This window comes from Lampetra fluviatilis, chromosome 21 (genome assembly GCF_964198595.1).
Source record: "Lampetra fluviatilis chromosome 21, kcLamFluv1.1, whole genome shotgun sequence".
Lineage (NCBI taxonomy): Eukaryota > Metazoa > Chordata > Hyperoartia > Petromyzontiformes > Petromyzontidae > Lampetra > Lampetra fluviatilis.
In genome coordinates this window covers 11,006,948-11,149,179 of record NC_136295.1, presented here as the reverse complement: position 1 = coordinate 11,149,179, position 142,232 = coordinate 11,006,948, and the positions used below count along the sequence as shown (strand labels likewise).

The 142,232-nt window shown below is 52.5% G+C and overlaps 4 protein-coding genes across 11 annotated transcripts in view; 3 read left to right on the top strand and 1 right to left on the bottom strand.

The window, feature by feature from the left end:
- LOC144938229 (contactin-associated protein-like 2) overlaps positions 1 to 16,767 on the top strand; it is a 137,787-nt gene extending 121,020 nt beyond the window's left edge. The window contains exons 21-24 of the mRNA XM_078866054.1: positions 1 to 50; positions 5,097 to 5,324; positions 7,306 to 7,377; positions 14,382 to 16,767. The exon at positions 1 to 50 is cut by the window's left edge and continues 44 nt beyond it. Coding sequence (XP_078722180.1) covers positions 1 to 50; positions 5,097 to 5,324; positions 7,306 to 7,377; positions 14,382 to 14,581 — 550 coding nt within the window. The 3' untranslated portion in view covers positions 14,582 to 16,767. The remainder of the gene's footprint in view (positions 51 to 5,096; positions 5,325 to 7,305; positions 7,378 to 14,381) is intronic.
- A 7,340-nt stretch (positions 16,768 to 24,107) lies between these two features.
- LOC144938227 (ras-related protein M-Ras) lies at positions 24,108 to 39,569 on the top strand. 3 transcript variants are annotated; one of them, XM_078866049.1, is made up of 6 exons: positions 24,109 to 24,323; positions 27,600 to 27,824; positions 34,655 to 34,808; positions 35,371 to 35,470; positions 36,109 to 36,188; positions 37,190 to 39,569. In XM_078866049.1, the coding sequence occupies exons 2-6, from the start codon at positions 27,629 to 27,631 to the stop codon at positions 37,278 to 37,280; spliced, it is 621 nt and encodes a 206-aa protein (XP_078722175.1). In that variant the 5' UTR covers positions 24,109 to 24,323; positions 27,600 to 27,628; the 3' UTR covers positions 37,281 to 39,569. The 3 variants fall into 3 exon arrangements, with proteins under 3 accessions (XP_078722177.1, XP_078722175.1, XP_078722176.1); XM_078866050.1 differs by having other exon boundaries at positions 24,309 to 24,396; XM_078866051.1 differs by lacking the exon at positions 37,190 to 39,569 and having other exon boundaries at positions 24,108 to 24,323; positions 36,109 to 36,192.
- Positions 39,570 to 43,360: 3,791 nt separating this feature from the next.
- LOC144938225 (tyrosine-protein phosphatase non-receptor type 4-like) lies at positions 43,361 to 114,267 on the top strand. Of its 6 annotated transcripts, none has more exons than XM_078866045.1 (28): positions 43,361 to 44,332; positions 64,970 to 65,124; positions 76,967 to 77,074; positions 79,188 to 79,230; positions 81,261 to 81,339; positions 84,252 to 84,296; positions 84,972 to 85,024; positions 86,951 to 87,071; positions 89,877 to 89,964; positions 90,597 to 90,682; positions 95,456 to 95,519; positions 96,390 to 96,559; positions 96,853 to 96,918; positions 97,121 to 97,183; positions 99,582 to 99,680; positions 100,445 to 100,582; positions 101,734 to 101,905; positions 102,364 to 102,447; positions 103,479 to 103,535; positions 103,933 to 104,092; positions 104,715 to 104,905; positions 106,137 to 106,227; positions 106,907 to 106,968; positions 109,814 to 109,954; positions 110,483 to 110,608; positions 111,341 to 111,783; positions 112,378 to 112,513; positions 113,034 to 114,267. In XM_078866045.1, exons 2-28 carry the CDS (start codon positions 64,987 to 64,989, stop codon positions 113,124 to 113,126), a joined length of 3,117 nt encoding a protein of 1,038 aa, XP_078722171.1. In that variant the 5' UTR covers positions 43,361 to 44,332; positions 64,970 to 64,986; the 3' UTR covers positions 113,127 to 114,267. The 6 variants fall into 6 exon arrangements, with proteins under 6 accessions (XP_078722171.1, XP_078722167.1, XP_078722169.1 ...); XM_078866041.1 differs by having other exon boundaries at positions 90,594 to 90,682; XM_078866043.1 differs by lacking the exon at positions 43,361 to 44,332 and adding an exon at positions 55,759 to 55,872 and having other exon boundaries at positions 90,594 to 90,682.
- An 8,180-nt stretch (positions 114,268 to 122,447) lies between these two features.
- Positions 122,448 to 135,313, bottom strand: LOC144938224 (solute carrier family 49 member 4 homolog). Its single transcript, XM_078866040.1, has 9 exons — positions 133,981 to 135,313; positions 133,156 to 133,249; positions 130,833 to 131,086; positions 130,148 to 130,277; positions 129,373 to 129,481; positions 127,435 to 127,502; positions 126,605 to 126,732; positions 125,556 to 125,738; positions 122,448 to 124,205 (listed from the first exon to the last, which is right to left on the bottom strand). Exons 1-9 carry the CDS (start codon positions 134,510 to 134,512, stop codon positions 124,090 to 124,092), a joined length of 1,614 nt encoding a protein of 537 aa, XP_078722166.1. The 5' UTR covers positions 134,513 to 135,313; the 3' UTR covers positions 122,448 to 124,089.
- Between the last annotated feature and the right edge of the window lie 6,919 nt (positions 135,314 to 142,232).

Below are 142,232 nucleotides of genomic sequence, written 5' to 3'. Positions count from 1 at the left end.
GCCGATCCAGATGACCTCTCCCCGCGAGCTCTACCTCGGGCGCGTCCCAGGTGAGTCGGCAGGTCGTGGCCCGGGTCAGCACCGACATGGGGGGCGGATGGGGGTGTGGGGTTGGGGGGGTGCGGGTGGGGTGGATGGGGGGGTGGGGGGGTGTGGGGTTGGTGGGTGGGGTTGGGTGGAAGGGTTGGTGGGCGGTGTTGGGTGGGGTTGGGTGGGGGGTAGGATGGTGGGGGGGGGGGTAAGGGGTGGATGGGGGGGTTGGTGGGCGGGGTGGGGGGGAATTGAAGAATCCAGCACCGTTGGGTTGCCTGCCGCGCCGGGAGATTGAATCGACCACGTGGGATCGCGGGTTGCGGAGTGCACCCGTCCATGGCAGCTCTGGGTGAAGTAACGACACAACAACAACAACAACCAAAACAACAACAACAACACCCCGGCAAGTTATTCAGCGGGCAGGGCGGTGCGGGCACGGTGGTTGACACTCGCTGACCCCCCCACCCATCCACCCATCCCGGACACGTGTGAAGAAAGAGCTTCATAGCTCATCGGATTCCTCCTCCGGTCTCAATAAAGATTCTGATTCTGTGGTGGCACTCGCACCGCACAGCGAGAAGGGTCCTCGTGTTCGACTCGTGACACGGTGCCTCTCTGTGTGTGTGTAGTTTGTGTGTTCTCTCTCTCTCTCTGTGTGGAGTTTGTGTGTTCTCTCTCTCTCTGTGTGTGTGTGTAGTTTGTGTGTTCTCTCTCTGTGTGTGTGTGTAGTGTGTGTGTTCTCTCTCTCTCTGTCTCCACCTCCTGCTCAGCGTGGGCTTCCTCCGGGCTCTCCGATCACCTCCCCAGAGCTCAACAAAAACACACCCCACACACATCCACAGTGCTATATATTAAATAAAGAAAGTGCCTGCAAATCACTCGATTGGGATCACGCAGCAGCAGCAGCAGCAGCTGCATCATCATCGACCCCCTTTCTGCGAAAAAAAACTTGGCAGGACTCTCCTGGCAAAGAGACCTGAGACTCCGGGGAGGGCTAAAACAGCACGCGCGCGGCATCGCACCTGCGGATCTTGTCACGAATGTTTCGGTGTCTCCAGTTTAACAAGTAGCAGTATAGCAGCAGTCGGCTTTCGCGGCCAATGTTAAATTATAAATGTTGTGCCATTGAACCCGCCACCACCCGGCACAGCCAACTAGTAAGGGGTTCAATCTTGATTTGAAGTTTTCGTGACTGCAGGAATCCATACTGTTTGGATCTTTCGGTAAAGTCACGTGGGTAGAAATAAAATTAAACAAATCACGACGTTTCGATCGCCTGATGACGACCGCTTGTGTTGCGATCGGAACGTCGTGATTTGTTTTATTTTATTTCTACCCACGTGACTTTACCGAAAGAACCAAAGAGTCTAGTGAGGTGTTTTGCCACGTAAACAAAACGTGGCCCATTTTGCTCCTGGTACAGCGCTCAACCGGTTGTGTGTTGGGAGAGTAAACCCACTGCAACGTTTACAGGTCGAGCACCGTGACGTTACGCCGGTACTCACAACAAGGCGGCATCGCCAGGCTGGCATCCACGGACTCGAATGAAGAGGGATGCAAAAAAATATAAAAAAAATCTCTGCGCGATCCGACGCGACAAAGAGAGAGCCTCTCGCGCGGTGTCTCCCGATCAGCGACAAAACACGCGGCAGGAAATTCTCCGCGGCGATCCCGCCTGCCATGTTCGCCCGCACGCCTCCTCGGCGCCGCATTTCGGGGTATGCCCGACGTTTCGCCACAGGAGCCTTCTTCAGACGCGTCGATAAGAGCGCCGCAACTTAAACCACCCGAAGCCCGAAAGTAAAAAATCGGAGAACTAATCAGAAGCAGTGGGTAAGAAGTGCTCAGTATCGCTACCGTCTCCTCCCCTCCCCTCCTCCCCTCCACTCCTCCTCCCCCCCCTCCTCCATCTGGCCATGCCACAACCGAGATGTCTCCCTGAGCTCCCTCTCACACCAACAAGATCACAAATTGGTCTCGCAGGGGCTGTTAGGTACGGGGCTCTTAACGCCCCCATTTAGAGTTGAACATGGCTCGATGTGGGATGGTAGAGTGTGGGGGGGGGAGTAGAGGGAGAGAGAGAGGAGGGAGTTAGGGAGGAGAGCGAGCAAGGGGAAGTGTGTGAGTGGCATGCGTTGCTGAGAGAGCAGTGCGGAGAAGTGCGGAGCGCGTAAATTGATGTGTGATATCTCCCCCTCCTCCCACCCCCCTCTCTCTTTCGCACTCTCTCCTCTCTCTCTCAAACATTATCTCTCCCGTCTCGATCGCACTTCTCTCTCTCTCTCTCTCCATCACCCGGGCGTGGAAGCGTTCTGTTAATTAACGACGGCCAATTAAACGGCTGTTGAAATCAATGTTTTTTTTGTGTGTTCTGGGGGAAATGAAAATTGTTGCCTGGATCCCGCGATTGGATGAGAGATTGGCAGTTCTTTAATGACTGCATCTATAACTCTGAACCGGGTGCAAACGACGGTGATGGAGGGAAAACTCAAAGGTGGTAGCGGCAATATTCACTTTCAGAAGGGCAGCTACAAGCCGCTCTCTTGTTCACTGTTGAATCGGTTAAAACTGGTAACCGAATTTGGGCTTTTCTTTTTTTCCAGAGCAACACATTCTAGTTATGTTTATTTTTTAAACTATAATTCATGAAAACAAGCAGTTAACTCCAATTTCTGGTTGTTGTTTTTGATGTAAATAATGTTTTATTATATATATGCAAATTTTGGCTATAGATTGTATTCATTTGTGAACCAACAAATAAAATATTCAATCAATTAAAAAAAGAGAGAGATGTGGGCATCGGCCCAAGCACTCGGCAGGAGAACGAGAGAGTTGAGGAGAGGAACGAGAGAGTTGAGGAGAGAGACGAGAGCGCCGCGATTGTCTTACACACGCGGGCTGTACGATTATCCTACGATGCCAGGGGTTCTTTCTTTTCGCGCTAATCGTTTTTTGGAGTTGTTGTTTTTGTACACCGGAATACTCATCAGCATCCTTGGCCACTCGCGCGAATCTCTTGCCCATTAGAGACATGCACAGTATTTTATACACACACACGCCTCCTCCCCCCTACCACCCCCCGTGTAAGCCTTTAGCAGTTCTGTTTGAGGGCAATTTCCAACAGCGAGTAGCCACCTATGAAGGTCGCCATGGCACACGATGGCTGGGTGGGTGCCGATGTGTGCGCACAGTGTACAGGGTACCCATTTCAGGCCGAGTCGACCTAGGGGAAGACCCGCGACCGATTCGGATAATCGCCGCTCATGATAGGCGTGGGTGGGAATCGAAATCTGATGGCCGGATGAGTAGCGGAGTGCGCTAACCGCTGTGCCACCGCTCCCCCGGTCACTTACACGCGCGTAGGCACACGCGCACTCATCCAAACCATTTATAATTTTTTTACTAAAACAGCACATTTCATTGCCTTAGCTTCACTTGTAGGACAGCATCATTATCCCTAAATACACTGTCATCGGTGGCAATGAGTGTCTCAAGTGGAACCTGGCCTGGCCTGCCTGTAGGTCTACTCAGCCTACAATTCCGAGGGCCCTGCTACGGTGTGACAAGCACCAGTGGGTGGCCAGGACATGATCAAGCCGCTGGCTTCGCCACCACCGCCCCCCCCCGTGTGCCGTGCCGGCCTTAATAGGCGCTCGCTAACAGCCCTTGCCCCAACAGTCCGTGTTAAAAAAAGGCTACACGGGGGGGGGGGGGATCTTTGTTTATTTTTGTGTTTGTCCGCACGCAATTCAAGTGGAGACACAGAGGCTGAGCGTCGTGCTGGACACGTCGCCCTTTCTCGGTGTGCGCCGTGCGGTGCCTTGAATGGGTTCTCGCTGACACCGCTTAGTCTCCCCCCAGCGGGTCCGCACGGCCTGAAGGCCACACCACATCGCACCACATCGCACCACATCGCGCCGCGCAGTCGGCGATGGGAGACGTCGGCGCACGGCTGAGCAAATTGAACTCACGCGCGCGCGCGCGCGAGGCTTAATTGAGCTCTGCGAACAACATTAGCCTGGCCGCTGGCAGAGCAGAGTCGGTGGCACGTGGCTAGTCGTAGACACTGCTCGTTGGGTGTGCAGGGTGCCAACCAGGGCAGCCCCTGCTGGAGCGAAGGCCCCAGCGAGTCGCTCTTTGACCCTCACGGCGGACAGCTCCTTGCTCTAGCGCGGTGTCCTTCTCAGCCTGTCGTGGAATTCGCGCGCCGAGATTTTTTTTTCTATCCGAGCGCGCCCTGTCGGTGTTTTCTTTGTGTGTGTGGAAGTTGTCGATGATCCACCTCGTGGGTGTTTCCGTGTCCTCTCCCACACGTTCACCAACGCCGCGGTCGCTGTGGTGGTGGTCGTCTGATCGCTTAGATGACGAGAGCTTTGGTGAGCCTGGAGTCATGCGAGCCGGATCGTCGCGGTGGTTGTGGTGGTGGTGGTGGCGGTGGTGGTGGCGGTGCTACCACCGAGTCGTTTTGTTCACGGCTAGGTTTCAGATGGAGGCCACCAGCCCCCAAATGAAAGTTGTTGTCTCCATGCTCAAGTGAGCCTTGGGCGATTGTCGTCTTTCAATTTGTCTGCCCGTCCGTTCATCCGTCTGTTCGTCTACGCATCTGTTGATTTGACGATCCGTCCATCGTACTGGACATCGGTGAAAAATAACTTTATAGCTCATAGGATTCCTCCAGTATAAATACAGATTCTGATTCGTATGTCTATTTGTCCGTCTGCCCATCCGTTTGTTCATCTGTCCATCTATTCGTCCATCCGTCCGTCCGTTCATCTGTCCATCTAACCTTCCATCCATCCATCCATCCGTCCGTTCATCTGTCCATCTAACCTTCCATCCATCCGTCCGTCCGTTCATCTGTCCATCTAACCTTCCATCCATCCGTCCGTCCGTTCATCTGTCCATCTAACCTTCCATCCATCCATCCGTCCGTTCATCTGTCCATCTAACCTTCCATCCATCCATCCGTCCGTTCGTTCATCTGTCCATCTAACCTTCCATCCATCCGTTCATCTGTCCATCTAACCTTCCATCCATCCATCCGTCCGCCTGCGTGCCGCCAGACTCGGGCGGCGTGGACGCGGAGGTGCTGCGCGCGAACTCGCCGGGGTTCAGCGGGTGCCTGTCGCGCGTCGAGTTCAACGGCGCGGCGCCGCTCAAGGCGGCCCTGCGCGCCACCCCGCCGCCCTGGGTCACCGTGCGGGGGCGCCTCCTGCAGTCGGGCTGCGGCGCCGTGCCCCTCACCGTGCCCCCAGCCTCCAGCAGCACCCAGCCGTGGGCGCACGGCCTCGGTGAGTCGGCGGGGGGAGGCTCGCGGCCTCGGTGAGTCGCCGGCGGCGGGAGACTCGCGGCGTCGAGCTTGCCGGTGAACGAAGCGCGCGGGGGATTCCATTGGGAGGCAGGAAAGGGGAACGCGTGGCTCGGAGGAGAGGATATCAAAGCGACCACTTAACTATTTTTAAAAAAATTATATTTCTATTTAAAGCTTCTTTCGTGACTGCAGGGATTCATCTTCTTGGTTCTTTCGGTGAAGTCACGTAGAAGGGAAATAATAAAATAATAAAAATTAAACATAAAATTCTCACGACGTTTCGGCCACAACACAAGCAGCCGTCCTCAGGTGAAGAAACAGAGCCGTCGGAAAGACCTCCCACCCAGCTTCAATACGCTGCCAAGCTGAGCAGTGTTCATTGGAGCGCTGTCTTTCCGACAGCTCTGTTTCTTCACCTGAGGACGGCTGCTTGTGTTGTGGCCGAAACGTCGTGAGAATTTTATTTTATTATGTTTTTATTCTGTATTTGACCAGGTAAGGAAAGCCCCGCGGAGCTGTGTGGAGCTCTGTTTCAGAAGCGACTTGTACATCACAAACGAGAGCTCTCCACGACGTGCGGCTTATCATCACCGCGTGGAAATCTCGAGCGGCCGAATACTCGGAACGCGTGAAGTCGATTCTGAATGTGGAGGGGGGGGGGGGGGAACCGGAGGACCCGGAGAAAAATCCACGCGACCACGGGGGAGAGAGAGAGAGAGCTAGACGCAAACTCCTAAATATATACGGCAGCAGGCATCACGGTCGGAGGATTGCGTAATGTGAATTCAGTTTCACGCAAGACACACGGATTTGTAAAAAAGAAAAAACAGCTGTAATGTTAAGAAACCATCCAGCACTTCCTGAAGAAGTAGTCCCCTCCTTTACGCATTTGTCATTATTATAATTACAGGATTATTTTTGGTTCAACACGTAGGCTTTCGCGACCAATATCAGCCATAAATATTTACACGATGTAACCCCCCCAAAAAACCTCCCATGGACTATTATTGTTACGAGTTAAGTTTTTACAGTGTGCAGCAGACCCAACGGAGGGCTTCAGAGCGCCGTACAGAAAAACAAAAGAGAAACAGAACGTCTCGAGTTTATGGAACATATCCGAGGCAGTAAGAATGTTTCGATTTAAAGCTTTCGTGACTGCAGGGATTCATCTTCTTGGATCTTTCGGTAAAGTCACGTAGAAGGGAAGTAATAAAATAATAAAGAATGTTTTTAGTTTCTTTCGAAATGGGAGAATCTCAGCGGTCAGTCGCCAGGTTCTTCCGGCAGAGAGAGAGAGATAGGGAGCCCCAAGTCTGAGGCCCCCAAAAATCCCGAGCCCCGAAATTACACTTCGGCATTATTGGGTCAAAGCGCTGTGATTCCAGCTTGTAATTCGATTCGGAAATCGCCTACGGTATGTTGTGTTTGGTTGTTTTTGTTGTTGCTGGTTGCCTTGTTCGCACCGAGCCGCCTTGCTAAATCTCGTGTGTGTCCGAGTGTGTGTCTTAGTGTGTGTCTGAGTATGTGTCTGAGTATGTGTCTGAGTGTGTGTCTGAGTGTGTGTCTGAGTGTGTTGGGCACCCACCCCCTCGTGTGCCGTACCGGCCTTCATCGGTGCTCGCTCACAGCACTTGACCCAACAGTCTGTTAAGGCTATACGGGGGATCTTTATCTTTGTACTTTGATTGAGTGTGTGTTTGAGTGTGTGTGTGCGCAACAGGGGGTGGGGGCGGTCGTAAAAAGTACTTGACGAAGCCAGCCACCTCAGTTCGATTCCAAGTCACGACTAACATCGGTGACATACGATATATGAAACTTGTCCAGGACCTCCCGTAGGTCGACTCGGCCTTAAATAAGTACCTGGCGTGATGCGATCGCGAAGGTCGGTGCCGAGAAGACGGCCTTAATAGGTGCTCGCTAACAGCGCTTGTGCATCCTTCCGTCTGCTGTTGCTGTTGCAGATGGAATCAACGGAGCGGGCGATGGGGAGCGCGTGTCGAAGGGAAACAACACGAGATCGGCTATTATCGGGGGTGAGTCACTCACTGCACCACACACACTCACTGCACCACACACACTCACTCACACTCATACACTCTCACATTCACTCTCACACTCATACACTCACATTCACTCTCACACCCATACACTCTCACATTCACTCTCACACTCACTCACTCTCACACTCATACACTCTCACATTCACTCTCACACCCATACACTCTCACATTCACTCTCACACTCACTCACACTCATACACTCTCACATTCACTCTCACACTCACTCACTCTCACACTCATACACTCTCACATTCACTCTCACATTCACTCACTCACCCTCTCACACTCACAGACTCACACTCACTCACTCTCACACACACTCACTTACACATACACTCACTCTCACACACTCACTCACACTCACTCTCACACACACTCACTTACACATACACTCACTCTCACACACTCTCTCACACTCACTCACACTCACTCACACACACTCACTCACACTCACAGACTCACACTCACTCACTCACTCTCTCACACTCACAGACTCACACTCACTCACTCTCACATTCATACACTCACACTCACTCACACTCACAGACTCACACTCACACTCACTCTCACATTCATACACTCACACACACTCTCACTCACTCACCCTCTCACACTCACACATTCATACACTCACACACACTCACACTCACTCACTCTCACACACACTCACTTACACATATACTCACTCTCACACACTCTCTCACACTCACTCACTCACACTCACTCACACTCTTACACTCACTCACTCTCACACTTGCAGTCAGTGATCACGGCGATGAGTGTGATGAGGCTGACGACGATATTGTTGGCGATTGCACAGCGACGATGATTTGGGGCTCCATCGCGATGTCGGTGACGAATGCGGAGCGATGATGAAAAACACGTCGTTGTACTGTACTTCTATGCACCTGCGAGTGCGCTCCCCATCTGCGCCAACTCCCGCACGGACCTGGAGTAAGACAAAGCAACGCTCGTGAACGAGACGAGGGTTGTTTAGTAGACTCCTGTTCACAAGAGGGTGGCTGCTGCTGCTTCTGCTGCTGCTGCTTCTGCTGCTGCTGCTTCTGCTGCTGCTGCTGCTTCTGCTGCTGCTGCTGCTTCTGCTGCTGCTGCTGCTTCTGCTGCTGCTGCTGCTTCTGCTGCTGCTGCTGCTTCTGCTGCTGCTGCTGCTTCTGCTGCTGCTGCTGCTTCTGCTGCTGCTGCTGCTTCTGCTTCTGCTGCTGCTTCTGCTGCTGCTGCTGCTTCTGCTGCTGCTGCTGCTTCTGCTGCTGCTGCTGCTTCTGCTTCTGCTGCTGCTGCTGCTTCTGCTGCTGCTGCTGCTGCTTCTGCTGCTGCTGCTGCTGCTTCTGCTGCTGCTGCTGCTTCTGCTGCTGCTGCTGCTGCTTCTGCTGCTGCTGCTGCTGCTTCTGCTGCTGCTGCTGCTGCTTCTGCTGCTGCTGCTGCTGCTGCTGCTTCTGCTGCTGCTGCTTCTGCTGCTGCTGCTGCTTCTGCTGCTGCTGCTGCTGCTTCTGCTGCTGCTGCTGCTGCTTCTGCTGCTGCTGCTGCTGCTTCTGCTGCTGCTGCTGCTTCTGCTGCTGCTGCTTCTGCTGCTGCTGCTGCTTCTGCTGCTGCTGCTGCTTCTGCTGCTGCTGCTGCTGCTTCTGCTGCTGCTGCTGCTGCTGCTTCTGCTGCTGCTGCTGCTTCTGCTTCTGCTGCTGCTGCTGCTTCTGCTGCTGCTGCTGCTGCTTCTGCTGCTGCTGCTGCTTCTGCTGCTGCTGCTGCTGCTTCTGCTGCTGCTGCTGCTTCTGCTGCTGCTGCTGCTGCTTCTGCTGCTGCTGCTGCTGCTTCTGCTGCTGCTGCTGCTGCTTCTGCTGCTGCTGCTGCTGCTTCTGCTGCTGCTGCTGCTTCTGCTGCTGCTGCTGCTGCTGCTTCTGCTGCTGCTGCTGCTTCTGCTGCTGCTGCTGCTGCTGCTGCTTCTGCTGCTGCTGCTGCTGCTGCTGCTTCTGCTGCTGCTGCTGCTGCTGCTGCTGCTTCTGCTGCTGCTGCTGCTGCTGCTTCTGCTGCTGCTGCTGCTGCTGCTTCTGCTGCTGCTGCTGCTGCTGCTTCTGCTGCTGCTGCTGCTTCTGCTGCTGCTGCTGCTGCTTCTGCTGCTGCTGCTGCTGCTTCTGCTGCTGCTGCTGCTTCTGCTGCTGCTGCTGCTTCTGCTGCTGCTGCTGCTTCTGCTGCTGCTGCTTCTGCTGCTGCTGCTGCTTCTGCTGCTGCTGCTGCTTCTGCTGCTGCTGCTTCTGCTGCTGCTTCTGCTGCTGCTGCTGCTTCTGCTGCTGCTGCTGCTTCTGCTGCTGCTGCTGCTTCTGCTGCTGCTGCTGCTGCTGCTTCTGCTGCTGCTGCTGCTTCTGCTGCTGCTGCTGCTTCTGCTGCTGCTGCTGCTTCTGCTGCTGCTGCTGCTTCTGCTGCTGCTGCTGCTTCTGCTGCTGCTGCTGCTGCTTCTGCTGCTGCTGCTGCTGCTGCTTCTGCTGCTGCTGCTGCTGCTTCTGCTGCTGCTGCTGCTTCTGCTGCTGCTGCTGCTTCTGCTGCTGCTGCTGCTTCTGCTGCTGCTGCTTCTGCTGCTGCTGCTGCTTCTGCTGCTGCTGCTGCTTCTGCTGCTGCTGCTGCTTCTGCTGCTGCTGCTGCTTCTGCTGCTGCTGCTGCTTCTGCTGCTGCTGCTGCTTCTGCTGCTGCTGCTGCTTCTGCTGCTGCTGCTGCTGCTGCTGCTGCTTCTGCTGCTGCTGCTTCTGCTGCTGCTGCTGCTTCTGCTGCTGCTGCTTCTGCTGCTGCTGCTGCTTCTGCTGCTGCTGCTGCTTCTGCTGCTTCTGCTGCTGCTGCTTCTGCTGCTGCTTCTGCTGCTTCTGCTGCTGCTGCTTCTGCTGCTGCTGCTGCTTCTGCTGCTGCTGCTGCTGCTGCTTCTGCTGCTGCTGCTTCTGCTGCTGCTGCTGCTTCTGCTGCTGCTTCTGCTGCTGCTGCTGCTGCACGCTGCTACCTGCAACCAAACGCTGTGGAGGCAGCAGTGAGGGTTGTTGGATCACGGGCACAGATGGTGAGGCTGTGAAACTCCCTTCCCCGTGGGCGTCGAGGAGGAGCTCATATCCGAGCTGGCTAGGAGAAGGCGGTACAGCAAACAATACTCTTAGGTTTTTTTCCGGTAAAGTCACGTAGGTAAAAAATTAAAATTAATCAATTATTTTATTTTATTTCTACTATTACTTTTATTAATTTTAATTTTATTTTTTTTACCTACGTGACTTTACCGAAAAAAAACATAAGAGTATGAATCCTTGCAGTCACGAAAGCTTTAAATCTACAGCAAACAATGTTGACTCCACCTGTGGTGCCGTGTGCGTGTGATAGAGTGTTTCCCCCTCGCATGCGTGGGTTCTTCTTCCGGGTGCTCCGGTTTCCTCCCATATGTGCCACCGTGGCGAGATGTTAACTACCTCGCCTGGTATACAGGAGGCCGTGGGTTCGATCCCGACCCTGAAGCCTGCTGTATATTTGTAGTTTGCGTGTCTCTCTCTCATCATCACCACGGTGGCTAGGAGATGTTAACTACCCCGCCTGGTATACAGGAGGTCGTGGGTTCGATCCCGACCCTGAAGCCTGCTGTATATTTGGAGTTTGCGTGTCTCTCTATCATCATCATCACGGTGGCTAGGAGATGTTAACTACCTCGCCTGGTATACAAGAGGTCGTGGGTTTGATCCCGACCCTGACGCTTGCTGTATATTTGGAGTTTGCGTGTCTCTCTCTCAACATCATCACGGTGGCTAGGAGATGTTAGCTGCCTCGCCTGGTGTACAGGAGGTCGTGGGTTCGATCCCGACCCTGTATATTTGGAGTTTGCATGTCTCTCTCTCCATGGTCGCATGGATTTTTCACCAGGTCGTCCGGGTTTCCCCTCCACGTTTAGAAACACGCGTTTAGAGTATTTTGCGACTGCTATAAAAATGTCCACGTGATAAGCAACTTCGTTGAGGTATCATTTGTAGCCAGATCAATTCTGATTTTAAAAAAAGATGTAGAGTTCAGTGGGCCTTACCTGGTAAAAATAAAAAAAAAGTTAGTTCGTGAGTTAGAGTTAGTTAATAAGCCCTCGTTAATTGGCCGATGAAATTTTCCCGCTTGTCTGTGACTCTCAGTCGTTCGCTGTCAGCGAAAATTAGTGAATGCCTTTGGGTGTCACGTTACAAGTTGACGATATTTTTAGATTGTTTTTATTACTTTGCATTAATTACGCAGATTTACGTGATGATGATGATGATGGGGATTTGTATTAGAGTTGCGGATGCATTGAAAATTGACGACGATGATGTTTGATGATGACGCGGGGAATTATTTTTGGACTCAACTTTTATAATGTGGGAATCAACGATGCTGAGTGGGAATTGAACGCATGCGATGATGATGATGACGACAGTGTTTCACAAATCGATGAACCGTGACGATTCTTCTTCTACGACGACGATAACGAATGCAACAGACTACAATTATTTAAAGGAAAACCAATGCCCATAGACTTAGATGGGGTCATGCAAAGTTTGCCTACGGGCATTCCGTCTTCCCAATGTCGTATGCATGTTGAACTTTTTTTGCACCGTACGTAGAACCAACCGTGCTAATCGGAGGTGCGGGGAAGGTCAAAAAACCATGGACATTCCGTTGTCCCCGTGTTAGCCTCTGGGCATTCCGTTTTCCCGATGTCACGTTACGGGCATTCCGTTTACCCCACGTACAAACCTCTGGGCATGTAGGCTTTAGTCTGACTCCGCTTTCACACTGAACCCTCGGCAACCTCCCCCCCCCACCCCTGGCACCTCTCGCAGCAGCAGCTCTCCTCTCCCCGCCTCGTCGATTTCGATTCTCTTCGTTACCTCTCGGCCGCTTCCTCCGCCCCCCGTCCGGTCTCATTAGAGGGCCCCGGGCTTGATCCCCACACCGCCCGCCCCCCCCGGGGGAATTAGCGCAGTAGACGCCACGTGGCCCCGGTGATTCGAGAGGGGGTGGGGCTGGTGTGGGGGGGGTGGTGGGGGGGCTGGTGGGGGGTGGAGTTTGGCGGTGGTGTGCGCTCTGCTCTCCGTAGCGCGCGCGGTAATTCGCGAATGATTCACTCTCAGCTGCGCCTCCACGGGAATGATCCACGCGTTTGATTGCGTTGGCCCCCGGGATGGGAGAGTGTGAAACGAGGGGAGAGACGAGGAGCGGGAGGAGAAGGAGGAGAGTGGGGAGCTTGCAGGGAGAAGGCGAGTGGGGAGCAGAGTGGGGGGAGGGTGGGAGGAGTCGCTCTTGAAAGAGTGGGTGTGTGTGCGCGTTTGATAAGTATCCCTGCTTGGTTTGGGTAAAGTGGGTGTGTGTCTCAGTGTGTGTGTCTCTGGGGAGCGGTAGTGTAGCGGTTAGCGCTACGCTGAACTATGAACCCGGCGATCCGGGTTCGATTCCCGCTCACGGCCAACACCAGTCACGATAATCTGAACCGGTCCTGGACCTCCACCAGGTCGACTCAGCCTCAAATGAGTACCTGGTGAGGTGTGTAAGCATTGCCACTAGGGAGACAAAGGCGGCTGGGGGCGTGGTGTTGGCCACCCACCCCCTCGTGTGCTGTTCCGGCCTTCATAGGTACTCGCTAACAGAACTTGCCCCAAAAGTATGTTAAGGCTATACGGGTGACCTTTGTCTCTGGGCAGCGGTAGTTTATCGATTAGCGCCAAGCTGCGCTACGAACCCGGCAGAGACCCGAGTTCGATTCCCGCTCACGGCCACCACCAGTGACGATTATCTGAACCGGTCCCGGGTCTCCCGTAAGGTCGACTCAGCCTCAAATAAGTAACCCAGAGCAGTGTGGCTCTGGGTTACTCTGGGTTACCCTGGGTTATTCTGGGTTACCCTGGGTTACTCTGGGTTACCCTGGGTTACACCGGGGAGGCAAAGTTGGTCTGAACGTGGTGTCTGCCACCCAACCGCTCGTGCGCCGTGCCGACCGCAATGAATCGGTGCTCTGCAAAAAAGCACTTGCCCCACCAGTCTGTTAAAGGGGTGGGGGTCTTTATCTTTGTACCAAACTTGGCACTGCTCTAAGTCAGTCGTGTTAAGGGTGGTGTGGGTTGGATCAGTTCATTTCACCTGGAGCCAGGAGTTGTTTTTCCGATGCAAAACCAGGAGCCAGGAATTGTTTTCCGACGCAAAACTAGGAGCCAGGAGTTATTTTCCGACGCAAAACAAGGAGTCAGAAGTTATTTTCCGACGCAAAACCAGGAGCCAGGAGTTGTTTTCCGACGCAAAACAAGGAGCCAGGAGTTATTTTCCGACGCAAAACCAGGAGCCAGGAGTTGTTTTTCCGACGCAAAACCAGGAGCCAGGAATTGTTTTCCCGACGCAAAACTAGGAGCCAGGAGTTGTTTTCCGACGCAAAACCAGGAGCCAGGAATTGTTTTCCCGACGCAAAACTAGGAGCCAGGAGTTGTTTTCCGACGCAAAACAAGGAGCCAGAAGTTATTTTCCGATGCAAAACTAGGAGCCTGGAGTTGTTTTTCCGATGCAAAACCAGGAGCCAGGAGTTGTTTTCTGGCGCAAAACCAGGAGCCAGGAGTTTGTTTTCCGACGAAAAACTAGGAGCCAGGAGTTGTTTTTCCGATGCAAAACCAGGAGCCAGGAGTTATTTTCCGACGCAAACCCTGGAGCCTGGAGTTGTTTTCCGATGCAGCAGTAGCAGCATCGGCACGGTTCCGTTGTATCCAGGGGGTTCCAAACGTGCGACTTTTCGACAATTTACACGTCGTACAATTCCACGGGTACCTGAACGAAGTGCCCGCAGTTTCGACATGGAACATCGCGAATAAATAAATAAATAATATCTTACACGCACACTTTGTCATTAACGCCGCCTTGCAACAGGAACATCTCTGCGGTGTGCTTCGCGCTGCTGGTGCTGCTGCTGGTGCTGACGATCCTTCTGCTTGCGCCGCGTGCAGGGGTCATCGCTGCGGTGTGCTTTGCGCTGCTGGCGCTGCTGGCGCTGCTGGCGCGGTGCCTGCTGCGGCACAAGGGCACGTACCACACGCACGAGGTGAAGGGCTCCGACACGGCCGACCACGGCGACTCGGCCATCATGGACCACGACCCGGCCTTCTCGGAGCCCATCGAGGAGAGCAAGAAAGAGTGGTTCATATGAAGGCGCCATCTCTCTCCCGTCCCCACTCCCTTTCCTCCGCCCCCTCCCCACATATCCAGGGGGGGGTGGGGGTGTTGGAGGGAGGGGGTTGTTGGTTCGCGATCTTTTTTTTTTTAGACATTTGGGAGAAGTCGGGGAAGGGTGGGGAAACGGATCAGCAGCGTGTCATGTTTTACGACAATGTACGATAAAACAAAATTAAGTATATATAAAATTGTTCTGATTTGGCACGATACCGACAAGGAGCTAACCTAAACAATTACGAATCACAGTGTACTCCCGAGAGAGGGTTTCATATGCCGATCTCGGAACAACCAAAACAAAAAACAAGGAACGTCAAAGGCTGGTGTTGAGTGGCGTCACGGTGGCGGTGGTCATGCTGACGGCTCGCAACAAACAAGCGCCTGGGTTCGATTCCCCGACCTCGCGTGGTTTTCCATGCGTGGGTTTGTGGCTTCTGCGCCTGTTCCCCACGGGTCCCCTCCGGGTTCTCCGGTTCTCTCCCGTGGCTAAAGAAAAGAAGGGGAGAAAAAAAAACATCGCAATCTTAACCGGGCGTTGGCCAAAATCATCCCGATGCTGAAAAATCGCCCGCGAAACAATGTTTCCGGTCGTCAATTCGGATTACAGCGGTGGCATCGCTACACCCCAAACCCGCCGACTGTGAAAAGTCTGTGGCAGGACCCTCCCGCTAAATTAAAGTCTCGAGACTCGCCGAGCCTTTACGCGGGCAACACAAGCGTCGTAAACGATAATAATAATAAAATAATGTTAAAACGACGCATCGGCGAGGGTTTTCCTTTCGTACAAAGTATACGTTTCGTACGCAATTACAAGTGGCCAAGAGATGTTTGGTGGTGCGCGTAGCGGCTGGGTGGGGACGGCGGGGGGTTACCGCCTTTCCGTGCGGCTGTTTGAGTCGTTACCATCGCGTACACGCGCGGGTTTTCTCCGGGTCCTCCGGCTTTCGCTCCCACGTGGTGAAGAAGATAAAAAACGAAAAAAAACTAATTTAAATAGAATTGGTCAAACATCCCAACCTCGGCAGGACCCCTCGCGATAATTGAGTCTTGAGGCACGGCGAGGTTCCCACCTTGAACGTGCGATGCGCGCCTGACACCAATCGTTGGCGAGCGTTGTCGCGTTCGGGAACATTTGGAGCCCCCACTACAACGATGTTTTGTATAATTGTAACGAATGTTTTTTTTCTTCTATTTTCTAGTTCGGATTGATCCGCCAAAAAAACAATGTTGCGTCGCCGGAAACGATGTAAAACACGAAGTGAGGTTTTTGCTGTTGTTGTTGTTGTTGACTGTGCACCGTGCACCGATCCCAACTGGGACGCACCGATGCAGTCTATCGACTTTGATGCACCAATATAAATCTATCAATTTCGACTCACCAATGTAATATTTCGACTTGGATGCACCAATGTAGTCCATCAACTAAGACCCATCAAAGTAATCGATCAACTTGGATGCACAAATGTAGTCAATCCACTGAGACTCACCAATGCAATCTATCAACTAGGCCTCATCAATGCAATCCATCAACTTAGACTCACCAATGAAATCAATCAACTGAGACCCATCAAAGTAATCGATCAACTTGGATGCACAAATGTAGTCAATCAACTAAGACTCACCAATGCAATCAATTAACTTGGATGCACCGATGCAATCGATCAACATGGACTCGCCAATGTAATCAATTAACTTGGATGCACCAATGTAAATCTATCGCATCACAATGTCACTTCCATGCCCCCCCCCTCCCCCCGCAAAAGAGGACACGTGGTGTCACGCAGCATTGGGAGATGCCACTTTTGTACGCAATGAGGGGGCAATACGTTATTACACGTTTGCGTTACTTTATTACGCAATGTTTACGTTATTACACGTGTACGCTACGTTATTACATGTTTACGTTACGTTATTACATGTTTATGTTACGTTACTCCATGTTTACGTTACGTTGTTACACGTTTACGTTACGTTATTACACAATGGTTACGCTATTACACGTTTCTGTTACACTATTACGCAATGTTTACGTTACGTTATTATACAACGGTTACGTTATTACACAACGTTTACATTACGTTATTACACGTTTACGTTACGTTATTACGCAAGGTTTACGTTATTGCACAACGTTTACTTTACGTTATTGCACATTTACTTTACCACAACGGATACGTGTGGATGGTGGAACACGTTGGGTTCCTTTGTCATCGTCAACATTGGGAAAAGAATTGCAACCCGGGGCCTGCTCCAGGAATCTCGGTGGTAACCCCAGGAATCTCGGTGGTAACCCCAGAAATCTCGGTGGTAACCCCAGAAATCTCGGTGGTAACCCCAGGAATCTCGGTGGTAACCACAGGAATCTCGGGGTAACCCCAGAAATCTCGGTGATCACCCCAGGAATCGAGGAGTAGCTCTAGGAATTTCTGGGCGGCCTCCAGGTGGCGGGCAGCACAGGGCCGTTTGACTCTCCGCGACTTTGCTGAAATAGGACGAGATTTGCTTTTTTTTATTTTTTCACGCGATGTATTTAGTTACCTATTTATCTACTTCTCGATGTATTTACTTATTTTTATACCTGAATCCCGGAGAGGGAAGTCGGGGGAGAGTTGCGAGCTGAGACGGTTTTTTGGCACAGCCATTGAAGCCCATTCTGTTGCTGTGTTCATAGCGATTCATTCTCGCTTGGGGCATTACCGTTTACCGGGCTGTAGTCGGTTCATCGTCATTTTCCGCTTCAGCGGCGCGCGCGTGCGTGTGTGCGCGCGCGCGTGGCACAAACCGAACCGCACGGCTTGCAATTACAGATGAAGGACGAAGGGTCTTAAGTTCTCTCCGACGCGCGTTCGGGTCGGCACGACGGCCGACGTTTCGCTCCAGGAACTACCTAATCCAGATCGGGAGCCGATGCGGTTGTTAATTTTTTTTTCCACTCCCGGAAGCGCGCGGAGCGAAACGTCGGACGTCGCTTCGCAGGGAGCGCTCGGCACGACCCCGGGGCAACACGCACCGGATCGATGCACGGCACGAACCGCGCTGCCCCGTCGGCCAGAGGCGATGACGCAGTTGCGCCCGCGGTAGGCAGTACAGCAAGTAGGTTTACTCGGTGTCGATCTGTGCTGCAGTAGCTGTTGGACGGTTCCGTTCTCGTCCGTGTGAGCGGTCTGTCGAACCGCTCCGGTTTCCTCCCACTCGCAAAAGTTGGCGACAAGACGCGAGGGAGGGATTTCTTCTCAGTTGCCCTCGTTGGGGAAAGGACAAAAAAAAACCGAGGAGTCTTGAGGCTCAGGGAGGCCTTCCTGGGTGAGTAAAGCGTGGCTCGTGTTCTAGACCCGACCTGAGAATGAGGTAGCTAGACCACAACCGTGTCGCCGGTATGACAAAAAGAGGCGATTTAAAAGAAAACGTTGAAAAAGAATTACAATTTCCGAGTGCCAAATATAGGGGTTTAAACTCACCGACGTACGCACGTGCGTTTTTGTTTGTGTTACCTTGTTAGCGACAGTTTACAGAACGGTAAAACAAGTCCAATCATCGTCCTCGTCATCAATGCTTTAATGTGGCATTGATGTGGCTTTTGTATGTGTGGGGAGGAGTGGGGAGGAGGAGGGGGGGTTAGGGTGAAATGGTTATGATCAAAGTCTGAACCGTGCGGTCAGAATTTGAGAATCCTGCGACAGTCGGGGATGACACTTTGAGTAGGGATCGTATGGAGCAAGGTTGGGGGGGGGGCATCGTTTTGACAACAGTGGCCGCAGCAACTTTCGCCGGTTCTCAGCGTTTGCCAACGATGGGTTTTGGTTGGCTTTTTGGCCAAAAAAATACAGGTCCTTCCAGGCAATATCTTGCACAGAGAGAGAGAGCGAGCGAGATACAGAGACACCACACACACCTACACAGGTGCCTCCTTACAAACAGTTAACAGCTATATTCCAAGAATGGTTAAATGTGTGTGTGTACGTTGAACTTCTTTTGCACCGTACGTAGCCAACCGCGCTAATCGGAGGTGCGGGGGAAGGACAGCAAACTGAACGCAAAAAGCAGTTCTCTAAAGACATCGAACGGTGTCTTCTTTTAAGCTGGGGTAGTGGTCGTTAAGGAATGTTTCAAACATTTAATTGTCAGCGAAGTAAGTCGTAGGCCTGGGCAGGCATGTTCAAATCTGAGAAGGATGATGGCCGATGGTCGAGACTGATGATGGATTGGCAGCCAAAGGGAGAGAACCCCCATCGGGAATGGGACATCCATCCCTCGAGAGGGAGATGGAGCGTCGGAATCGGCACGTGTGCAGGCGGTCGATGGAATTTTGCATCGCGGGACCACGAGGGATGGAGAGACGCCTTGACGAGTAGGCCTTCATCCAGCAGTGGAGAGATATTGCAGGCTGATTGTGAGGTCAGGAGATCGGTAGCCGATTGGCCAAATGGCAGGTGGCGATGCGCGTGGGTTCGTGGATCGAACGGAGATCACCCCCGGAGGTGGCCATGAGGTGGCCGTATAACAGCAAACGAGTTCACGAACTCATCTATGCGGACTCTTCGGTGTTTTTCCGTCGTAGGTGTGGTGGGTTTTCTCTGGGTACTCAAGTATCCTCACACATATGAAGCAAAGCCCTTCTTCGTCGAAACAATGATTTTGCCAAACATTCCAGTGTATCGGGACCTTCCAGGAAAACTTGCTTTTTTAGGTCTTGAGACTCGCGTGTGGCTTTCACGACTTTCATAATGGGCGCCGCGGTGGCTAGGAGATGTTAACTCCCTCGCCTGGTATGCAGGAGGTCGTGGGTTAGATTCCGACCCTGACGCCTGCTGCTGTATATTTGGAGTTTGAATGTTCACCCCGTGATCACGTGGATTTTTCTCCAACTTTAAAAACATGCATAGAGAGTATTTATCTGCTTTGAATTTCCACGTGATTTAGACACTTTGTTGAGCTATCATTTGCGATGACCAGGTTTCTTCTGAATAAGAAACCTGGTAAAACCTGGTAAAATAAAGAGTTTAGTTTTTCAAGCATATTTATTTATTTTCATTAAAGTTTCCTCTAGCCCAAGATTCTACGATACAAACAACATGTTCCGTTACAAATGTTTCCCAAAAGTTAATCGCAACCAGAGCTTAATTTGACAAGGTATATTTTTCAAAAATCTCCACCCCCCCCCCACTCCCCCACACTCATTTGACAGTGGGGAGGGAACGCGGGGGAATTGTTTTCCGGAGCTAAGGCCCCCGACAGCTCCCGACTGAAATGCAGCCATCGGTGTCGAACCTTCTTTGTCCTAGCGCCGACAGGTGTAGTTTACAGTTGCCCATAACCCGGGCAGTGTGTTGTGTGCTGTAACCCGCTGTACATAATTAAACAAAAAAAAGTGTTTAATAATATTGTAATATTATTACTGTAATTGGTAACGGTGGTGGTGACAACATTAACAATAACGGTGCAGTGTGTGGCGTTTGTCGCTGTCCGTGTGTTTAATCGACGTAATTTGGGGGGGTGGTGGTGGTGGAGGGGGGTGAGGTGGAATTGCGTGATTAAAAGTTGTGCCGCGGGGCGCTTTGGCTGCCCAGTCGTACGCCGCCGACCTCCGTCTGAGTCCATGTCCTTGCTGTGTGTCCCTCGTTATCCACACACACACGCCACAGATAGAGCGCAGCGTCGCATGTACGAAACCTCACGGCCTCATCCAGGCCACCATCTCAACAAAACTGAACGTTTTGGACACTTTTTTTCAATATGAAAATAAATAAACTGCTGACTTAAAATGTGGCCACCCCAACACGGCGCGGCAACAGTGAAGCAACGACGCAAACTTGTAGACAAGTTTCCGTTCTTGTTAGGATTCACCAGTACAGTCATCGATGTTTGCTGCTGCTGCTGCCATATGTTAAACCCTGTGTCGCCTGCACGATGCCGAGTAGCTATCGAGTGTACGGACAGGGACCGCATGGGCTGGAGGGATTCATGCGCTGGGCTATGGAGAGGGCGGATTAGAATTAAGTAGGGGAACCTATTCATTCCCTGCACCACGGCCCATTGTGCCATCCACGCATCGCCACTTCCCTCGGGTTTCATGGTCGCAGGCTGCGGCGTGAATACCGTGCAGGAGAAGTTACTTAATAATAATGACTACAATCTTGATTTGAAGCTTTCCTGACTGCAGGTAAAGTCACGTAGGTGACTTTATCGAAAGAACCAAAGATTGCCACATTTATAAATCGATTTTCATCAAGGATTACAAAGCGCTGTACAGGACACAGCAGCAGCAGACACTCAGCATGAAAATAATATAAATACATTTTCAAAATAATTTCACTAAATGAACTAAAAGTTTAATAAGCGGTAGCCTCCAGTAGGCTAATGGCGTGTCACCGCCCTAACATCCTCGACTCGATCAAGATTGAGCCACATGTGGAATTTATCAAAGGGACATCGCAACACGTGAAGTTATATTCAAACCAGTGATGCGACTCTGTGTGTGTGTGATATCACTTCTAGACTTCCCAATGACGCCTGCAAGCAGCTGCTGCCGCTGGGTTAACTGCTAATCTCCAGGGCAATAATTGTCATACAGAGAGAGATAAAGAGAGGTGCCTTCTTCCAAAAGTGTACCAGCTACTTTCCAAGAACGGTTAGATGTTATTTTTAATTAATCTGCAAGAGTGGCCATTAAAGGGTTCTTTATAGGAGGCGGCTTTCTTTTTGGTTTTGTCTGTTGAGCTTCAAACCAGCAGCAGCAAGAGCCTCCGGAGGAGAGGTACGATCTGCACCCCAACCTGACCGTGGCTGGTTCGCTAGGTACGGGGCGAAAGAAGTTCAACATGCAGCCATCCCTTGCCAATCACGGTGTGTGTGTGTGTAGGGGGGCGGGGGGGGGGTCAGGAACCTAACCCCCGCGGTTGGCGAGGGATTTCTGTACATCATGACTGTCGGCGCCAGGACAAACAAAAAGGGGCCTTTTATCCCACGTAGCGCCTCCAGCCCCCCTAACCCTATCCGAATATTGAACGATGATAAAAGTGGGCTTGGCGAAACCATACGTCATGGCTCGAGGACATTACGGCATCGGCGGAGTTTGACTTCTGTACATGGTGCTTAAAAACAATGTTAACACTTAGATGGGACTATCGTTTTTAATGGGAAAAGAACGGAAAATATAGACACCGTAACGTGATATCAAATGTAAGTTAATAGCTTCAAAGAGTCTCCCACTTGTTCACCATCGTTGTCAACACGTTGCCTGGAATCTTCTCCAGGTGGTCTCCAGAACCCAGAGGCACATGTCGTGTGGCATTGTTTCAAAATTCTCAAAAGTGTTAACATTTTTTTTGAAGCACCCTGTATTTGCGGGGGTGGGTGGGTGGGGGTTCGTCTTGTCCCACACATTACGAATCTCGAGAGTATGTAACTAATTTATTTTAAATCTTAATTGTAAACTAATTGAAATCAATTTATGAAGGTGGGGTGTTATCCATGCGGCGGGAGCCAAAGGCAGCCCGCAAGGCTCGGGATAATTTTCACCACGACCGTGAGTCACGATGCTTGTGGTGCACCTCAATTGAGATGTGTAAGTGTACCTTCGGAGGGGGGGGGGAATGCATCGATCTATCGCTATTATTTTACCGGGTAATGCGCGCCCACTGAACCACAGAGCTCTTTTTCAGAAGCCACCCCTGGCCATCACAAATAATAACTCTCAAGGGAAGTGGCTTATCACGCGTTGCGGAAATGTGGAGATAAAAAACCGGAGGACCCCGAGAAAAGTCCACGCGGCCACGGAAAGAAAGTTCACACTCAACCTCTAAATATAAAACGGGCATCGTCAATGTCGGGATAGAATCCAACGACCTCCTGCATACCAGGTTAACATCTCCTCGCCACCGTGGCACCCCGGGTGGTGGTCGGGGGCAGGGCCGGTAGCCGTGATTGGAGATCCACCAAAAAACAAAACGGTTGAGGACCAAAGGGAAGAGGGAGCCTTTGAGAATTCACTCACCGCTCGTGTCACGAGCCCCTTTCGTGAGCAGCTGTTGATTATTTGTAAGCTTAGTGCGCCCTCTGGCGTACACGCCACGAACCGCGTGGTAAGAATTCAGAATAACTGCACATTTCCAATGCTCTACGTATGCCCCTCCGCGTGACATGTTTTTTTACGCAACTCATCAGAGACACAGCCTTGCGGGAGCTCGTAATTTCGTCAGCATTGTTGGTTCAACAACGACAAAACCGTCCCGAATCCGCACGGTGTTCTGGAAAACACGGAACGCTGGGCCACGATTGGCCCACAGCGTTGTTGGCCCAACGTCGAATGTTTACCGGAGTGGTGAGGCCCTCATCCAGCAGTGGATGGACACAAGGGCTGTGCACATTAATCACTGGACGGTCGCTTTGGGTGTCACCCCCGTCGTCTGCGTGGTGATGGCTTTCCTTCGGCGATCTGGGATGAGCGATCACGGTGGCTAGGAGATGTTAACTACCTCGCCTAGTATACAGGAGGTCCGTGGGTTCGATCCCGACGCCTGCTTAATATATTTCAAGTTTGCGTGTCTCTCTCTCTCCCCGTGGTCGCGTGGATTTTTCTCCGGGTCCTCCGTTTTTTTCCTCCACATGAATAATCAACATCACGCGTTTAGAGCAATTGGCTGCCGTTAGAAATTTACACATAATCCACTTCATTCTTCATTGAGATATAATTTGTGATAGCCTGGTCGCTTCTGAAAAATCGTTAAATAGCCCAGTGGGTCTGACCTGGAAAAATACATTTGTTTTCAATCGTCTAGTTTAGATCTCCGCTTGAATCCCACACGAAGCCGAACTCTCGTTGATAATGGAATCCATGGCCAAACATGTCAATTCGGCAGGACCCTCCCGGAAACAAGGGTCTTGAGACTCGATGGAGGTGTTCCTGACGAATGTATGGTGCATTGATGAAGTTTATAAAATAACACGGATGGCTAAAAAACAGAGACACATGGCGAAGCCGGTAGCACGAACAATTAACGGATAGATGAACACATTGATCATACATCAAACAAGTAATAAAACCTTCGAAGTTATTCATTCGTTGTTTTATATCAACATTCATTCGTCATTCCCCAATTCGTTCCTCGCCCCATGAGCTCCACGCGATTTGGTGACATTTAAACAACGACGCAATGACGTCGACGGTAAGGTAGGAATACCGGTGACGTCACAGCAGCGATCCTCCAATCAGAGTGCGGCATTTAGTAATTCCCTCGGTCCATTTAATGTGGCGCTTACCTTTGGAGCAAACCATTTATGGCACACGCGCAAGGGAGGGGGGGAACAATCAGGCAAAGCAAATTTCACAAGCTAAAACCATGGAGACGTCCAATATTTACGTAATTTTGCGTGCGGTAATACTGTTTACAGATATAAATTAATAATAGTTATTGACCCGAAGCAATATTTTGATGACATAAGGTATTATTGAGCAACGCCTCCCCCCCTAAGGTTAAGGCTATTTTTAGCTGCGCCGGCTCGCCTTTATAAAGGGTGGTGAGTGGACCGCGCTCTATTCGCTACTGAACTCATTTGCTGGAATAAAGATAGTCTACGTATTTGGAGAGGAGACTTATCAAGCGCTACGGTGGAGTGAAGCAGAACCTCGGAGCCAGCCTCCGTTATAGATTTCTTCCAACCGAGATTTTTCATACCTCGGCGTATTTACCGGCCTCGCCTAGAAGCCACTACCGGGAGAGGTGAGGGATACACGGCGAGGATTGATAGGCCGCGGCGGGTGGCGGTCCGCGGTCGCGCCCGAGTGCGGTCAAGGTTTGTTTGTTGACGATGGCGGCTGTGATTAATTACTATTTATTATTATTGTTATGGTTACTGGTGACGGCGTTGTTGTTAGTGTGGTGTATTTGTTAATTCAACTGCCTAGCCGATACATTGTTTACACGATAAACCTATAGATAAACCTATAGAGGATTCGTCTAGATTTAGGCACCCACCCACCCACCCACTTGTTGGTGAACATGAATAATGTAGTGAGCGGGGCTTATCTGTGACCGCGTTTAACAAAAGCCTCTTTTTTTCAACCTATAATAAGTCGTGTTTATTTAAGTGTTAATCGTGTGGACGGACAAATGTACACCGCCTATAAACAGCAGCGCCACTGAGGGCCGTGATTTTCTCTTTCGTGTACAGTACGTGCACGTACAGTGTGGCTTTGTCGGATCACTGCTTGATGAGGGCCACCCCATCCCGTACGGGTCGTAGGGTGGTTTGACCATACTTCACCACGCTGGTCCGTGCTGGTTGGATCAATTGGGGAGAGCATAGCTATACAAAGACGTGGTTTTGAATGCAACTACCCTCGTAGCATTGTGCGTAGTACAACGCACAGCGAGGTGGGACAGGCAAACAGTGTGTGTGTGTGTGTTACGTGTGTGTGTGTCAAGTGGAGTAAGATAAAATAATGTCCATGTGCACGTTGATACTCCCAATCGGCATAATCTCTCTGAGCCATTGTGTTCGAAGACGACGCTCTTTTTGGGAGGCGGGGGTGAACGCGCGGTGGTAAGACACAAAAGTGAATGTCGTCATCGTTTACGAGGTGTGTTCATCACCTTTCTCACAAGCGGCATCATCGTCGTCAAGTCCACTCTAGAGGTGTTTTGGGTTAGATAGCGTAACTATCAAAAATGTGTCGTTAAACCCGCCACCACCCGACACAGCCGATTACCAGTCAGGGTTTGTGGCGTAAACAAAAGGTGCCAATTCGTCACTGGTACAGCAACACCAGTGTGTCGGAGAGTACACACCCCCACTACAAACATTTACAATTCGACTACAGTGACGTTTCGCCTGTAATTACAACCAACATCATCAGGCGGGACAACCGGGGTTGTGGCGGGTTTAACGACGCATTTATATTGACGCGATCTTAACCCAAAAAACCTCTACTACGGATATCATATTTGTCGCGAAATTCTACTACGTGTTAAACTCACAGTGACAGTATGAATAGTATTAATACATCTTTAAAGGTTGCAATACTCATAATTAAGTTACCGTGCGACGTTTTCTCCTCTATCGATCCGATAGCCAGTTGCTTTAACGGGGATTGGTCCATGGGAGACCTGCAGGTAGTTTTTAAAAAGTTTTTTTTTCAAGTTCTTTCCCAAACGGGTTAACTTCATCTCCATCATCAATATAAATATACAATGCTTAACTGTTACAGTATTTGCATATTGAGGTCGTGCGTCTAATGGCCCAAAGGGGCAGTTTGCATAAAACATCTGAAATGAAAAATGTACAGTACGGTATTTTACATCGATTTATATTGGATATAGATGTGTAAATTTGCGTTGTTTTAGGCACTGATACCAAGTTATTATTGATTTATTTATAAAGGGGACCTGTTCTGTAAGGTAAAACGCGCATGATGAAATGCGTTAGAAGCTATACTATTAAAATAGGTGACCTACATATTGCACTGATTGTATACACACGTGGTATCTATTTAACTGTATAATATTCTGGAAATACAATGTGTCGAATTAGGATGCGTTTGGAATATGATCACGTTTAATTTTAAAACATTTAAAGTAATTTGCTGTCTACAAGACCATCTTCTTGTCTGACGTTTTTCTCCAAGCGCTGTAGCAAGGATCCGAAGAAGCTCCCAACACTTGGAGCGACATCAACCGACATCTCCTTACACCGATGATTCATTATTTACATCTTGTGTTGTGTCCATCATTCTTAAAATCCCTCTCGTCTCCTGCTCATATTTGTCGCTTTATCTCTCTCTCTCTCACGACCTGTTTCCCACCACTTACGATGTTACATTTCGAAGCTCTATATTATAACCTTGCATTGCTGTAATGAGCCTCTGATAACATCACCTGCAATGAGCCCAAAACTCATCACCTATCAACACTAAACGGTGTTGGATGTGGATAGTTGCTTGGATGGGTGACTACCGTGCACAACAGGTTTTATGTATCTTGAACTTCTTTTGCGCCGTACGTAGCCAACCGTGATAATTGGAGGTGGGGGGGGGGGGGACTACAAATTAAACACAAAAGTGGTTCTAAACAAATGAGTTAATTTAGAAAATCTTAAAGGTTGCTGCTATAGGCTGCGGGAGCTATGTGGTGGGCAACAAAGGACATTGGAGCAAAATGCATTGCTCTCCCACCCACGCACCCCGCTATCACTAACCCGCACAGACCAGCACGGTGAAGTAAGGTCAAAATAATCCCCATGACCCGCACAGTGTTGGGAGGCCCTCATCCGGCAGTGGATTGAAAAAGGGCTGCACAAGATCGAAGGATAGGGTCAACAACTTGGAAGTTAATAAAATAAAAAAGCGAGAAAGTGCATCGGACCTAATTAATAAAAGAGGTTGTAATGTGGTGGGCACATGTTTTGCATGGAGGTAAGGTGGTTACCAAGGCAATTGGCATGGCACCCAGAGGTTGGAGAACATATGAAATGTTACAAAGGCAAACCTTAAGGGGGTCTCGGTGTGTCGACTTTGTGACAATTCTAGGATCTAGCAGATGTCGTCTTTATCCTGATCTATCGGTGTCGTGTTATGAGATGAAGTAGCCATTCTTATCTCTCACTCAGCAAGTGCGATCCTTTGTGTTTGGGAGCGATCTATGGAAGAGAATACCTTAGACCTACCTTCAAAGTGACCGTTTGTCCAAACTACTTTCCCATTCACCCTACTCGAGAGAGTAATGTTTGTCAACCCGATATTTTGAATTCTCAGAGCTGTAATTTAGGCAGCTGAAGTGCAGGTACAAATATAAATGTTTGATGTGGATTTTTGTGCAATCACTGGTGATCTCGGGCTGAGACCAACTCGCTCCACTTGAGAATACGCTTTTAATCTCAGGTGGCAGAAACGGGAATTGGAACCCAAAATCTCAATGCCGCCAGTTCACCGCCCTGACCTCTGAGCCACCCCACCGAACTTAACGTTTCTTAACCGTCTTCTCCCCTGCGCTTCACCGCAGGATAGCGCACAGCGGCGCCGCTCCCAGCAATGATGGCGGCGGGTTCGGTGCCCAACGAGAACCTCCCCACGTACAAGCTGGTGGTGGTGGGCGACGGCGGCGTGGGCAAGAGCGCCCTCACCATCCAGTTCTTTCAGAAGATCTTCGTGGCCGACTACGACCCGACCATCGAGGACTCGTACCTCAAGCACACGGAGATCGACGGCCAGTGGGCCATCCTTGATGGTATGACCGACCGCTCGCTCGCTCCTCCTGCCGGGTGACGTCATTTGAACCCCTCCCCGGCGTTTGGGTGAATTTACAGAATCCGTGGATTGTGGTTCGATTTGTAAATGTACTCACATTGAGGCCACTAGTGTCTGCAGGTGTCGCGTAAATATATATCGACCCAGTATATAATGGACAAAAAATATCCGGGCAGTTGCCGGCAACACGACTACTATTTATCTTTCTAAGGCAGCATTAGTTGATGGTAGAGTATGCTTTATTACTTTAAATATGCAGCTGGTGAGCTTCCCCAACAGTTGAGCTTACAGGAGGGAGGTGTAAAGATTCGTCACCTCCCGGCAATTCGGTGAATCGTCGCGATTTGGTGTTGCGGGTTGATTCAGGAGTACATTAAAAAAAAGGGTTTAGGTTCATGGGAAAGTCTGCAGTAGCAGAAGGCGTTGCGTGAACCCATTGCATACGACGTGAGTGATTCGAAAAATTGTTAGTTTTTAATGCCCTGGATTCAATGTATGCTTTGCGATATTAATTGATTCACTTATCAAGCAAGGCGCTGTTGCACCCCAGTCGTTGTCGCTACGATTTAACAGAGTACGACCAATTTACGATGCAGATTTAACGATGGGGGAAAAAAACGCTTCGGAGCTTGGGATATTTCGGTTCTTGGCCCTCAGTTTTATAACGCTCTGTGTGAAGAACCTGCACCTGAGACTCTCTCCCAATTAAGAAGAAACTAAAACATTCTCATTTCCTGTAATATGTTGGATTAAATTAAATAGTTTTTTTCTGTACTGCTCTCTGAAGCTCTCCGTTTGGTCTGCTGCGCCTTGTAAAAATGTAAATGAATAAATCAATTGATCTGTTTAACATAATTTTTTATAGCTCCCGATACATGTATATAATCACACCCAGACAGATTAGATCATTATATTATTATTATTTTTTAATTCGTACACCTGTTTTATATATATATAAAACAGGTTCACGTGATCCAAAGGCACAAATGTCCACCACAGTTGAAGACAATGGATCGATCCTCGAATTGAATCATGACCCCCGAAACGTCACAATCACATCAGCAGGGGCTCCAGTCCATCCATTATAGTGGCACTCGTGAAAAAAAAAAAACCCCAACTCGTTCAAAATTGGCCAAACATCCCAGTGCATGACCGTCCGGAAAGAGTCTTGGTGAGGCTTGCCTGGCTAAAAGAACTCGATGAGGCTTGCTTGGCTAAGAGAACTCTGTGAGGCTTGCCTGGCTAAAAGAACTCGATGAGGCTTGCTTGGCTAAGAGAACTCGGTGAGGCTTGCCTGGCTAAAAGAACTCTGTGAGGCTTGCTTGGCTAAGAGAACTCCGTGAGGCTTGCCTGGCTAAGAGAACTCGGTGAGGCTTGCCTGGCTAAAATAACTCGATGAGGCTTGCCTGGCTAAAAGAACTCGATGAGGCTTGCCTGGCTAAAAGAACTCGATGAGGCTTGCTTGGCTGAGAGAACTCCGTGAGGCTTGCTTGGCTAAAAGAACTCGGTGAGGCTTGCCTGGCTAAAATAACTCGATGAGGCTTGCTTGGCTAAGAGAACTCCGTGAGGCTTGCCTGGCTAAAAGAACTCGGTGAGGCTTGCCTGGCTAACTCGATGAGGCTTGCTTGGCTAAGCAGGGGGGGGGGGGGGCGTTCCTCGCTGTGGTGCTGTTGCTGCTCTACTCTCTCCTCGTGGAGTGCAGCGTGGGCGAGATGGGCCGTGGGTCACTCGGGGAGTTAAAAGCTGAGCCTGTGCCAATGGCGACCGTCCAGCACTTGCAGAGGTTTTTGGTTTTTGAATGCTGGGCACTGGTCCAGGATCACATTATGTTGTCAAGCGCGGTTAGTTTATTGCCTCGGTGTGGTCGGCAAATGACTGCGCAAACAAAAGCTCATGGCACGTGTTCAGGTTTGAATAATATTACAGCTAGCCCCAGCTCTTGATCATACATTTTTTTGTGCGTGCGCGTTGAGTAAATACGTAAACATTGATTGATTGCAAATCAATTGCGCTGCCCGTGATGCACGCATTGCAATGACCTCTTGGTAGGCGCTCCGCCTCAACGGCGCGGCCTCGGCTTCTATCATCTCCCATCCTCCTCTGTTCTCTCCCCCGCTCTTCATTTCCGTTGCAACTTGGGATTGTTATTAATTGCGTTCCCTGGAACCGCTTGAAACAAACTGGCGACCGGTTTTCCCGCACGTATAGCAACGCCCGGCGCAATAAAAGCAAAGCGTTGACCTCTTTTTCTTTTTGTTTTCCACTGAAAGATGGAAGGCAGCTGCCACTTTTGGTGTGTAATGTGGTTGGCCACCGCACTAGACTCGCAATAGACTCGCAATCCATGGTCACCGGTTCGATTCCATCTCGCGGCACAGCCGTTGAAACGGTGGCGCACGTTAGGTCGCGTAAATATAAAAATGTGTCGTTAACCCACCACCACCCGACACAGCCAATCAGTCAGGTGTGTTGGAGAGCAACTAATTGACTGTGTCCATTGGCGGTGGGTTTTTCCGCCATCTTAACCCCCCCAAAAAAAACACCTTGATCATGGACGATATTGGTGGAGAAAGCCTCCTACGTGTTAAAGTGGCGCAAGTATCTTCTCTGCTCTCCGCCGCTGGTCACCCAGCGGTGTAGATGGGTGCAACACAGTTGGTCGATCGGCGGGTCGTGTGCGGTGGTGGTGTTGACGGTGGCTGCTCTCACCACTTCCAAGGCGTGTGGCTGGTGTGGAACGAGGCCCTTCCGCCTGCGGTGGCTTGAGGAAAGCAATTGCAGGGGCTGCACCTGTACCTTTAATCGGCAATCGATTTCAGGACCGGGAAATACACCTGACAGCGGCATCGACGTTTAACAACATAATTGAAGCGAGTATGCGACTGCCTCGCTGTCTAAAAAATGTATTTAAAAAAATACGCCCACTTTGTGGACAACGTGCTGAGGTGGCGTTATACTTGTGCGCTATGCAAGTCCGTATTGTATTGGCTCACAGACGCCCAGAGACCAGCAGAGACTAATCGACGCTCACGTCGGGATCCATATGCTCCTTCAGAGAGCCATATACTCCCTGAAAGACCCATATCACATAGACCCATATATTCACAAAAAAAACCTGTGTAGACTTGCGTAGATGCTTATATACCCACAGAGACCCATAAGATTTTCGTTGAGATGTATGACCGTCTAAGAAAATTACTACGCCCACCGTTTCCGTGCAGCAGGTTTTGAGACGCTGTCGCACTCAGAGATTGCGTAAATCCACGACATGGCGTATTCGAGTGCTTCGTAGCGTATTCAGTGTTCGCACTGTAAGAGTTGTTTTGGTGGCCTCGGGCTCCACTGCCCACGGAAAACTTTTTCCGCTGCTCTCACCCGACCGCCCGCCCGCCGTCGGCGCGCGCGCACAACCTCCGCGTTTGGTCGGCTAGCCTTCAACACTTCACGTGGCCTCAAAATGCGTCCGGCACAGGCACCGTGGTGACGTCACCGTCACTTGGTGACACATGGTGGGTATTGGTATTGGCCGTCGTCCTGGGGGTCGCCTTTTTTTTACGAGAAACTACGGCTTGGTAAATGGTAGATAAATAAAATACTCAAAGCCGCCAAGGTCGCGATGAAACGATACCGGATTCAGCTCTCATTATCATGCTTTCACAAATAGCCGTCGGATGTGTTTTAGTTTTGGCCTGTGTTCCGCATTGGTGTCCGACGTTTTGCCCCAAGCGCCGTAAGATTTTTCAGGTGCGCACTGCAACACGAAAGCACATCAACGGTGAGATTTACAGAGCAACTGCGAAAATCTCTGCAGGGCTTTTATTTTTTACTTACGAACGTCGATTCTAAGCAAAGTGCACTCTTAATATTTATCGGCTGCAAGCAATTTGACCGATGTTTTTGGAGGTGGCTGGGTAGCTGCGAGCTCGCTGCTTCAGTCCTGGGCTGGAATCCGGGCTTTAATTCTCCCGTCCAGTCACAAGCCACCAATAATTTTTCCACTTTTGCTCGTGCGACGCAAAAGCGCTCACTTTACCGTTACCGTTTAATCACTCGTGTATTGACAAAGGTGCAGTTTGCGTAAACACGGGCCACAACCCTTCATCAATCAACTGCTGGACGACGGCCTCTCTGCGCAGGTGTTTGTCGCGGGAGTTGTTTTGGCCACACTTCGCCACGTTGATTTGGTACCGGTTGGTTAAAGGGTGTACCCCCAGGGACCTGTTTAGATGGCGCGGCGAAGGCCAGGTCGGCGGGTCCATAGTGCGGCGCGTTGAAACTCTGCGCCACCACCGTAACACCCACGGTGACCGACGATCTTCCAGAGGGGTGTAGTGCGTGCGTGCGTTTCGACGTTAACGTGTCTCCGTGGAGAATGGTGCCAACTTTGTGGCGTCTTAAATCGGCACGCACTTCTGTTGCATGTCGAGCCGTCTTGGCGTGGTCGGGGTAGCCCCATTAAAATATAATTAACGCCTTGTTCGGCGCAGCCGTTATTACGAATTATTCAGGCGCCTTCATTTCACGGCAGGTCCATTTTTTTTTCTTGAAGCGGCGTCGATCTTGTGGGGATGGCACTCCATTTCTCGGAGGCACAATTTTTAACCGGTCTCTACGTATGCTGTGAAACAACAATAGGCTGCGCTTTCCGAGTGTGTGCTGTACCACCTTTGTATATTGTCCTCAAGTGCACGCAGACCAAATATTTACAACTGCCACCGCCGCTACCCCCCACCACTCTTATCGCCGGCGACCTCCCACCCGCGATAAAATGCGCCGTGCTGCGAGCGACGCGGCGTTTACATCGACGGACGTTGACCCCCCCTCCCCTGGGCCAGAGACCACGGTTCTCGGGAACCCGTGGGGGGGAGGGGCGGAATTTGAGCCGGCGTTTCGTCATTGGTGAACTTGAAGGCACTTTAATCGCAGGTCGACGTGTGGCTGGATTCGAACCGAGGATCTCGGTGGTGTCGGCTCGGCAACTCTGACCTCGGAGCCACGTGCTCGTCACACGCACGCAGCTGTAATTTGTATAAGTCCGTTTACGTCTCATTATGAAAGCCATATGCTTGTATCGGACAGATCGGGGACTTGCAGAGAACGCACGACCTAGATACGCATCTGCACGATAAGATCTCTTTTGTGTTTTTTTTAGTCGCACCATTCTCAACGACAACGAAATTGACGGCGCCATTAGCCCTGTTGCTTGATGTGTGCCAAGGGAATATAAATAATAAAACGTGGAACAAAAGCCCTAATGGAATAGCCGCGCGGGGTCAGACGCCCGCTTTATTAAGCGGGCGTTCTCGCCCTGCGGATGTCGGATCCGCTGGGTGTGGTCGCCCCTTAATGGCTTCTCCAGGGTTGCGAGGTCGTTTCTATTAGTCCTGATTTGGCAAATCATTGCCGTCTTGGGCAAGGCGCTATGCGAAGGCTGTGTCGACACCGCGTCATTGGCCTTCATCCTCGGCCTTCATCCTCGGCCTTCATACTCGGCCTTCATCGTCAGCCGTTCTTTAGGCATGCGCTGGCCGATTCACATTTGTGTTGGTACACCGGGTATCCCTTTGCTGTTGCGTCAAAGATGGTCACCGCATCGGGCGCTTTCAGATGCGATTCTTCGGCCGTTTGGAACGCTCTTTTCTTCATCTATTAGGAAGCCACTGGAGCTGTGCACTTTTAAATCCTCGAGATTGAAAACTCATTTCTTTAGAACTTTCCCGCACCTGCAGTTAGCGCGGTTGGGGGTACGTACGGTGCGAAAAAAAGTTCAACAAACATACATGTCAATGGGCTTTCGTGTCCATGTGTTATAGCACTCTTGTCGTTGAACTGCTGAATGAGTGACGTCCAATGCCATGTGGGGTCGTAGGGGTTATTTCACCATACGTTACCACACTGGCCGTTAATAGTTTCTCGCTAACAGCACTTGTCTCCCAATAGCAGAGGTCGCAAACGGGTTTTGATTCCTTACCCGTACCCGTACCCGGCCGCACCAGGGTCGCAATCGGGTACCCGTAACCTACCCGATACCCGGCTACCCGTACCCGGCCGGGTAAAGGGTAGGGTACGGGTAGCCGATTGCGACCTCTGGGATGAAGCCATGTTGCAGGCGCGGGTGGGTTGATTCTAGGAACTTGAATTGTGAGAAGAGACAAGACGTTGGGAAATGAGTGACAAACGGTGACTCACCAGTGACTCAAGGCCTACACGTACCCGGCCGCACCAGGGTCGCAAACGGGTACCCGGCCGGGCACGGGTAGCCGGGTATCGGGTAGGGTACAGGTATCGGGTAGGGTACGGGTATCGGGTACCCGGTTGCGACCTCTGCCCAATAGTCTGGTAAAGGCTGCACACGGGGAACTCGCGTCTCTTTTTAGGCTTTCTAACTCTGATTGAAAGAGTTAACGCATTAGCTTTGTGTAATGCGGGGTTATGATAACGCTCGTTAAAAATCATCAAATGCGAACAAAACATTTGTGTAAAAGGTGTGTTGCTATTTGGGAATTGCCCTATGGACAACTTTCCCACTTGCTTACTTGGAGACCAATAAAAAAAATAACTTGGAAACCAATAATGGTGGCGAATTATTTTAGCCGGTTCTGGGCCTTCCCTAGGTCGACTCGGCCTTAAATGCATACCCTGTACAGCGTATGAACATTGGACGAAGGCGGCCGGGCATGGTATTAACCACCCACCCCCTTCGTGTACCTTGCCGGCCTTCGTAGGTGCTACTCCGCTAACGGCGCTTGCCCCAACAGTCTGTTACAGCCTATATACGTGGGGGGATCTTTGTCTTTGTGCCCACTGCAGTGCTGGACACAGCCGGACAGGAGGAGTTCAGCGCCATGCGCGAGCAGTACATGCGCACGGGCGACGGCTTCCTCATCGTCTACTCGGTCACTGACCGCACCAGCTTCGAGCACATCGACAAGTTCCACCAGCTCATCCTGCGCGTCAAGGACAAGTGAGTGTGTCGGCGTGGGGGCAGCCCCCGTCGCTGTTATCGATAGATCTTCGGGATCCGTCGATAACAGCGATGGTTTAGTACTACGTGTAGGTATCCCCGAGTATTCTTACAGTGTGAGGTTATCGCAGAGAAAGGTGCGTTTTTTTGCTTTTCTTCACAGAAGTAGTCGGTAGTTTTACAGCAGGGGTGGTGGGCGTCGACGTTGCCGTGTGTGTGATCCCGATTGAGTCCTGCGTGATTCGAACCTCCGCAACAAGCGTAGGGGGCTGCTTGCACGCTTGGAATTACATAGAGAGACGGAAAGAGGATCGTGTGAATCGGAGGGCATTTACACGTCGCAGACATCAAGCCTACCATACATAATAACGTTTTTTTGGGTTTAGATCGCGTTATTTATAAATGTGTCGCAACCCTCCACCACCCGACACGGCCAATCAGTAAAAAAAATGTGTCACGTGGACAAAAGACAAATACTCTTTGATTCTTTCGGTAAAGTCACGTAGGTGAGAAAAAAATGAAAATAACCCTGTCCTCTTCCCCACCCCACCGCCCCCCGCAGGGACTCGTTCCCCATGGTGCTGGTGGCTAACAAGGTGGACCTGCTGCACCTTCGCAAGATCTCCTCCGAGCAGGGTCGCGACATGGCGGCCAAGTACAACGTGAGGACAGCGGTCGTAGCGCCCCGGCACAAGATAATACGTTATTTTGTTCATTGGATATGCAGTAATACCCCGGTTTCCGTCAGGGATGCGTTTCCTGAAAGTACGTGACGACGTCAATCGAAGCGATGTTCACAGGGGTAGGCAGGTGGAGGCGAAGGCCGAGAGGTGACGGAAAACAAGGAGGGAGGGACGATGATGACGCTGGCAGCGACGTAGGTGTGGGTTGAGGCAACGCAAATCGGGTAGCGGTGTTAATTAAGTGACGACGTATTTGCGAAATTACGTAAAAGAGGGAAGACGTAAATTCGGGGTATTCCTGAATTCCAGGGTCGGAATATATTATTTGACCTCCCGACCCCACCACCTCTTGTGTTTGCTTAACCCTGCATCCATTTTGGGTCCTTATTTTCTCGCAGCTGTAAGCATGTTGGGAGTCGGCCAATTACTCATGTACCTTACAGACAAAAGCCAATTTGAACGATGCAGTTAAAAAATCTTTGGCAGATGCCCTAACCCTGCATAGCATCATGGCACTGCTTGGGGTAGTGGCAGGCGAGTCCTATTTATTGCCTTCAGTAGAAACGCGTAAACCCTCGGGGGTTTCCAAAATGACGCTTAAGAATTCTGTCGTGCAGATTCCGTACATTGAGACGAGCGCCAAGGACCCGCCGCTGAACGTCGACCAGGCCTTCCACGAGCTCGTGCGAGTCATCCGGTAAGCGACGGCGCGGTTATCGTGTGTGTAAAAAATTAACCCGTAAAAACAAAGTTTTTCACTATAAATCCTTTATATGTAAGATCACCTCTTGACATGCCCCGTATATTCCCGAGGGCACTAGCGTTGACCCGCTTTACCACTTTCAAGAACTTGGCGGCTTCAATTTAACTGCTCTATAAATAGTCTCCATTGTACAGCGTGGGGGCAGGGATTTCATGCCATGTGGTTAGTCAACATTTGCGTCATCATGAAACGGGTGGCTAGAGTCCTCTCGTCCTCTGGCTTGAGATGGCTGCCACCTATGGGTCAGATGATTGTCTGCCACCATTAAGCAATTGGTGCAAAAAATGTCAGCTCGATTGGATCACGGGAAGTGGGTTAAAAAACGACCGAAAGATTTGCACGGTCGTAAGCAAGCAAGCACACAAGCACGCAAACAAGCAAGCAAGTGAACTTAATATAAAGGATTAAAAAAATATATAATTACAAAAATGATCTCGTTGTGAAAATCTTTCTTTGTGTGCATTGCCGATAACTGAATGGGAGGGCGGGAAGGTTGGCTGATTTCCGTGAAGTATTGGTGGGGTAAAGTATTTTCTCCGAGATGTCTGGTCGGCAATGGAAAGGGGTATGCTAAATTAACCTCTTGGAGCGTCAATCTCTCGCAGTCGGTGCCGTGAGCAAGCAGTTGCAGGGTTGCACCTTTACCTTGCCACTTAGAAACGAGGCGTGAATGCCCCACACGGGGACTTGGACCGCCGTGCGGTTTGCAGGTTCGCGTGTGCCAATCGGTGCATTCGCTCGACCGAAAACGGCTCCCGGTTTACCGGTTGACGTTCCGCTACCAAAATTTTATATATTTTTTCCCCCCAAGTCGCATTACCGGTCGTGAGGTCGGCGTAGCCCCATGAGATCAAGCGCACCGTGTCGGCCTCAGTCGGTCCTCTCGGCTCTTGGCACTCGCTCGAGGGAATCATCGCTTTGTTTGTCTTCTGCAGGGAGCAGGTTCCAGAGAAGAAGAACAAGAAGAGGGAGAAGTGGCGGAGAGAGAGAACTCCCAGCGTGCAGTGCCATTGCATGCTCATGTGACGCCCTCATTCCTCCGTGCACCCGTACACATCTGGCACACGCACGCACAGACGCGTGTGCAATCGCATTGTTGTGGTCAGCCTTGTCAGGACTCATTTCCCATCTGCCCCGTTCCCCACTGAGGCCAATATCGCCCATGATACCAAACCCCGTCCCCTCCCATTACAGTACGCCACGTCTTCGCGATGAGGCTGCGAAGCAGCGCGGATTTGTTTCAGCGGGGTTTGTGAAATGTAAAGAGGGCGGGCGGGCTGGCTGGCGGGCTGGCGGGTGGGCTGGCGGGCGCTCACAATTGCGGCGATCGTGGTGGGTGTACACGAAAGTGGTGGGCGTAATCGACGGGCGGACGAACCTGTGGACGGTGCGAGCGTCGGCGGTTGAGTCTGGTTCTGGGGGTGGGGGGGGCGGGGCGTGGCGCAGGGTTTGCGAGACTGTGGCGTGGGCTATCCAGTGTGTGCAGCCCCATGGGTCGACGGGTCGGACGCCTAGGCGCCGGGCTTTGTAGAAGAGACATTTAATTTCGTTGCAGCGGGGGGGGGGGGGGCCCGTGCCCGTGCCCGTGCTAATCATGGTTGGCGACTAGCGAAAGATCGCGATGGCTTGCGGGGTGCGCACCTCCTTCTCAAGCGCCTTTCTACGCTACTCAGCGACGTGCATTTGCCCACCCCCGTTAACTTATCGTTTTGAAACGTGGCAAGTAATTGTACTTTTACCATTGCAATGATTTTTCTGCGAGCCATTGCAAGGATTTTTTTGCGAGCAGCGCACTTTCGTGTTGTTATTCGATGCCGTGTTGGAGGGCATGGAGAGAAAGCCTCAGTGGCGAGGAACGGTTTGTTTTGAGAATCGTGTGTAGAATGTGATTGTGTCGTAATTTGTTTTGTAGTTGAATTGTCCTTTTTACATGAACAACACTAAACAGTGCCTCCCGAAAAGAGCTGCTTCACCAACGTCGCACGGATGACCGGTGATGTTCAGACTGAAGGTATTGAGTTTGTGTTTAGAAAACCACAACTCCCTTTGCGACTCAATATTAGCCAAGACATTGGAAAACCTTTTTTTTTGCCAAAACCAGGTGGGGCAGAGCAAATGTTAAATATGTGATGCCTTTTTTGTAAGTCCAGTATATACCGTTGTGTTTCAATATTGTGGCACCAATCCCGTCATTTGGGCAGTGTTTGGCGCAGTGGTTAATTGCATATTGCTATAAGCCTGGCAAGCAGAGTTCGTTTCCTGGCAATTCGATGGTGAATGCTATCTGACCCCAGTCTACACTCACCAGTATTATGAAGTAGAGGTCGTTCAAGCAATGACCAACAACACGGCGTGGGGGGAGGCCTCATCCAGTAGTGGGTTGACAACGGTCTCTAAAAATACATATAAAAATGTAAAAAATGCCCCAAGTTTTATTCCTGGCCACAACCAATTAGCCAGGCGTTAGTGGCCTTTTAATCTTGACGTGAGGGTTGGTGGCGGTCGCACGAACTCCGGAGGTGGGGGGGGGGGGCAGACGTCGAGGTGCTGCTATACCTTGGCGTGTCCAGGAGAATGCGGTACAGCAAAAATGTGGACTCCACAGGTTTAAGTCCGTGTGGTATAGAGCGTTTCCCCCTCGCGTGCTTGGGTTTTCTCCAAGCGCTCTGGTTTCTTCCCACATGTAAACCACTCATTAATTGGCCAATAACACCTTGATATAGAGGACCGCAGAGCTTGGGCAATCGTTGGAGCCTGCTCTCCACGTGGTCGCCTTGCCGCTACTGCGGCTGCGCGCGTTACAAATTTAGATGGAAAAATGTTTTTGCAACTTATTCGAATGTCCGTGGCCAGCGATATCTGAACCGGTTCTGGGCCCCTCCTTCACCCCGCACTGACCTGCGCGGTGAAGTATGGTCGAACAAATTCCCACGGCCGACACGGCGGTGGGGAAAGGGGGGGGGGGCCCTTCGCACAGTGGGATTGGCAAAAGGCTGTGAGATGAATACGAAATAGGAAGCTATTTGAAAGTTTGGTTATTCGCCACCCTTTGTGAAAGAGGTTAGCTGTGCCTCGCAAAGTTCTCCGTTTGCTAAGTGAAGGACTTTTAAAATTGAATGTAAACGTTTAGGAGGGCGACTGCTGTGTGTAGGGTCGGCGTGGCCCAATCAGCTTCTTCACTCTCCGATCTTGTAAACCACTGCAGCCTGTTCACCGTTGAACACAAGTCGGTCGGTTGTGGCAGTAATCACTACATGCAGGGCAAAATGCATTTGCTGTCTAAGGAGTTTTAACAATAAACGAAAGGTGAATTTGTCTTCTCGTGTTGTGGTTGGGTCCGGGTTGCAGGCTAAATCTTGCGTGACTTTTAGGATGAGTTCCCAGTGTTGGGGCCAGCCCCCGGTCACTTTATGCGTGTTACGTCTGGTGGAGTTCTGCGGGCGTGAGACAATTTCAGCAGCGACCACACTGGGTTCGCGGTGACTTTGTCTTTATTTTGAGGATGGAACACCAAGAGGGCTTTCGCCGAGTCGTGCATGGTTGGCTACGTACGGTGCGAAAGAAGTTCAACATACAGTGACTAAAGTGTAATTTACGCAAATCCAGTGCACACTCACACCTACTACACCCGAGCACGTTCCCGAACTCGTACTTTTGAAGAAACGTTGCCTCAACCACCAACAGGCACCAGGGCTGGTTTGGAAAGCCATCCGGATGTCCGCCAAATTAATTAGAATTTCACTGGTGGGGTCTCGCATCTCACACACACGCACGTGATTTTACGCCATCCTTTGTTACATTATAAGAATAGGTTTTACCCTTTCTGGCAATAAAACAGATGTGTTAAGATGTTAAAACACCAAACTGAAACCTTTTGCAAGGAATCATGTCTGCATTAACCACAATACTGCATGCTCTGATAGTATATGCATTGTCTTTGAAACTGATTGGTCCACACCAGAGACCGCTTTCTTTTATTGCCAGAAAGGCTAACACCATTTTTATATATACCTTGCTACTGGCAAGGGAGGCCCCATGATGTATTTGTCACATTGTTGGGTTCTAGAGATCGGTGTGGATCCCGAGGGACCCACGACTGTTATCCGACCAGAACCCCTCTTCACCAGAGACTCTTCGTGGCCTCCAACACCACAACAATCCACCAGATGGCAGCAACTCCTATCAATTCAGCACGATATGCCAGACACCAACGGCGACTTGACACCATCCAGCAAGCACAATATTTCACCACATCCAGCGCAGTGTTCGTCACTAATTTTCAGAGTTGGGGGAGGGGGCACCACTTTCGCCGGGACGACATCATCAGCGTGAGAGAGCCCCCCACACATTTGAAACCGTTGGGGGTTTGGCAGCAGCACGATGATGATGATGATGGGGGCGAGTTCACGTGTTGTGTGTTGTCGGTGGGCCCTCACTAATTGGCCACAAGGGGCCGCCAATATGCCAGTGGGCCTTGCAATGAAGAACACTCACTGATACAGCAGTCGTAACACCAATGTTCACACTAGGCCTCGGCAAGGTAAGGTAAATGACCCTTTTTACTGGGTAAAAGGGTAGAGGTAAAGGTGTCGACATGCCAAGGGGTAAGGTAAAAGGTAGGGTAAAGGTAGCGCGAAGTATTACCCGATAAATACGGTGCCTTGTTTACCGCTAGAAGCTCCGTGGCGCAGTCCGTGGCCTCCATTTAATAAGTAATATTTAAAACAAACGTTATTAAAAACACGCTTTTATTAAATGTACTAGTAATGGCAGAATTCCACGACTCCAGGAAGTGGCACCGAAGCTTGCCATCACGTAAGGGGCCCGTGGTGATTCACAGCAAAACGTGAGTTGAGCGTGGACAAAGATCGTTTAAAAATATGTATTTTTGTTAGTGATATAACATAGTATTGTCACCATTATGACATACATATACCAAGTTTGCAGTCGATACCACATCAGGAAGTGGGTTAAAATTGAGTTGCAAGATTTGAGGATACAACGACAACAATGACAATAACGACAACAACAGACAGAGTGAGTTCAAAGAAAGCGTGTAAAATTGGAATAATCGAGAGTATTCTATATGATTAAAGCGCTCTACCTAGCATTTACCGTTATAACCCTTTTTCATGTCGTAGTACCCCAGTAATTACCCTGCAATTTGTATGGGGTAAGGGTAAAAGGTAGGCTCGTTGCTTTTCACCTTTTACCTTACCAGCTAAAGGGTAAAAGGTAAGGGTAGAGTGATTGTATTGTGGTAAGGTAAAAGGTAGGGTAAAGGTAGGCTCGTTGTTTTTACCTTTTAACTTTCACCTTACCGAGGCCTGGTTCACAGCACAGTCCACAGCAAGTTCGGTAGCATCGCTATCTCCCTTGCCACAAGGGGGCGGTAGAGAGGTCAGTCTTCTTGTGATCCTTCGGCTTGCCTCTCACCCTGCCGCGTGATGTATGCCGGTCCCTGGTGACTCTGTATAGCCCTTGCAATGCACACGGGGAGTCCCCCTATCACTTTTCGAGATTAAAAACGAATTTCTTCTTCAAAAAATGCTTTCGTTTGCTGCCCTTCGCCCGGTACCTCCGATTTTGCTGATCGGTTGGCTACGTACGGTGCGAAAGAAGTTTAACATACACGTACATACACGCATACTCCAAGGACTCGTGTACAGCAAGTATGTTGAGCTGCTACACACTAATAACACTACTGATGGTATTGTAACTAATTATAAAAGGCTCTTATTATTTTGGTTTCCGACCCCTTGTGATTTAATGTGACACGGTGGCTGGGATGTCAACTCCCTCGCCTGGTATACAGGAGGTCGTGGGTTCTATCCCGACCCTGACGCCTGTTGTATATTTGGAGTTTGCGTGTCTCTCTCTCCATAATCATCATCACGGTGGCTAGGAGATGTGAACTCCCTCGCCTGGTATGCAGGAGGTCGTGGGTTCTACCCCGACCTTAGATTAGTTTGCGGCTGTGAATGTCCAAATGATGGACCACTTCGTTGAGCTATCATTTGTGGTAGTCAAATTGCTTCTTAAAAATAAGTCAAAACCTCAGTGGGCTTTGCCTGGTAGGATGGGGATGGTTTAACACATTCCTGCGGAGGGAGCTGGTAGGAACGTTGGGTTGCTCGGTCAATGGCCAGGGTCAACGGCGGCGTGGTGTATTCCGCAAATATGCCCGACTGTGATGGCGGGCACAAGCCGGCGTGAGTAGGTTAAACGTTGAGTTTTATAAGGGCACCACGGGGTGACCAGCCCCTCCCCACCCAGCCCTACCCCTCACCCAGCCCCACCCTCCCCGCGCAGCCCATCTCCACCCTCCCCACCCAGCCGTTCCCTCCCCACCCAGCCCCTCCCTGCACGACGGACGGACGGACACAATAATCCCCTGTGGGTTGGTGTAACCAGGAGGTTCCTACCAGTACTATTTGTACGTGTTTAAGTGATTTGTTTACCTTTCTTGTACTTTGCACGACTATCGAGTTTATTTATTTATTTTTGTTGTTGTAAAGTTCTTACCCCGTGCTCCTACTGGACATCTGTGAAAAAGAGCTTTATAGCTCATCGGATTCGTCCAGTATAAATACACATTCTGATTATATAGTTAACCCCCTATGAGTGAACAGTCTTGTACTCCATCCACTCTCCCCGTGTAAGGGAAGAGTTTCATCCTCCAAGCCACTCTGTGTAAGTGACCGGTCTTGTCCTCCATCCACGCTCCCAGTGTAAGTTAATAGTCTCATTCATCCACTCTCTCCGTGTAAGTGAAGAGTCTTCGCCTCTATCCACTCCGTGTAAGTGCACAGTATTATCCCCCATTCACTCTGTGTAAGTGAACAGTCTTCATCTCCATCCACTCTGTAAGTGAACAGTCTTCGTCTCCATCTACTCTCTCCGTGTAAGTGGCCAGTCTTGTCGTCCATCCACTCTGTAAGTGAACAGTATTGTCCCCCATCCACTCTGTAAGTGAACAGTCATCTCCATCCACTCTGTGTAAGTGAGCAATATTGTCCCCCATCCACCCTCTGTCTCTCTCTTTCTGCTCTACGCGTGAACAGTTTTGTTCGCCATCGCGTCGTTCTCCCCAGCCCCCACGTGACCTGCCCCTCGCCATATTCGCCTGTGGGGCGAGGGGACTCAGCCACTCGGCCCAGCGAGACTCAGTCACTTAGCCCGGGGTGACTAACCACTCAACCTGGGTACTCAGTCACTCAGCCACTTAGACACTCAGCCCAGGGCCACTCAGTCACTCAGCCCAGGGCCACTCAGCCTGAGTACTCAGTCACTCAGCCCAGAGTCACTCAGCCACTCAGTCACTCAGCCACTCAGTCACTCAGCCACTCAGCCCAGGATCACTCAGCCACTCAGTCACTCAGCCCAGGGCCACTCAGTCACTCAGCCACTCAGCCACTCAGCCCAGGGTCACACAGCCACTCAGTCACTCAGTCACTCAGCCACTCAGCCCAGGGCCACTCAGTCACTCAACCCAGGGTGACTCAGCCACTCAGTCACTCAGCCCAGGGTCACTCAGTCACTCAGCCACTCAGCCCAGGGTGACTCAGCCACTCAGCCCAGGGTCACTCAGTCACTCAGACACTCAGCCCAGGGCCACTCAGTCACTCAGCCACTCAACCCAGGGTGACTCAACCACTCAGCCACTCAGCCCAGGGTCACACAGCCACTCAGTCACTCAGCCACTCAGTCACTCAGCTCAGGGTGACTCAGCCACTCAACCCAGGTGCTCGGTCACTTAGCAAGGAACTCAGCACTCAGTCGGGGTAATCAGTCACTTGAGCCGATCAGTCAGTCACTTGGTGAATCAGTCACTCGGTGAGTCAGTCACTCAGCGATTGAGACACGCACACAAGCAGTCGGTACAGCGCGTCAGCCATCTAGGCACCAAGTCCGTGCTCAAGTCAAGCCGCACGTGGTCACTAGGGCATTAGCTCAGTCGCACACCCGCCCCGGTACTCAACCAGGGAGTCGGTGACGGAGTTTGCGGGGCCGACACACGGAGGACGAAGCCCCGGAGAAGATTCGCCCAATACATCGGCTCAGCCCAGCCCGGCGAGGTGAGTAGTTGACTGCCTTGCCCCGTGCCTTGCATGTGTCAGTCACTCCGTGTGTGTGTGTGTCTCTGACTGGCTTATCTGTCTCCCGGTGTCCGTCTTTTTGTTCGTCTGTCTACTTGTGGCTACGTGCAGTAGCTGTGTGTGCCTGTTTAACTGTACCCGTGCCTGCCCGTGTCTCTCTGTGTCAGTCACTCTGTCGACCGACTTGTGCCTGCTACGGTGATGTCTGTGTCAGTCAGCCTCGTTGTTCAGTCTGCCTACCTACCAGCGACTATCAGTCTACCTGTGTCTGTGTAAGCCTGCTGGTCTACCTGTCTTCCAACCTGTCTGCCTGCCTGCCTGTGTCTGTGTAAGCCTGCCGGTCTACCTGTCTTCCTACCTGTCTGCCTGCCTGTGTCTGTGTAAGCCTGCTGGTCTACCTGTACCTGCCTACCTGTGCTGGTCTACCTGTACCTGCCTATTCGTGTCCACGTCCGTCCGTCTCCCTGTGTTGTTGTTGTCAGTCTGCACGCACACACCTGTTGTCACGCACACACCTGTTGTAATGATGCACACTTGTTGCCATGCACACCTGTTGCCACGCACACACCTGTTGTCATGCACACCTGTTGCCACCCACACACCTTTTGCCACGCACACACCTGTTGTCATGCACACCTGTTGCCACGCACACACCTGTTGTCATGCACACCTGTTGTCATGCACACCTGTTGCCACCCACACACTTGTTGTCATGCACACCTGTTGCCACCCACACACCTTTTGCCACGCACACACCTGTTGTCATGCACACCTGTTGCCACCCCACACACCTGTTGCCATGCACACCTGTTGCCATGCACAAACCTGTTGCCATGCACACCTATCAGTATGTGAACCAAGTTGTCTACCTTACCCGTGCCTGTGTCGGTCCACCTGTCCGCCTCCGAGTGTCTGTGCGAGTCAGCCTGTCTGTCCGCCGGTGTGTGTGTGCTCACCTTACCCTTGTAGTTAGTTGGCATCTACCCAACTCGTCGTGAGTTCTCCTACCTGTCGCGTCTCGGCCACCTGCAACGCCGAGGAGTCCGTGGGATCAGTTGTACCACAACGTGTCTACTACACCTGCCAAACCTCGTCTCGCCCACTTACCTGCCCAGCTACAGCTCCCTCACCTGTCTAGCTGTAGCTGTCTCACCTGTCTAGCTGTAGCTGTCTCTCCTGTCTAGCTGTAGCTGTCTCACCTGTCTAGCTGTAGCTGTCTCTCCTGTCTAGCTGTAGCTGTCTCTCCTGTCTAGCTGTAGCTGTCTCACCTGTCTAGCTGTAGCTGTCTCTCCTGTCTAGCTGTCTCACCTGTCTAGCTGTAGCTGTCTCACCTGTCTAGCTGTAGCCGTCTCACCTGTCTAGCTGTAGCTGTCTCACCTGTCTAGCTGTAGCTGTCTCACCTGTCTAGCTGTAGCTGTCTCTCCTGTCTAGCTGTCTCACCTGTCTAGCTGTAGCTGTTTCACCTGTCTAGCTGTCTCACCTGTCTAGCTGTAGCTGTCTCACCTGTCTAGCTGTAGCTGTCTCACCTGTCTAGCTGTAGCTGTCTCACCTATCTAGCTGTAGCTGTCTCACCTGTCTAGCTGTAGCCGTCTCACCTGTCTAGCTGTAGCTGTCTCACCTGTCTAGCTGTCTCACCTGTCTAGCTGTAGCTGTCTCTCCTGTCTAGCTGTAGCTGTCTCACCTGTCTAGCTGTAGCTGTCTCACCTGTCTAGTTGTAGCTGCCTCACCTGTCTAGCTGTAGCTGTCTCACCTGTCTAGCTGTCTCACCTGTCTAGCTGTAGCTGTCTCATCTGTCTAGCTGTTTCACCTGTCTAGCTGTAGCTGTCTCTCCTGTCTAGCTGTAGCTGTCTCACCTGTCTAGCTGTCTCTCCTGTCTAGCTGTAGCTGTCTCACCTGTCTAGCTGTCTCACCTGTCTAGCTGTAGCTGTCTCTCCTGTCTAGCTGTAGCTGTCTCACCTGTCTAGCTGTAGCTGTCTCTCCTGTCTAGTTGTAGCTGCCTCACCTGTCTAGCTGTAGCTGTCTCACCTGTCTAGCTGTAGCTGTCTCTCCTGTCTAGCTGTAGCTGTCTCACCTGTCTAGCTGTAGCTGTCTCACCTGTCTAGCTGTAGCTGTCTCACCTGTCTAGCTGTAGCTGTCTCTCCTGTCTAGTTGTAGCTGTCTCACCTGTCTAGCTGTAGCTGTCTCTCCTGTCTAGCTGTAGCTGTCTCACCTGTCTAGCTGTAGCTGTCTCTCCTGTCTAGTTGTAGCTGTCTCTCCTGTCTAGCTGTAGCTGTCTCATCTGTCTAGCTGTAGCTGTCTCTCCTGTCTAGCTGTAGCTGTCTCTCCTGTCTAGCTGTAGCTGTCTCACCTGTCTAGCTGTAGCTGTCTCACCTGTCTAGCTGTAGCTGTCTCTCCTGTCTAGCTGTAGCTGTCTCTCCTGTGTAGCTGTAGCTGTCTCACCTGTCTAGCTGTAGCTGTCTCTCCTGTCTAGCTGTAGCTGTCTCACCTGTCTAGCTGTCTCACCTGTCTAGCTGTAGCTGTCTCACCTGTCTAGCTGTAGCTGTCTCACCTGTCTAGCTGTAGCTGTCTCTCCTGTCTAGCTGTCTCACCTGTCTAGCTGTCTCACCTGTCTAGCTGTAGCTGTCTCACCTGTCTAGCTGTAGCTGTCTCATCTGTGTAGCTGTAGCTGTCTCACCTGTCTACTTTTTTGCTGATTGGCCGTGTCGGGTGGTGGAAGGTTACGACACATTTATAAATAACGCGATCTAACCAAAAAACGTTTATTATGAATAATATTGGTCGCGAAATCCTACACGTGTTGAACTGATGCGTACTTCTCATGGCCGTGTTAAGACGTCCCTTTAAAAACAATCGATGTCCTAAGTCGCTTTTCAAGTGACTGCTACACCGCCAACGGAATCGACTGTACACACTCGCCGCCCGCCATTACACCTAATGGGTAACTATTAGCGAGATGAGAAGTGCTGTGACCAAACCTTTGCAGTCCTATAGCCCTTGGCCGAAACCCTGACCCTAACGAACGAGCCCTATCATTGGCCGAAACCCTGACCCTAACAAACGAGCCCTATCATTTTACACTTAAGCATGGAATCTTAGGCCCGCACCCGTCAACCCATACAGTTTTCAGGTCTATACCCTGCCGGCAAACATTGTTTTGTCTTTTTTCGTTTTAAAGCTTTCGTGACTGCAGGGATTCATCTTCTTGGTTCTTTCGGTAAAGTCACGTAGAAGGGAAATAATAAAATAACATAAATTAAACATTAAATAAAATTCTCACGACGTTTCGGCCACAACGCAAGCAGCCGTCCTCAGGTGAAGAACAGGTCTGTCGGAAAGACATTCAGACGCTGTCTTTCCGACAACCCTGTTCTTCACCTGAGGACGGATGCTTGCGTTGTGGCCGAAACGTCGTGAGAATTGTATTATATTATGTTTTATTTTTATTATTTCTCTTCTGCCTGACTTTACCGAAAGAACCAAGAAGATTGTTTTGTCTGTTTGTGTTTTTCCCTTGTGATGGGACTTTGTCGGATGAACGTTGATGTTTATAAGGGCACGGGGTGAACAATAAGGTCTGAATTGGTCTGTGATAAGTTAGGCACTGATAAGGGGTTGAAAGGTATGTAACCCTAGCACTAATCCTGATGTACCTGGCTCTAACCCTTGCCAAGGTTAGCTTTACCATGATACATCTTAGCCCTAAGCCTGATATAAACCTAGTACTTACCCTAACTCTAGCCCTAGCCATAACCTTATCACTATAGCAAGTCTTACCCTAACGTTAACAATCTTGGCCCTGACTCTGGCCATGTAACACTTCCCCTAACAAGTCCAGCTCTTACCCTAACCCAGTTGTTCGTGAACTTTACTGCAGACTTGCATCCCTTTGGTTCGCAAACGTAATTAAAAAAAGCTAATAAATACACAGGGTTTGATGAAACAAAGGAAGTTGTTACTTACATGCCCCGAGCTGAATTTGTGTTTAGATGATTTACCTTCTAAAAAAAAATCTGACCGTGTCTCGCACTCCCAGAAAGGGCATCTCGCACCTCCAGGTTAAGAAACACTGCTCTAACCCTAACCATAATACTGACATTAACTATTCCCTAACAGATGTAGCCCCAACTCTTGCATGTTTAACCCTAACATGCCTAGCCCTAACCAGAATACGTTTTGGTTTTTCGTGATTAAATGTAGTTGTTTTTCATGTATTATTTACCTACGTGACTTTACCGACAAACCCAAAGAGTATGAATCTTTGCAGTCACGAAAACTTCAAATCTAGAATCCGAATACGTTTGTCATCCAAATCCCAACATGCTTAGTCCTAACATTAGCATGCCTTCACATGGCCAGCCCTAACCGTATCAAGCCTATTCCTGGCCTTAACTCGAATAATCCTACCTTGAACACACCCTAACATGCCCAGGCCAAACCCTAACATGCATAGCCCTCGCCTTAACTCTAACATGCCTAGCCCTAAAACAACCTAACCATGCCCAGTCCAAACTCTAACATGCCTAACCCTAGCCATCACCTAAACCTGCCTAGCCCTAGCCTTAACTCTAACACACCCAAACATTCCCAGCCCTAACATGCCTAGCTCCAGCTCTTACTCTTACACATCTTACCCAGCCATGCGTACCCCTGGCTGTAAGTCCGCTCACCTCTCACACAAGATAACCATGACTCTCAACAAGATAACCGTGAGAGATGACCATGACTGTAACAAGCGCCACGGTGGCGAATTGTTCAACGCCTCGCCTGGTTTTCAGGAAGTCGTGGGTTCGATCCCGACCCTGCAACTTGTATATTTGGAGTTTGTGTGTTCTCCCCGTCCTCGCATGGATTTATCAGTTTTTTCCCTCCCCATTTAGAATCAACATCACGCGTTCCGAGTATTTGACTGCTATAAGTTTCCACGTGATAAGCCACTTCGTTGAGCTAGCATTTGTGGTCAAGTCGCTTCTGAAAAAAAGGCTACATAGCTCAGTGGGCCTTACCTGGTAAGAGAAAACAAATAGTTTAAATATAACCGTGACATGACCATGACTCTTTTACACGCGCTCGCTCGCTGCCCGTCAATTCCCGTACGACTGCCTCCGCCGTCGCGCTCAAACCGCAGAATATAGAAATCTAATTTCATCGTTTCCCATTTTCCTGCCCCTTCTCATTGTCGTTTTCCATCGCGGCGCCGACTGGGCAAGTAAGCGGAACGTGAAAGTGACGCAACCGTAGACGAACGAGAATTTTGTAACGGGGCCGCGGAGAAACGCCGTCGTCCGTGTTGCGTGCCAGTGAAGGGACGCGGCGGCGGTGTGCCAATGTGCCCACCTGCGCTCACCACAGGGTCTGCATTCCTTCTCCCCTCTGCCGTCTTATCTTGACGTCTCATAGCCTCGGGGGAGGGCGTATTCTCAGTCACAGCTCTCGGCTCCTGTTTGCAAAGACGGAGGCTCGGAGCGAGCGGGTTCAGCCGTGTGGCTCGGGGAAGGCTCGCAGAAATCCCGAGCGCGGCTCAGAGCCAGCTCAAGTTGAGCGCAGGGCTTTGAGCCGGCTCACTCGAGCCAGAGCCCCGGCGTGAGGCGAGCCGCGACTACGAATACGGCCCTTGAGAGTGCCGTGCAACGTGCATTCACACGGCGTCCGAATACAGCCGCGTCCCAAGACGCCGTACGGAAACAATGGGAGTATAAACCTTCTATGTTTATTCACTGCAGGAAAAAAGCGGCAGTCGTCCGTAGGCGGGAGTTAAAAAGAGGACCTATACTTGAAGAGGAACGGGGGAGTGGACAGCACGGATGGCTGGGGGGGGAGTGTTGGGGGGAGTTCCAGGCGACTGAGGCAGCAGTGGAGAATGAGCGGCTTTTTGCTGAGCGAAGGTTGATTGGGGTGTTTCAACAAAGCCTTGGGTGCTGGAGCTGGAGAGTGTGTGGAGGGGCGAGTGGAGTGAGATGATTGGGGAGAGGCAGGAGAGTGTGTTGGAGGGGAGTGGAGTGATATGAGAGGGGAGAGGCAGGAGAGTGCGTGGAGGGGAGTAGAGTGAGATGAGAGGGAGAGGTAGGGGAGTGCGTGGAGGGGAGTGGAGTGAGATGAGAGGGGAGAGGCAGGAGAGTGCGTGGAGGGGAGTAGAGTGAGATGAGAGGGAGAGGTAGGGGAGTGCGTGGAGGGGAGTGGAGTGAGATGAGAGGGGAGAGGCAGGAGAGGGCGTGGAGGGGAGTAGAGTGAGATGAGAGGGAGAGGTAGGGGAGTGCGTGGAGGGGAGTGGAGTGAGATGAGAGGGGAGAGGCAGGAGAGTGTGTGGAGGGGAGTAGAGTGAGATGAGAGGGGAGAGGCAGGAGAGTGCGTGGAGGGGAGTAGAGTGAGATGAGAGGGGAGAGGCAGGAGAGTGTGTGGAGGGGAGTAGAGTGAGGTGAGAGGGGAGAGGCAGGAGAGTGCGTGGAGGGGAGTAGAGTGAGATGATTGGGGAGAGGCAGGTAGGAGCGAGTCCATGGACTATCAATAAAGACTCAGTACTTGGCCCTTTACTTGGGAGAACCATGGCAGAAGGTAACCGTCATTTCCAAAAAGGAGGATGAAGAGACTTGGGCAGAAGACGTCGCTAGAAGGGATGTCGGCCGTTGGCCGAGACTAATGACAGAGTGACAGCCGAAGGAGGGAGCGTGCCCCACCGATAGTACGTCCACCGCGCAAGTTCTTTTTTTTTGGGGGGGGGGGGGGGGTTACGAAATCGGCTCGTGGTGCACCAGGAGCTCGGTGAATCGTCGCACCGCGGCGGTGCCGTGAGACGTGGCGACGGCTCTTGGGGGGAGGCCCTCATCCGGCAGCGGATACGTCGCGGCTGAGGTCGGTGATGATAATAATGATGAGCATAGGCGTACCTCGGCGCCGTAAATGAGGACCGCAGATGAACCGCAGATGAACGCGCAAAACGTCCGCGGCGTAGGCGGGGCGTCAACAAAGCGTCCGAGCCAGCGCCTGCGTTAGTCACACGTGACAGGGCGGCGGCGGCAGTGGCAAAGCCGTTCAAACGCCGGCGGGGGTTTTGGATATTTTGAGAGCGGACCTCAGAGGTTGGGTGTCAGCTGCGCATCATCGATCGAGCTATTAACTCGTTGAGTCGTTCCGTCGGCTTAATTATTACGCCGCTCGTGCAAAAAGGATCGACCTATTTCGGTCCTTCGTTTGGGCGTTTCGTGCGCGCAGTTGTCCGCTCGGCAAGACGCAGAGGGAAGGAAGCGGTGGCGAAATAATGGTGGCTTCAATTTGTATGGGCTGTGATGACCTCTGTGTGTTTTTCTAGTGTCTCATTGATTCATTGACTGATGCAATCATTCATGCAATATCCATCAGAAGGAAGGAACCAATTTCAGGGTTAATTGGCAGCGACAACCTCCCCTTGCTTGCTTTCAGTCTCATGCAATTACTCTTCCGCGCATTCATTCCGTAATCTAGCAGATGGAAGGACGCGACGTGGAGCTCTGCGATGGCATCATTGACCGCCGCGTTTCGTATGAACCGTTCTGAGCCAGGCCCTCGGTTGGTGGAAGGGGTGGGGGGGCAGCAGTAGAACCGGGCATGGAACGGTCCGACGATGCCGCTAAGGAACGTGAACTTGGGTGGGTGGGTGGTGGTGGTGGTGGGGGACAAAGCGACGCTTGGCGGTGCAGGGCCCAACCCGCCACGGCCAACTCCTCTCAAGCGCCGGCGCTGCATCTGAACGTAACAGTCCGGGGGAACATTCACGGCGCTGGCGATTTGACGGCTCTCTGTAACCACCACCCCCCCTCCAGCCTGCCCGCCCCCCCCCGGCCTGCTCTCCCGTGCGTTGGGGACTTCGCTGGGGGAGGGCGGAGGAAGAGGTAGAGGAGTAGAGTTTCCGTGGAGCGGCTCGTAGTTTCCACTTGAGATCGTTAGGCGATTCCCCCGGGCCACCCGGATGGCGACACGGCCAGTACAGTGCGGTCGGGTCGGCACAGATGCTTATCGTGGCGTCCTGGGGGGCAGGGCTGGGGGGGCGGGGGGGGGCAATGCCGAACATAAACATTTTCAAACCGCAAACGAAAACATCACTGTACCTCCTCCTCGTCCTCGTGGTGGCGGTGCGTGTGCGTGCGCGACCGTCGCCAACTCGAGTGGCCGAATCGAGAATCCTGCAGCGCCTCGTGGGTGGACGCCCCGGCGGAGCGGTGGCACGGCGGTTAGCGCAGCAGCGAGTTCCGCGCCGATGGCCCCTCGCTCGGTTCGATTCCCGTCCGCGGTTGATATCGGGCGGCGAGCAATCTCCGAAACTGGTCCTTGGGGCCGGGGCGGGGGGGGGCGGCACTTTTCCCCGACGTTTCGCCATTGCACCAGATAAGGCCCCCACTGAGCTATATAACTCGTTTTTCAGGAGCGACCTGGCCACAAATGGTAGCTCAACTAAGTGGCTTGTAGTCACGTGCACATTTATAACAGCCAAATACTCTTAAACGCACGTTGATTCTACATTCGGAGGGAGAAACCGGAGGACCCGGAGAAAGATCCACGGGGAAAGAGAGAGAGAGAGAGATGCTAACTCCAAATATACAGCAGCAGGCATCGTCAGGGTCGGGAACGAACCCACGACCTCCTGTATACCTGGCGAGTTGGTTAACATCTCGCAAACCTTGGCGCGGCCCAGCGGTGGCGTGATTGCCGCCTGTTGCGTAGATTCGCGGTTCGATCCCGGCCAGTCACCCCGGTTAATACTGTGGGGGGGGGGGGTGGCGGATTAATCATGGCGCAATATGGGACCTTTCGTGCCAGTATCAAAATATAACAATAGGTGTTACCCTTTCTGGCCATACAACAGCTGTGTGAACATGTTACAACACCAAACATAATCACAATACTTGTAGGTGCTCACCCCGAGCTATGCATGCCCTGATAGTGGTATTGGCCTTGTGGTGATCTCCTTTTGGCATTCTCTGGTCTAACACTGTGTCTGATGTGGTGTGGACCAATCGGTTTCAAAGACAATGCCAGATATAATTACCAGAGCATGTTTTTTGTTTGCATGTTCACCACAAGTGCGTGTGGTTAATGCAGACGAGATTCGTTGAAAAAGGGGATTCTGTTTGGTGTTTTAACATCTTAACACAGCTGTTTTAGTGCCAGAAAGAGGTCAAATCTCTTCTTATAAATCAAGGCACACTCTGCGCCCGTCTGCTGCACGGTGGACGTGAAAATAGTCGCGTGACACCGTTCACAAGAGGAGGCCATTGCTTGCCGGCGCCGCCAATTACTCGACTGGCATAACACGCAGCAGCATGCGCCCCCACACCACCCCTCCCCCCGGACTGCGAAATGACGACAGGCCTGTGAAACGCAGCAGCGCCATCCATCGTGCCTATCCTCGGAGCCACGAGAGCACCGATCGTACGGACGGACAGACGTTTGATCGGAAAAGGCATTGTCCGGGTGAAATATTTCGATTGAAAACGACAAGGGCGACGAAAACCGCACCGACGCGCGGGCATAACGGTGGGTAGCCGGCGCAGGAGATCATTGGCGCTGGCCGCTGCACCCTGGGAGCTGCATTCAGGAAGCAATACAGACTTCCTGCACTTCCCCCCCCCCCCGCGGGGAACGTGGCACGGCGATGACAGCGCCAGCGTTCGAAACGGACGTCCCCTCCCTGCACGCAAGGCGCAGCAGGCGGCTCTGGGATAGAGTTTGAGGTTTCGTGGGTGGTGGCGGTGGTGGTGGTGGCGGTGGTTGTGTGGGGGTAGTGGATGCGGGACGCGTGCGACAGACCGAGAAGAGCCTTCCGTATTTTTGTTCGCTTGTGAAATGACGAGCGGTGAAGCCAACCGGCAAACCTTTTGCCGAGCAGAGCGGGGTTACCGGTTTTCTCCGAACGTCGCGGACCGATAACCTGTTTCTGGTGCGATTTTTAGGAGGAACCCGGTTGATTGGCGCTCGCAAAAGTACGACGGCAACAAAAACACGTGGTACATTTGCCCCACCCCCCCACGCCCATTTTCAGTTAAAGGTGCCATGCTGTGATGGGTCGCTCACGCTGCTGCGGGTGGAAGGGCCTCCACTGGGAGGGTATTTGGCCTACTCTTCCACGCTGACACGACGTCGTGCAAGGAAGGGATTGGCCCGCCCTACTCACCACTGCTCTTTCGAAACGGTCAGGGTCGTATGAGGTCGTCGCGACGTGCCGCTGATAGCCAGGGTCTATCCACTGCTGGGCGAAGGCCTCCCCATGCCGCGGATCTGCGACGTCGGTGCACCGAACTCGTCGCTCCGAATCGCCGTTGTGGTTGTTTCCCTCTCTCTCTCTCCCCCACCTTTGGCTGTCGTTCCATCGTCGGCCTCGGCCGCCGTTCGCCATTCGTTTCCACCCGACGTTGTTTCCCAATCGTCGGCGATCGAGCGAGGTTGTCGCCAAGAGAAAAACATTCTTCCTGGTTAGGGGGAGTTCCCGGTAACGCCGAACGTGGGCAGAACGGATAAGCGGCAAGGGTTGGCCACTGCGCGCCGGCTTCGCGGTTCCAATTTGCCAAAACGTTCAACACCGACAAAAATGTACGCCGCAGATTTGCCCGTTCGAGATCGCACAAAGCGGCATCGCCCCCATTCGCGAATCGACTGCGGGGCCGCGTCCGTGACACGCGGTGGGTGCTCGCTCCTTCGTGGATGGCCCTTGCGCCGTGAGAAACCTCGCGCCAATGCCAGATGTGCAAAATCATTATTGTCGTCGTCATCGCCGCCGCCAGGAGAGAAGGGGCGCGTTGGGACGTTTGCGATTGGTAGGGATGCAAAGGGTTAAAGAAAACAAGCACGAGCATGCAAACATTCCAGAAGGGGCCCCGGTCTTGTTAATAATCCCAACATTCAACCGGATGCCACAGGAATAGCATCAGTCAACAAACTTATCACGCAGACGGATCCCATGGGGGCTCGCAACACGACGATCGTACAAAACAAGTCAACGGTGCGCTAGTTCTCGTCAACACGCGTATAGATTGTATCGTACTAAGTAACATATTCAACCTAACGTACCGTGCAACACGTTCCCTTGGGGGGGGGGAGGGGGGTGTGTGGAGGAGGGAGTCTCGTTAATATACGACTGGATTCCTCCCGTACCAGCCAAGTCAACAAACAGATCGCATGGGGGTCCAGTGTTGTTCAAGTACAACCCAATCCCGTAGCACTGAGTTATCAACAAACTCTTCATCGTGCAGGCAGAGATCGCGTGGTTGGGGGTACGGCGGGGTGGGGGGGTGTTGGTGGTGGTGGTTGTGGGGGGGGTGTCCACGGAGGTGTGTGTATCGGAGCGCGCGTTCCCATTGGTGGATATCCGAGTGATGCTTCGAGTAGCCTTCGCTTTGGCTCTCGGTTTCGCCCGCCCGCTCGCCCGCCCACTCGTGGAACGCCCAGCCACACTCACCTCTTCCTCCGCTGCGTGCGCGTGGCTCCCGTTGCGGGGTTGGGGCTCGCTCGCTCGCTCGTCGTGGGCAGTCGAAGGATAATGCGCCTCTCGTAAGGTCAGAGCGACGTCGGTGGTGGCACGAGCCCGTGGCGCCCCCCCCCTTCCCACCACCACTAGCAGAAGTCTGTGTCCTTGGTCGATTTACACCTTCGTTCGTGAGCGTCGCGGGGGTCGGGCCGTTTTTGCGCGCTGCGCCGAGGGCGGCCGCGCCAGCGTCTTGGTTCCATGAGAGACGCACGCAATTCATTGCTGCGTACGTAGGTCGCAGCCAGCGTGCTGGAGTGCAGCCGGGCGCTGTTCGCGTTCGCACGACGTCCGATGTGTCGCCCCATGTGCTGTGGAAGCTTCTTCAGGCACTGAACTGTCCGACGTTTTGCTTCTCTTGCTGGGAGCTTCTTCAGGAGCTGAACTGTCCGACGTTTCGCTTCTATTGCTGGGAGCTTCTTCAGGCACTGGACTGTCCGACGTTTTGCTTCTCTTGCTGGGAGCTTCTTCAGGCACTGAACTGTCCGACGTTTTGCTTCTCTTGCTGGGAGCTTCTTCAGGAGCTGACCTGTCCGACGTTTTGCTTCTCTTGCTGGGAGCTTCTTCAGGAGCTGACCTGTCCAACGTTTTGCTTCTCTTGCTGGGAGCTTCTTCAGGAGCTGACCTGTCCGACGTTTTGCTTCTCTTGCTGGGAGCTTCTTCAGGCACTGAACTGTCCGACGTTTCGCTTCTCTTGCTGGGAGCTTCTTCAGGAGCTGAACTGTCCGACGTTTCGCTTCTCTTGCTGGGAGCTTCTTCAGGCACTGGACTGTCCAACGTTTTGCTTCTCTTGCTGGGAGCTTCTTCAGGAGCTGAACTGTCCGACGTTTCGCTTCTCTTGCTGGGAGCTTCTTCAGGAGCTGAACTGTCCAACGTTTCGCTTCTCTTCCTGGGAGCTTCTTCAGGAGCTGAGCTGTCCGACGTTTTGCTTCTCTTCCTGGGAGCTTCTTCAGGAGCTGAACTGTCCGACGTTTCGCTTCTCTTGCTGGGAGCTTCTTTAGGAACTGAACTGTCCAACGTTTCGCTTCTCTTGCTGGGAGCTTCTTCAGGAGCTTAACTATCTGACGTTTCGCTTCTCTTGCTGGGAGCTTCTTCAGGCGCTGGACTGTCCGACGTTTCGCTTCTCTTCCTGGGAGCTTCTTCAGGAGCTGAGCTGTCCGACGTTTTGCTTCTCTTCCTGGGAGCTTCTTCAGGAGTTGAACTGTCTGACATCGGACGTCGTGCCAAGCAAAATGCGTCTCGGTAGAACCCGCAGGGACTTGAGAGCGCTGTAAACATATTTCTAGTTCTATGGTTTTTATATTTTACTTTCATCTTGGCAGACTCTCTTGGCGGCCGAGTGAACTCTTTGGTGACCGTGGCTGTTCGTGGGGGGCCAGGCGGCCGGGGATGGGATCGGTCGTGGAAAACAAACGTGCGCGTTTGTCGTCGTTGAAAGGGGCTCGAACAAAAACGACAGTTTTTTATTTATTTGACCAGGTAAGGGGCCCCGCTGATCTATGCAGCTCTTTTATTCAGAAGCGTCCTGGCCACCACAAATGCGAGCTCAACGGAAGTGGCCTGTCACGTGGGAATCTAAAGCGGTCGCCAAATATTGTGAACGCGCGATGTTGATTCTAAATGCGGAGGGGGGCGAAAAACAGCGAAGGTGACCGTGCGTCCGTAGTTGGGGAGGTGCGGACGTGTGGTGCGCGTGTACCCGGGGTGACCGCGATCATGGGTTTGCTTCGTTTATCCTTGAGATTTATTTTTTTCTCTCGCGAGTTTCAACACCCGTCGGCCCGGAGAGTCGTCCCACTGCGTCGGGATCGTTGTGATCGTTGGGACCGCTTCGGTCGAACAAGAGTTTTGGCTTCGTGCGGGGAGGGACAAACCCGAGAAAAAGCCTCCGCGATTACGACCGCGGTGTCCGATCGAATATCTGCACGGATGGGTTCAAGAATCCCGTTCCGCTGCCCCACGACAATGGGTAGGCCACATCGCAGCCTGCCGCCGCTCGGTATACCCAGGCGCCGCACAGACAGATGCAAGAATCTGGAATCTCTTGCTGCGCTGCCATTTCTATGCCACCTTGCCAACGATGAAAAGCAGAGGAGCCCAGCAGCCAGGCACAGACCAGGCTGAGCCCTGCTTGGTAATCGCCTAAACCAAAAGCGCAGGCTCTCGCGGTCGCGCCGTTACGGCGTTCACGCGTCGGCACCGCGCGTCGTTCGGCACGGTGTCCGACGTTCCGCCCCGCGTGCCGGGAGCTTCCGAACCACGTTGGATTTGATCCCCAGGGTTAGACGGAGGCCACCAATCGAGATCAAACCGAGCAGCCGAGGAGGCTCTCCCCCGGCGCGCGGAGCCAAACGTCGGACGCCGAACGACGCGCGGGGCACGACCCGAAAGCTTCGTGTGCGAGCCGTACAGCGGCGGCGCAACCGCGCACCCGCCCATCGCGCCCCGCAGGCGTTGCAGGAGGCTGTCGCGAGAGGTGTGCAGGCCGCACGCGAAAGAGTGGGGGAGGGAGTGGGGGAGGAGAGAGTGGGGGGGGAGAGAAAGAGAGAGAGGTGAGTGAGAGAGGGAGAGGGAGGGAGGGATGGGAGAGCTTTGCGGCGAGCGGGGTTTGTCACGTCGAGCAGGACCGGCGAGCGACGAGCGCAGGGTTGGGCGTGTGTGGGGTGAGTGGGCTGGGTGGGTGGGGGGGGAGAGAAGGTGAGACCTCGGGGTGTGCGCTTGACGTAAGCGTGCCCTGCCCCGGTCCGCACTCTCGCACGGCTCACAGCGATGGTATGTGCGTGCGCCGTTGCCGTGAGTTGGCAGGCCCTGGCTGCCGCCGCCGCCGCCGCCACACAATAAACTCGTTTCTCAAAACAAACTCGGCTTGCCGCTCGGGGCCGTGCTTGCGTGCGTGCGCAGGCTTGTTGGCTTTGCCGCGGCCGATAATTCGCTTTGGTTTATCTCGTGCCGAAATCACGACGGCTGCAGGTTCTGCGAGCGCTTTGCCGTTTTGGTCTTGGGCCGACTCGTTCCCGTTGGCTCCTCGAACGAACAACGAACTAACGCTGCTGCGTGTTCCCCTCGTTTTTTCAAAGTTATTATTATAATATATCTGCTGTTACCCGCCGTCCGTCCGCGCTTCTTGAATTAAAATGTCAGTCTTGGGGGCCTTTTTCACCATACTTCACCGCGCCGGTCAGCGCGTGCGGGTTCCGCGAAGGGTTTGGAATCGAACCCGGGTTTGCCGAGTTCACGTGGCTTCCTCGCCGCCGCTCCATTTGCTTCCTGTCATCAAGAATTTCTCAAACCGTCGGAGCCATCGCACGTGGTGGAGCATCACCGAGTCTCCTGCCGCACTGGGATGTCTGGCCGTGTCCATGATCCCAGTGTTTTGCTTCCTGTGGGGGGAATGCCACACGTACGAAGGAGGAGGAACACTCAAAACTCTGCACGCTTTGGATTTATGAATTCGTTGCTGTGCCTGCAGCAAAACCCCGGGACGTAGGCACGGTGGCTCGGAGATGTTAACTACCTCGCCTGGTACACAGGAGGTCGTGGGTTCGATCTCGATCCTGATACCTGCTGCTGTATATTTGGAGTTTGCGTGTCTCTCTCTCTCCGTGGTCGTGTGGATTTTTCTCCGGGTCCTCCGGTTTTTCCCTCCACATTAAAATCAACATCACGCGCTTCGAGTATATGGCTGCTCTAAATTCCCACGTGACAATAAGCCACTTGGTTGTGCTATCATTTGTATCCAGATCGCTTCTGTAAAAGAGCTACATAGCTCAGTGGGCCATAACCTGGTAAAATAAAAAATAGTTTCGTTTAAGTTTGAGTTGTATTCCCACGCAGTCTGTCATCCAAGCACATTGCTAACCAGGCCCAACCTTAGCTTAGCTTTCAGACGCGGAATGAGAGCGGGCGCACCCGGGCTCGATGTTGTCATGCACTGGTGCTTGCCGCAATCACTTTGCGATCGTCCGTCCAAGCGACGTCGTGTGTTTATTTTCGTCATTCATGGGCGGGGGGGTGGCGGTAGTTGCAAAGCTACGACGAGGCGTTGTGTGGCGCGGGACTTCCCGTCGGTTAAAAGCCTCGGCCACTCCGCGGGCTCTAAAGCGTGCACCTAACCTGGCGCGGTGACCATCTGCGCCACTCCGGCGCAGCTCGGCAATTGCTCAATTCGACCTTCGCCCCCTCCCCCCCCCACCCCGGGAGAGGAATCTGCGCCGCTTGAATGACTGTGCCGCCTGTACATGTCCTGTTCAAGTCGCGCGTGTGTACTCAACAACGGGTAAGCAACACGCTTAAAATGTGTTTTAATTTAACGCGGACTCAAACGCACACACGGACTCAACCGCAAACACGAACTCTACCACACACACGCACTCAGCAATTCTTGTGTTGACAAAATAAAATATAGAAGCTGTTTTTATTTTGCCAGGAAAGGCCCCGCTGAGCAGAAGCGACCTGGCCGCATGATAGCCCAACGAAGTGGCTTATCACGTGGGCATCAATAGCAGCCAAATACTCTAAAACGCGTGATGTTGACCCTAAATGTGGAGGGCAAAACCGGAGGACCCAAACAAAATCCACGTGACCTCGGGGAGAGAGAGACACGCAAACTCCAAATACACAACGGGCATCATGGTCGGGATCGAACCCACGACCTCTTGCGCACCGGGCGAGGTAGTTAACATCTCGCCACCGTGGCGCAACTAAGCAACGGGTTAACACGAGTCCAGCTTCAACGACGAGTGGCGTCGTCGTCGTCGTCGTTATCGCGAGCCGCTGCCCACCAACCGCCGGATGAAGGCTTCCCCACGCCGTCGCCATCCCTCCTGGTCCCTGCCGATCGCCCTGACGCCTCCGTCAGGGTATTGCGTTGACCACAGCACTATCGCTGCCCACAACAACAACCGCCATTCGCAACTGAGTGTGCCAGGCTATGTGCACGCTGAGGGCACGTGAAGCGTCGAACGCCCGCAGGCAGGAGGTCACGGGGCAGACCCAGGTGCCATGGGTCGACTGACTGAGATGACGCTGCGCACGTGCGCGCGCACGCACGCAGGCACGCACGCACGCACACACACACGCACACACACGCACGCACACGCACGCACACGCACGCACGCACGCACACACGTGCAGGAAATGGACAGGCAGTCCGGGGAAGGTTGGGGGGGCGGCTGCCATAAGCAAAGGTAGTTGTTGCGAAAGTCTGTCGGGGAAAACTTTGACCAATATCCAATTCTCAGAACCGTGCGTAGCAGCCCCCGCGCCCCTTCCCTGATCGACCAATCCTCCCCCTCCTCTCCGTCCCTTCCCCACCCTGACCTCAGCCCTCCCCGAAAAACGCGACAGGGCATTGACATCCGCAGCGGGGGGGGAGGGGGGGTTAAACACATTTATTTTTGTTTACACTCGTCGAGTTGGTGTCGTGCTATCAGGCGTCCGCGGCACGAGATGACAGAGTTTATATCTGGAACGTGGGGGAGTGACTCCTACCACTTGGTTGGAAAGTGAACATTGGTCGCTGGATGGATAGACTTGCCAACTCTGCCATCGGCATGAGGAATTCCTACCACTGGCTCGGGGATGAGCCCCGATGCGTCTGTGCTCGCTACAGCGGGGAAATCGCGTCGACTTGGTGAAGAGAACGGCCTGTGGAAGCAGACGCCGGGGAGCTTCTTCTGATGTGGCGCTCTCAGTCGTGTCCTCGGGCCGAGCCGTGCGTTGTTCGGCACGCTGACGCTCATTCGGTTCCCGTAGAGCTGGGGTGTCAAACTCAATCGGACGGTGGGCCGGTTTGGATTCAAATGCAACCTCCAGCAGGCCACACAGTTGGGGCCAACGAGAATTAAATGCATGATGAATACGGTATTTATTTACCCTTTCAAAATCCGAAAAGAGAGTTGATTTATTTTTTTCCTCGGCAGAGCCCGCCAATTCCTCCGTTTCAACGTCCGGTTTAAATGCAGGTTGAATTTAGGTAGAAGCTTAAAATGTATATATATATATTTTTAAATATAGCCATGAAAATGTAAACACGTGGCGGGCCGAAAGGAAGGGGACTCGGGGAAGCGGGTCCGGCCCGCGGGCCGTGCGCTTGCCACCGCTGCCGTCGGGGCTCCCAGCAGCACGCGGAGCGAAACGTCGGGCTCCGTGCCGAGCAGCTCGCGGCGCAAACCTGAACACGCGTCGGGAGAGAGCCGTGCGAGCAGCTACAACCGCGAGGAACCCACGCGGTGGAATTGTTTCCTTTGCACCGCACGGAGCCAAACCCCCGTGCCAATCGTCTGGGAGCGACGCCCCCGGCCGTCGGGACAGACCGATTTAAACATTCCCCGCTGATGTTGGCCACCGATGTCCCGGTGAGCTTGCCATGGCAGGAGCCGTGCCTCTCGCGACTGTTGGGGGGGGGGGGGGGGGGGGGGCCCCCTTTGGCCCCCCCCCCCGCTGCCGACGAACCTCAAGCCGCCGCCGGTGGAAAATCCACATTCCTCTGGCAGAGACCATTTCTTCCGTACCAGCGATGGCCGCCGCGGTTGACGTCAATGCGCGGGGGGATCCTATTGCCGTTTTTTGACGCTTGCGGTTCTTGGCCCGACAGTGGCGAGACGCTATTTTTAAAGTTTCCGGCTTCGAGAGAAAGGCAAACACGAGCGGCGCAGCGGTAACGGTTGGCGGAGAAGCGGCGGTGCGTCTCCTCGACCGGCGGCTCTTTCCGCCCTGACGCCGGGACTCTTCTGCCCGTCTGGTTTGGCGCAAACGCAGGGAACGTCGCCCGCCGCCCCCCCCCCCCACACGACCGTGGGGGTTATCGCGCGGACACCGGCACGTCGCTGTCGATCGTGTACCCTCCTAGCGCTCGGGGAATCTCCAGACTGCACGTCCGGAGGTCGCCGGTTCGACCTCCCGGCCCCCGCCGGTTCGACCTCCTGGCCCCCACAGTTCTAACGATTGGGCACGTTTCTGAAATTCTCACTCTTCCCCACCCCCTCTGTCCGCCCAGCGGTGTCAAATGGTTCTAGATTTGAAGCTTTCGTGACTGCAAGGATTCATATTCTTAGGTTTTTTCGGTAAAGTCACGTAGGTAAAAAATAAAAATTCATAACATAAAAAATAAAATAAAAATCACGACGTTTCGGAGGCAACACAAGCTTCCGTCTTCAGGTGGAACCGTCACAGCACGATAGCTGTATCAAGTGAGAGAAATTCCAAGAAAACAGTCCTTGTATATATACTGGTTGAGGGTGGGAGGAGCCAAGGGTTCACCGCGCCGCGGTCAGTGAATGGGCAGGTGGCACGCGGTGGGGACTAACCGCGCGGCACAACCCGGCCGTTGGGATCGCCGCGTGGGGCCTCGGTGGTGGTGGAGCGGTGGCGCAGCGGTCGGCGCGCCCGGCTTCCCCGGCCGCGGCTGAAACACCGCTGGCGAGAGCGATCTTTCCGAACCGGGCCTCGGTGACCTGAATTGACCCGGCGAACCGTAACGACCCCGGCGCGGCGTGGGTAGGCCTCCGTCCGCTCCGTGCGTTGGGTCGGCCGGTCGCTGTGTACACATTGTCGTCGTTGCTTCCGATAGGGCCGGTGAGCTGAGACTGGGAATTTTCTCGACGTTGTTTCGCCGCGGGTGGGGGGGGTGCTGGAGTTTGTTTGGCTATCGGGATGGAGAGTCCGTGCGTTGCAACAGCGGTGAACAAACGGAAAGAAAATCGGGAAAGTGATTGAAATCTCTCTCGATGGCCGCCTCGTTTTGATTGGGGCCATGCTCTCCACGCTCGGTTCTTAATTTTCAATTGTACAGTCCGGATTCAATTCGCGGCTGAACGAAGGCCCCATCCTCCTCACCCCCCCCCCCACCAACAATCCTAACCAACCCCCCATCCACCTCACGCCGTCGGACACCGCTCGCCACGCGGGTGGCAGCTGTGGCCGGGAATCGAACCCGTGCCGCCGGGTTCGTAGCGCGTTGGCACTAACCGTTTCGCCACCGCGGCACCGCCGCCGCACCCCAATCGCAGTGTGTCGGTGGTTAGAGCCCTCCTGCCAAGTTGCTACCCGAGAACATTGATGGCGAGATTGTGAGCGCAATAACCACCAACCCCATCGTGGCTTGCAGAGAGCCAGCCACGCACACTCGCTCGCTTGTACCTGCGTGTGTACGTCTGTGCGGGGAGGGGGGGGGGGAGCGGTGGTGCAGCGGTTAGCGCACTGCGCGACGAAACCTGGAGACCCCGTGACGATTATCTGAACCGGTCCCTGGACCTCTCCTAGGTCGACTCGGCCTGACATGAGTACCTGGTGCAGTGTGTAAACATCACGACTGGGGAGACAAAGGCTGCCGAGTGTTGTGCTGGCCACCCACCCCCTCGTGTGCCGTCATAGTTGCTACTCGCGAATGGCATTTGCCGCACATATACGGGGGAGCTTTGTTTTTTTGTGTGGACGTGTATGTGTGTATAGACTGTACTTTGGGGCAAGAGCTGTTAACGCTTTTTGTGGGAGCACAAAAATACAATGTAACGGCGGATTTGTGTGTTAAAGTCTATACTGGGACGTCTTTAGACTTCGAACTTTTGTGACTGCAGGAATTCATAGTCTTGGTTCTTTCGGTAAAGTCACGTAGATGAATAAGACCGCTTGTGTTGCGATGGAAACGTCGTAGGTTTTTTGCTTTTAATTTAGATTTTTGTTTTCTATCTACGTGACTTTACCGAAAGAACCAATAATATGGGACATCTTAGTTTTTGTGTGTGTGTGTACTTGTGTGTTTTTGTGTGTGTGTGCTTGTGTGTGCTTGCGTGTGTGTGTTTGTGAGTTCATGTCGTCACAACTGGGGTGGTGGCATAGCAGTTGGCACGCTGCGCTACGAACCCGGTGACCCGCGTTCGATTCCTGCTGATGCCCAACACCGGTGGCGATTATCTGAACCAGTCCCGGGCCTCCGCTAGATCGACCCAAATGAGTAGCTGGTGCGGTGCGTAAACATCGCCGCTAGAGGCAAAGGCGGCCGGGCGTGGTAATGGCCATCCACCCCCTCGTGTGCCATTCCGGCCTTCATAGGTGCCGCTCGCCAACCGCACTTGCCCCGACAGTCTGGTAAGGCTACACGGGGGATCTTTGTCGTTGTCTCCGTGCAGGCTGGCGGCACACAGGCATGAGCGCGCGCTTCCGGCTGCCGGCGGCGGGGGTGCACGGCGGGAAGCCGGGCGAGCCGAGCCGCGACCGGGATGGCGTGACGGTGGCCTGCAGCGTGAGCCTGCTCGACGGCTCGCGGCACGTCTTCGCCGTCAACGTGAGTGCCGCGCCGCTCCACATTGAGATGCACCGCGACACGCCGTGCCACGCCGTGCCATTCCGAGCCACGCCGTACCATACCGTGCCGCGTGCAGACACACCATGCCGCACCGTACCACACTGTGCCACGCCGTGCCACATTGAGACAAACCGTGCCATGCTGTCCCACGCTGTGCCATGCCGTCTCATGCCATGCCACACTGTGCCACACCATGCCACATTGAGACACACCGTGCCACATTGAGATACACCGTGCCATGCTGTCCCACACCGTGCCACACCATGCCACGCCCTGCCACGCCGTGCCACGCTGTGCCATGCTGTGCCATTCTGAGCCACGCTGTACCACGCCTTGCCGCATTGAGACACACCGCGCCACGCTGACTCGCACCATATCTCACCGTGCCACGCCACACAACACCGTGCTCCTCCAAACATCACTGTGCGTAGCCTGATTAAAAGTTGCTCGAAGTTGTCCTCTTGCGGTTGCTTCTTTAGAGAGTGATTGCCCCCCCCCCCCCACCGTGGCGAACGGCGCCACGGCGCTGCAACCTCAAACTCGCACCGGGGGAGCGTACGTGCTGCGCGGTGTGTTTATCAACATCTAAGGCGAGAGAGGCTTCCCGCAACCAACCGGTCGGCCTACCGCCTCCCACTGCAGATCTCAAAAATGTTACTGTCCGGGCAGCGCGCCACGCAACGGAGGCGCCCCCTCCTCCTCCTCCGCTGCGTGTTTGCGCCGCTGCCGCCAACGACGAAGGAATGCCGCCCCGGAGAGAGAGGGCGGCGGAGGGCACCGCCCCCCTCCTCATCTCTCGGCCGCAGCGCACCTGCGGTTTGGGTGACGCCCCCCCCTACCCCCCCTACCCCCCCACTATTCACCACCTCCCCATCTACTCCCCCGACCCCATCGCCTCCCCGCTGTCGTGACCGCTCCCAAAACCGCCACGCCACACGCACCCGCCCGCTGACGACAACAAAGCCCCCCCCCCCCCCCCCCCTGTGTAAGATTTCGCGGCTGTGCCGTCCGTGTAGCTGTCGACGTATCCGGGGTATGGCAACCCCGTTCCTAGCTCACTGCACCTGATGGCAATTCCTGGCAAAGCACGTCGCCGTGATTGACGAACCCACACGCTCACCGATTCGCACTAATCGCTCGATCGCTCGCTCGCCGGCGGTGATCGGACGCCTTCTCGTCACTCCCCATGTCGCTAGCGCCGTGCTTACTGTTGCCACGAACTTTGCTCGTTGATTCCTCCGCCCATGCTGCTGACTCGGTCGACCAGATTGACAGCTTTGTCGCATCCGCACCGTGTTCAACCACCACCGCTGCTGCAGGTCACAGCATCGGACACACGCGTACACCCTCTCACTCGCTCACCAACCCGCTCGCTCGCTCACTACAACTATTTCCTATCTGCTTCTTCCCTCCCATTGCTCGACTTGATAATTCCTTACAATTTCGATTTAAAGCTTTCGTGACTGCAGGGATTCATCTTCTTGGTTCTTTCGGTAAAGTCACGTAGAATGGAAATAATAAAATAATAAAAATAAAACATTATAAAATAATTCTCACGACGTTTCGGCCACAAGGCAAGCAACCGTCCTCAGGTGAAGAACAGGTCTGTCGAGAAGACAGAGTGTTTCATTCTCGACAGACCTGTTCTTTACCTGAGGACGGCTGCTTGCGTTGTGGCCGAAACGTCGTGAGAATTATTTTATTATGTTTTATTTTTATTATTTTATTATTTCCCTTCTACGTAACTTTACCGAAAGAACCAAGAAGATGAATTCCTCACAAGCCTGCTCAACCCAATAAGACCCACCGACTCGTCCTTTACAACATCAACGCTTCCTGCTTGGTGCTGGTCGCCCGTCGTCTTTGCGTTTGGCAACCGCGAGTCAAAAAGAAAAACCGTCCGATGCGTTTTTAGGTTTGCGCCGCCACGTTGCTTGGCACGATGTCCGACGTTTCACTCCCAGTGCATACGCTTTGTCAGGAATTCGCAGTACATTCTGAAAACTCACAAGGGGGGTGGGCGGTGGACGGGAGAGTGAGGCTAGTGGCCGAGCCACATGGTCACTGTGTTTTTAGCGGAGAGCGGGCGAGCGTGCGGGCGTGCGGGCTGCTTCGCCGTCATTTACTTGCTGATGGTTGGCAGTCGTGGGGAGGGCAGGTCAAGGGAGAGTTCTGTTGCAAATTCATTTTTCCTGTCAGCGATGTGGGGGGCGGGGGGCGCGAGAGTTGCAGTCGCGCGCGATTGACGGCCGGCAGAAGAAGGCACTGCTAGTACTGCTGCTGTTACTGCTGCTGGTACTGCTGCTGCTGCTGGTGCTGTTGCTGCTAGTACTGTTGCTGTTGATGCTGCTGATATTGCTGCTGATACTGCTGCTGCTGGTGCTGTTGCTGCTAGTACTGTTGCTGGTGCTGATGCTGCTAGTACTGCTGCTGCTGCTGTTACTGCTGCTGATACTGCTGCTGATACTGCTGTTGCTGGTGCTGATGCTGCTAGTACTGCTGCTGCTGTTACTGCTGCTGCTGGTGCTGATGCTGCTAGTACTGCTGCTGATACTGCTGCTGATACTGCTGCTGCTGGTGCTGTTGCTGCTAGTACTGTTGCTGGTGCTGTTGCTGCTGCTGTTACTGCTGCTGCTGGTGCTGCTGCTGCTGCTGGTGCTGCTGCTGGTGCTGCTGGTGCTGTTGCTGCTGCTGTTACTGCTGCTGCTGGTGCTGCTGCTGGTGCTGCTGCTGCTGCTGGTGCTGTTGCTGCTAGTACTGTTGCTGGTGCTGTTGCTGCTGCTGTTACTGCTGGTGCTGCTGCTGCTGCTGGTGCTGCTGCTGATACTGCTGCTGATACTGCTGCTGCTGGTGCTGTTGCTGCTAGTACTGTTGCTGGTGCTGCTGCTGGCACTGTCGGATGTGATTGGGAGGGAAGGTGGAGGGAGCAGTGGTACATTCCTCCGCTTAGTCATACGGGTGAGTTAATGGTTATATAGCCAACCACGCTTACGTAATGCTTGGATTGTTTTTGTTACTTTATGACGGAAGGTTGTGTTTTTTTTGCGTGTTATGATTACTCAAAAGTGGTCGTTCTATGGAGATATTATAGCCCCTGTCATAGGGATGTGGAATTTCCACCACTGGCTCAGGTTTGTCGACGGAGCACCACCAAGCGCTCAGTTAAGCATCAGGGATGCTTACCACCCAGCGTGGCCCAGAGGTAGCAGCGGTTTGCGGTTTAAACAAAAAACTAAACTATGTTTATTTTTCCAAGTAAGGCCCACAGAGCTACGTAGCTCTCTTTCAGAAGTCACGTGGTCACAATTGATAGCTCAACGAAGTGGCTTATCACGTGGACATTTATGACAGCCAATGAGTCTTCACGCTTGTTGATTTTTTAATGTGGAGGAAAAAACCGGAGGACCTGGAGAAAAATCCACACGACCACTGGGAGAGAGAACGCGCAAACTCTAAATATACAACAGGCGTCAGGGACGGGATCGAACCCACGACCTCCTGCATACCAGGCGAGGTAGTGAACATCTCCTAGCCACCGTGGAGCTTGTTAAAGTCACGGTGATCTTATGACTATCTTGTTAGAGTCACGGTGATCTTGTGTGAGAGGTGAGCAGGCTGACAGCCAGAGATACGCGTGGCTGGGTAAGATGTGTTAGAGTAAGGGCTGGAGCTAGGCACGTTCGGGCTGGGAATGTTAGGGTGTGTTAGAGCTAGGGCTAGGCTTGTTAGAGTTACGGCTAGGGCTAGGCAAGTCTGGTGATGGCTCGGGTTAGGCATGTTATTACTTGCGGTGTGTTCATGGTAGATACACGCTGTCTGCTTCACGTCGGACGTCACCGGTTTCCCCTGGTGTCATTTGCGAGAAGTGGCCAATTCCGTGCCGGTGTCACTTTCCAAATTTACCATTTTCGGGGAAATAAATTATCCACATATTTGGGACTGCACATTGGAATCATTGCCCCGGATCGGTTTTATTCATCTGAAGCGTGCGCCTGTGCTTCAGTGGTCGTATGGTGGGAGCGGGGGGGGGGAAGTGGGGGAGGGAGGGGGGGTTCACGTGAACCGATTGTAGAGAAACGCATCCAAGCGGAACAGAATCGATCCTTTGCCCGCACAACTCGCTGCGTGCGTGCGTGTCTACGTACGCATGCATGTTGAACTTCTTTCGCAGCGTACGTAGGCAACCGTGCTCATCGGAGGTGCGGGGGGCAACGTTTGGTGCGCGTGTGAATAGATGGGAATCGGTGCGTCGGTCCCGGGCGCGTGCCTCGTGCATTCGCTCTGTGGGCACTGTAGTTAGAAGGGACCGGACGTCAATAATTAAGTCGGGTCGTCACATCTGGCGGTGGCGCCCGCACGAGGGTGGGGGGGGGCCCTCTTGAGTAATTGGCCTCGACTGGGAAGTGCCGTTCGTTGTCGATGGCCCAAACGGCTTTGCGGAGCATTCATGAGAAGGACCCCAGCAGCGTCTCTTGCGAACGCTTTAACCCGCAATCAACTGGAACCATTGAGTTTTTATAATTAGAACCGCTGAGACAAAGTGCCCCGTATCGAGGGATACCCTCGGTAATCCAACGTGTGCTTGGCAGTGGCACGCGGCTTGGCGAATAAAAAACCACTCACTGGCAGTAGGGGGGGGAGGTGGGTGAGGGTCGCGTATCGCCGCGTATGTTTTCGCAGTCTCGCCGCACTACGGGAACGTTACCAACGAGGGCGGTCCGCCGGCCAAAGTACGAGCCAGGCCGGGCCCTGCGTAGGAATCGCACGGCCCAGAAGCCTCCACTCACCCAGGCGCAGCGTACAGCCGTCCGATGTGCTTCGTTTGGGTGGTGCCGCTCTTTGTTCGGCACGATGTCCGACGTTTCGCTGCACGCCTTCCCTCTGCACATTCGCAGCGTCACCTCCATCGTCTCCTTCAAGAGTCACTTAAAAACTCACCTCGACGACTTGACTTTTCGAGCGACTCTGAGCTTGGCTCCGCGCCTCTGAGTTGCGGCCGTTCCGTCCGCAAATTTGCGCGCGTTACAAATTGCATTCTTATTATACCATCATTATTATTATTACGTGCCCGGGGGGGTCTTCTTCAGGCACGCGCGGTTGAACCCCTGAAATGCACGTCACAGAGCTCATGCTTGACGAGCGTTTGGCAGTGCCGTGAAGTGTCCGTTTTTTGTTTTTTTCCGGCCGTTATTTTAATTCGTGTTTTTGTCAATAAAGCAAGCGAGCGCCGTGTCCCAGAGACACGGACGCATCCAGAGAGTAGAAGCCAGTGGTGATCTGAAGCAGGAACGAGAAGCAGAGGAGAGAGAGGAAGAGAAGGAGGAAGAGAGAGTGGCGGGCGGGCGGGCGGCGGGGAGGGGGGGGCAGGAACACAACTGCAAATGTCAAAAGAGGACTGGGCTGACTAATTCGTCGGCACTAAAGCGCGCTCTTCACAACGCAGTCATTATGGGTGTTTGAAAGGCACCCTCTGAATGAAAACGTTATCTTGCAACAGTGATGGCACTCAGTTTTGTTGATGGCGGTGGAGGGGTGGGGGGGCGCGCGGCGGAATTTTTGTACGTGTGCCGATTGGCATCTCGTTCGTTCAATAACTTTTTCAGAAATAGGAACACGTGTAGCTGCTTGCACGCGCTGGGGCTTTTGGCGACCTGTCGGCTTTCCGGCCGCGGTTTCCCCCCCGCCCGCCCGCCCGCCTGCCCGCCCACCTCCCCACGTGGAGACCCTGAACCCCACGGTAGTGGCGCGGGGGAGGGGGGCGATCTACAGTGGCGTGCCTCGACGCCAGGCAGCGCTTGACCACCGGGAGGCGCAGGCGGTAGTTTCCGTGAACCCGTCCCCGAGCGCACACGCAGTCGGCCCCGCTCGTTCACCGGGGACCGATACCCCCGCCCCGAGGGAGCCTACGTTCGCTTCCAAACTCGGGCGCCTGCCTGCCTTTCTGTCCGTGCGGAGTTTTTGTGTTCTCGCCCCCCTTGCGTGTACCCCCTCCGGGGTTCTCCGATTTCCTCCCGTAGCCAAATAAGATTAAAACAAATCTATTTAACTGGTATTGGCCAAACGTCCCAACGCTGAAAGGCGACACCGCGGGATTAACTCGGCCGAGGTTCCGCACGGCAACGACGACGTCGCTGCGTGCTGGCAGGCTCCAGATAGCCACCCGCCTGTGCAACACTGCCGCGCCTGCCATCGCGATCGCCCCGCGCTATGAGAATGGCTCGGAATACCAAACGTATTAAATTATCGCGATTGTTGGGAACGCAATGCTGTCTGCCCCGGCCGCCGCCGCCGCTGCCGCTGCTACTGCTGGGTACGGCCTCTGCGTAAGTCGTGGATTGAATTCAAACTCGTGCCTCGAGTGCATTCGGGAAGCGGTGGTGGCGTGCCTGCAAATTGCATCGCTTCGCGAAAAATACCCGTGGGCACTCTTCCAGCGGTCGTTTTTCTGAATTTCCAGCAAACCGCACGTTCCTTCTTTCGCACAAGTGTAACTTCCTGGAAATCACGCCGAAACGTTGGAGAGCTGTGTGCTGGGAGCTGCCACGCACGCGCGCGCACCACCTGTGGTTCATCGGCCAGTCATCTCAGTCAGTCGACCCACGGCACCTGGGTCCGTCCAGTCATCTCTTTCTGGCGGGCGTTCGACACCTCACCTGGCCTTAACGTGCACAGAGCCTGGCGCAAGCGGCGTGGTGACGTCACCGCCACTTAGTGGCAAATGGCGGGTGTGCGCACACACACACAAATGAGTAGCTGGTGCGATGTGTAAACATCGCCACTGGGGAGCCAAAAGCGGTCGGGCGTGGTGCCGGCCACCCACCCCCTCGTGTGCCGTGCCGGCCTTCATAGGTGCTGCTCGCTAACAGCACTTGCCCCAACAGTCTGGTAAGACTACACGGGGAGGGATCTTTGTGTGAGTATGAGAGCGCTATCACGGGCTCGCATCTGCTGCATGGCCACTCCCAGCGACCCACTTGGTGACCTGCAGCTCGAGCCAGACCCCTTTCCACTTACCCAATCGCTTGCCTGCACGCCCCGCCACCACACCGCCCATCATCCGCGGTTTTGGTTGCGAGGCGTGCTGAGAGGTGGAGATGGAGAGAGAGGCGGGCAGAGAGAGCTTGACGCGGTGATTGGAGAAAGCGCGCTCTTCAGCAACGTCTGTATTCGTTGTTGAGAAAATTGAAAGCAACGTTGCTAGGGGCACCACGGTACCGAGATGTTAACTCCCTCGCCTGGTATACAGGAGGTCGTGGATTCGATCCAAACCCCGATGCCTGTTGTATATTTAGAGTTTGCGGTGTCTCTCTCTCCCCGTGGTCCCGTGGATTTTTCTCCGGGTACTCCGGTTTTTCCCTCCACATTTATAATCAATATGCATTTGGAGTATTTTGGTTGCTATGAATTTTACCCTGAAAAAGCCACTTCGTTGGGTTATCATTTGTGACCAGATCGCTTCTGAAAAAGAGCAGCATAGCTCAGTGGGCCTTAGCTGGTAAGATAACAATTGTTTTAGAGTTGTTTTTATTATAGTCTCCAAACAAGGGAGATTTGAAGCAGTGTACGCCAACTGCTGCGACGTTACGCAGCATAAACTTGGACATCCACGTGCATATGTAGCCACTTTTGCTACTACGATAATCTGGCACTGACGTGGGGGGGGGGAGGGCATCGTGCCGAACCAGGCACAGTGCACACACCGCAACCCCCAGATTGCGTGGCGGAGGAGAAGCTGAACGGCGCAACCTGCGGAAGAAGTTAAAACGCACGTGGTTGTACCGCTGTTTCGCTCGGCCGCTCAGAGAAACAACGGGTGCAGCATTTCCCCCAGCCCACCCACCCCCACCTATGCACCCACCCCAATGCGACCCACCCAGCCACCCTCCACCTGACCCACCCAGCCAGCCCACTCGTCCTCCTCCGAGTCGGCGCGGTGCAATCGCTCCCTTGCGTGCGGGGACCTCTGAGCAGCGCACGGCTGTTCATCTCCGCGGCCATGGCGTGGTAAAAGCACGTGGGGGCGTGGGGGTTTGTTGGGAGCTTGGTTGCGGTTGGGCGTGCGGGGGTGGGGATTCCTGTTTTAAATTACTGCCCAGCAGATGCACGGTAGTTAAACGCTTCTTGGAAAACCCGATACGCCAGCGAGCGGCAAATTTACTCCCAAAAGTGGCCGGCACTTTTTTTTTACGACGTAAATCTGTTCCGTAACGTTTCGCGGGATTGAGGTCGTGCCGTATTTGTTGTACCGTGGTAACAGGAATTAATAATCGGAATTTCCTCGTGGCCGTGGCTGCTTCGCGCTGCCGGCAAGGTCACGGCCCTCGCTGCTGTCGTCCCGGTGCCACTATGCTCACTCCGCAGCTGGATGAAGGCGGCCCAAGCGAGCCACCCCCCCCCCCCGTTCCTTGCACACGCGGCCAGATTTCCTCGCTCCATCTGCTCTGCGGTGGAGAAATGTTAGCTACCTCGCCTTGCATGCAGGAGTTCGTAGGTTCGATCCCGACCCTGACGCCTGCTGCTGTATATTTGGAGTTTGCGGTGTCTCTCTCTCTCTCATCATCACCACGGTGGCTAGGAGATGTTAACTACCTCGCCTTGCATGCAGGAGGTCGTAGGTTCGATCCCGACCCTGACGCCTGCTGCTGTATATTTGGAGTTTACGTGTCTCTCTCTCCATCATCATCACGGTGGCTAGGAGATGTTAACTACCTCGCCTTGCATGCAGGAGGTTGTGGGTTTGATCCCGACCCTGACGCCTGCTGCTGTATATTTGGAGTTTACGTGTCTCTCTCTCTCTCCCTGTGGTCGTGTGGATTTTTCTCCGGGTCCTCCGGTTTCTCCGGTTTCTCCCTCCGAATTTTACGTGCGTTTAGAGTATTTGGTTGCTATAAATTTCCGCGTGATAAGCCACTTCATTGAGCTATCATTTGGGGCCAGGTCACTTCTCAATGGGTACCTTACCTGGTTAAATAAAAAATTGTTGAGTTTTAGTTTGCTCGGCGGCCGTCAAATTTTGGAAACTCGCCGCATTCTTTAGGCTGCAAACGACAGCCACCTTGGAGATGGAACGATGGAATCGGCTTGCGTGCGGAAGCGAGATGGATCGTTGGACCGCGTGACCCCTTGAGCGACGACGATGACGGCGGCGACGGCGACCACCGCATTTTATTTTGTCGAACGACAATCACGAGATTGGACAAACTCGCCGCGGTTGTTTTGTGTTTTGCCGCGTGGCAGCCTCGGACCCGCTTGGACGCTCGCGAGCACGCCGGGGGGAGGAGGGGGAGGGGAGGAGGGGGGGCGGGCCCCCGCTCTTGCTCGTTTGCGAGCGCGGGCGACATGTGGCGTGCACGAAACCGGGGACCCACTTAGAGGCGAGCGTGATGGATTGCCCCGGAGCGGGAGCCTCAAATGCCCCCCGGGGAGCCGTTCTTATCGACGCCCCCGCCGCGCGCTCCATGCGCTTGCGCTGGGGGAGGGGGGGGAGGGGGGGTGGGGGGAGGGGGGCTCTCTCCCTACCCACAGTGGCTGCCACCCTCCGCCCCCCCCCCCCCATTTTTCTCTTCTCCTCTCTACCCCGCCGCCCTTTCCTGCTGCTGTTTCGCAAACCTTCACCCCCCCCGTTCTCTCCCGCTAATTTGCCCCCACCCCACTGCCACCCGCTATCCTCTTGCCCCCCAATGTTGCTATCGTCTATTCCCTTGCCTCCTGTCACTCTCTCTGTTGCCTCCCCTCCTCTCCCATCCCGCGCCCTCTTCCCCTGCCAGCCTCTGTCCTACCACCTCCAGACACTGCCCCTGAGCCCCGTTGCCCCTTTGCTGGCGCTCCCACGTGCCGCCGGCCCCCGTATATTGTGCCAGTCGCTCTCCCCATCTGCTGCCCTCCGTCCGATCTCCCCATCCCATTACCCTCCTCCATTCGAGTCTCTGCCCCCTATCCCGCCGCACGCCATGCTGCAACCCCCTACTACCGCCCCCTATCCCAAGGTTCTCCTACGCCATCACCCCCCCCCCCCCCCTTATTGACTGCCCCCATGCCGTTATTCCTCAACCCGCACCTCCATATTCCACTGACACTCACTGCTGCCCCATATCCCAACCTCCAATCCTATTGCCCCGACTGACGTCTCCATATCTCCGCCGCCTGTTCTGCAGACCAGCGATTCCACCCCCTATCCCACTACCACCACTACCACCACCACCACTACCACCACCACTCCTCCCTGTTGCCCTCACGCAGTCCCAGCCATATGTTCGCTGTAATCCTCGTAAGTGGCTTGTTCGCTTGTTTTGGAAAGCTCACGCGCGCGCACGCTCGCAGGAACATACACACGTACACAAAGACACGCGTCCCCCGTGTAGCCTTTAACAGACTTTTGGGGCAAGTGCTGTTAGCATGCAATCTCAATGGAGAATGACAGGGCGATATGGTCAACAACACACCCGATCTCCTTTGTCTTCCCAATGCTTATCCTGCCAGGTACTCATTTAAGGCTGAGTCGACCTAGGGAAGGCCCAGGAATGGTTCAGATATTCGTCACCATGATTGGCTGCGAGCGAAAATTTTACTTGGGTCACCGGATTCGCAGCGAAGCGCGGGAACCGCTACACTACCGCTCCAAAACAAACAAACACACGCACACACGCGCACACACACACACCACGCGCACACACACACACCACGCGCACACACGCACACACACGCACACACGCACGCACACACACGCACACACACGCACACACGCACACACACGCACACACACGCACACACGCACACACACACACGCGCGCACACGCACACACGCACACACACACGCGCGCACACGCACACATGCACACACGCGCACACACGCACACACGCACACACGCACGCACACACACGCACACACGCGCACACACGCACACACACGCACACACACGCACACGCACACACACACACACGCGCACACACGCACGGGGTGGCGGGACGATGGCCCACATCTGCCCGAGCGCTCGCACCAATTAGCGCTCGGTGGGCGAGGGCCGCGGGTCGTTAGGGTTCGGAGCAAGCTGACCGAGCATGGATCGGGGGAAGGGGGGATGGGTGGTGGTGGGTGGTGGGAGGGGAGGAGGGGAGGGGGTCCCCTTCGCTGATGATTTGCTCTTCACTCTACCTACTGTGGCCGGTTCGATGGTTTCATTCTCCCCGAACTGCGCTGGTGATGTTCCCGAACCTTCTCTTGAACGAGCACAAATAATCGTGATAATATTATTTCGTAGTTTCATATTCTTACAGCGCAAAGCCATCACAGGTGGATATAGTCTTCTGTAGTTTCACAGCGGAGGCGGGGGGGGGGGCAATGTTGTTGTGTGTAATCCAAATAGAGTAGGTTGCAAGTGGATTTTCAGCATTGGGATGTTTGGCCAATACCAGTTCCATTGTATGTTTCTTTCTAGCTATGGGAGGAAAACGGAGAACCCAGAGAAAACCCATGCAGAACAGGGGGCGAAACATGCAAACTCCACGCTGAAAGGCAGGCGGCCCAAGTCTGGAATCAAACCCAGTCCTTTCTGTCTGTGAGGCGCGAGCATTACCACTGCGCCCCCCCCCCCCCCCTTGCCGCCCTGATTCTAGGATCGATCGTTCACAAGCGACGAGCACCGTCGTTCATTCGCTCGAAAAGACGTTTTGACGGCGGCACGCTTCGGGGTGTTCTCTCGGCTTCGTCCCTGGCTCCGGGAGTCGCGTGCGCCGAGTCCGCTGTCCGCCGACCGTGCTGAGCGCTGCGCTGCCGTGCCGAGCGCTCTCTCACTCTTTCTCTCTCCGTGTGCGTGGCCTTCAGAAGCAGGAGAATGCCCAGATGCTGCTGGACTACGTCTGCACGTACCTGCAGCTGGCTGAGCGCGATTTCTTCGGGCTGCAGATCCCGGGAGAGGGCAAGGCCGGCCCGGTGGGTAAACGCGCGCGGGCTGACCGCAGAAGCGCCTCTGACCTCTTCTTCACGTGTGCTCCACGGGATGAGTGAACTTCCTCTCCCGTCTTCGACGCGTCGTCTTTTCGCCGTCGCCGCCGCTGTTGCCTCCGCGGTCAACTGATAGTTGAGTGCGTTTGGCGATGTCGTTCTCATCGCGTGGGGCCGGAGCAAAGGCAGGGTGCTGCTGCGTTTCGCACACTCGGTCCGCGGTGGTCTCATGGTCGTGGGCAGCGACATAGCAGCTGCTGATGCGGCAGCTGCTGCTGCGTTTGTAATCCTCATTTAGTGATTTTGAACGTGACGCCGATAGACAAACCACTCCCCCCCCCCCCCCCGCTCTTTAACGTCCGCTGTGAAGCGGGTGGCCCAGTCAGTCGCCCCTCGGTTGACGTTTTTAATCCGTTCCACAAAATAACTGTTCATAGAATTCAATTGTAAGTTGAAAAATAAGTAAAAATCACTGAGGCCTTCACGACTAATTTTATTAGTGATAAAGATTTTTGGGTTAGGTCGCAATAGAACCCAAAAACCTTTATTATGAAAAATCACCCAGTCTGCAAGCGAGCTTTTTCCACTGCCAAAATAGAAAACGTAACAATGTAAACAAAGCCAAGTCGAGGTGTAAACGCTCATAAATGGCCATCGCTGATTGGCTGAGGGCATGGCTCAGCCCCACTTTCGAGCGCTCAGATTGGTCGAAATTGGTTACCACTAGTCAAAATGTTAACGTTAGTCAAAATGTTAACGTTAGTCGAAATCATGGTGTCCTCTATGGGAGGCGAAACCTTAACCGAAAAACCGTGAACCGATGTCACTGTTAACCGAGGGACTACTGCACACGCCCCGCAGCGATGACCAGGGCGAACGCACCGCCCCTCGAATCATTCCGTCGGATGATTCCACGCCGTCTCCTTCTGCTCTGCTTTTCCTCCTCCTGCTCGCTCTCGAGTGTGGGTTATCGCTCATCGTCGCCATTCACTCGAAATCCGTGACACCTGTCCAGGCCACACTATTAACGCGAGCGCTCGTGCGTACACAAAGAATCCAGATGCAAGTTGATTTTATGCAACGTCCAAATGCGATCACATGTCACGACGCCCCACAGAAATGGGGGGGGGGGGGCATGTTTATTTTATAGGGCGGCATTCGCGGGTCTCTGTGATGCGAGTCTATTGGTCTCTATGCTAATCTATGGGTCTCTATGCCAGTCTTTGGGTCTCTGTGATGCAAGTCTGTTGGTCTCTATGCGAGTGTATGGGTCTCTATGTTGCGAGTCTATGGGTCTCTATGCCAGTCTGTGCGTCTCTATACGAAGTCTATGGGTCTCTATGGAAGTATGAGTCTCTGTGTGAGTCCCTCCCCTGTGGGAACCTGTGGGTCTCTGCGTGGGTCTCTGCGTGAGTCTATGAATCTCTGTGAATGTATCAGTCTTGATGTGAGTATACAGCTCTGTGTGAGTGTATGGGGGGATATCTGTGTGAGTGCGTGGCTCTGTTGAGTGAATACACTGGTCAACAAAAAAAAACATTTTTTCTGGCCTGGACTTTTGCAGCTGTTTTAGACTAATTTCAGGGTGCTGATTCCAAATCTGATCTCAGATTTGCTCTATCACATCTCATTTTTATGCTATCGGCATACCCCATTTTCATTGATTTTACCCGAAATTAACTCTGTCACTTATGATTGCAAGTTGTGCGAGTCAGTGACTGCTTTAGTGTTAAAATATGGTGCTCTATTTTTAGGATAGTGTGTTTATAATATAATTTTATGTAGATATCCACATTTATTTAATATTTTTCTTCTGCAGTTTTTATTGAAAATGCAATATTTGATATCTCAAAAACCTGATGTGATAGACAAAAACTAATGCCACATTTGGAATCAGCACCCCAAAATTACCTTAAAACCGTTAGAATACCTTATGCCAGAAAAAAGTGTGTTGACCAGTGATATCGATAGGAGCCTGTCGGCAAAGCAGGAGCCGATGTACTTGCGCCTGAGTTTCATTCCTGGCGCCGCAGGCTTTGTTAGCGCCGTTGGAGTGAGTGTGAAGCTGAGCGTGATGTTGTCGCTCGCTCTCTCCCCGCAGAAATGGCTCGATCCAAGCAAGCCGATCAAGAAGCAGCTCGGAAGTAAGTACGCCGTCCCCCTCGGCACACCACATCCTGTATACCGCTTGCTTGTGGCTGCGGCCCCCGCTCCTTGGTCACTTGCCCGCCACCCGATCAAGTTCTTCCGGTGACGGGGAAAGAAAACAATTTAATTCGTTGAGAATTTAAATCCCTGACGTGTGCACAAAAATTTTAATTTACGTTTATCAAGGTTAGCGCTCACTTGAGTCTCAAGACTTTTTTTCCTGAGGTTCCTTGCATGGGGGGGGGGGGGAGAGGTTTGGCCCCGAATTGGTGTTAGAAACGGGCTCTTTACTGCACGTGGGAGAAACTCAGGAGCGCCCGGAGAAAACCCACCACGCATCCGAAGACGGATCCACGATCCCACTTGCCGTACGGTCCCATCTACCGGCCACCTCCCAGGCCAGCGGTGGGCGTTTTTGGCTTTTCACAAACCTCTGCGTGATCCAGCAACCCCTTGCCTCCAGAAAACACCGCGACCCAAACAGCAAGTCTTGGTACATCGGAGAGTATCGGTTCATCTTGATTCGGGAAAGCATCGTTTCGTCTTCAAGACCTCCCAGCCCATTAGCGGGTTTTTGGCTTTTCACAAACCTCTGCGTGATCCAGCAACCCCTTGCCTCCAGAAAACACCGCGACCCAAACAGCAAGTCTTGGTACATCGGAGAGTATCGGTTCATCTTGATTCGGGAAAGCATCGTTTCGTCTTCAAGACCTCCCAGTCCATTAGCGGGTTTTTGGCTTTTCACAAACCTCTGCGTGATCCAGCAACCCCTTGCCTCCAGAAAGCGCCGCAGTGGCCGGTTTGATGACTTCCAGCGGGCAAAGCGGTACCCGGTTGAAAACGTCCACCGCAGATAAAATCTAACCCTGGGTCGGTCCGCCGGCAGTGGCGTCGTCGGCAGCGCCGATTGATTTTCGCTCACGTCGCGTTTCTCGCGTTGGGTTCAGTGACCGCCGATGGTAACGACGCTTTACGGGGCTTCCTGCGTTTTCACTTTCGGCTGCCCACTGATCGAAAGTCCCGCAGGACCGTCTCTCCCAGCCGCATCCGCGCCGTTGCGCACGTTGTTCGGCGTGCCGGTGACTTTAATGGGTTCTTGATCAACGCTTCCGGCAAAATGTTTGTTGACCGAGCCCTGCCGAGTAACCGTCGACTCGACACCGGGTCCGTGAGCCGCAGCAGAAATCGGGAGCAGCTGAGGTGGCTAAAACTTTATCAGCGCCGCTTTGTATAGGCACACACGGCCAGTAAGAGTGGATCGCATTTTATAGCCTCGCTCATTTCAAGTGGTTATCACTTAATTCGCTGTTGCTGGCCACTTGAAATTAATTGGAGCCACTTAAGTTGCGGCACCCCCTAGTCCTGGTCCGGTGGTACCCGACAAAGTGGAACGTCTGCACTGGACTCCGTGGAATGAAAGATTACTCTTTGGTTCTTTCGGTAAAGTGACGTATAAAGAGAAAATAATGAATTAAATACTAGCATACGACGTTTCGATTGCAACACAAGCAATCGTCGTCAGGTATAAATGAAATAGAAACACAAATCTAGTAAACTTAGAAATGTAATGTAATACAACAGAGAGTCGGATAACATAACAGTCAACACCCTACCCTGGTTGATTACGTTCTTCCTGAGAATGCTAAATTTGAGAGAGAGATAAAACACAGAACCAGAGACATATAGATAGAAATATAAGCAGACAGATATCACAGAGATACATAGAGAGAGATACATACATAGGCACACAGAGAAACCACGCCTCTGTGTCGAGGCCTTAAATAGAGAGAGGGGGCGGGGGCGGAGAGAGAGAGAGAGGTTAGAGAAATTAGCATGTCAATGAGTGGCACGCTGCAAAAGCTTGGAAAAATTAGGAGACAGGGAGAGAGACACACTGAATAAGGTTTGGCTCACTTTTTAGCGCAGTGACGTGTGTGTGCGCGCGCGTTTCAACGCGGAGAGGTGTGTACGTTCAACACGGAGGGGTTTGCACGTTTAACACGGGGCGCTCTGTATTTTAACACAGAAGGATCTTCAACCGTGTTGAGCTTTCGAGTCAAGTACTTTGTCCGGGACCCCGACCGGCTGACAGAAGAAGCCACCAGGTGATACTGCTCGCTGCTCACTGCTCACGCACAATTTTTTTGTAACACGGTAAATCACGATGACCATATCGCCCGCAATGCGGCGCTCAATCTCGTCGGACCTGTGAAGCTAAGCAGGCTGGAGCCTGGGCAGATCTCTGGTACGTGAAGGCCATGTGTAACAGGTGTTATAGGTTTGCTGCGGGGTTGGGGGTTGGGAGGTTACATGGCAGAGGTCGCAAACGGGTTTTGATTCCTTACCCGTACCCGTACCCGGCCGCACCAGGGTCGCAAATGGGTACCCGTACCCGTACCCGGCCGGGTACGGGTAACCGTTCCCTACCCGTACCCGTACCCTACCTGAAATGAGTGACAAACGGTGACTCACCAGTGACTCACGGCCTACCCGTACCCGGCCGCACCAGGGTCGCAAACGGCTAACTGTACCCGTACCCGGCCGGGTACGGGTAGCCGGGTATCGGGTAGGGTACGGGTATCGGGTACCCGGTTGCGACCTCTGTTACATGGCCAGCAGAGGGCAGTTCAACAAGACCCACCGTTGTACTGTTCTACGCTCCCGCATCTGTGTGCCCCGCGTCAACCCGTGGCGACCGGTGAAGCGTGGTCAGATAAAGACGCGACCCTCACGGCACGGGGAGGCCCTCATCCAGCAGTGGATTGACAGAATGTGGCTGAGCAGTGTACATTGATCCTGTGCAGGTGCGTTGTGCTCATAGTTCCTGACGAAATGAGGCTCACGGACAGCTGATTAACGCTCGATTCACATTACAACCTCGGCTAGTAACATACCAGTATGGATCCTTGCCGTCAGGAAAACTTCAAATCTAGAACATACCATTTCGATTTAAAGCTTTCGTGACTGCAGGGATTCATCTTCTTGGTTCTTTCGGTAAAGTCACGTAGAAGGGAAATAATAAAATAATAAGTGAGAATTATATTATTTTATTACGTTTTGTTTATTATTTTATTACTTTCCTTCTACGTGACTTTTACCGAAAGAACCAAGAAGATAGAACATACCAGTTGGTGATATTTATAGGTATATACAGGGTGCTTACATTTTTTGTTTATCACTTATATGGGACTATTGTTTTTATTGGAAAAAGAACGGATAAATACACTGTGACATTTCGATTTAAAGCTTTCGTGACTGCAGGGATTCATCTTCTTGGTTCTTTCGGTAAAGTCACGTAGAAGGGAAATAAAAAAATAAAAAAAACTTTATAATGTTTTATTTGTATTAGTTTATTATTTCCCTTCTACGTGACTTCACCGAAAGAACCAAGAAGATGAATCCCTGCAGTCACGAAAGCTTTAAATCGAAATTCACCCGTACTGTGATACCACAGTACGGATGTGATAACACATTACAGATGTTATAATGCAGTACAGATGTTAGAACACAGTACAGAAGTTACGATCGTGATTAAAGGAGCTAATCTCGCGGTACATGGGAGAGTATCGGCACGTCTTGCATCTTTGATTCGGGAAAGCATCGTTTGGTCTTCAGGACTCTTGTTATCAAAGTGGCGCGTTCAGATCGTCGCGTTTTTCTTTTTAAATTGAATGCGACGGTGATTATCTCGTTTTGCGTGGAAACATGCCGATGGATAGCGGCGCTGCGGAGATAATCCGCTCATCTCGGCCGATAAGCGATGGGGGGGGGGGGGGGGACGATGCTCGGCGAGAAGCATAGGGGCGCAGCGAAAAACATTCTCTTTCAGAAAGTACTTTTTTTTTTCTTCACTTTACCCACAAAAGTGCTAGGTGGCTGGCGATTTTTCACCCGGGTCAAAACACAGCGCATGCTCGCCATTCAAATGTTTGCCGTTCACTACGTCATCGGCGCAGGCATCGTCAGCCTTGCGTCTGCCGTCTGTCTGTCATGTTTTAGCTGTCGTCTGTTTTCTATCAGTCATCTGTCTCCTGCCTGTCTCCTGTCTCTTCTTCTGTCCGCCATCTGTCTCTCATCTCTTTTGTTTGCTTTCTGTCTCTTGATCTGTCTTGAAATACGTTTTTCTCAGTGGGATTCCTTGGCTTGCATGTTTATTACAATATACTATGGTGCAATCGCAATTTTTCAAACACCTACGGTTTATGATGCAACGTCGATTGATGTAGCGCCGTCTAAAAGTGACCTCATATCACGGTGCGGTATAGGAACGACGGGCGTGTTCGTTGTATCGAGAGCGGGAGAAACATTTAAAATCAACGTGCGTTTAGCATATTTGGCTGCTATAAATTTCCACTCCGTAAGTCACTTCGTTGAGCTATCATTTGTGGTGGCCAGGTCGCTTCTGAAAAAAGGCTACGTAGCTCGGTGCGGCCTTACCTGGTAAAATAAAAAAAATAGTTCAAATAGAAAAGAGGCGGTCGGTCTTAGGCAGAGGAGAAGGGGAAGAGGTTTGAGGTGAGACTTGAATAGGGGCAGGGAGTCAGCAGCACGGACGTCTGGGGGTAGGGATTTCCAATCAAAGGGGGGCGGCCGTGGAGACTGTCTCAAGGAAGCTTCACAAACAAATGAGTCACGTGACTCTTATTCACGAGTACTTTTTGGTTTTTTCGGTAAAGTCACGTCGGTAAAAAATAAAATAAAATAAATTAAATCACGACGTTTCGGAGGCAACACAAGCTTCTGTCTTCACGAGGTTCCTGCATCCGCTTGTCTTTGCCAGTTATATTTGTTCACCGTAAAGCATTAACGATGGGGGCGGTAAGCTTCTCCGATGAACGTCTTGCCCGCCCGACCGCTCCCTTCAACGACCCTAACCCCGCACGGCGGCACGCAAAGACGCACACAGTGACGCACAAAGACACACGCACACACACACACACAGGGCCCTGGCCCTATTGGATGAAGTGAAACACGGCGACCTGTTGTGACCTTTGACCCCGCGTTCTCTGTCCGCCAGGCACCTGTTTTACCTTCAGATCAAGAAGGACATCCTCGAGGGCTGGTAAGTGATTCGCCACCTCTGAGAGCGCCTGCGAAATCTCAACGATCCGTCCGCCGCCGCTCGTTCGTATCGATCGGCCCGGGCTATAGATAGAAAATCGTGCGCGCGGAGCTCTCGGCCCTGCTGGCCGAGGCGTGCACACGGCCCCCCTGCCCCTGCTCGCCCCCCCCCCCCCACCTCCGCCCACCCGCGAAAAATCCATTCGGTGAGCGCTGGATAGTACCCCTCCCCACCAACCCACCCACCCCACCCACCCACCCCACCCACCCACCCCACCCACCCACGCACCCCCTCTGTTGGAGACGTGCTATTTATTATCGTTTGCTTGTTTATCCGGAAGAGGCTCGAACCGAGTCTTAACGTCTCTCCGTCCGGAGTGGGGGGTCCTGCCAAGTTCTCGCGGCAGGGAGACGCGACGGTTTGCGTTGTTTTTTTTTTACTACGATCGAGTAATTTGCGGCTTTTCACATTTGACAAACTTTGACCGTGACACCGGCACATGGTAGCGTGCTCTTGCGAATGACGCCGCGGGATCTTTTGTGAAGCGGACTGTGAGCGAAGGTGCTCGCTAACGACACTTTCCCCCAACAGTCTGTTAAGGCGATACGGTGGGATCCTTTGTCTTTGTGACGCGTGTGTAACCCTGCGGTGTGACGTGCGCGCTGTGTGCCGCAGGCTGCCCTGCCCGCGCGACATGGCCATTCAGCTCGCCTCCTACGTGGCGCAGGGTGAGTGAGTCACTGCCGCTTAAAATAAGCACACGAACGCGCACCCCTGGCTCGCCTCGGCGCAGCCCCGTTAAGCGCTGGCACATCATTTTAAAAACGTACCCGCCGTGTAACGACCCCCCGTCGTTGAAAGCGGGGGGCGCGGCGGGCGCGATGGGCAGGTGGCATCATTTCCAGCAGCCGAGGGCTCTCGGTGATTCCCGCTGGGAAGGGGGCGTGCGGTTGGTACCGCTTTTCATGAACCGTGAATTCTGCGAGGAAGCCATCCCAGTGATGGGCCTCATCAACGCACACAGCTGTCAGATGAGGAACCGGCCAAACGTTAGGTAAATTACAGGCTGATTGCCCTCCGCCCCCCCCACCTATCGCGCCCCCCTCTCCTCAAAACGGCCCAACAATTCCATGCTCAGTCTCGCCACCACCATCAACCGCCCTCTACAAGTCCACCAACGTTGACACTGTCCCGGATCCCGACTGGTCGCTGCGTGCATAATTACAGACACAGAGACGGAGCGGGCACGTGGTGATATTTGGGTGGCAGCGCAGTGCAAACGTGTTCGTGCCTCGCAGCAAGAATCGCCCTGGGTTCGATTCCCTACTCGGATGGCTGCGCGGAGTCTTCGTGTTCTCCGACCTGTTCCGCATGGGTTCCCTCCGGGTTCGCCGCTCTCCTGCCTTAGCTACAAAAAAGCACGCGGTGTAATTTGTTGGCGTTGGCCAGCAGCGACACCGTCCCCTGCCGTGAAAACTCGGCAGGGTCCCTCTGAAGGAGAGCCCGAAAACTTTTCCTGCCGAGTGAACTGGCATCGCCGACGTTAATTCCGAGCGCGGCGACGTACGTCGGAAATCGCCGCTGCCGCTATCGCCGTTCACCGATGATGCCGCGGTAATCGCCGCGAATGATCGCGTTGCCCGGGTGGGCGTTGTTTGCGGTGTCTCCTGGTGGGCGCGCCGCTACGGCTATAATTAGGGGATAATTGCTCCTCCCCGTCGTTTTCGGGGGCCCTGTTTCTGTGACAAGTGGTGAAACGCGGGCGATTAGCGAGGAGAGGGGGGAGGTGGCGGGGGAGGTGGGTTGATGGCGGCCGTGGAAGCGAACGATCGCCGGATACGCCCGGCTCCCGCGCTCCGGGTGTCGACACCGGAACGGCTGAACGGCCGATCCCCTCGCTTTGCCCTCGAGATGGGGCGTAACGACGGCACGGTGAATTAGACTCGGCGGGTTTTCACCGAATCTTGAGCTCGTAAATGAGTATCGAGGCATTCGTTGGTGCTCATCTCCCGTTTGCAGCTCTGAGCCACTGATGAGAATTCCACATTCCCATAAGACGACCAATGCTGACTTTCTCACAAAGTGGTACTTATTTTATTGAACACCCACCCCGACAGATGATGGGCATAGTGCACCCTCAGCCAGCTGAGCCACCTGGCCTCCATCTGAAAACCGATCCGTACGTGTCGTATGTAACTGGTTCAGGTGACCACCTTAAGAGGTAGCTCTGGGGCGTCTCTCCAGAGGGTACTTTGGCCTACTCTTCCACGGCTTTTCAAGCTGCAGCGCGTAATGTACCTCGATTCATCCCAGCCGATCGCAGCAACCAACGCAGGGCTGAAGGCAGTCGGTCAACTAAAGTAAAGGCAAAGGTGCAGCCCTGCGGTTGCTTGCACGCAACCGCTGCTGGGGCCTCCGTTAGAGGGAGTTCTCCACGGTAATTGGCCTACTCCTCCACTCTGGCCAGACATTTTGTAAGAGCCGGAAAGTACCCACACTCTACCCCAACACACGCCCGAGTGCTTACTGCCACTGAAAAGGTGGCGTTTTTTGACAGAAGCGTTTTCGGCTCGGTTTGCCGTCACTAACTCGCGTCGTCGTTGGCGTGTGTGCGTGCGTGCGATCGTGCGATCGTGTGCGCGCGCGTCCGACAGCCGAGCTCGGCAACTCCAACCCGGCGGTGTCCGGAACCGGCTACCTCTCACGGCTCCGCTTCCTGCCGGAGTTGCCCCAGGACTTCCTCTTGGACGTCGCCAAACAGCACTCCAAGCACAGGTGTGACGGCGGGCGGCGGAGAGAGAGACCGGGCCGGCCGGAGGGGGGTGGGTGGCAGTGGTTGAAATGCCAGCGTCCTGGTGGAGAGACGAGCGTTAGTTTTACTGACGGTGTGTTTTTTATTTGTCCAAACGCTTTTTGGCACGTTTCTCGTGCGCGTTGTTCGAAACGTGCGTTTTTTTCCCCACAATGGTGAATCTGGTGAATCGGGAGTGGTCTGTCAGCAGCGTCGCCCTGTGTTTGCGAGTCGCGTGGTCCCGCCGGTTGACGTCCCCAAGGCTCTACGACTCAATCGCCCTGAGTGTGCCCGACCGATCTCGTCGGATCTCTGGGGCGAGCTGCCAGGCGACAGCAGGGCCTTCATAGGCCTGGGCCATGGCGGCGTGGCCGGGAGTTCCTCCTTGTTGTGCGTGGCGGGTTTTTTTCCCGGGGTTCTCCGGTTGCCTCTCGCGTGCCAATCGCTCGTTCATGGAATTGGCGGCACGTGCCCGTGCAAGCACCCTCCTGAAAAACAAGTGCCGGTGGTGGGATTGTTGATCTGGGATGGAGAGAGTCCAGTAGCTTCGCCACTGGTATAGATTACACATGCGTGACAAGGACAGTCATTTAAACATATGTATTATTGTTGCAACAAATAGTTTCCCCGAATTTTGAGGATGTATCAAATCGCGGTAATGTGTGTAGATGTTACGTTCTTGGTAGTAATAATGATGCCACTGCTGGCTGTGATGATAAACAGCCGTTGTGTTTGGCGGCGATGGCGACGATGACGACGATGGCGATTGAACAATTTCAAAGAAAATCAACTCCACGTGAAACTCATGTCCTCTCATTGTCTCTCTCGAGGCTGCAGATTTTGTATTGAATCGCCCTTGGGTCGAAAAATAATCCCGGGTGTTTGTCTTCCGAACGTTGCAACAACCAAAAAAAAACGAGAAACCAATTGCGTCAGCCGACGTAACCCTGCGTATGGACAGATTCCCCGCGTTTGTCCACGAGTAATACCGAGCACACGCGAGCCGTTCTTGCGTTTTAGGCCGTTTTTGTATTTTCCAGGACACCCATTGGTACCTTTATACGCTGCCGGCCTCGCCGTGCGATCCGTGAATTTTGCCGAACTTGTGGAAGGTCGTTCCAGGACGGTGCAAGGATAAAGTTTTTCTACGTCAGTGAACACCTTCATTTTCGGCATCTTCCTGCAACACGTGCAGAGAAGGCTTTTGAGGTTGGCACTAAGTTTCCGCCCCTGCCACCTGACTTGGCCCACAGTTCCTCACTTTTTTCTCGGTTCCGAATAAATCTCTGCTTAAATCTGCTTCCTAAAGTCTCGCTGAAATTCTGAGAACTGCTGAGAACTGCTGATGCGGCCGTCTGCTCAGCAGCTATTTGTACTTTGTGGCCAAGGGATTTGTGTGTTGTTGTGCACTGGGTTAATTACCCCCAGCATCTCAATGCACTTCCGATTAGCACGGTTGGCTACGTACGGTGTGAAAGAAGTTCAACATACATACAAAGCACCTTACATCATTGTGATGTCTCTGCAAATTCAATCATTCTGATGTCCCCCTAGTTTTCTTTTTTTCTTTTGGCCTAGGGGACCTTCCTGATGACAGCCGTCCCCTAATTATCAATTTTTTTTTTCTCCTCCCCGCCTTTGGAATGATGTCCAAAGTCATCGGGAAAGCGGCCAAACGGTCGAATATTGAAAGTCAAAATGTCAAAAGAAAAACATTTGTTTTGCCCGAGCTGATACTGGAGCCGGGATTGATTGGTCAGTCGTTATCGTTGTCAATAGTTTTTATTGTTGAGCGGCCTGGGATACCGCTGCATGGTGACTGCGATAAAAGGTTAAGGCGCAGACCCTGCAATTGCCCACTCACGCCGCTGCTGGCGAAAGGGCCTCCGCTAGAGAGGGGGAGCTCTGTGGAGAGTCCCGCTTAAAGGGCATTTGGTCTACTCTTCCACTGTGGTCAGGCTTCTTGGAAGAGGTGGGACCCCCCACCCCTCCCCCATCTTTTAGAAGAGATCTAGTCAGCGTGAAAGAGGTGGGAAGATGTGAAAAACTTGTATCGTTGTTTCAACTGCCACACACAGGAGTTGCAATCGAACCGGCGACCTCTGGTTTGCAAGTACGGTGTCTTAACGATTGCGCCGCGGCAGGAGAATGTGGATAAAATTATAAACACATCCAACCAAAACTGTGTTGTGGTACAAGTGTACAGCAACAGAAAATACCATAATTGTTAATCGCTTGTTGTTGCGATCGAAACGTCGTGATCTGTTATTTCTTTCTTTTCTTATCCACGTGACTTTACCGAAAGAACCTAAGAGTGTGAAATCCTGCAGTCACGAAAGCTTCTAATCAAGATTGGTCACATTTTATTTAACCGTTGCTTTTCTCTCTTACCAGAAAATATAAACCAACAGTTGTCACGGCTCTGATTTGGTGGTTTAAAGGAAGCGCCGCTGTTGGTAACTTTGGGGGCGGAGGCGCGACCCAGCGGCAGCGGTTCGCGGCTCGAATCTGGCAGGCCGCCCTGGTTATCACTCGGGCGCGATTCGAAAATTTGCCAAATTCGATGAATAATGACGCCGTTAATGACTCGACTGGGGTTACAACGGCGCTCCCTCCATGCCGGCAGGCGGCGCGACGCAGCGGGACGCCGTGTGAGCGGCGCGAGTACCACGCGTGCTAAATTATTATCAAATATCAATCGTGGATTTGATTTTTCTCACTCCCAACGCACCCTCCCCCCTCCCCCCTCCCCCCGGGCCTCACCGCGTTGCGACCGCGGCTGCCCGCAGTGGGATGAAGGCTGCCGACGCCGTGCGGAGTTACCTGGCCGCCGTCAAGACGCTGGAGCTCTACGGAGTGGAGCTGCATTATGCCCGGGTACTGCTCCGCACGCCGATTCGCAGTCGCAATCGGAATCTTCCATTTGGACTGCAGGAAGGGATCCAATCTCTTTCACAGTCGTCCAGTATGGGCGGGTCAATTATCCAGTATGGGAGCGTGGTGGTGGTGGTGGGATAACTACCTCTGTGTGTCTCTGTGTTTCTGTGTGTCTCTCTGTATTTATGTGAGTATGTATCTCTCATGTGGTTACTATTTGGTCATAGTTTGGGTTTCATGGCCACAATCGCACTACTGGGGCTTGCCTTTCTTCATGTACGTATTTCTGTGTGTCTCTCTAGGTATTTCTATGAGCCTCTAGGGCGCCGCGGTGGTGAGATGTTAACTACCTCGCCTGTATGTAGGAGGTTGTGGGTTCGATCCCAACCCTGACACCTGTGTAATTGGACTTTGCATGTTTTCCCCGTGGTCGCGTGGATTTTCTCCGGGTCATTCGGTTTTTCCCTCCACATTTTAGATTGACCGTGCATTTGTTTTATGTGCGTGGTACGTGTGCGCGCGGTACGTGCGTGTGCGTGGTACCTGTGTGTGTGGTACGTGTGTGTGGTGCGTGTGTGTGCGCGCGTGGAACATGCGCCGTTTGATCCGCTGGGCCTCTCTCTCTCTAGCAGGACGGGAACAATCTGGAGGTGATGCTGGGCGTCATGGCCACGGGGATGGTCATCTACAAGAACGGCATTCGCATTCACCTGCCCTGGTAAAGCACCTGCACTGCCACCACCTCCACCACAGAACTCCCCCACCACCACCACCACCTCTCGCATCGCATGGCACCGGTCATGATGGCAGCAGCAAAGTGTGCCAATGTCGAGGTCTGCTTCTGGCCACGACGGGAGGGCTTCAGCAGTGAGAGAGAAAGTTCGTGTCGCTTTGCTGTTACTGCTCCTCCGTGGAATGAGCGCGCAGGTTACCAAAGTGGTGTTTATTATAATATGGTCCACAGTTTGGTTGCATGGTGACAATCGCACGACTGCGGCTCCGTGACTCTGAATTTTTTTTATTTACGAAGGAGATGTGATACGGCGTCGACCTGCCGACGTTTTGATGCGGTTGATTGGTTCCACCAGCAGTGTCGAAGCCAGGATTGGGGGGTGGGGTGGAGTGCAATGAAGTTTGGGTCTCGAATAGGGCGGCGTTTAATCTGGACGTCCACTTGGTTTCCACGCTGTTCGCGCAGCAGCAGCAGCAGCAGCGTTCTGCCGGATGTGGGTGAGCTTCTCTCGGGTGGTGACGGCGCCGGTTTGAACCGTCAAAGTCTCGCCGAGTCTGAAGACGACTCTTTTCCCTGACGAGTGTTCGCTGCAGCGGTTGATGTTCTCACGTGTCATCCCAATTGAGGAATTTGATTTGAGATTATTTATTATGAATAATAATCTGCGTGGATGGGGAGTCAGATGGAGATGAGAGGGGGGAGGGGTCTGCGATTCAAAAAGACAAAATTTAAATGTATTTAACATCTCGGTGATTCTGTCAATTGTGACGGTTTGGGCTCATGATTCGATTCAAGAATCTACGATTTAATTTTTTGTTATCACAGTTTACGTCATCTTTGTGTCATTTTTTTTTAATTCTGGCCCGTTTGTATCGTTTTCTTGGTTCCCTTACCTCCAATGTAACACTGGCATTTAATTTGTTGTCTCATCAATTGCATAAATATAACATGATGATGATGATGATATAATCATGCTCAAGTTATTCCAACACTCAACCCTCACAACCCAGAGGAGTCCAGTCTTCGACCCAATGGCAAAATCGTTGCGTGCGGTTTGTTGTAAAATATATATTTTTTTACGCCGCCTTCCATTCGTCCAATTCGACCGCGCGTCTTCACGGCGTCTTGAAAAGCGAACGTCAACAATGTAGCGGTACTAAAGAATGTAGCCATACAACAGAAAAAAACTCGAAGTATCCCACGCACGCACGCACGGCCTGTGACACAGCTCACTGCGTGTGTAGACCCCCGGGGGCACTGTACCAGTTCCCACCTTGGACAGATCGTCATCGCCGGGCCAGGCGCAATGTGCGCGGCTCGATTTGGACTTTTGCGGAGAAGATTGGCCGACGTGGAAAGTTAGACGGTGGGGGTGGGGGGGATAGGCTGGGGCTGAGGGGGGGGCGGGGTGCAGTGGAGCATGCTTGGGCTGGGGTTTGGGAGCAACCCTGACACCTAACCACAACACCCCCCCCGTCTCCCTCCCTCCCTAAACCTTCCCCTACCATGAGCTGTACCTACAGGAAATCTGCACTGGTTAAACAGAGTTAACGGAATTTTCCATTCGTATTGTAATCCCAACTGCAGTTTTAAAAGTGCGCTTCATTAAGGACTGCCGTTGATGTGCGCGTGCGTGCATTTTAAATGCGCGCTTAGAAACAGTTGCCCACGACCCTGGCCGCCCCGCGCCGTGCACAACGTTCGATCGCGAGCGGGCGCCTCGACTCTTGCCTGGGATCGCCCACTTTGCTCGACTTGGTGTTGGACAAGTAGCCGAGGTGGCCGGGTTGCTCACGTGGTCAGAGCGCCGAGACGACATCGCCGAGATGCCGCGGCGGCGAGACGTTAACTCCCTCGCCCGGTATCCAGGAGGTCGTGGGTTCGATCTCGACCCTGACGCCTGCTGCTGCTGTATATTTGGAGTTTGCGTGTCTCTCTCTCTCATCATCATCACGGTGGCTAGGAGATGTTAACTCCCTTGCCTGGTATACAGGAGGTCGTGGGTTCGATCCCGACCCTGACGCCTGCTGCTGTATATTTGGAGTTTGCGTGTCTCTCTCTCTCTCTCATCATCATCACGGTGGCTAGGAGATGTTAACTACCTCGCCTGGTATACAGGAGGTCGTGGGTTCGATCCCGACCCTGACGCCTGCTGCTGTATATTTGGAGTTTGCGTGTCTCTCTCTCTCATCATCATCACGGTTGCTAGGAGACGTTAACTCCCTCGTCCGGTATACAGGAGGTCGTGGGTTCGATCCCGACCCTGACGCCTGCTGCATGTTTGGAGTTTGCGTGTCTCTCTCCTCGTGGTCGTGTGGATTTTTCTCCGGTTCCTCTGCGTTTTGTCCCCCACTTTTCGAATCAACGTCACGGCGTTTAAGAGTATTTGCCTGCTGTATATTTCCACATTGATAAGCCACTTGGTTGAGGTTAAATTTCTTTGATGGGTCGGTCGCTTCTGATAAAGCGCTGTATCACTCAGTGGGGTATTACCTGGTAAAATACAAAAATAGATCCTGGGTTCGAATCTGGGATAAGGCCACTTCCTGTAAATACAACCGAATTCTCAAGTGCAGGTGCAGCTGATAGCACAGCGGTCGGGAACCTATGGCTCGCGAGCCATATATGGCTCTTCTGGTGACGGCATATGGCTCCCAGACAATTTTGAGTTGAAAAATAAATTAAAAAAATCAGTTTGGAACTGATTTTAAAATACTTGTGATATTGCTTAATAATACTGTGTCATTTTAAAGTAAACAGAAATTAGTTTTGAAGATAAATTTCACGGGTCACGGGGCCTCAACGCCTGCATGAAGCTCAACCTCACCACGTACGAACCAGACTACAAGGCCATCAGCAAAACCATGCAGCACCAGAAGTCGCATTAAAAGTAAGACATTTAATTTATTATACGTTAAAAATACTATATGGCTCTCAATGCAATATATTTAGAAATATTTGGCTTTTATGGCTCTCCCAGTCAAAAAGGTTCCCGACCCCTGTGATAGCACAAGACCAGTCTACCGTAGAGACCTATCCATAGGCTCGGACAGACTTAGTTGTGATTAAGCTTGGATTTCAAGTGTAGTTGGTTGTCAGCGCAGTCACCAATGACCACACACACACACAAACCCCGTGAACATTACATTTATTTTTCACTTAGGGGAATTAAGCCAATAAAATCGGTTTGACAAAATTTCAGCTTTGAGAATGAAAATGTTTTTGGGTTGGATTGATGCGGGACAATAATAATTACACGCAGGAACTTGAAAAAGGTGTGGGCACAGACGTCTGTGTGAGCGGTTTGAGAAGTAGTTCTGTGGCATCCTCTTCCGGGGCAGTTCTCTCACACAGGGCACCTCCCCTCCCCCACCGCTACCACGCGGTGTGAAGTGAACAGCACAGTTGGAATTAAATGATGAGAGCAAAACATTTCAGCTTCGGCGCCGGGAAGACAAAGGTGGCCCCCTTCCCCCACCGAGTACCGTGCCGACCACGTGTAGGCTCCTGCTCGACCGTTGGCTGTCGCCCCTTCGATCTATGTCACCACCACCGCCATTGCCACGGTTACCAACACCACCGTTAGCTACCGCCAGCCGCACTTTGTTTACGATGCACCCTTGCACAATTTCAAACGTGTCGTAAAGTGCCGTGCCCACGCATGCACTCTGTTTACCCCGTGACCCACCCTCCACTTCTCTCGTCCGCCCCCCTCTCCCCCTCCCATATATCCGCCGTTTTTTCATTCCTCTCCACCTGTCAATATTTTTCGTTGGCCAAGCCGCCGCGGGCATCGATCACTCGTTCGCTCGCTCGCGTGAATTGGGTCATCGCAACGGCGAGCATTTGCTCGCAACTCGACCGGCCAATGCAGCAAAGCCGCGCCGGCTTTTGTTTTGGGGGGGGTTTACGTCCGGGAGAGAAAGAAGAGAGGGGGAGCGGGGGGGGGTGGTGGTTCGTTAACGTTTCACGTTGCGAGGGAGAAGGGTGCGAGTCTCCTGTAATGGGGGGGGGGTGGTTCTTAAAATCGTTTGTGAACGGCACCGGCGGTAAACTGAATGGAGGAAAAACAAAAAACGACCCTGTAAAAGCTGTTATTGCTTTTGATGACAGATGATGTCACCGGGCGATAGGCAAAACGTGTTTTACCTTTTTGACTGACAGACGAAGGGAGCGGCCTCAGCGGTGGAATGGCGGCGCGCACCGCACTTGCAATGCAGAGGTCGCCGGTTCAATTCCATCGACGTTTCAACCAATGAGAGGAGTTTATTAAATACCCCCCCCCCCCGCCCCTTCCCCCCGCCACTGTCCACACGACGGCATAATTCGCTACCACCACAGTCGGTCGATCGGCCGGTCAACATAACACCGGTTGGCTACTTAGGGTGCGAAATAAGTTCAACATACAAGACGCTCGGTCGTGGTCGGCGTGGAAGAGGAGACCAAACGCCCTCCCAGGAGCTCCCGCTAGCGGAGGCCCATCCGCCAGCAGTGGCGCAAACACGCAGTTGCAGGGCTGCGCCTATACCTCCTCGCTGACAGCCGCTGGCAGATGCACTTGGGTCTGCCGTGGATTTTGTTCGTTGGCGCGTGCCGATCGGTGCGTTCAAGCTGCCTGCAAACGGTTACCGGTCCCCCACGCCTTCTGGGAGCGGGTAACCGATTCTGAAAACGGGCGACCCGGTCCGTCGTTTGAGAACGCCCCATCCCACGTTCTCCTGCCCTGCCCCCCCCCCCCCTTGACTTCCCTGTGCTCAGGAAGAAGATCGTCAAGATCTTCTTCAAGTCGAAACAGTTCTTCATCCAGCTGGAGAGGCGGCCGGTGAGTGCCGGGGGGGGCGAGATCAGCAGCAATGACGTGGCGACGTTTATAACTAAGCCATATTTTTTATTTTATTTTACCAGGTCAGAAGGCTCACTGAGCTAGGTAGCTCTTCTTCAGAAGCGACCTGGCCATCGCAAATGATAAGCTCTACGAAGTGGCTCATCATCGCGTGGAAATTTATAGCGGCCGAAAACTCTGAACGCGTGACGTTCATTCTAGATGTGGAGGTTAAAAAAACAAAAAACGGAGGACCCGGAGAAAAATCCACGCGACCACAGGGAGAACACGCAAAGTCCCAATATACAGCAGGGTCGGGATCGAACCCATATGCCGCCTGCTGTTCACCAGGCGAGGGAGATAACATCTCACCACCGCGACGCAACTTTTTTTGCCGAGCTTCGCGGTTCAAACCTGGAAGGCCGCCCTAGTTAATGCTGCGGGTGTATTTCCCTGTAAAATCCGATGCGGCGTCGTGCTTCGCGGTGGAAGTTAGGAACCCCGTGGCGTCATTCGTGAAGTGTCGGCCGTTGTGTGCCGACATCACGGGTACGATACGTTCCAAATTTTAATTAAAAGGCGCCAATAATTGCTCATTGCGGTTGCGCACGGTAACATTGACCCATGCCGCTATAAGAATGGCACAAATATCTGATTATTATTCAGTTCGGCTTGTGTGTGCGCACGCACGCACGGAGGTGTGTGTGTGTGCACGGATAAGTCTACGGCTGGTGTCATCACCCTTAGATGCTTACCTGGTGCGGTGTCTAAACATCACCATTGGGGAGACAAAGGCGACTGGCCACACCAGCACTTGCCAGTCTGACCACAGTGCCCCTCCCCTCCCGTCCCGGCGTCCCGCATTCCCAGATGGAAATGCGCGACAACATCCTGGAGTTCCACATGGAGAGCTACCGGCTCTGCAAGGGGCTGTGGAAGGCGTGCGTGGAGCACCACTGCTTCTTCCGGACCCAGAGGCAGCCGGGCTCCAGCTCCGAGAAGTCGCTGCTGGGGCAGATCTTCACGCTGTCGCTCTTCAAGTGAGGACTTTGGGGGGAGGGGGGGGGGCAGCGTGAGTGCAGGGGGCAGGGGATAGGGGACAGGGGGGCCCACACTTGCACTCGTAGGCCCACGTCCAAAGTTCCGCGTAACAAGCGGCGACATTTTTATTTGCTGCGCTGCCCCCTGCTGCCCGCAGCACAGCACGGCGGCCTCGGCTGACGGCGCGCGGCGTCCTTGCCCCCCCCCCCCTCCCCCCCCCGTTGCCCACGGTCGTTCACGCGCTCGGCGCACTCCGTGTTGACCCCCTCCCGCCTCCGTTGCGGCCACGCAGGGGAAGGCCGGATTCAGTTCATCGCGACAGCTCGGAGAGAATCAACGGGAGCCGCGCCGTCAGCAGGTGAGCCCGCACGCCCCGCCCGCGGGATCGCTTGAGCAGACCCCGTGATGCGGCACTGCCTCTGTGCGCGTACGTTTCGTTATCGCCCGCGCCAGCCGACTGCGCGTGCCTGTTCGCGAATGACATCGTCACCGGCGCGTGCGCGTTGCCACCCGCGGCGGCTGACGCGGCTCTTTCCCTGCGTGCGACCGTCCCCCTCCAGGAAGTCGTCGTCGGGTCGTTCGGGCCTCGGTTCGGGCGACGGAGATCGCGTCGGCAGCGCCCAGTGAGCGTCGCACCAACTCGCAGCACGTCACACCCACTAGCAGCACGTCGCACCCACTAGCAGCACGTCGCACCCACTAGCAGCACGTCACACCCACTAGCAGCACCAACTCACAGCACGTCACACCCACTAGCAGCACGTCACACCAACTAGCAGCACCAACTCACAGCACGTCACACCAACTAGCAGCACGTCACACCAACTAGCAGCACCAACTCACAGCACGTCACACCCACTAACAGCACGTCACACCAACTAGCAGCACGTCACACCAACTCACAGCACGTCACACCAACTAGTAGCACGTCACACCAACTAGCAGCACGTCACACCAACTCACAGCACGTCACACCAACTAGCCGCACGTCACACCAACTAGCAGCACCAACTCACAGCACGTCACACCAACTAGCAGCACGTCACACCAACTCACAGCACGTCACACCCACTAGCAGCACGTCACACCAACTAGCAGCACCAACTCACAGCACGTCACACCAACTAGCAGCACGTCACACCAACTCGCAGCACGTCACACCAACTAGCAGCACGTCACACCAACTAGCAGCACCAACTCACAGCACGTCACACCCACTAGCAGCACGTCACACCAACTAGCAGCACCAACTCACAGCACGTCACACCCACTAGCAGCACGTCACACCAACTTACAGCACGTCACACCCACTAGCAGCACGTCACACCAACTAGCAGCACCAACTCACAGCACGTCACACCCACTAGCAGCACGTCACACCAACTTACAGCACGTCACACCCACTAGCAGCACGTCACACCAACTAGCAGCACCAACTCACAGCACGTCACACCAACTAGCAGCACGTCACACCAACTTACAGCACGTCACACCCACTAGCAGCACCAACTCACAGCACGTCACACCAACTAGCAGCACGTCACACCAACTTACAGCACGTCACACCAACTAGCAGCACCAACTCACAGCACGTCACACCAACTAGCAGCACGTCACACCAACTTACAGCACGTCACACCCACTAGCAGCACGTCACACCAACTAGCAGCACCAACTCACAGCACGTCACACCCACTAGCAGCACGTCACACCAACTAGCAGCACCAACTCACAGCACGTCACACCAACTAGCAGCACGTCACACCAACTTACAGCACGTCACACCCACTAGCAGCACGTCACACCAACTAGCAGCACCAACTCACAGCACGTCACACCCACTAGCAGCACGTCACACCAACTCACAGCACGTCACACCCACTAGCAGCACGTCACACCAACTAGCAGCACGTCACACCAACTAGCAGCACCAACTCACAGCACGTCACACCCACTAGCAGCACGTCGCACCAACTAGCAGCACGTCACACCAACTAGCAGCACGTCACACCAACTCGCAGCACGTCACACCCACTAGCAGCATGTCACACCAACTAGCAGCACGTCACACCAACTAGCAGCACGTCACACCCACTAGCAGCACGTCACACCAACTCGCAGCACGTCACACCCACTAGCAGCATGTCACACCAACTAGCAGCACGTCACACCAACTAGCAGCACGTCACACCCACTAGCAGCACGTCACACCAACTCACAGCACGTCACACCCACTAGCAGCACGTCACACCAACTAGCAGCACGTCACACCCACTAGCAGCACGTCACACCCACTAGCAGCACGTCACACCAACTAGCAGCACGTCACACCAACTAGCAGCACGTCACACCCACTAGCAGCACGTCACACCAACTAGCAGCACGTCACACCCACTAGCAGCACGTCACACCCACTAGCAGCACGTCACACCAACTAGCAGCACGTCACACCAACTAGCAGCACCAACTCACAGCACGTCACACCCACTAGCAGCACGTCACACCAACTAGCAGCACGTCACACCAACTAGCAGCACCAACTCACAGCACGTCACACCAACTAGCAGCACGTCACACCAACTAGCAGCACGTCACACCCACTAGCAGCACGTCACACCCACTAGCAGCACGTCACACCCACTAGCAGCACGTCACACCAACTAGCAGCACGTCACACCAACTAGCAGCACGTCACACCCACTAGCAGCACGTCACACCCACTAGCAGCACGTCACACCCACTAGCAGCACGTCACACCAACTCGCAGCACGTCACACCCACTAGCAGCACGTCACACCCACTAGCAGCACGTCACAACAACTAGCAGCACGTCACACCCACTAGCAGCACGTCACAACAACTAGCAGCACGTCACACCACGTCACACCAACTAGCAGCACATCGCACCACCAACTCACAGCACCAACTCGCCCCCCCCACCTCTGCCGATCGCTCGTCAGCGCCCACGTCCTCTGACGACGCTTTCCGTCTCTGTTTGCTGCCACCCGTTTGCCCGAGGAGGCTGGCGCGACGGAGAAACAGCGACGAGATCTGGGACCGCAGTGCTCGGCTCTCGGGTTCCGAGAACTCCTCCAGCCCGCCCTCCCCGACGCTACTGTCGTACGTCTCTGCACGCAGTGCACCGACGGTCTGCTCGGCCTACTTAAACGAGCACCAGTGTGTAAACATCAGCATTGGGGCGTGGCGCTGGGCACCCTACGCGCCAGTGTGCCGTGACGGCTCTAATAGGTTCTCACTAACAGCTCTTGCCTCAACAGTCTGTACAGCTATGGGGGTAGGGTGGGGGCGGTGGGGAATATATTTGCCCCTTTGTGTGTGTGTGCGTGTCCGTCGAGCAGTAGTGTAGCGGGTAGCGCGCTGCGCTACGAAACCGGCGACCCAGGTTCGATTCCAGCTCACGGCCACCACCAGTGACGATTATCTGAACTGGTCCTTGCCCTCCCCTGGGTCGGCCCAGCCTTAAACGAGTACCTGGTGTTGGGGTGTAAACATCACGACACTCTCGTGTGCCGGTCCGGCCTTCATAGGTGCTCGCTAAAATAACTTGCCCCAACAGTCTAGTAAGGATCTAAGATTTGAAGCTTTCGTGACTGCAAGGATTCATATTCTTAGGTTTTTTCGGTAAAGGCACGTAGGTAAAACATTTAAATTAATAAAAGTAAAATAAAAATAATATAAAAATCACGACGTTTCGGAGGCAACACAAGCCTCCGTCTTCAGGTGGAACCGTCACAGCACGATAGCTGTATCAAGTGAGAGTAGTCTAGCAAGGCTACGCGAGGGTGGGGGGGGGGGCGGAAGGGGGGGTGGGAAGAGGTCTTTGTCGTGCGTGCATTTGCATCGGCGCTGTTTGCTCCTGGCAGGCCGTCGGGTTCGTTCCAGCGCAGCCTGCGCACCGCCAACTCGCTGGGCGACCTCAGCCGCCGCGTGGTGGGCGGCGTGACCCTGCGACCCCTCCGTGCGGCCTCCGTCACGCGCCTCGACTCGCGGCAGTCGCTCAGGTTGGTGCTCGCCGCGCCGACCAGCCGGGGCGGGGCGGGGCGGGGTGGGTTTACGATGATCGCGGTGAGCCCGGGCCCAAGGTCACGCGCTTACCTTAAACTATTTTTTATTTTTTTTACCGTTCGTTGATTGTTACCAGGTAAGAAGGCCCACTGAGATAGAGCTCAGAAGGGACCTGGCTTTCACAAATGGTAGCTCAACGAAGCGGCTTATCGTCACGTGGACATTTGTAGCAGGCAAAATACTCCGAAGCGCGTGATGTTGATTCTAAATGTGGAGGGAAAAACCGGAGGATCCGGAGCAAAATCCACACGACCACGGGGAGAGAGAGAGAACACGCTGTTGCTGCTGTTGCTGCTGTTGCTGCTGCTGCACGAGAGCATACAGGATTCAGGGTTGGGATCGAGCTCACGACCTCCTGTATATCAGGGAATGTAGTTAACATCTCGCCAGATGTCCAGTAGGGACGGGTCGAAAGGTTACAACAATACAAAAAGCGATAGGAAGTGCAAAGTATATTGGAAAGGTAAGCAGAATATATATTAAGTTCAAATTGCATAAGTACATTGTCCCAGCAGCATGCCTGGCCGACTGTCTTGCAAGTGGCAATGTTTACACACTAGGTACTCATTTTAGGCTGAGTCGACCTAGGGGATGCCCAGCACCGGTTCAGATAATCGTCATCGGTGTCGATGGCCGTGAATGGGAATCGAACTCGGATCTCCGGGTTCTCAGCGTAGCTCGCGAACCGCTACACGACTGCTCAACACCTACATGCACAGGCATACGCGCACACTTGCAGGCACACAACTCTCACAGTGAATTCGCACGTGAAAAAAAATATAATTGATCATGCGGTTTTATTTTCCCTCCTGTAATTTCATACTCGGTGAACATAAGAAAATGTTGATTTAAAGCTTTCGTGACTGCAGGGATTCATATTCTTGGTTCTTTCGGTAAAGTCACGTAGAAGGGAAATAATAAAATAATATTTATATAAAACATAAAAAAAAAATATTTTTTATATTAATATTATTGTATTATATCCCTTCTATGTGACTTTACCGAAAGAACCAAGAACATAAGATAATGTGTCTCCATCTCTGCCAAACACTCACACACACGCTCACACTCACGCTCACTCAAACAGCCTGCAGAGGTTTTCCGTGGCCGAGTTCCGAGCGCCGGGGCAGACGTCCAAGGTGCGCAACGGAAGTGTGTGCCGCACGCCAAGCCACGCCAACTCGCACGAGGGCCTGCTCAACTCCCCCTCCAGCCGGTCCTACGACATCACAGATCTCACCAGCAGCGGCTCCGGACAGGTGTGCAAAAACTCGCGATTACCTGCATGAGAGATGTCTACTGCTGTTGCTGCTGCATGGGAGATGCCTGCTGCTGCTGCTGCTACATGGGAGATGCATGCCGCTACTGTTGCTGCTAGTGTGCCTTTCTACTCCACTCATTCCTCTCCTGGGCCCATTGTCTCCACGTCCACTCGAGCAGTCGTTAGCATCGTGATCGTACGCTCGACGAAGAAGAGCCGTCGCCCTGAACGTCACTTTCTTGAATTTTAAGGCCACAGTGTTGTGGACGAATGTGTCGAGCTCTTGCTATCCTGGTTCACCTAGTGCGACATCGTCTCTCTCTATAGACCTGCCTCTCCGGGTCTTCCGCGCTGGCGCTTGAACTCGTCGTCTTCGTTGTCCGCGTTACTGGAATGTCCTCCGTCCCGACAGTGCGGTCACTGTGATTTTGACGTCGGTTTGCGTTCGTTTCACAGCTCAACGGTGCCGATCCTTACGAAAACCTGGTGCTCATACGGATCAAGCAGGACGACAACTGCAAGTTCGGCTTCAACGTGAAGGTACCGGCGTCTAATCTTGCGCAAATAACAATCGGCGGGCTGCCCTGCGAAGCGTCACTCGCGGTTGTCGTTCAACCCATGCTTCACCACGCTGGTCAGTGCGGGTTGGTGAAGGCGGCGAGCGTAGCTGTGGAAGCGTCGAAGTGCAGTACAACAATGGATTATTGCTACGCTGCCCTCTACGTCACTCCTCCAGACATACGGCAGCCTGTGTTCGTGTGTGTCGGTCGCCTCCTATCCGAGCACCATGCAGGCCCTGCCCTGCTTAGCTTCTGAGATCTGACGTGAACGGGTGCAACCCCGGGCGGACTCGGTCATAGGCCCTTGTTGCGTCTGTGCGTCTCGCTGCGACACGCGGGTGGGCACCGAGAGAGAGGGTTCCCTGGTGGCTAGGAGATGTTAACTACCTCGCCCGGTATGCAGGAGGTCGTGGGTTCGATCCCTACCCTGACGCCTGCTGTGTATTTGGAGTTTGTATGTCTCTCTTCCCGTGGTCGCGTGCATTTTTCCCCGGGTCCTCCGTTTTTTTCCTCCGCATTTAGAATAAACATACGTATTTGGTTGATATAAATATACACACGAAGATAAGCCACATCGTTCAGCTATCCATATGTGGCCAGGTTGCTTCTGAAAAAGAGCTACATAGCTCAGTGGGCCTTACCTGGTAAAACAAAAATTGTTTATAGTTTCATCTTCTTGGTTCTTTCGGTAAAGTCACGTAATGAACACTGCTAAGCAGGTGCAGTTGATCCTCATTAGGATGCTGTCTTTCTGACAGCTCTGTTTCTTCACTTGAGGACGGCTGCTTGCATTGTGGCCGAAACGTCGTGAGAACTTTATTATGTTTAAATTTGATTATTTTATTATTTCCCTTCTACGTGACTTTACCGAAAGAACCAAGAATATGAATCCCTGCAGTCACGAAAGCTTTAAGTCGATGTTTATAGTTTGTAAAATGGAATTAGATGCCGCCGCCGCCGCTGCTGTGCCGCTGACCCGTGCCGCGTGTGTGACGGCCGTGTTTGTGGCAGGGAGGGTCCGACCACAAGATGCCCATTATCGTCTCGCGCGTGGCCCCGGGCACGCCGGTGAGTGAAGGAAATGACGTCGCCAGTTGGCGGTTTTACGTCATACGCAGGACATAACCGAGACAACATTTTGTAGGTTTACTCCCAGGCACACGGACAGGTTTTTCAAATTCCCAATGGTTGGTGGTGGTGTTTTCACGGTTGCCGACTAGAGGCCCCAGCATATCCAAAATGCTGGAAAAAAAATTGCCGCTGAAATATATAAAGCGTTAAGGATTTATCGCGTTGATGAGAACTTGGGAAGGCGTTCCAAGCCGAGCAGAAGGATTAGTGTTGTGACCTGCAGTGTGGCGATTGGGGTGGGTGGGTCACCATGCTGCCATCTGTAGCCATAGAAGATCTATAAGGGGGCGACCGGCCGCGCGGGTGAACTAACGATGCCCGCTGCCGGCGCCAGGCGGACTTGTGCGTGCCGCGGCTGAACGAGGGCGACCAGCTGGTGCGGGTGAACGGCCGCGACGTCTCCCGGTGCAGCCACGAGGAGGTGGTGCAGTTCATCCGCTCCAGCTGCCAGGGCGGCGGCCACGACGAGCTGCTGCTGCTCGTGAGGCCCAACGGTGAGAGGCGCTTGGTGGGGTGGGGGGGGGTTTAACGACGACGACGATAACAATGAGAACATACAGGGAAAATGGATACGAATCTCGCATCGCTTACGGGCGTTCTTACCGTGTGTTTTATACGAGGGGGGGGGGGGTTTAAGAAAGACACCCACAGCATTTTGGATAAAATCGCGGTACATTGTGGGCAAATGGACGAGAAAAACGACCCTGCCGATGGCAGAACCGCTAAATGCGCAGGAGGGAAGGTGAAGTTGATGGGATGGGGCTCCACTGTATTCAGGGCAGCGCGGTGGCGAAATTTTAACTACCTCACCCGGTATACAGGAGGTGCGTGGGTTCGATCCTAGCCCTGACGCCAGTATATTTGCAGTTTGCGTGTCTCTCCTCTCCCCGTGGTCGCGTGGATTTTTCTCCGGGTCCTCCGGTTTTCCCCCTCCACATTTTAAAATCAAACATTCGTTCAAGAGTATTTGTCTGCTATAAATTTCCACGTGATTGGCCACTTCACCGAGTTATCATTTGTGCTGGCCAGGTCGCTATACAGAGTATATTACCGAGTAAAAAAAAAAAAATTTGAATATTTCCCTTTCTATTGCTCCCCGTCTCCTGCCCGGGGCAGCCGTGTACGGCGCGGAGGAGGAGGAGGACGACGACGACGACGTGGACAGCGAGCCCGACTTCCAGTACACGGCGCTGGAGCCCACGGAGCCTCACGACGGCGGCAGTGAGGGCGGCCAGGACGCGCTGCGCCTCTCCATGGAGCAGCTGGAGCGCGACCTGGAGGCCAGCATCGCCGTCGAGCAGTTCGAGGTGGCCTACACACCCACACACAAAGACAAAGATCCGCCCCCCCCCGTGTGGCCTTAGCAGACTGTGGGGGCAAGTGCCGTTAGCGAGCAGCTATGTTTACACACCGTACCAGGTACTCATGTGAGGCCGAGTGGACTTAGGGGAGGCCCAGGACCGATTCAGATAATCGTCACTGGTGTTGGCCGTGAGCGGGAATCGAACTCGGGTTGCCAGGTTCGTAGTGCATCGTGCTAACCGCTACACCACCGCTCCCCACACACCCGCACAGCCTTCCCCGCACCTACAATTAGCATGGTTGGCTGCGTATGGCACGAAAAAAGTTCAACATACAGGGTGCTTAAAAAAAATGTTAACATTTGCAACAACGCCACGAGAAATGTGCCTCCAAGCTCTGGAGACCACCTGGAAAAGATTCCAGGCAATGCGTTGACAATGATGGCGAACAATGTGGAGACTTTTAATTTTTGAAGCTATTAACATTACATTTGTTATCGTGTCACATTGTAGTATTATCCGTTCGTTTTCCATTAAAAACGATAGTCCCATATAAGTGTTAAAAAAAAAATTAAGCACCCTGTATAGATGCACACGGGCAGTTGGGGCAAGTGCCTTTAGCGAGCAATGCACACCTTAATCAAAGGGTGGTGTGGTTGGCACCATGCTCGGCCGCCTTTGTCTTGGCAGTGCCGATGCATAGCCACTGCACCAAGTACTCATTTAAGCCCAAATCAACCCTTGGTGTGGCCCAGGACCAATTCGGATATTAGGAGGGTTTGTAGCAGCAGTGAGTGAACCGCTGCATTTCTGCTACACACAAAGACCCCCGCCCCCGTATAGCCTTAACAGGCAGTTGGGGCAAGTGCTGTTAGTGAGTAGCAGGACCTGTGAAGGCCTGTGCGGCACACGAGGGAGTGGGCGCATTTGTTTGCTTATTCGTTCAATTGGAAATATTTAGCTAATTTGGTTATTGGCAAACATTTATGAATTAAGGCTTAATTCACGTGTTTGTTCATTAATTCGCGATCAATTTATTGGTGTTCATTATCCTGTCAATTCATTCGTGCAATTATTGTTCATAGATATTTCTCATCAATGCGTTCACGTTGATTAATTCACTATCTTCCCGTGCGTCCACAGCCATTCGTGGGTGAGCTGTGCGGTCTTCACCCTTAGCACGTGCCCCCCCGCTCACTTCCCGGCCCCGCTGCGCTCTCTCTCCTCTCTCTCGCAGGACCTGTACAGGAAAAAGCCCGGCATGAGCATGTCATGCGCCCGGTTACCGCAGAACGCCGGCAAGAACCGCTACCGCGACATCTCACCGTGTGAGTTGTCGTCTTTGTCCGTTGACCGGGTTAGGGATCACTTCGGCTGCTTTGAGCTGTGTTCCAAGAGACACCCGCAGGGGGACCTTGGTGAAAAAAAACGAACGTTAGAGCAGCGAGTAAATCCTAACGCTCAAGTTACACAACAAATGTGCAAGTGTGAGTTGCTGCCGGTCTGTCTGTCTTCCCCCCTACACACACCGCCACACCCGAGGCACAACCTCACCCCACACACACCCCCAAACACCCCCGCACACTCCACCCCTAGCACACCCCACCCTGCACCCCCACCCACCCTACAAAGTTCCCCCGTGTAGCCTTAACAGACTGTAGCGGCAAGTGCTGTTAGCGAGCACCTATAAAGGCCGGCACGGCACACGAGGGGGTGGGTGGCCAACACCATGCCCGGCCGCATTTGTCTCCCTAGCGACGATGTTTACACATCGCAATGGGTACTCATTTTGAGGCTGAGTCAACCTAGGGGAGGCCCAGGACCAGTTCAGATAAACGTCACCGGTGTTGGCCGTGAGCGGGAATCGAACCCGGGTCGCCAGGTTCGTAGCGCGGCGCGCTAACCACTACACTACCGCTCCCCACATCCTACACCCCCCCCCAACACACCCCCCCACTCGCGGGGGAGGGGGGAGTGCTCACGCCTCTCTGCACGTGGTTCTTGCAGATGATGACACCAGGGTGTTGCTGTGCGGGGAGGACGATTACATCAACGCCAACCACATCAACGTGAGTTCACCACCACCCCTCCCCGTTGCCGCTCGCAACTGGAGCCGAAAGGTGTGGTAAAACTGCCACGTGTCTATAGGTGTGGTATGGACCCTCTCTTCTTACACAGAGGTCCAATTTAACACGTAGGCTTTCGCGACCAATATTATTAGTAATAATCGTTTTTGGAAAATTGCCCCATGATGCTGGATGTTATTACCAGCGAAACGTCGTAATCAAAAATTGTAAATGTTGTGGATTCACTCTTCAACACACCGGTGGGCTAAAGCAGTGAACCATTTGTCTTTTGTCAACATGACACATTTTTGCTGATTGCCCGTGTCGGGTGGTGGAGGGTTACGACACATTTACAAATAACGCGATCTAACCCAAAAACGTTTATTATGAACAGAGGTCCAAGTTCGTAAAACAACATTTCTTTAGAACCTGCTCTTTGTGTTTAGTTTATTGTCCTTGCCCCGCACCTCCGGTTCGCACAGTGGGCTACGTACGGTGCAAAAGAAGTTCAACGTACAGTAGAACCCCTCTTGACGACCACCCCTGGTAACAACTAATCGCTTAACGACAGGCCTCTATAGAGCCCACTGTGTAGTGTATAGTGTAGTGTATAGTGTATAGTAGTGTAGTGCTCTATAGAGCCCAATGTGTAGTGTATAGTAGTGTAGTGCCTCTATAGAGCCCACTGTGTAGTGTATAGTGTAGTGTATAGTGTATAGTAGTGTAGTGCCTCTATAGAGCCCACTGTGTAGTGTATAGTGTAGTGTATAGTGTATAGTAGTGTAGTGCTCTATAGAGCCCACTGTGTAGTGTATAGTAGTGTAGTGCCTCTATAGAGCCCAATGTGTAGTGTATAGTGTAGTGTATAGTAGTGTAGTGCTCTATAGAGCCCAATGTGTAGTGTATAGTAGTGTAGTGCCTCTATAGAGCCCAATGTGTAGTGTATAGTGTAGTGTAATAGTAGTGTAGTGCCTCTATAGAGCCCACTGTGTAGTGTATAGTGTAGTGTATAGTGTATAGTAGTGTAGTGCCTCTATAGAGCCCACTGTGTAGTGTATAGTGTAGTGTATAGTGTATAGTAGTGTAGTGCTCTATAGAGCCCAATGTGTAGTGTATAGTAGTGTAGTGCCTCTATAGAGCCCACTGTGTAGTGTATAGTGTAGTGTATAGTGTATAGTAGTGTAGTGCCTCTATAGAGCCCACTGTGTAGTGTATAGTGTAGTGTATAGTGTATAGTAGTGTAGTGCTCTATAGAGCCCACTGTGTAGTGTATAGTAGTGTAGTGCCTCTATAGAGCCCAATGTGTAGTGTATAGTGTAGTGTAATAGTAGTGTAGTGCCTCTATAGAGCCCACTGTGTAGTGTATAGTGTAGTGTATAGTGTATAGTAGTGTAGTGCCTCTATAGAGCCCACTGTGTAGTGTATAGTGTAGTGTATAGTGTATAGTAGTGTAGTGCCTCTATAGAGCCCACTGTGTAGTGTATAGTAGTGTAGTGCCTCTATAGAGCCCAATGTGTAGTGTATAGTGTAGTGTATAGTAGTGTAGTGCTCTATAGAGCCCAATGTGTAGTGTATAGTAGTGTAGTGTATAGTAGTGTAGTGCCTCTATAGAGCCCAATGTGTAGTGTATAGTGTAGTGTAATAGTAGTGTAGTGCCTCTATAGAGCCCAATGTGTAGTGTATAGTGTAGTGTATAGTAGTGTAGTGCTCTATAGAGCCCAATGTGTAGTGTATAGTGTAGTGTATAGTAGTGTAGTGCTCTATAGAGCCCAATGTGTAGTGTATAGTAGTGTAGTGTATAGTAGTGTAGTGCCTCTATAGAGCCCAATGTGTAGTGTATAGTGTAGTGTAATAGTAGTGTAGTGCCTCTATAGAGCCCAATGTGTAGTGTATAGTAGTGTAGTGCCTCTATAGAGCCCAATGTGTAGTGTATAGTGTAGTGTAATAGTAGTGTAGTGCCTCTATAGAGCCCAATGTGTAGTGTATAGTGTAGTGTATAGTAGTGTAGTGCTCTATAGAGCCCAATGTGTAGTGTATAGTAGTGTAGTGTATAGTAGTGTAGTGCCTCTATAGAGCCCAATGTGTAGTGTATAGTGTAGTGTAATAGTAGTGTAGTGCCTCTATAGAGCCCAATGTGTAGTGTATAGTAGTGTAGTGTATAGTAGTGTAGTGCCTCTATAGAGCCCAATGTGTAGTGTATAGTGTAGTGTAATAGTAGTGTAGTGCCTCTATAGAGCCCAATGTGTAGTGTATAGTAGTGTAGTGCCTCTATAGAACCCAATGTGTAGTGTATAGTAGTGTAGTGTATAGTAGTGTAGTGCCTCTATAGAGCCCAATGTGTAGTGTATAGTAGTGTAGTGTATAGTAGTGTAGTGCCTCTATAGAGCCCAATGTGTAGTGTATAGTGTAATGTATAGTAGTGTAGTGCCTCTATAGAGCCCAATGTGTAGTGTATAGTGTAGTGTATAGTAGTGTAGTGCCTCTATAGAGCCCAATGTGTTCGTTTACTGACCATTCCCCTGTTAACAACGGGCTGTTGTAAGTAAATGTTAATTAATGCATCCATTAACCATGTTTCTTTTAATATTATGTGCTTATAATTTGTTAGTATCTTCATGTATTAATATCACTTGTTTAAATATGATCAAGTTCGTATTTTGGGTGAAAAAGGGTAACTTTCCATGCTATCGGAATGACCGGTACCGTGGAAGCAATTACCGTCGTTAAGAGATACGGTGAAGCGATAAAATCTGGGGGGAAAAGACAGACGGTAAAAAAAAAAGCTGAACGTGCTCGCTGACAAGGGTGAGGCGGTGGTGCATTCTGGGTGTTGGCTTCCTGGTGGCAGATGGAGCTGGCCGACCGCGTGAATCGCTACATCGCCTGCCAGGGGCCCCTGCCCGCCACGTCGGCCGACTTCTGGCAGATGGTGTGGGAGCAGGGCAGCACCATGATCGTGATGCTCACCACCATCACGGAGCGCGGCCGGGTAGGTGCCAACACAACCACCACCACCACCACTGGCAACGCTGCCATGACCAACATGACCACTCGCAGTACCCCATCCAACACCACCACCGTCGTCATCATCGCCACCACCAGACTTTTCTCCTCCCGCTACCGCTCAACCAACAACTTCGCTTGAATCACCACCGTGGCCCGCCCCCCTGGTTATTTTAGCTGCACAAATTCGCCCAGTCTACTTTGCAGCGGACATTTAAAGGTCAAATTCTAGATGTGCTAAATGATTACTATCACGACCCCAACCATCAGCATCCAACCAACACCCATCAATCACCACGAGACTATTCATAGCCACGATGACCATTCATCACCATCCGAGCAACATCGTCAATGGGCACAGTTTTCCGTAACCTCCGTAAACAGCTCGAGACGAGGAATATCACGAGGTCACCTTGCGGTTAAATAAAAGAAGGCGCCGATTTGAGCGAGGGGCAAGTTGAGGTGAACGTGCCTCCCCCCCCTTCCCACCTTCCCCCCCCCCCCGCCCCCCCAGGTGAAATGTCACCAGTACTGGCCCAACCCGCCCGGCACGGAGACGCACGGCGACTTTGTGGTGACTTGCGTCAAGGAGGACTGCAACCTTGCGTGCGTCTTCCGGGAGTTCACGCTCACCAAGAAGGTGAGCGACCACACCGGGGCAAGTGTGTGGGCAGGTGTGTGGGCAGGTGCGTGGGCAGGTGCGTGGGCAGGTGCGTGGGCAGGTGCGTGGGCATGTGCGTGGGCATGTGCGTGGGCATGTGCGTGGGCATGTGCGTGGGCATGTGCGTGGGCATGTGCGTGGGCATGTGCGTGGGCATGTGCGTGGGCATGTGCGTGGGCATGTGCGTGGGCATGTGCGTGGGCATGTGCGTGGGCATGTGCGTGGGCATGTGCGTGGGCATGTGCGTGGGCATGTGCGTGGGCATGTGCGTGGGCAGGTGCGTGGGCAGGTGCGTGGGCAGGTGCGTGGGCAGGTGCGTGGGCAGGTGCGTGGGCAGGTGCGTGGGCAGGTGCGTGGGCAGGTGCGTGGGCAGGTGCGTGGGCAGGTGCGTGGGCAGGTGGGTGGGCAGGTGGGTGGGCAGGTGGGTGGGCAGGTGGGTGGGCAGGTGGGTGGGCAGGTGGGTGTTTAAGGGGGTGGATGAGTGGTTGGATGGGAGGATGGGGGAAGCGATTGAGTAGGCGTGCTGTTGGGTAGGATTGCGACGAGCGGGTGGTGGGTACAGAATGGTTGCAGTGATTGATGATTGGGTAGATGGGCACACGAGTAGGCGGGGGCAGGGCATGCCCACGGCAAGGGTGCTGTACTATTCTCGCACCCTGGGCGCCGCGCGCACGAGAACGACCAAGCGAGCGTCACTTTTGCGTGTTGCAGGTGGCAAAACCGGCGAGCAGAGCAGAGGAAGTGGCGGAAGAACGGATCGAAGAGGAGAGGAAGGAGGACGGCGAAGAATCGGCGGTTGAAGGAGGAGAAGACAACGACGACGACAAGGAGCGGCCGAAGAAGCAGGAGGAGGCAGAGAAGGCGGAAGCCAAGGAGGTGGAAGCCAAGGAGGTGGAGAAAGAGGAGAGCGAGGAGGTTGAGCCCGAGGACTGTGCGGACGCAGCAGCAGCAGCAGCTATTGCTGCTGCCTCGGAGAACGAGGAGAAGGAGGAGGAGGAGGAGAAAGAGGAGGAGCGGCTGGTGAGTCACCTGCAGTACGTGGCGTGGCCGGACCACGGAGTCCCCGACGACCCCCACCAGTTCCTGCAGTTCGTGAAGAGCGTGCGGGAGAAGCGCACGGCGCAGCCCCCGCAGCCAGTCATCGTGCACTGCAGGTACGCGGGAGGCGCCCCCACGCGCCCCCACGCGCCCCCACGCGCCCCCACGCGCCCCCACGCGCCCCCACGCGCCCCCACGCGCCCCCACGCGCCCCCACGCGCCCCCACGCGCCCCCACGCGCCCCCACGCGCCCCCACGCGCCCCCACGCGCCCCCACGCGCCCCCACGCGCCCCCACGCGCCCCCACGCGCCCCCACGCGCCCCCACGCGCCCCCACGCGCCCCCACGCGCCCCCACGCGCCTTTCTCTCTCCCCCTCTCTACAGGGTGTCCCGTAAGTCTGCAATCGTAGGGAAAAACACAGCTCTGTGTTATTGGCTTGGGGTCTGGATGCAGTCTGTTCAATTCAACAGCGACCTCTGACTCCGATTTCCTCTGAGTATAATTATCTGGACATCTTGGGCCTGCAGAGACAAAAATTAATTAGTTATTTTTCCCTACGATTGCAGACTTTTGGGCCAGCCTGCACATACACGGTACTGGGTATGATCTGTTTAAGTCGGGGTTACGTTCCTGGAAAACACGACTTACGGCAATGTTCACGGTGACCTCTTGACCCTGACCGTCGTGACGTCACGCGGTTGTCCGCAGTGCGGGCATCGGGCGGACGGGCGTGCTGGTCACCATGGAGACGGCGCAGTGCCTGATGGAGTGCTACAAGCCTGTGTACCCCCTCGACATCGTCAAGACGATGAGGGACCAACGCGCGATGATGATACAGACATCCGTGAGCTACGCGCACACACACACACACACCTTCATTCCAGTGCACATGCAGACACAAGAACTCACACACTGATATTTGTAAAACAAACTCTCAAACTGTCACAGTCGCTCACATGCACGCAAGACGAAGATCCCCCGTATAGTCTCAACAGACTTTTGGGGCAAGTGCAATTAGCGAGCACCTTTGAAGGCCGGCACGGCACACGAGGGGATGGGTGGCCAGCATCACGCCTGTTCACCTTCGTCATCCCTAGATAATCGTCGCTGATATTGGCCACGAGAGGGAATCGAATGAGGGTCGCCGGGTTCATAGTGCAGCGCGCGAGCCACTACCCCACCGCTCCCCATTACGCACACACTAACACGCGTTCAACAGCCGCCATTCACCACGACATGGTGGTGACGTCACGACTGCGCTCATGCCAGGCTAGATCCACATGCAATCCCGAACATGACTAGGTGGCTGTTCTAAGGCTGCTGTGTGTGTGTGTGTTCCACCTGCCACCACCCCCTCCCCACAGTGCCAGTACAGGTTTGTGTGCGAGGCGATCCTGCAGGTGTACGAGGAGATGGTGTTCGAGGACCGCGGCAAGCCGGCGCGACCCACACAGTAACGCCGCCCTCCTCCGTGCGCGACGCCCGGATTGCTCACGGCATCGACTTTCTCGCGCGCGTTCGTAAGCGCGCAAGCACGACCAAAGGGAGCACGCGGAGAGTCTGGGGTGGCCCAGCGACAGCTCCCCCCACCCCCCCCCTCCCTTAACCCGGATGCGACCCCCAACTCTGTCGGACGTTCAAAAGGCGGCAGCGGCAGTTTAGCCGGGGAGACGTTCCGTCGCTCGAGGGACGGCGAGTCCCGCCGTTACGGAGACTCGAGACGTCGTGTTTACGTTCTCACGCACTCCGCCCGCTCCTTCTTGCCACGACGAGCGATTGCCGGCGATGCCAGCGGGCGTGCGTGGGGGCACCACGCTACCCTTGGGCGGAGACTAAAACCTTTGTGCATTCAATCACACGAATGTTGTGCAAATATTTGTTTCACCCCCAACACCACCTCCTTTTGTAAAAAAAAACCTATCCAAGCCATGACCGAGTGACACCCCATCCCCCCCCACCGTGTCACGAGGTGTAAAAGAGCTTTAAAAGGAACGTTCCAGGAAAAGGGAGCCGGGAGAGTTGTCGACCGCATCGGGCGCACGTGCTCGCCCCCATGGCCTTAGCCTCCGCCACGCACTTCCGCGACCTCAAGCACTCGATCCCCACAGCCCCCCAAAACTCTCCAGGGTCGGAGTCGTGAACCGGCCCCCCACCCCTTACCCACCCATAGCTGCTGCCTCTCCGTCACGGCCCGTCCCAGAAAGAATGTATTTCAGACTTGGCGTTTACACGCACGCCGTCGAGTCTCGCGTTGTGTCACGCGGCAGAGTGCTCACGCTGGCGCGTTCGAGCTCGACGTTTGTGTCGCGTGGAGAGCCGCGCCGTGAATGTTCGACGACAAAATGATCAGAACCAACACCCTCCCCCCTTGCACCGCCCAAACCCTGATTGGCTGCCGGTTCTCTTGACGTTTCATCAACGTTGTCAAATGTACCCAACCCTCACCATCGCTTCGGAGAAGCTTGAAGTGATGGCGGGAGGGGGTGCCATGTAAAGTTACTACGAAGGAGGGCCCGTTGCCCGAAACGTTTCCGTTCATATTTTTTTCATTTTTAGGGCAGTGTTATCGACCAGCGGAATTGATTTTATCAATGCGTTGCTTGTAGTGTGAACCTACCCTGAGGAGGTGGCAGCCGGCTGTGCGCGTCAGCCAATCCACGCGACCGCCATCAAAAAATCCCATCGCCTTGTGAAGTCGAAAAGCATTTCCACGCTCGAGCGAGAGCGCAAGCCGGCGGTGCTCGCCTCCATGGGCAGGCCTTGAGCCGGTGGAGTAAACTCCACATTCCTAAGACGGGCGGGCAAAGTCCATCCGAATGAGGATGGGACTCGGACCACCGTCGTCCACTTTACACTGACGTACTCATTTGTTTCGACCCGAGAGGAGGCGACGGGCCGAGTGGACGCAACGAAATCGCTTCGAGGAAAGACAACGAAAACAAATCGTGCCTTCAGCAATGATGGTACCCCGATTACGACTACGCCATTTCACCGTGTTTGTTTTTTTTACGTTTAAAAATCGGAATTGCACGTCGATGTTAAGCGGTACGGTATGATGCCTCACACGAAGGTACGGCCACGCCATAGTGGGGCGAGAGAAAGAGGTACCTTCGCCCCCCCCCCCCCCCCCCCGCTGCACTCTGGCACTTTACGCCTTAAAAGTCGCTCATTGTCAACACTGGACCTGACCTCCCGTGCGAGCGCCCCCCTCCCCTCCACCTCTCCCCCCCTCCACCGCCCCCATCAACCACCCCCTCTTGGCAATCGCTCGAATAAGACTGATGGTGTACTCCAGCATCGTGTATATATTCCAGGATTGACAATGGATGGCGAGCAGACATGAAGATCGCTGCTTTGCTCCCATCTTGACAAGGCCTCGGGTCGCATTCTTTATCGCGGCCTAGCTCAGGCTTGGGTCGCTCGGCTGTTTCCAAAGATGGGCGTCGCGAGCAGCTCAGCCGTGGCTCGGCTCGAGTTGAGCGCTTTCAAGCCGACTCGTTTGAGCCAGAGCCGAGCCTGAGCCAGGCCGTGACTCCGAATACGGACTGTTGAGGTGGCTCGGGGTGCCAGATCCTCGACTTGCACACACACCCCCCCACCTTATCCCCCAAACCGCCCCCCCCCCCGCGTCACCCCATGTGACCTCTTGCCAACAAAACGACGGTACTTGTTTAGTTTTAGCTGTCGCGTGGTACTCGGCCTGTATTTAGCGCAAGCCATTTTTTGTTGTTTTTATTTTGTAAAAAAAAAAAAAATTCAAAAGTTAACAAAAAGTTGCGTGACGACGACGATGAGGAGGATTATCGCTTTGTACTGTTTTTTTGGCAGAGTCTGTCTTTCAAGCCTGTGGTTACAGAGGCAAAATTAACGATGCGATTTTTTATTTAACGTAAGTTCTAGACTGTATAGAAAATATAATTTTCTTTCCCTCCCCTGAAACCAATTCACAGATAAATATATATACTGAAGAACTAAAGTTCTAGAAGTTCTGTTTTTGCGCTGCTGTGCAGTTAACATTGTGTGGCCACCTTACTGCCTTAAGAAACTACTGATTAAACGTGTTTTGCAATCAGCCACCACTCCGTGTCGTGTTTCCCTATGTCGGCTGTTCGAAACATGGCAACGATAACGGAATGGACCGTGTAACTTTTGCACTGCCTGACATTTCAACATCAAGGTCGCGCGGTTTGTAGCCTGCAATGCTTCAACGCTCTGACGAAAGCAATTGAATGGTACTGGTAGGAACCTCTTGGTTACACCAGCCCACAGGGGATTATTGATTCCGTCCGTCCGTCGTGCATCCAAAAATGGGAGGGGTGGGGCTAAGTGGGAGGGGTGGGGCTGAGTGGGAGGGGTGGGGCTGGGTGGGTAGGGGCTGGTCACCCCGTGGTGCCCTTATAAAACTCAACGTTTAACCTACTCACGCCGGCTTGTGCCCGCCCTCACAGTCGGGCACATTTACGGAATACACCACGCCGCCGTTGACCCTGGCCATTGACCGAGCAACCCAACGTTCCTACCAGCTCCCTCCGCAGGAATGTGTTTAAATCGCACCGAATCGGGAAAGCAGCGGTTATTGATCCGTGGGGGCACACCAGCGGCACGCTTAAAGCGACGCACTAATGCATAACGTGAAGGGGGAAAAAAACACAAACCAACTTGCTCGCTCTCTCAACAAAAAATACAAACGCTATATATTTCGAGCAACTTGGGATTTTTTTTTTTTGCAATCAATGTTTTCGCCCCCTCAAATAAAAAGAGACGACTTGCCAAAAAAGCTTTGGTCACACCAGGAGATGACACGACACAGTCGGGGAGATTCGAGCAGGGTATTAAAGACCCCCAAAAAGACAAAAGATCCCCCGTGTAGCCTTCACAGACTGTTGCGGAAAGTTCTGTTAGCGAGCACCTATTAAGGCCGGCACGGCACACGAGGTGGGTGGGTGGGTGGCCAGCACCACGCCAGACCGCCTTTGCCTTCCTACACACCGCACCAGGTACTCATTTGAGGCCGAGTCGACCTAGGGGAGGCCCACGACCGGTTCATATAATCATCACTCCTGCCTGCCGCGAGCGGGAATCGAACCCGGGTGGCCAGGTTCGTAGTGCAGCTTAGCGCTCAACGGGACATTAAAGACCCCACACCAATCAATCGGGAAGGTTTAAGATGACAAGCCCACTCGGCTCAGGAAGTCTTTCGCAAACCCGAAAAACATTCACACGACGTTCAAGGAAAACTGCAATCGGTAGGGCGCCAGGTGAACCATTGCGGTCACCCTCAATGAGGCACTGCAACCACCACCACTAAATGTCCCAGATCAAAACTAAACCACCTGGACATCGAGAGAGAATTTTTTTCAAGTGCAGTCAACACGGGCCGTAGCCAAAAAAAAGAATTTGGCCGGTAACGTGAGACACAAGCGTCGCATTAAAAAAAGAATCGGGTGGACGAGGATGTGCGGGGAGATAAAAATCGGAAATGGCACCACGGGATTCAAAAACTGGCGGGGCGAGCAGCACCACGTGGGAAGGAGCCGCCCTCGGTACTCGTGGTGATGCCAGATGTCTTGTGACCCACAAATTAATTGACCATTGACATTTTTTTAAACACACTTTGCATATTCATTTCTGTTTTTAAATAAAGCTTACAAAAAAATCTTCAAGTTTTTTGAGCATTAAATGGGGGGCGGGGGGGGGAATCACAAGACATCTGGATCACTCATCCTGTACACAAGTGCCTGAGTAGCCGCATGCCAGTTTGGGCATCAAAGCCAGTCGCAACAAACAAATTGGAGACTGAAACACGGCAAAATTGAGTCTTCTGCTGTTGCCGATCATTGCTACAACGTTGTGGGCTCTCATGATATTGTTTTTTCCGAGACCAAGGTGCTCTGCAAACCCTCTGGCTACCATCAAAGGTTTGTACACGAAGCCATCCAGATTTACAAACACAGACATAATTTCAACCGTGATGATGGGTACAAACTGAGTAATCATTGGAAAGATGTTATTAACCATGCAAAAAAGATGTAACTACACATTTTTGGACCATCTTATTTGACAGGCACTATTTTACTTTACCGAGTGTTAACATCCCCAACGTTTAACAGTACTCTCCTTTTCGTATTTGATTGTCAACCAACACTGGGTAAAACAACATGGGCATTTCCCTTCTCTTCTAGCATGTGCACCAACAGGTCCAACAGTTCCACATTCACTCTCTTTTAGCCCCCCCCCCTCCCAATACGTTCCATTCATTGGCTACCACATTCAGATAAGCTCCTCCCTCCTCCTCCCTTAACTTGTATTCAAGAACGGTTTAGGTCGAGGTACACCGATTGTTCTCTTGCACACATTGACGACGTTGGCCAATTTCTCTTGTAGCCCCGCCCACCACCCCCACGTTCCGTTCCCTAGTTACCACATTCAGATACGCCCCTCCCCCCTTAACTTGTATTTAAGGGCTTGTCTCTTGGAATTTTGCCTCACTTGATGCAGTAAATCTAGCTGTGACGGTCCCACCTGATGACGGAGACTTGTGTTGCCTCCGAAACGTCGTGATTTATTATTTTCTTTTATTTCTATTATTACTTTTAGTATTTTTTAATTTAATTTTTTTACCTACGTGACTTTACCGAAAAAAACCTAAGAGTATCCATCACATGGCCCACACACACTTTAAAACCCGGACGTGTTAATTAACACAAACACGGTTTACTGACACCTTGCCATTCGGCTGGTCCAGTGTTGTTTACTGCAAGGCACCGCGGGACACTGACCTTTAGTGCGGGCCTCTGACCTTTAGTGTGGGCCACTGACCTTTAGTGTGGGCCTCTGACCTTTAGTGTGGGCCACTGACCTTTAGTGTGGGCCACTGACCTTTAGTGCGGGCCACTGACCTTTAGTGTGGGCCTCTGACCTTTAGTGGGGGCCCCTGACCTTTGTGTGGGCCTCTGACCTTTAGTGCGGGCCCCTGACCTTTAGTGTGGGCCACTGACCTTTAGTGCGGGCCCCTGACCTTTAGTGCGGGCCCACCGGACAATACACAGCACGTGAACTCCCCCCCCCCCCTGTCAAATACGTGGTGACCCCTCTCGCACTGATGATGTCCCCACGGCGAAAGTGGGGGGCAAAATCCTCCTCTGAAGTTGAGTGAATAACAACCGAGAGAGAAAAAATTAACCCGTAAAAACAAAGTTTTTCACTATAAATCCTTTATATGCGTGGCGGCTAGAGTCCTCTCGTCCTCTGGCTTGAGATGGCTGCCACCTATGGGTCAGATGATTGCCTGCCACCATTAAGCAATTGGTAATTACTGTAAATATTAAAAAAAAAAAATCCTAAAAAGTGTAAAATTTTGGAAAAAAAATTTCACGAAAATAAATTGTCACGCACAACGAGTCTGTGTGCAAAATGTCAGCTCGATTGGATCACGGGAAGTGGGTTAAAAACGACCGAAAGATTTGCATGGTCGTAAGCGCGCAAGCAAGCAAACAAGTGAACTTAATATAAAGGATTTAAAAAGGGCTCTGGGTGTGATTCGGTCGTGTTGGAGAGACAGTTGCGTGGGTCAGAAGGTGGCAAGTGGTGCAAGTGGAAGGAAAGAGATCAAGAGGAAGGCAGACTAGGTGGAGGTGGTGGTGGTGGGGGGGGGATTTGGTTGCGATCGTAAATGGTGGCCCAAGGAGCGGACAGAGAGAGAGAGATGGCGCAGGGCCGGGCAGCGTGGGGAAGGTTGGCAATGGGAGCGGAACACGCCCGGCATGAGTGGGACAAACGCGTGGTGGGAGAAGATCCGAGCTTAAAAGTCACGCAGCTTCACTCGTTACTGTGGTACAGCCCGTCACGGCATCTGCTCAAGCAGCCAGCCCCATTCGTATATTTCACACGCAGAAAAACCCCCCAAGCTTAACCCTCCACACACACACATCCCCATCCAGACTCGGGTACAGTTGTCAGCTTGCAGCACACGCACTGCCTATGGATGCAGCATTAACCATGCAAGCCCATGGGCTTGGGGGACGTCCATAAATGACGTCACGCAATTTTGAACGATTTATGACGATTTTTGACCCCCCCCCCTTCGTCATACGGCGTCACAAAAAGTCAGACCCCCACCCCTCAAATATGACGTCACAAAGCTCTGCCCCCCCCCCCCCCAAAAAAAATCAAACATGCTTCAAATCGTTGATTTAAAGCTTTCGTGACTGCAGGGATTCATATTCTTGGTTCTTTCGGTAAAGTCACGTAGAAGGGAAATAAAAAAAACGATACAAATATAAAAGAATAAAAATTATCACGACGTTTCGACTGCAACACAAGCAATCATCATCAGGTGTGAAATCCACAGCAACATTTTTATTTTTTTTCCCTTCTACGTGGCTTTACCGAAAAAACCAAGAATATGCTTCAAATCGCTTTAAACTATTGTCATTGTAGTGCATATTTAATGTGGCGCTGCACTCTGGTGTTGTATGAGAAAACATTTATTAGAAAGTCCATTTAATAAAGTAGAACGTGTTGTCTATATTAATTTAAAGTTGCGCATTTTGTTGTGACGTCACATTTCTCAAACACCCCCCCCCCACCCTCGTCAAACATCGTCACCAATGTCTGACCGTCCCCCCCCCCTAGGTGCGTGACGTCATTTATGGACGACCCATTAAACAACAGTTCAGCCGGGAGGCCAGTATGGTCCTCTCGAGGGCGCAGGGCTGGCGGTCACGGCGAGAGTTGAGAGGACACGGCACGGATCCCAGCTCTTGCCCAGCTCCCTCGTATGCAAGATTAAGAGTCTGCATGGACGTTGAACTTCTTTCGCACCGCACGTAGCCAACCGTGCTACGCCACTCTGTTGCTAGCCTCGCCCAGATTACCACACACACCGGTGAGACTCAGTGCTGAATTACCCTCGGGGCACAAGTAGCTACACGTGCTACGGGCCCCCGCACTTTCAAGGGCCCCGCGCTAAATGCTTTCAAACTATCAATTCCGGTTCAGTGATTCTGCACTTGCTCTATTACTATAGTACTATACCGCCTTCAACTTTTATGAATGATCGGGTGTTTAATGTTAGCAATTTGTCTTATCTGTCCGTATAGCGAATGAAAAAATACAATTACTTTACTGTGCAAGCTAAAATTGTGTGTTTTAAGATTTATGTGTTGTTTTATTTAGGGCCCCTTTATGCTACAGGCCCCGCACTAGCTTAATCCGACACCGGAGAGACTACACCCACCCTAACGCACTGAAAATCCACGCGCAGAAAACATTCACCGCACTTTTCAACACTGCATCTCAACATAGCGAGGTGAACGAACGGCAGGTAAACTCCACTTAGCTGTTGTTGGGTTGGTGTTGGGCGAGCTGGAAGAAACTCGCCGCTTCTCTTGCTTGGCCTCGGCACACGTGGAACTCACTAGCTCCAGGACGTGTGGACCACCGAGCCCTGTGGCAATTCCTCCCCCCCCTCCTCCAGACTGCTGCTGCTGAAACTCGCTCAGTCGGTCATCCAAACCGGTCGAGCAAGAATCATCTCTCTCGCTCTCTCTCTTCAGTGTCAGCCAGGGAACTAACTCCATCCATTCCCTCCCCCCACCAACGCACACAGGGAGAGCGTTTACTGCGCCCACTTCAAGTTCAAGTTCATGTATTAGGTATAGCCCTGTGAGCCATTCGGCTCTTGAATCGGGTGCAACCGCAACAAACAAAAAACATGAACAAAAAACATCTTAAAGTGAATATGTGACTAAGTGCAAACAGAAAATCCAAGAAAAGACAGCAAAATATTGCAGAAAAAAACACCGTACACCAACGCTGTGTGCAAAAATCCCAGTGGGATGCAAGTCAAACAACAACAACACCAACAACCATAAGACAACTTAGATTAAGGCCATCAGTCTAATTCTGTACTACAACAAACATGGCTAAACCAATACACTTTTCGAAATCACCAAAATAAAGCCATGAAAGCAATGAAAAAGCAATCATAGGAACTGTGACGGCATTTTCACAATAAATGGCATAAACATGTACTACCAAAACCTTGCAGCCATAGCTGGCTGCATGAGCCACTCCACCACAGCAGGAGCATCAATAGGAGTATTATAATTTTTCAATGCACCTTTAAGATCAGCACACTAAATCAAACACAGGTCGTACTGCACGTGAGTTTATCACAACTCTGAGGTTGTCTACCCATACGGTTTACCCCGTATTCTTGGCCAGGGAAATTGAGTTATGGGGTCCATAGGGCGTACAGCCGTTTCAATACGGGCACAAAACATGTTTTGGTTTATTTGTGTTTCTCCCTTGTGATGGGACTTTGTAGGATGCACGTTGAGATTCATCAGGGCACGGGGTGACCAATAATGTCTGAATCGGTCTGTACTAAGGTAAGGGGTTGCCAGGTATGCACGCAAACTAGGACCACGTGACAAGACAAAAACACACACAGGAACACACACACATCCTCAGTGACACAAAACGCACAATAAAAACAAGCGTCACGTGATATCTGTCTTGTGACCAGCGGCAACCTCTTTGTGTGTTTTTTCTTTGGAGCAGCAGGGGCCTGGGGCGTGCTGTGGTGTCTCTGATTGAGGGGGCCGGATTTCCCAACTCCGCTTGCGTTTGCTATCCAAGTCCGACCATTCACGCCACTCGCCCCCACTTGATCTGCACTTCATCCAAATCAATCGGCCTTCTCTATCCACCCCATCAGGGGCAGTCCACAAACATGAGCCCGTAGGAAAATAGGAAAGGCAACCACATCGCTCGGCAGAACAAACGTGTTTATTTGTTTTGGCCGTCACGTGAGAAATGTGTATATATATGCACAGTATTTAAAAACGATCAGCAACAACAAGATTTTCCGTGTGGTCATTGGATCCAAAGTACACTTTTACGGCCAAAACTTTGCCATCTGGAAACATAATTCCCGGAAAAAATGATGAAACCTCTTCCGGAGGTCAGTGCAACCGGTTATGTCGGCTAAAGTGGCACGTACCGCACACGTGTGCGGTGCTTAAAAGAATAAAACAATGGGCTCTCACCCGAAATGTATCATTGTTACACATTACACGTTTAAGGCAGTGTTTGAGAAAATACTGGTCAAATATTTCCCAGTCTGTGGTAAATCACTGGCAAACAAAGTCCTTTAAAGTTGTATACACATTTAAAAATCACGACAACACGATGCGAAAGAAGTTCAACATACGTAAACGTAAACTCGTCACGAGATCGGGTGATGGTTCCAAATTCCTGCATCTCCCCCCCCACCCACAACCCGTAATGGTATCACCCGAGTGTGCACGCTGGCGTCTTGGGTGAGACCAAGTGCACGTGGCTGAGGAGGAGGTTAGTTGAATCCCCCCCATTACAGCTGCAAGGTTCGTCACCAGTAAAACAACAACCGTCACGGGGGTCAAACGCCAGGAATGAAGTGAGCACGGTGGGAACACGAATCAGCCCGCTACGGAAACGCAGAGGTCCTTTTAAAACCACCCGGATGAAAACAAAACATGCATTTTCTCAATATATATTTTGGAAAAATAAAAAGGCATCTCTTAAAATTATTGCACGTGTTTCGTTAGTCGGGGAAACGAACGCTGCGAACGTGGCAGCAGCAGCAGCGCTTCCCAGCTACAGTGGTTGACGCCGCCCCTTCAATCGGCGAGTCGCATCAGGAAGATTTCTGTGCCGTTTTTGCGCGTCGTTTTCTCCGCGACACGCGGTTATAAACTCGTTAAAAAGAGACGGGGCCACGGGATCCCGGTTCCTGCGTGGCCGTTTGCGTGAATTTGAGCGCGCGCGCGTGCCTCCTCGTGCGTTCGCCCGTAGTGTCGTTCGACAACGTTGGAAGTTCCTTATCGCCGGGATAAGGGCCCGCTGAAGGTCTTGATGCACGTGGGCAACATCCGGGCAACATCCAGGCAAATCGTCGCCAAAAATCATCACCGACGTGTTTTTATCATGAGCAGCTTTGGCAACTTGATGCGGCACTGTCGTAGAGTTATGGGGGTTACGTCCGTCCAATTAAAGCAACGTTTGTTGTTGAAAACTTGTGCTTTCTAACCAACAATGCTGGGCGCACAACTTAGGGTAGTCACGTGACCTCCAACTGCGATCGGATTGGAAATTGCCATCTCAGTTGCCCACGACGGATAGCAGCAGTAATTAGATTGGTCCAGATTTTGGAAAACCGCATTATTATTTTTTTTAACCATAAGATTTCGTGCCAACTATTTCTAGCGTCGATCGCCGGCAACTATTGCTCTGAATCTGCCTGAGTGCATCGGGGTTTTAGCGGTGGTTAGCGGTGGTGAGCTGTGGTGAACTGTGGTGAGCGGTGGTGAGCGGTGGTGAGCGGTGGTGGTGGTGGTGGTGGTGGTGGTGCGACCGGAGCCAACTTGTCCCGGCTCACGAGCTCGCGACAGCTTCGAGCTGCAGGCGGTTGTATCCCTCGCGGTAGAGCAGCACGAGGAACACGGTGAGGACACACGAGCACACGAGCGCCCAGTTCAACCACAGCACGTCTGGAACGAGCAGAGATCATATTCAGAACTATAACACAGTACAACAGCGCAGTGGCGAGATGTTAACTGCCTCGTCTGGTATACAGGAGGTTGTGGGTTCGATCCTGACCCCGACGCCTGAATATTTGGAGTTTGCCTGTTCTCCCCGTGATCGCGTGGATTTTTCTCCAGGTCTTCTGGTTTTTCCCTCCACATTTATAATCAACACGCGTTCAGAGTATTTGTCTGCTATTAATTTCCACGTGGTAAGCCACTTCGTTGAGCTATCATTTCTGGCCAGGTCACTTCTGAAAAACTGCTGTATAAGCTCAGTGGGCCTTACCTGGTCAAATAATAACACTGGTCAACACACTTTTTCTGGCATAAGGTATTTCAACGGTTATTAGGTAATTTTGCGGTGCTGATTCCAAATCTGGCATCAGTTTTTGTCTATCACATCAGGTTTTTGAGATATCAAATAATGCATTTTCAATAAAAACTGCAGAAGAAAAATATTAAATAAATGTGGATATCTACATGAAATTATATTATAAACACACTATCCTAAAATACAGCACCATATTTTAACACTAAAGCAGTCACTGACTCGCAACAACTTGCAATCATATGTGACAGAGTTAATTTCGGGTAAAATCAATGAAAATGGGGTATGCCGATAGCATAAAAATGAGATGTGATAGAGCAAATCTGAGATCAGATTTGGAATCAGCACCCTGACATTAGTCTGAAACAGCTGCAAAAGTCCAGGCCAGAAAAACATGTTTTTTTGTTGTTGACCAGTGTAATAGTTTAGCTTTAGTTGTGTAATAAAGCTCGTTGAGACGACTTCTGGAATCTGTCTTTTATTCAACTTATGTTACAGTTACTTCACGCTGCTGATAGGCAGCGTGAGAGGGACAGATAGAGAGAGAGACGCACTGCCATGTGGCAACTCGGAGCCCCGCTCCCGCGTGGCCCCCTTCCTCCGTTCGTTGCCGTTCTGACCCCGTGTCGTTCGTCTCCACCCCTATTTAATACCCGGGTCACGTGGTACGTTTCCGCCAATCCTCGTTAGCCTGCATGGAATCTTCCAGGCTCCCTCGTCAGCTCCCGGGACCACGCCCCTGACTCATCTCTCCATTGGCTGTGGCCAAAGCCAGCAGAACCAATCCTTATAGCTGTCACCTTTCCATCACGTCAGGGCCATGCCCCCAGGCTTCCCCCCATTGGCTCTAAACCAGGACCGGCAGAGCCAATCACCATGACGAGTTGTGATACGTCAGTGAGCCGGATATATCCTCACATCACAGTAGTAACACTGGCGACCCACACTAGGGGCGTGCGGGGCGTGCGGAGAGCGAGGGAACCTGCCTTGGGGGTAAACCATGAGGAAGACCAGCAGGAGCCCCGCAAAGAGGTTGCTGAGGAAGGTGACGATGCCGCAAGTGATGCCCTCGGGCACGGGGTAGGTGGTCTCCACGAAGAGCTCGAAGAACAGCGGGATGCTGCTGTTGGTGCTCACGCCCAGGAGCAGCGTGCACGCGTACAGGCTGCCTGCGGGCCAAAGAGAGTTTTTGGCGTCATCGTGAGGCTGCGCCACCCCTACCTGCGCTGTCACACACCTCGGATTAACACGCTTGTGGCTAGGTATGGTGCGAAAAAAGTTCAAGATACGTCCCCCCCACTCACCACGAGCTATTTATTGCCACGCGTGCTCACTCCCCTCCACCGTCCGCAACCCCCGCCACTACTCAGACCCGCCCATGGTTGTGTCCGGGGGGGGAAGGGGTTGGAGCCTAAAGAGAAAGAGGCGGGGCCTAGAGATGAAGGGGCGTGGCATAAAAAGGAAAGGTGCGGAGCCCAAACAGGAAAATATGGGGTCTCAAAATCAGGATGGGATAGGGCCCAACGACTAAGGGGGTGGGGAATGCAGAGGAGGGAGTGAGGAATGCAGAGGAAGAGGTGGGGCCTCCAGAGATTAAACTTTCCTGTTGATTTAAGGTGAAAGAATTTAACCAAATGCTGGAGATGCAGCCACAGGCCAACTAACCCCATTGATTACCCTTTATCAATACTAGGTGGGGCACCTGGTCACTCGCCCCTCTATCAGAGAACATCGCATGGAAGCGGATAAAAGAGGGCGCTTTAAGGCATCGTGAAATTAGTTCTGTGCTATCTGAACCACTCCGGTGCCAACCCCGAGGCTGGCTTAGCCTAAAATTAGTACCTTGTTTGGTATGTAAAACATCGGCACTGGGGAAACATAGGCAGCAGGGGAGTGGTGCTGGACTCGCCACTCCCTCGCATGTATGTACGTTGAACCTCTTTCGCACCGTACGTAGCCAGCCACGCTAATTGGAGGTGCGCCCTCAATAGGCGCTCGCAAACGGCACTCGCCCCGGCGGTCCGCGCGCTCGTACCTGTGTCAAACGGCAAGAAGGGAATGTTGCCGTAGGACATGAGCGTGAACCAGACGGCGGCGAGGGTGGCGGCCGTGTAGATCACCAGCAGCATCGCCTTCAGCTGCCCCGCACAGTAGTCGGCGAACCTGCCGCATGGACGCACGCACGCGACGCTAACACCACGCCACCACCGCTCAAATGTGGGCCGCCACCAGACGTTGAAAAAAATAAAATCGCCAAGGGGGTTCTGGGAAATTTGCCGTTAGTACCGCAAGGATTCGGCAGATCGGCATGCGATGAACCATCCAAATGTCATCGCAGAGACAAAGAGAGTTCTACAAAGTGGCTGGAGCATGTGACATTACAGTTGGCATTATCATCATCAGCCATTGCCCATTCACTGCTTGATGACGATTTCCCCACCCCATTGCTAATATCACATAAAATACATTCTGATGTCCACAATGCACTGCTATTTGCCGAGTAGTTTCTGCACAGGGCCGTACATCAGGTGGCGGGGAGTAGGTCTGTTCAGAATCAGAACAGAATATGTATCTACCTTGGCGGAATCCGATGAGCTATAAAGCTCTCTTTCAAAGTGGGGAAGGAACAGCGAGTTACAACAACGAAGAATACAAAAAAAACTGTAAAAGTGCCAAGTATAGAAAAGGTAAGCAAGTCACTAAAAATAAAAAGTTTATAAGCACAAATTGCAGTCCATAAATTCCTGCCGATTTTGCAATCTTGGGTAAGGCAGCAACACAACAACAAGAACAATCCCAGACCACACCAAGACGACACACAGTGCCCTCGATAAAATTGCAAGTTAAAATGTAACTCTCGTTCACCTGGATATGATGATGCCGGCGAAACTTCCAACCGTGGTGCAAGAAAAACCAACCCAGCCGGCCTTCGCCTGCCGTAAGACACAACACGACAGATCACGGAAACTCAGCTTGACGTTTACAGAGTTACCGTTATCTCTGGATTGTGATGCACTTTTTTTTGTACCCTGTATTTTAAAGAAAAAGTTGGGGGAATGTCTCCTAATCATGTGTGTGCATGTGTGTGTTAGTCAGAAGGTAGTGTAGCGGTTAGCGCGCTGCGCTATGAAACTGGCGACCCGGGTTCGATTCCCGCTCACGACCAACAGCAGTGACGATTATCTGAATCGGTCCCGGGCCTCCCCTAGGTCGACTCAGCCTCAAATGAGTCCCTGGTGCGATGTGTAAACACCGCCACTAGGGAGACAAAGACGGCTGGGCGTGGTGTTGGCCACCCACCCCCTCGTGTGCCGTGCCGGCCTTCATAGGTGCTCGCTAATAGCACTTGCCCCAACAGTCTGTTAAGGCTATACGGGGGATCTTTGTCTTTTTTAGTCAGAAGCAGGTGCTCTCCAGCTACAGCGGAGGGCAGAGCGGAGCGTCGGGTGACTCGTACACAGCGAGGTGGCACAGGTGGTGCCATCTGCCAGTCATCTCAGTCAGTAAACCCATAACACCCTGGGTCTGTCCCAATGAACTCCTGCCAACAGTGAGCCTTCAAAACTTGGCATATGCACCATGGTCATGCCACCGCCACCTAGTTGCGAATGGCGGTTGGTGTCATTGTCGTGTGTTGCGTAACTTTATTGACATTGGCCACAAATTTGGGGTGCGCCTTACATTCCAGGACGTCAAATAATCCACAGAATATATGGTTTATAACTCTGGAATGTTTGTGTGCGGATTGTTATCCAGATTGTGAGAAAGACAGAGAATGTGGCATTCCACGCTCAATCGCCAATTGAACAGCTGCTCCTCAATCGAAAGTCTTCCTACTTTTCTTGAATATATAGCATATGGAGCTCTACATGGAATGGAGGAATGTACTTTTCATAGAAAGTGTATTGCTTTTATAGATATGTTCAGGTGTATATTTAAATATATTTAAGGTTAGCATGTCGGTTTTTTTATTCATACTCTTTGGTTCTTTGGGTAAAGTCACGTAGGTAGAAATAATATTTTTAATTCATGCGGAGCCCTACATGGAATGGAGGAATTGACTTTTTATCGAAAAATAAACTTCCGACAACGGTGAGCGTGTCGCTTATTTTTGGGGTGTAAACAACCGTGCAGAGATCATGCCGTGGGTGGCAAAGGGCAGCGAGGCAAAACCCTCTGTCTTGCCGCACTCACAACATCCTCGTGCCTGCTGCAGCTGCCTTCACTCACCAGCCCGCACTGACGAGCGTGCTGAAGAAGTAACGGTCAAGTAAATTTCGATTTAAAGCTTTCGTGACTGCAGGGATTCATCTTCTTGGTTCTTTCGGTAAAGTCACGTAGAAGGGAAGTAATAAAATCATAAAAATAAAACATAATAAAATAATTCTCACGACGTTTCGGCCACAACGCAAGCAGCCGTCCTCAGGTGAAGACGCTGTCTTTCCGACAGACCTGTTCTTCACCTGAGGACGGCTGCTTGCGTTGTGGCCGAAACGTCGTGAGAATTATTTTATTATGTTTTATTTGTATTATTGTATTACTTCCCTTCTACGTGATGACTTTATCGAAAGAACCAAGAAGATAACGGTCAAGTAGCCTACGACCCGCACAGGCACGGGTGGGGAGGCCCTCATCCGGCAAGGGGCTTTGAGCGAGGGCTCTACGTGTACGGGCGAAGATACATCGCAACCGTGCCGTCGCCTTCGCGTGACGGCACAAAGGCGTCCGCTCGGGGAAAACTCTCGAAAGCAGAACGGTAACGGTCCCCCACGCCCGACAACGTGTCCCGGCGTGCGCCGTCACCTGCGAGACGCCGTTGGGGCTCAGGATGACGTCGAGGACTCCGCTCCAGCCGCCCACGACGCCCGAAGCGGCGCCGTAGGCCAGGGCGATGAGCCAGAAGCGCCGGCTTCTGCAGTGGCGCGACGCACGCACATCTCTCGGTCAGCCAGCTACGAGGTCTATCAAAACCGTGCAGTGTGCGTACTGCGATGAAGTTCAACACAATAGCCCAGTCTCCACACCGCCTGCAAGGGGTGTTTCCACTCTTTGTGTATTGTCGGGGGCCACACGTCAGTGGGCGCACGGAAGGCCACCAGGGGCTGGCAGTGGCCCACGGCCACCCAAACACAGCTGCCACTTCTCGGATTGTTCAGGTTAAACCTGTTTATTAAAAACCTGGACAGGTGGCAACCCTACAGGTTGCCGTGTTAGTCAGCCCTGTCGTGTCAGCTGTGGGCTGCAGAGGGCTGAGACCCCCTCCCCCACCGCCCCATCCCCCACAGCTGAAAGCTCAGCCAACCCTTCGAAATTCTTAGCGTAAAGTCAAAAAAAAAATCTTGATACAACATTTAACGCCAGTGGTGGGTTTCATTCAGTGTTATCCACTTCGGCGAAGTTCGAGAGACGGAACAGAGTAAGCGCGAGAGGCAATGTCAGATTATGTTGTTAATCAGTCCGTTTAGCGGTTAACTTTTGCTTAAAGTTTGTCTCAACTGTGCCCCACACCCCATTTAAAGGTCAATTGGCAGGGTTGATGTGGAAGGGGGGGGAGGAGGGGAGCGCGTTGATTTCCGACCCGGCGAGCTTGCGCAAGGCGACGCGGTACGGCAGGCACGTGGCAGCGGCGGAGAGGCTGGGCGGGCGCGGGGGCAGCGCCGGCAGGAAGAGCAGGACGACCACCAGCAGCAGTCCGGCGTAGGCCGCCTCTGTGTGTGTACGTGCGTGTGCGGAGGGGAGGTGCCGGGGGGTCGCGACTGTTATCGTCCAAAAGCAACAAGGCGCAACCCAAAGAAAAGACAAAGCGCTCTCGCCGTCGCGTGTGTGCCCAGTAGGCGCGAGTTGTCTAGAGCCGGAGCCGTGAGTCGCCTACAGGTGTCTGCTCTCTCGCGCATCGTTTCCGCCGTCTCATTTGTGTCGTGTCTCGCCCACGACACGTGCAGCATGTACCGTGGGCGTAACAATTGATTTTCATCGATGATCACTGCACTGTTACGTGTCCGCCACCGTCAATATCATCGCCACCACCGAGAACACTACAACAACAAGACACCACCACTGCCACACCACAATTACCATAAATCACTACAACTACAAACTCTATCACTACACCACCAGCACCACCGCTGTAATCACTATCACCACCATGACACTACTTTTCACTGCTGCCACCACCACTATTGTCAGCACCACCACCACTGCCATCACCACCTTCATCATCATCACCATCACCCTCATCGCCACCACCACCACCGGCCACGTACGCGCGTAGAGCATGATGTCAATGCGTTTGGAGATGAGCTGCAGTTCCGCGGGCCCCGGCGTGGGCCCTGGCGCCGGCACGACGGCGGGGCCCAGCAGGAAGGCGGAGGCGGCGCCCAGGTATCCGATGAGCGAGGCGATGGCCGTGGCCGTGGTTCGCTGCTTAGCCGGGAACCACGCGGCCGAGAGGTACGGCGGCGCCGCCATGGTCGTCGTCCCGGCCACGCCGTTCAGCAGCTGCCCCGCGTGGATAAGCCTGCGGTGGCGTTCGGAGGTTAGCCGCAAGAGGACGAGCGATGAGAGGTCAACGGCAGAGTTAGTTCATTCAATAAAATGTAAAAAAAAATATGACCGCATTCACGCGTTGTCCAGCGTTAATGTAGCCAGTATGTAATGACAAAGTGAAATTCAGACTTGAGACTGGACTAAACTTACACAGGTTGTCGGCGACGAGCCGAGGACTATAAAGACTAACGTGCTGACGAAATTAACGCCGGTCAGCGGTCGGAGATGATTGGTAGGCCATGGGTGAGAGGTCAATGGTGAGGTCAGAGGACAGAGGTCAGTGGCGAGATTTCAGGGGCGAGGTTAAGACACCAGACACACCCTCGCCAGTAAAGCTGCCAAGGATGACAGGCAAACTGGCCATCATGTGATGACGGACTATGAGATAATTATCCCACGGTGACTCATCTTTCTCACAAGACTGAGCATTGGCTGGGTTTCTGTGGCTGTTTATGGAGCCGCCGCACGAGAGTGGCTTGGTTACAGTATAAGCCAAGGATCGTTAAAAAAAGCAGAATTTCCATACTTCACAGAAATGATATCATCCCATTGACTGAGCTACAGATTTGAATTCTAAGAAATCGGATAGCGGTAGTTGGTGCCTTAAAGGATACAAATTGATGACAACACAGAATGTTATCGTCAAAGCTACGCGTGGGCAGTGATGATGCTCTGCAAAAGAGGAACTAGGGACTGGACAGGTTATGGCAGTGCAGACGTCACTGTGCATGCATTAGCGACACTCAATACCGCGTACCCATCTGTGGGCAAAGACACAGGAAAGAAAAAACAGGCATGTGCATGGGTTTTTGACGCTTTCCAGCATAAGTTTTTCCTTGGAAGTGTATATCTTTGTTAACGCATTCGCCGCGAACAGATAGCTATTAATATGCCAATTAAAAAAATTGTTCATGTGGAAAAAAAAGCTAACATTTAATGCTAATCAGGCCCCAGTCTCCAATCTATATCTCTGGCCTCTCTATTTGTATCGCTTTGAAGAAGGGCCATTATCCGAAACCTCGTCTGCGATTTATGTTATACTTTGAAGGTGTTTTTAACGAATGTGTCCGAGTTGTTTTGTTACGTGTGCTTGTGCACCACTGCCAACGCAGCAGCACCAACTAATTTGTTCATCATCTAGAAAAAAAACTCAAGTAGGGCTATTCATAGCCGCCATGGCGGCGAGATGTTAACTATCTCGCCTGGTATACAGGAGGTCATGGGCTCGAGCCCAACCCTGACGCCTGCTGTATATTTGGAGTTTACATGTTCTCCCCGGTGGTCGCGTGGAATTTTCTCCGGGTCCTGCGGTTTTTCCCTCCACATTTAGAAACATGCGTTTAAGAGTATTTGGCTGCTGTCAAATTCCACATCATAAACCATTTCGTTGAGCTATCATTTGCGACCAGTTCGCTTATAAAAAAAAAAGATATAGCTCAGTGGGCCTTACCTGCTAAAATACATAGTTTAGTTATACTCTTAGGTTTTTTCGGTAAAGTCATGCAGGTAAAAAAAAAAAATCAATTAAATCACGACGTTTCGGAGGCAACACAAGTCTCCGTCTTCAGGTGGGACCGTCACAGCTAAACTTACTGTATCAAGGGAGGAGAAATCCAAGAGACAAGATCTTAAATACAAGCTAAATTTAGCTGTGACAGTCCCACCTGAAGACGGAGACTTGTGTTGCCTCCGAAATGTCGTGATTTAATAGATGTATTTTCATTAATTACTATTTTATTTTATTATGTTTTACCTACGTGACTTTACCGAAAAAACCTAAAAGTATGAATCCTTGCAGTCACGAAAGCTTCAAATCTAGAATAGTTTAGTTAGTAAAAAAAAAAAGTTTGATTTCATGGATTACCACAATATCCCATAATGCCATCTCTTGACCACCTCACAACAACCCAGTGAGTTTGCCATTCTCAACATTGCCGGACCACTGGCCACGGTTACAACCGCCATCACGCCTGGCTCGGATTAACTTTGTTATTGCGCTTAGCGTCGGAGGAGGGATTACAGAGCCCGTTAAGTAATTACCATTTCCTGGTGGCGTTGTCGGCCGTGGGGATCGCTCGGAGCGAGCAACCCAGCACCACCACCAGCGACGTGGCCAGCAGGGAGCTGCGCAGGCCTGTAGCAGTGGTGAGGAATGGGGCAGGGGGAGACATTGGGGGGCACAGAGAGGATCAGACCACAAAGCCAGCAAGTGCCTCGTTAGCCCTGATCTTACCAGGCGAGAGAGTTCAGTGAAACAAGCGGAACAGTGAAGGAGACTTGTGGCAGTTAAAAATAATGATGCCCTCTATTAAACCAGGGACGCCTCATCGAGTCTCAACCGTTTTATCAGGATGGTCGGAATACATTAGGATGTTTGTCAAAACATTTTACATTTTTAAATCCTTTATATTAAGTTCACTTGCTTGCTTGCGCGCTTACGACCGTGCAAATCTTTCGGTCGTTTTTTAACCCACTTCCCGTGATCCAATCGAGCTGACATTTTGCACACAGACTCGTTGTGCGTGACAATTTATTTTCGTGAAATTTTTTCCCCATAACTTTACACTTTTTAGGGAAAAAAAAATTATATTTAATTACCAATTGCTTAATGGTGGCAGGCAATCATCTGACCCATAGGTGGCAGCCATCTCAAGCCAGAGGACGAGAGGACTCTAGCCGCCACGCATATAAAGGATTTATAGTGAAACACGTTGTTTTTACGGGTACATTTTTTATGGAGCGTTTTCAAAGCTAGGAGATTCACGAATTTGCGTGTGATCCAACAACTCTCGCCGCCACAGAGCTGGTTTACAGACACAAGACAGTCCACCACACCCACGCCACGACAGTCAACCTCCTAGTCACCTCGCTTGTCCAGGAGCAACACAGACAGCGGGCAGAGGATGAACCCCACGGGGCCCCACACCACCAGCAGGGCCACGTCGCTCGGGCCCCAGCCGAACACGAGCCGTGCCGACTCGGCCACGGGCCCCCAGCTGTTCCACACCTGTCCCTGCAGGAACGAGATGCAACAGAAGGCGGCCAACACGGCCCAGCGGCGCCGATACGCGCGTCCTGGAGTGGCCGCCTTGTCCGCCTCGCCGTTTACGCCACTGTCGGCGTCGTTGACCAACCCCACGGCCCGAAGGCCCGGAGTGACCGAGTCCCAGATGGGATCTCGATCCAGGTCACCTGGGTTCGCACCCTCACCCTGTCCTCCATGACCAGGTCTGCGTGACAAGTCTCCGTGGCTCCAATTGTGACCCTGGCAGTGGCTCCAACTGTGACCCTGCTCCCGATTCGAACCCAGAGCCCACGGCTTGCCGATTTCCACCTCCTGCTGCCAGGGCTGCGCCTTGAGTAGAGGCGTCACCTCGTCCGCTCTAGCCACGTGCATCCTTGACCGGTACCACCATCAGCTTCGGCACGGAATCGAGGGGGTGGGGTGGGTTACTGCTGGGGGGTCTATCGCTGTCCGCATGGGTCTCGCCCACCTTGAGTGGGGTGGGGGGGGGGTCTCCGTGATTCCAATTCGCCAAATTTGGCCCCGGTACTAATTAAGGACTTAATGAGGTGGGGCACTGCTCGTTAATTGCTACCGCTGCATGTTGATGATGTTGTTGTCGTTGTTGCTGCTGCATCCAGTTGCTGTTGTTCACGTTGCTGGAGCTCTCGTGGCCATATGAACGTGGGACTTCTTTCGCGCCGTACGTGGTAGTAGCCAACCGTGCAGATGCAGTTGCTGCTGACGATGTTGTCACCGTACCCAGTTGGTTGTTGTTGTTGCTGAAGATGATGGAACTTCAAAAAATCCAGTTGCCGATGTTTAAGCGACCGCCGCTGTTGTCCGTATCGTCAGTCGGCGTCGTCGCCGCCGCTGCAGTTGTTGTTTTGAACACAGTTGTCGCTATTGACACAAACTAGTTTGTTTTCTTATCAACGTGGGGCACAGCACCGTCATCACCACACAATAAAAACATCAACATCGCCTGCGCCGATTGTTGCTGTCAGTGGTTGTCGCTGCCCCTGCCTATAGCCATCCTTATCCTTCACGGCTGTGGTGAGTATTGTGATGATGATGATGAGTGTAGTAGTATTATTAGTATTAGCACCGCTGTGGTTGATGTCACTTTGACGGCCACCACTACCACCACCACCGCCGCTGTCTCCCCGCGAGGCCGGAACCGGCGCGCGCTGCGGCGGCGAATCACGTGGGGCGCGCGGGGCGGGGCTAAGTCGCGTCGGGGGGGGGGGGGGAATCCCCCACCCCCCGCCCCCTGAAGAGGAATCACGTGACTGCATTACCCCCCCCCCCCGGAGGGATCACGTGACTCCATTACCCCCCCCGCCCTCTGAAGAGGAATCACGTGACTCCATTACCCCTTCGGAGGGATCACGTGACTCCATTACCCCCCGCCCTCTGAAGAGGAATCACGTGACTCCATTACCCCTTCGGAGGGATCACGTGACTCCATTACCCCCCGCCCTCTGAAGAGGAATCACGTGACTCCATTACCCCTTCGGAGGGATCACGTGACTCCATTACCCCCCGCCCCCTGAAGAGGAATCACGTGACTCCATTACCCTCTCGGAGGGATCACGTGACTCCATTACCCCCCGCTCCCTGAAGAGGAATCACGTGACTCCATTACCCCCTCGGAGGGATCACGTGACTCCATTACCCCCCCCCCCTGAAGAGGAATCACGTGACTCCATTACCCCCCCCCCCGCCCTGAAAAATCACGTGACACCATTACCTCCCCTGAGGGATCACGTGACACCATTACCCCCCCCACCCTGAGGAATCACGTGACATCATTACCCCCCTGAGGGATCACGTGACGCCATTACCCCCCTAAGGAACCACGTGACACCATTAACCCCCGGAGGGATCACGTGACTCCATTACCCCCCTAAGGAACCACGTGACACCATTAACCCCCGGAGGGATCACGTGACTCCATTACCCCCCTAAGGAACCACGTGACACCATTAACCCCCGGAGGGATCACGTGACTCTATTACCCCCCCCCCACCCTGAAAAAACACGTGACACCATTACCCCCCCTAAGGTACCACGTGACACCATTACCCCCCTGAAGAATCACGTAACTCTATCACGTGACCCCCCCTTACCTTGTGGAGGGGTGGGGGGGAGTCACGTGATTTCCCCTGACCGGGGAGGGGTGATCGTGATCGTCTGGCCACGTGCAGAGTGATTCGACGCCACCGACTGATTTGGGTATTTCACCAAATCACGTCGCCTGTCCATGAGCGTGATTACTCGGAATGGATGTCCTTTATTTAACCACAACAGTCCTGTATCCACAACTGTGGGGTAAGGGGCCGTCCATAAATGACGTCACGCACCTAGGGGGGGGGGGGTCAGACATTTGTGACGATGTCTGACGAAGGGGGAGGGGGGTTTAAGAAATGTGACGTCACATCAAAATGCGCAACTTTAAATAAATATAGACAACACGTTCTACTTAATTAAATAGACTTTAATAAATGTTTTCTCCTACAACATCAGAGTGCAGCGCCACATTAAATACGCACTACAATGACAATAGTTTAAAGCGATTTGAAGGATCATATTTGAGGGGGGGTCTGACTTTTTGTGACGCCGTGTGACTAGGGGGGGGGGGGGGTCAAAAATCGTCCAAAATCGCGTGACGTCATTTATGGACGGCCCCTAAAATGTTGGTACTCCCATGTTCTTCCAAGACGTCTGGCCCAGGGTGGAAGAGTAAACCAAAATACCCTCTTCCAGATTTCTCCCTCCATATGTTGTCTTTTAAATGAGGAATTGTCATCGTAAATACTCATTTATAGCTCAGCTTTCTATCTCCAAGACAAAGATCCACCGTGTAGCCTTAACAGACTGTTGGGACAAGTGCTGTTAGCGAGCACCTATGAAGGCCGGCACGGCACACGACGAGAGGGTTGGGTGGTCAACACCACGCCCTAAGCGGTCTTTATCACCCCACAGGCGATGTTTACACACCGCACCGCGACACTCATTTGAGGCTGAATCGACCGAGCGAAGGCCGAGGACCGGTTCAGATCATCGTCACGGGAGAATCGAACCGGATTCAGTAGAGCAACGCGCTCACCGCTACCCGCTACACTACCGCCTTCCCCACATGCAATCACGCTTATGAACATAGAACCGCAGAGCTTGCGGTCGGTTCATCGCCGCGTGGTTGCTACTGCTGCTGCCTTTCCACTCGTCTGTGGATTCCTCCTCTTCGCGCCTCTTGTGCGGCGTGTTTCACGGGTTTACACCATGACGTGTGCGCGAAAACTCTGCTCCCCGATTGCTTCACCGCCTTTGTCTCTCCGCCAGAGGTCGCGTTTGCTCCGTGAGAGAGGCACAAAGTATCTGAATGAGTACAACTGTCAGCCACGCCACAGGGCAGGTTAAACCAATGTCGTTCTACTCTTAGGTATTTTGTGGTAAAGTCACGTAGGTAAAAAATAATAAAATTAAATAAAAATAAATGAAAATCAATCAATTAAATCACGACGTTTCGGAGGCAACACAAGTCTCCGTCTTCAGGTGTATCACTTGATACAGTAAATTTTGCTTTGATGGTCCCACCTGAAGACGGAGAATTGTGTTGCCTCCGAAACGTCGTGATTTAATTGATTTATTTTCATTTATTATTATTTTATTTTATTATTATTTATCTACGTGACTTTAGCGACAACACCTAAGAGTATGAATCCTTGCAGTCACGAAAGCTTCAAATCTAGAATCAATGTCGTTCTTTTTCCCAGCAGGGGGAACCAAGCGAACTGGGGCTCAGTTTCAGCCGTACATATTTCGAGCTAAAACATTTTTTATTTTATTTTATCAGGTAATGCTCCCTGAGCTATGCAGCTCTTTCTCAGAAGCGACCTGGCCACAAGTTATAGCTCAACGAAGTGGCTCATCGCGTGAAAATGTATCATTTATAGCACTCTAAGCGCATGTTTCTAAATTGTGGAGGGGAAAACCGGAGGACCCGGAGAAAAATCCACGCGACCACAAAGTCCAAATATACATCAGGCGTCAGGATCGGGATCGACCCCACGACCTCCTGCATATCAGGCGAGGTAGCTAACATCTCCTAGCCACCGTAACACCCGGTCAGGGCTGAACTCCGGAAAATAGTTCATGAGAAATAAATGTAATTTTAAAACGGTACATGTACTTAATTTATTGACACCTCAGAAGCTCTGTGCCGCAAGATTATCAGAATCAGAATTGTTTTTTTTTACTGGAGGAATCCGATGAGCTATGAAGCTCTTCCCCCCCCCCCACACACACACGTCCAGTAGGGCCACCTGGGGTCAGAAGGTTACAACAACAAACAAATAAAAAACACGACGGGAGTGCATAGTCGAGGAAAGGCAAAAATAAATCACTTCGAAAGGTAAACAAGATGAAGATGAGGACGGCGTGCGTGGCCATTGCCGTCGATGCCACGACGCCTTTGTCTGCACGGCTGCTACACTCGCGACTCAGGCCCCATGCCACTTGCTGTGGTGCCAATGATGACGAATAGTCGTAACGCTGTGCGGCCGCCGCCGTCACGTGCGCATGCATGTAGAACTTCTTTAGCACCGTCCGTGGCCAACCGTGATCATCGGAGGTGCGGCAGAAGAAGGACCACAGACTAAACACAAATAAGAAGTATTCAAAAATACTCTTTAAAAAACACGCTTTAATGAAATGTACCGTACTCGTAATGGCAAAACTCCACGACTCCAGAAAGTGGCCCCGAAGCTTGCCATAACGTAAGGGACCGTGGTGATTTACAGCCAACGTCAGTTGAGCGTGGACAATTAGACCCAAGCCGAAACATAACATATAAAAAAGATGGTTTAATATATATATTTTGAATGATAGAATATAGTATTGTCATCAGTATGACATAAGTATACCAAGTTTGCAGTCGATCACACTTTGCAAGTGGGTTAAAATTGAGTTACAAGATTTGAGGATACGACAACAACAACAGACAGAGTGAGTTAAATAAAAGCATGTAACAATAAAAAGGCAGTTTTAAAGAACGGAGTTTCCAATTTAGAGTTCATTTAAAAGTGCATAGCTCCCAGGGGCTTCCTTTTATGGGAAGGAAGAGCGTTCCAGACGGCCCCAGAAGCGCATCCGAAAGCGCGCGATGCGGTGGCCACTGTCTTTGTTTGATGGCTCGCAGCCAAACGCCGCTGCTGAAGCGAGGATAACCGAGTACATTCGCTCGCTCTCGTCGAGTGAGAGAGAGGAGAGAAAGGATGACTCAGAGGCGCGTGGAGGAACTGCAGACGAGTGGGAAACGGCAAGCAGCAGCCACGCGCCAAATTATCCTCCCCCAAGCTCTGCCTTCCTCTATATACTAAGATGTTATCGGCCAATTCATGGTTATGTTTTCCATGCGGGAGGAAACAGGGGAAATGCGTTATACCATGCAGATGGAACAGGTGGAGTTCACATTTCGCTGTACTGCCTTCTCCTGGCAAGCTACGGTATGAGCTCTTCCTCGACGCTCACGGGGAAGACGGGAGTTCCACAGCCCACCTGCGTGTGTGTGTGACCCACCAACCCTCGCTGCTGCCCCCGCAGTGCTGGCTTACATGGGTACACAACGGCGCTACGCATACTGCGGTACAATAATTGAGTATTTAATAGAATCGTGACTAAGTGCAGCATCCATCGATCCTCATAGTAATTGCCCGTGGCCGGAACGATTCTCTCCGCCCATCACCCGGCGAATTCGAGTAATTGTCGCGATTCATGCAAGTGCAGTGACATAGAATCGGTCACGTAGCAGCATAGCGCTCACTGCTGGCAGGGAAGGGGATCTGCAGCTTACAACAGCCCTGGCTGACAGCATGTCACATGATAGACCAGAGAGGGATCTAGGGGAGGGGTCACGGAAGGGGCACATCGAGAACCCACTAGTAGGTTCCAGAAGGGGGGCGTGGCCGGGGGCGGAGCCAGCAGGCCACGCTGACGGTATAAGAGGGGCCCCGGGAGGGGAGCTCGGGGCTGTCGTGTGCAGTGGGGGGGGGGAGGGTTCCCCGTCGTGCTGCCGGAGTTGTCACCGTCTCGGCGTCGCCAGTCAGGCAGTCTACCAGCCGTCCTGACTGGGAGCCGTAGTTACCAAGTGTTAACTGTTAAGGCCGAATTCTTGGTTCTTTCGGTAAAGTCACGTAGAAGGGAAATAATAAAATAATAAAAACATTAAAATCTTATTTTATTATTTCCCTTCTACGTGACTTTACCGAAAGAACCAAGAATATGAATCCCTGCAGTCACGAAAGCTTCAAATCAAAATGTTAAGGCCGTGTTAATTAACAAAAGTGTCACCTGCTCTTCGTGTCTCTGAGTCAGTCACTACGTAAGCATCGATTGTTTGGAAACTGCGGTGACTGTAGCGGCCTCCGGTGGCTGGAGTAATCACGAGGACGCGTTACGTGTGACGCGTGCTACGTGGTGGAGAAGCGTCGATTCTTACACACGCGATGCTTGTATCGAGAGGTTAATACTCCAAGTGAATTCGACAATGAATCTATTCGCGGCCGGGACCGTACGCGTTTGTAAGGAGTGCAACGGCTAATGTCCTGCACGTTATCGGTAAAAATTCCACATTACTATGCCAGGGTCAGCCCTCCCATAACACAACCACAAGGCGGCACAGGACTTGTTTTAGTGGACCCCAGCAGGGCTGATAGAATGAGTCGAACCGTGATATCAAGCAGTGGGAGGGGCAGTGTTGTTGCAATGGTTTCAGGATATTCGTGCTGAGTTATCCAGCGGTGATGACGCTTTGAGTGTCAGGTTTGTGCCGGTAACGGCGGCGCGTGTTTAATCAATAATCAAATTTAATCGACTTGACATCCCTATGTGCTGAGGTGTCCCCTACACGGCAGGTACAGCAAGTAGGACCGGCATTCCCTCCAGTGTCCTTGCCCCTTTAATTAATTAACGGTGTCAGCTGGTATGATGCAGGGATAACACTGGTCATAAGTGACAGAGTTAATTTCGGGTAAAATCAATGAAAATGGGGTATGCAGATAGCATAAAAATCAGATGTGATAGAGCAAATCTGAGATCAGCTTTGGAATCAGCACCCTGAAATTAGTCTAAAACAGCTGCAAAAGTCCAGGCCAGAATTATTATTTTTTGTTGACCAGTGTAATGACCAACGCGTCATTGTGTCCGTAGTGAAGAAAGTTTTCAACCAGTGCGTAATCACGTGGTTCATAAACACGGATCACAGACAGAGAGAGAGAGCGAGAGACGGAGCGTGGAACCGAAGCTGAAGAGTGGCACGCAAAGCGGCGTGGCGAGGAACAACGCAGAGAGGAACAACGCAGAGAGGAGCCCGTGGATTCAGAGAACGTGCGCCAGTGGTACGTTTGTTGGAGTTAAATTCAGTCGTAAAAAAAGCAATCTTAAACCATCTTCTTGGTTCTTTCGGTAGTAAATTCACGTACAAGGGAAGTAATAAAATAATAAAAATAAAACATAATACAATAATTCTCACGACGTTTCGGCCACAACGCAAGCAGCCGTCCTCAGGTGAAGACCAGGTCTGTCGGAGAGACAGCGTCTGAATGAAACAACACCACGCTTGGAGCGTATATTTAACGTCGTGAGAATTATTTTATTATGTTTTATTTTTATTATTTTATTACTTCCCTTCTACGTGACTTTACCGAAAGAACCAAGAAGATGAATCCCTGCAGTCACGAAAGCTTTAAATCGAAATCTTAAACCACCTGATGAGGATGAGCGGCAGCTTTTCCGGTCGCAGTTTAATCATCAATATATTGGCCACGTGTTAATGATGATGATAATAATAATGTCTTTATGAACGTGACAATCTTGTCGGATGGTGGAGTGGTTAATGACAATCATTTGGACGCAAGACTTAACACCGCGTGGCCTCGCCCGACAAAAAAGACACGTGGATGATTAAGAGACATCGTCTTGATCGTTGAGAGAGGTTACGTGGGCTTGGGCACAACACGTGGCGGTTATAAGGGAGCCAATGGTCGAGACGAATCACGGAATGGCAGCCAAAGAAGTGAACGCGCCAAAGAGAGAGGGAGAGAGAGAGAGG

Excerpts from the sequence above, each read along its gene's own strand:
- LOC144938227 (XM_078866049.1), top strand. The coding sequence starts at position 27,629 with ATGATGGCGGCGGGTTCGGTGCCCAACGAGAACCTCCCCACGTACAAG. Across the intron at positions 34,809-35,370 it reads ATCCTGCGCGTCAAGGACAA|GGACTCGTTCCCCATGGTGC; the intron begins GTGAGTGTGTCG and ends CGCCCCCCGCAG. Across the intron at positions 36,189-37,189 it reads GAGCTCGTGCGAGTCATCCG|GGAGCAGGTTCCAGAGAAGA; the intron begins GTAAGCGACGGC and ends TGTCTTCTGCAG.
- LOC144938225 (XM_078866041.1), top strand. The coding sequence starts at position 64,987 with ATGAGCGCGCGCTTCCGGCTGCCGGCGGCGGGGGTGCACGGCGGGAAG. Across the intron at positions 79,231-81,260 it reads GATCAAGAAGCAGCTCGGAA|AAGGATCTTCAACCGTGTTG; the intron begins GTAAGTACGCCG and ends ATTTTAACACAG. Across the intron at positions 96,560-96,852 it reads TTCACGCTGTCGCTCTTCAA|GGGAAGGCCGGATTCAGTTC; the intron begins GTGAGGACTTTG and ends GCGGCCACGCAG.
- LOC144938224 (XM_078866040.1), bottom strand. The coding sequence starts at position 134,512 with ATGCACGTGGCTAGAGCGGACGAGGTGACGCCTCTACTCAAGGCGCAG. Across the intron at positions 127,503-129,372 it reads GCCCCAACGGCGTCTCGCAG|GCGAAGGCCGGCTGGGTTGG; the intron begins GTGACGGCGCAC and ends GTCTTACGGCAG. Across the intron at positions 124,206-125,555 it reads CCTCATGGTTTACCCCCAAG|ACGTGCTGTGGTTGAACTGG; the intron begins GCAGGTTCCCTC and ends TGCTCGTTCCAG.